Genomic DNA, 143,627 nt, shown 5'->3' on the forward strand with positions numbered 1-143,627 from the left:
CAATATAGAGAGAGGCATCAATGGGGTAGGGGCATTTAGAGATAGGAGAGAGAGAAAGAAGAGGGTGGAAGATGACTAGAGAAAGAGAGAGTTTAGAGAAAATAATCAACTTTATTCTCTTATTCAATTGAGTTCTTCAACTCTCTATTTATAAAGTGAAGGCTTGGAGTCTAATCCTAAACCAACTGTAACTTCAAAAAAAATCCTCCTACCAAGAATAAAAAACTTAATAAGAGAGAAATTCTTAAAAGACAATTTTTATTAGGACTCCTACATTAATTAAAACTCCTAAACAATTAAAAAAATAATTATAACTCTAGCTAATTAACAATTACTTATTTTGTTGAAAGATTTAGAAAGCCTCTGGAGGTAGGGGACATCCCATGATGATCTCCTAGTTCATGCCCCTATGTAGGCATCGTCTGCTGACTCTGGTTGTGACACATGTCAAGTTCCTTCTTCTTTAGATTAGCATATGTGACTTTTGACTTTTTAATATGTGAAGAAGTCACCTTAGCTGCCACATCACCCTTATGGGTCCTACCTAAGTCTGAACGACCCTCACTGCCTTTAGAGAAAGACATGTGGATATTGAAACTCGTATCTGCACCATTTTCTGAAATTCGAATCTTCACATTTTTTTCCTTCAACACCGACTAAACATTGGCTGCCCCCTTCCCCATCAAGCAGTACACCCAGCTTCGATCTTGCGATAAGATAAACCACTAGTGGGTTTTGAACTTGTGACATCCCATCAACTTGGTGACATTCAAGTTGCTCGTAGTAGATGAGTGGAGCCCTTGTGGGCCCTGTTATGTGTTTACCATCACTCGTTCTTCGTAAAAATTCAGTTATCATCATCGTGATCATCATTAGGGATGTAATAATACTAGTTTGGGTCTGGTACTTTACCGAATCAAACCTGTTTATGCGAGTTTGGATGCGGGTTTGGTTTTGAGTTTTGCATTAAAACCCGAACCTGAATCTGACAAAATCCGAAACCCGATTAAGTGTAAATGCCGGGTTTGGTTTTATCCAATTCCATTCGAAACCCAACCCGATTATGCCATAACCGATTAAGTCGGACTTGGTAATGCTTAAATTCGATCCGACTCCGACCCGTTTACATCCCTAATCATCTATCCATCTTGCTTGGCTTCCTATCAACGCTTTCCCCGCAACCAATATATCCAATCATAAGCGTTGCACCGGTGTCCTTGGTGTCCAATGTTTTAAAACCCATCTGTCCAACTTTGCTTGGTTGTCTTATTGGTGGTTAGGGGCAAACGGGCAGAGATCGTAAATGCCGTAACCTACTTTTTTTCATGCATGAATTATTCGTGTTGTCTGGAAGACGTGTGGGGGCACAATTTTGATGGCATGACTGGACACGTAATAAGGGCCCCACTGACGATGGGCCACCCAACAACTCACCTAGGTCTGTCAACATATTCGGTTTGCATCGGGTACCCGACCCCACCCCAACTCCAATTCCCAAGTATGGGTATGAAAAGTATCGACCTGAATAATATTGGGATCGATCCAAAACATGACCCCAGCAATAGGCGAGGGGAGAGGTTTTGGTTATGATTTTTGCCAAGTAACTGACCCGACCCAGTTTTTTCACCGGGTACCCACCTGACCCAAGTATTATATATATTTTTAATAAAAATAATTTTTAAAAATTATATAGGTTTGAGATTGGGATTCTAGTTTTGTGACCCAACCCAAATCTAAACTCAGTTATTAATTATATGAGAGGGTCCGGGTCAACCCTGACCGAACCCTTTGACAGTCCTAAAGTCACCACAGGTTAGGGTTATTAATAGGCTACGTTTGTACCGGGTATTTGACCCAATCCGAACTCAAATTTCTGGGTATGAAAAGTTCTGTCCCGAAAAATATTCGGGTCTACCTGAACCCAATCCGAACATTGTTTGTTGATCAGTACCCGACCCAACCTGTTTTTTTTTTGCCAGGTTACCGACCCAACCAGAGTATTTTTTATGTAATTTCAATAAAAGTAAAATTTTGAAATTATGTGAGTCCAGGCTTGAGATCCCATTTTCGTAACCTAGAAAAACCCTAACCTGCACCTGAACTCAATCGTTTCTTTTATGGGCGGGTTTGGGTATACTCTGATAGGTCAGATACCCGACCCATTGACAGTCTTACCACAGGTTAACTAGAAACCTCCTAGTCAAATGTTCTCCCTGTCACCGCCCAGGTGGTATCCCATATGGTAAGCGGGTCCTGTGCCAAGCTGAAGGCCCAGGTTCGAATCCCTCTGCCGCATAGGGGCTTAAGAGTTATCTGGTAGGGTCTAGGGGTGGCAATTTCTGACACGAGCCGCCAACCCGACCCGCCAACCCGCCTCTTAGGCGGGTTCGGGTTGGGCTTAAGCCAACCCGTTTAATAAACGGGTCGACCCGCGTAACCCGTTTATTAAACAGGTCGGGTTCGGGTTGGGGGTATGCCAACCCGCCAACCCGGCTGACCCGTTTAATAAACGGGTTAGGCAGGTGGGTCAACCTGCCAACCCGACCCGTCAACCCGACCCGCCAACCCGATCCGTCAACCCGCCAACCCGACCCGCCAACCTGACCCGCCAACCTGAAAACCCGTTTACCCGACCCAACCCATTTATTAAATGGGTTGGCGGGTCGTGTCGAGTTACCCGTTTATTAAACGGGTCGGGTTCGTGTTTGCCACAGCCGACCCGTTTAATAAACGGGTCGGGTTCGGGTTGAGGTATGCTGACCCGCCAACCCGACCCGATTGCCACCCCTAGTAGGGTCTGCCTTACCCCCAGCTTGCCTTTCAAAAAAAAAATGTTCTTCCTGTCGTAGGATGCACGGCATCCTTTGATTGCGACTCCCTCGCACCCCTTATCACGCCCACCTTTATCCTCAAGATTAAGGGCACGTTTGCTTGAATTTCATGTGATTTGATTTGACTCTAAATTATAGGGTGCATTGACAATGTTTGATTTGGAATCACGTGAAAAGTGAGTAAAACAGCCTCAAATGTGATTTCAGATCTCATTTTCTCGTTTTTTCACGTTTGCTTACATGTGGAAAATGGGGTAAATGAGACTTCTTTTCTCACAACCGCAAATGCACGCGGTGCACTACCAACCGGCTGCGAGGGGGGGGGGGGGGCTCGGCGTGACTGGTAGAGAAGATAGGGCAGGTCACCTTGTGTTGGGACGTTGCAAGTTCAAATCCCAATGGTATCATTGTATAACTGGTAGGGGCCGGCTTAACCCTAGCTTGCCTTTCAAAAAAAAAATGTACAACTCCTTTGACCCTTGTCAAATAGAACCACCAAATACTAGTGGTTATGAAACAAGACGTGGTGTCATTGGAAACAGATCAGGTCATGCTGAACATGAGCGTTTTTGCTCACGCCGACATCGTGGCCATCCGATTTACATTTTAAAAAGCTCAAAAGTCAAAACAAAACCACGTGGCATTCATCCAACATGCAAACAGACGGCCACGATGTCGGCATGAGCAAAAATGCTCATGTTCAGCATGACCTGATCTGCTTCCGGTGTCATTGGGAGTTTTTACTTTGCCTTAATCTTGGTAATAAGTATTTTTTCTTTTTTTCTTACTTCTAGAGAAGTCATCATCAAGCCAAGCTTGTTAAGCTTATTCACCATATATATTATCGTTTTAATTTGGTTTGTTAAACCAACAATCCAAGCTTAAACATTGACTTGGAGTTGAATAAGTACTCAAGACAACCTTAAACAACTCTAAGCGTTTCATGAATTGGCTTTATATTTGTGTGTGTGTGTGTGTGTGTGTGTGTTTGTTCAAAAGTCCACAAAACTTAACTTACACTAGTCTTGAAAGACATAAAGTTTTGATTTTTCATTACCCTTTTCTGAGTTGCAGTCTCTTTGGTTCGTTTAGGTTGATGGTACTTTGATTATGTCTGAAGTCTTACTCATTTAATTATATCCTAATCCTAATCTTAAATTCTAAATCCCAAATCTTAATCTTATCATAAATATTACAAAAGCAAGAGCAAGGGTCTCAAGTGCAAAAAATTAGATGATTTATAAAAATTTTATTGACTTTTTTCCATGTGAGTTTAGAATATAATTACAAATTTGTATGGTCATTTACATAAAGTTCCTAAATATTATAAAAATAGAAGGGTAATAGCTGTTAAAAATTAGATCCTTTTTGTATTTTTTTCTTAAATTATATAGTTACCATGTGTTTAAGAGTGTCATTTTGAATTTGTTTGGGCATGTGTATGATTTTTTAATAAACAAAGTTGCCACTTGATGCTCTCTCTCTCTCTTCCTGTAATATCGCTTATTTTCGTATTTAGTTATTTTTAAAAATTTGGCCAAGTTTGGGAGAAAAATTATTTGAGCCTCGATTTTAAACTGCTTTTACAGCCACAATCCCAACATTTTCACAATGATGAGAATATGCAACAAGTGGGTGCAAGCTGCAGGAGGTAAGCATGTAATGCTATACACAAGCGTTGTTGTAGGGATTACAGTGAATGATATGCTGGTGACAATTAATGCAAATGTACAGCAGTGAAATGAGGTGTGGGAGTTGGTTGTTGGATATACATATATAAAGAGTGTGCTATTGGAGATGGGAGTGTGCATATGATGTGCAGAAGTGAAGTGACATATGATATATAGGGAAATAAAATGTTGGTGAACAATATCATTTGCAGGAAGATGCAAATTTATGTGGGGCTAAGTGAAAGGTGTGGGTGAGTGTGAAGGGTAATGTAGGGTATAAAGGCATTGACACAAATATTTTAAAGCTGATATTATGCCTGATATGCCTGGAATACAGATGATGAAATGATTGGTGATGATGTAAGATATGCAGTGGAGTGCAAAAGTGCAGTGGTTGATGCATAGTGCAGCCAATGCATCGTTGCAATGTACTAGAGGTCGCAGATGCAGTGGAAATATTGAGGTTTTATAAGGAATGAGATGCTATAGAATGAGATGTCATAAACTATCAAGGAATTGATCACAAAGCAGATTTTATTAAAGCGACACCATGACGAAATGGGAGAATCTCATGCTTCAGCGCCCCCACATAAATTACCTGTCATGCCACTGATAACAATACAGATTTCAGAATCTTTAAACTTTGGAAGACCCATTTCCAGAAAAATGGGCTGAGGTCCTGTATACCATTTATGAAGCCTGCACCTATTGGGTATGTCAATATCCTTATGGCAAGTCTTGCATATCAGATTTCAACAACTAAGGCCTGCTGGAACTTCTGCTAAATACACTTAAGCACCCATGTTATCCACCAGACCAGGTCTGAGAGATGTCACTCACGATAAAAAGATGACTGAGCATTATCAACGGCTTGCACCCCCTTGGATTTTAAACCACCTTTGTTTGGAGGAGGCTATGAAATTTCCTGCTTCTTTTTCTTGAGAGCTGGCTATGAAATCTGGTGAGGTTACTGTAATGCTTCCAAGAAGTATTACGATATAAAAGCGGGAAATGATCCCAGCAATGGGACTGTACACCAGTTAAGTTTATCCTGATCACTTGACACCCTGTTAAAGATCCAGTCAATTGATCTTACACTGCGAATCAAAATCTTTAAGCCACGAATCAATGGACCCTCCTCTTAACAACAGAGAATTAATGATTTTTGCATAGCCAATAGCATGGGTTACTGCGAAACAAATTAATGGGTTCTAACAATATCACCAAGGGGATTTCAGTGGGATGCAACAAATGGATACAGACGTGGAAGTGAATACCCATAGCAGAACTTCCAGGGTGGAATCCCTCAGATCCCATGACCCATCAGATTGGTTCTTTTTTATTTTAATACAAATCTGGACAAAAGAAGTCACGACCACTTATGTGGTCTGTTCTCAGATCATCAAGCGTTGTATCTACTTGTAAGGTAAATCGATCTCTACTATTTTCATGCCCTTAAAGAAAAAGGGAATTAAAGTTAATCATATGAAGGGCATATCGAGCTTAATGTTAAAGGACAAAAAAAATGCATAAAATTATAACATAATGTTAGAAATTAGATATAAAGTGAGAAATGGCAAACGAAATAGACGCTAGGCGATGAACCACATGATTAGGAATGTAATTAAAAGAATGACCAATCATCATCCAAATAATAGATCAAATGCAAGCAGATGATCAGATGAGGATTACATGCCAACAAAAAATTAAAATATAGACAGGAAACCAAGGATCCACAGAAAAATTAAAACGGAAAGAGAAAAAATTAAAATAACATGGGATGTCAAAGAGATGCACGGTGATAATAAGAAATCCAAAACCAGAGAAAATTTGCAACTAAAGCGAAATAAGATGTCGGAATCGGGGGATTCTATTTGATATCGCACAGGGTGGATCGATCCTACTATATGTAGGTCGATTCCCACCATTTGTGCCTTATAATGCAAATAAAAGAAATGAAGAAGAAAGAAAGCAGAACAAAGAAATGTTGTAAAAAAAAAAAGGAAAAGAAGAAAAAAAATTTATTTACAAAAGATCGAAAAGGAAAGGAAGATGGTTACTTACCTGTAGTTGCAGATGCTTCAGAGTGGTCGACTTTCTTCAGTCAGATGAAAGAAAACTAAGAAAATAAGAAGAAGAAGAAGAAGAAGAAGAAAGGGGGAGGAGAAATGAAGAAGGAGAGGGAGAAGAAGGATCAAAGAGGCACAGTGGAGAGGTGAGAAATGGATGCCTTGGTCTCGACCCCTGCGGCTTCTTTTATAACGAGAAGCCGTTAGGGGTCTTATTAAGTGGGTCCAAATATTTTTGAGAGTTTTTCAAAATGATGGCTCCTTTGTAAAAATTTTCTAAAAGGGGTTCTAATTTACGAAAAAAATGTTTAAAAGAAGGTCTTAAGCTGTATCTTTTTGAATTTTCTTTTTTTTTTCTATTTTTTTGTTCTTTTTCTTTGTATTTTCTACATTTTTTTGTGTTTTTAGAGAAAATAAAGGATTTTAAACTATTTTTGCAAAATTTTAAAAATATTTACAAAAGAAAGGTTTTCTGAGAGTTCGGGGTTTTTCTTTGGAGATTTCTTCAAAAAACAGATTTGGATCTAGAGTTTTGAGAAAATATTCGAGTTTTTTATCTCAAATTGAGAAATATAGAATAGTGGATCCAAATGAATACCGAATGGACTGTCTGAGCCTTTCAAAGATTCTTTTTGGTATTTATGTAATTCCAATTAAAAAAATTAGATAACGAGGCTCAGATTTGAATTTTGATACTGGATCCGGATCTGGAATTGAGTCAGATATAGAAAATGGATTTGGATTCCAATGAATTCAAGAAATAACTGGAATTTAGATTTAGAATTGACTCAATTATTCAGAAAATGGGGGCCAGGGGCAAAAAGAGATTTTTTATAAAATTTTGAAAATTTTGGGGTGTTCACAGGGTTTTGCTCCTTGCCTCCTGTGTTTTCGAGCAGGGGGCGAAGCCCCCTACATCTCATTTGTTTTTTGGCATGGGGATTCGCTCCCCTGCCTTGATCTCGTTGTCGGTAGCGGCAGAGCCCCTGCCTGTCTCGTTTCTAGCAGGGGGTTGTGCCCCCCACCCTGATTCGCATTCCGACAGGGGGTGTTCCCCTCTATCCTGTTGTGGCAGGTTCGGTAGGGAGTCTCTTCTCCCTCCCCTGCCTTCTATGTCCTGGCATGCAGGGAATATGAGCTCCCTGCCTCTGTGGCTTTTTGCCAGGCAAGGGTGAGGCCCCTGCCTCATATACCCTTACAGGCAGGGTGCAGTGTTTCTGCCTCTGCCTCTGCATGTCTGGCAGTATGGGAGTAGGCCTCCCTGTCCCTACTTGTCTGGCAGGGGGCTAAGCCCCTAGCCCTCTCTGTTGTTCGGGCACGAAGGGAGCAAGGCTCCCTGCCTCTGCCACTGCTTACTGTCAGTGGTTAGCAAGGCCCTGTCAGGGGGGCTTTGCTGTCCTAGCAGGCAGGGAACTGAGGGATCCCTGCCTTGTTGCCTTTGTTGCTTTTCTGTAGGGAGTTGAGCTACCCTCGCATGAGGGTCCGATACTGTTGCAGATCTTACCAGACCCACTTCTCATTTGTATTTTGATATACTAACCTTTTTTAGCATTGCAGGTTGAACGATGAAACCAGCTCGCCCTTTCGTGGCTCAAGCTCGTGCTTACCTATGCTGCAGGCGTACGAGGACCCGCAACCCCACCCCTCATGGTAGGGGATTATTGCGTGAAAGGACAATGAACGAATAAACACTAAAAATAAGAAAAGATAATTAAAATGTGGGAATGAAGTATATACGTATGCGTATAATATATATGTGTATGCCTTTAACTCCAAGACGTGGTTTCACGAACCTGGTCTTTTTTTATTCTTGCATTTTACTTTCTTGTTTGCCGCTATGCTATAGGTGCCCAGGCTTTTTACTTGCAGTCCTTTTATGTTCCTGCTTTACTTCCAGAACGCGGTTTCACAATCATGTTCCTTCTTTACGTTCTCGCACTTTACTTTCTGCATTGTCTTCTTGTTGCCCCACGCTTTATGCGCCTTGGCTTTTACTTTTTATCTTAACTTTTCTGTTGCCCCGCGCTTTATGTGTCATGGCTTTAGTTCTTGCTTTTGCTTTTCGTACTTTACTTTTTTGTTGTCGTTGTGCTTGCTTTTGCACTTACTTTTTTTATGTGTTGTTCGTCCTTACTTTGTTGCCGCACTTCGTGTATATGCTTTGCTCGTGCATGTGTTGTTTTGCTCTTTGTCCTATGCTCTTGTATTTTACTTGCTTACGCTTAGCGTTTAATCGAGATACGACTTTGTGCCTCGCAAGCCACCTTTTGTACTTGCTTAGTTAGGGTACAATTTTGTACCTCGTGAGTTGCTTACGTATTTGTCTGCTTGTGTGTTTCGATGGTCGAGGTATGATTTCATACCTCGTGTGTGGCTTATGCATTTTATGCTTGAGGTGCAGTTTTACACATCAAGTCTTGCTCCTCCTTTTTCCATTATATTGTAATGTGCATAGGTTTGCCCCTTGTTAGCTTGCACTCCCTGTGTGCAACTTCAAGTGTATAGTGTATACCGTTTTGCTTATTTGTTTTAAAAGTCACGATGCACACTTATGCACTTCGGTACTTCAAAAATGATGATTTTTAGGTGCAAACCTATTTTCAAAAAATATATTTCGAAAGCCTTTTTGTAAGATAGTGGTTGAATCTCTCAAATCGATGTATTTGGGAGAAGTGTGTTAAAACTTTAGTTTGCTTATCCGATACGACTCGGATAACCTTGTTTAGAAGCATCTGCATGAGATGGGCAAAGGTTTTACTAAGGAACTTGCACTATTGCTAGACCGGTGCTACATCACCCTTGATGTGAGACCTAATTATTGGGTTTTCTGATTAAACTAAGATATTTGACGATCTTCCTTCCTTTGCATGATTATTGTTGATGGATTTCTTCTGAGAAATCTATGCCCTTCTTCTTATAGTCGTACCCTTAGTCATCTATGATATATCGGACTACGAGGAGCAGGAAGAGAGGCATGTAGTAACCTCGAGACGTGTTTTGACACTTTCTGTTAAGCATGTAATATCGATGTTCGCCTAATAGGCAAGAGGCTCGTGACGGTCTAAAGGACCTGAGCATGGCAAGTTTGAACTTAAATGGTTACACCATATCTTATCGGCAAAGTATTGTTGTGGGGATTCCTTTTTGAGGAACCCATGTCCCTCTCATCGTAGTTGTACTTTTGAACATGTACGTTGCGTACTACGATGAGTAGGATGCGAGGTCTATAGCTGCCTCAAGCGTGCAATGACACGTGTTTGAGATCACAAATTGTTGATGTTGTTACCCTCATTATGAGTTGACCCCTCTCATTGCGGTTGTACTTTTGAGCAGGTACGTTGCGTACTGCAGTGAGTAGAATGAGAGGTGTCTGGTTACCTCGAACGTGCATTGGCACGTATAATTCACATAATGGTGACTATGCGACTTCACAGGCAAGATGCTCGAGCGGGCATAATGGTCTCGATCATGTAGAATGGGGGCGATGGTTAAGAAATTCTTGTCGTGCCCATTCGAAATGGTTCATCAAGAGAGATGATAGATGGTACAAAACTCAGCTGAACAGGCTATTAATGGCAGTTACGGGCAAAATACTCAGCTTTTTCAGTCATCGAAGTTAGGAAAAATTCTACAAAGATAACCTTCAGGCCACTTTTGTAAAAGTTTGGATGCATCCATGGGCCACGAATGCCTCTATGGATTTACTCTCTTGGTCACTGGCCATCCCTTTAGGAGCGGACTCAGTCAGTCATTCAGAGTATCATAAAATACATGGCATAATACACCCCCGGATCGATCTTGATTGTTTCTACGTTTTGCTTGTACGTACCCACAGTAGCCCGCTAATAATGAGAATACAAAATATAACATGCTCACCTTTTTATGAGATGTGTGTGTTGTGACATAACTTACTTGTTTACTCTGTAGTTCAGTGTACACCACTCGTTGAATTATGCACGCCTATTGTGGCGTTGCTCCAGTTGGTTAAACTGCTTACGCAGTTTCTTGCTAGTAATAACTAGTTGCTTGTACTAGTTAAATGTTTATGATAATAAGTATTATGCTAGTTGCAATATATTATTAGACATTGTTAGGACCCTTTGTCCTGATTCCCTAAAAGCCCTATAATTTTTTATATTCTTTTGATATCCAAAATCACAAATATTTGACATTGTTAGGACCCTTTTACCCTTTGCAACTGCAAATTGAGCCCTTATTGTGATAAAATTATACCACCCGTCGGCTAGATCCAACTCTCACTTAAATCCAAAATCGCATGTTTTTTTTATACGGGCCTCATGAACTCGAATAAATTTATTTGTGAATTTTTAATGAAATTAAAACCATAAAAATCGCAAATATCCTACTCTTTTACATATCTTTCACGAAATTACATAAATTTATGTTTGAAACTCCAGTTATCTCTAAATTTGCAAACATCCTATTGTTTCACATATACTTCCTAAAATCACATAAATTTATCTATGAAACTTACCATTAAATTTGCAAATATCCTACTTTTTTTTTATATACTTCTAGAAATTGCATAAATTTATTTGTGAAACTCCACTTACCATTAAATTCACAAATATCTTACTTTTTGCATATACTGCATGATTTTGCATGAAATAATTTATAAATCACCTTATATCACAAATATCGTACTTAAATGTTTATGCAATTATGATAAATATGTTATATTTCTTAATTTTTATGAAATATTTTTCTTGAATCATATATAAACCTGTTGTGGTTTCCAACCTTTTTAATTTCATGTAATCTAGGGTTTTTTTTGTCTTTTGTTCCCAACTTGCTTCTCTTCTGGCAACTATTTTCATCAACTATTCATAGGAGGCACTTCATCACTGCTTTACCACGGACGATGTGTTTTTCGGGTAAAGATAATGTTCTCTTTTGTTTAATGGCTGAATTAAACAAAGTTCTCTTTTGGTTTTTTTGAAATGAAATTTTTTTTGGTAAGTACAATGTTCTCTATTGTTTCACATAACCGTTGAAATAACTAAAATCACAAATACCCAATTCATTTGCAAAACAAAAGGATTTTCATGAACCAGTAGGATTTTCGTAAATATATTTATGAAAAAACATATTATATATGCAATTTTAGTGGTTTTAGTTTAAGTAGAATGTCACAAATATATTTATGTGAAATATTGACATATATAAGAAAGCGTAGGATATTTGCGATTTTGGTAGTTTCAGTTTCATTGAAAATTCACAAATAAATTTATGCAAGTTTGTGACGTCCGCATAAAAAAACTCTTGACTTTGAATTTAAGTGAGAGTTGGACCTAGCTGACAGGTGGTACAATTTTATCACAATAAGGCCTTAATTCACATTTGCGAAGGATAAAAGGGTTCTAACGATGTTAGATATTTATGATTTTGGACATCAGAAAAATATAAAAAATCATAAGGTTTTTAGAGAATCAGGTCAAATTATCAGTACAGTATGCTCATTTTCTGATTTTTCTTTCCCCCATCAATGTTACTAATTCTTGAATTGAGTCCTTCACCATATCTGCAAAGCGCTTGATCTTTTGCTGAGATTCAATAGATGCCAACTTTGGAGGCTGGGTAGTTGTAAGCACTTAAGCCTCTGTTTGGCTTCACTTGACATCAATAGGTTTGCCATTTTGTCCAGTTCCTCTTCATCCCTGAATTGCCTCTCTTTGAACCTATTTTCAACTTGTTTCAGTCTTTGTTTCAATTCTAATCTATAAGGCCATCTTTCCCCTTCTCTGGTTTGCAAACATCGACTGGAGCAAGTTCTAACCCATTTTCAGTGGATTCATTCTCATCATCCATGTATGGTCCATAATTAGGGTTGTAGCATTGGCTTAGCCATTTGAGCCTTTCCTCCCCTTTTAGGTGGATTAGGCACATTTGGATTCTTCATTGGATGATCCTGCTACACCTCATCAACTAAGATTTGTTTTATCCTTCATCAGCTGGGGGCATATCGGCCATAGGATCAAATTTTCAGATGGAAGGCAAACCTAGTATTTCAAGTTTTATATCGAGTATATATTTTTACCCTAAACACTTGATTGTTCACACAAAATCCAAACAATTAAATGGTCTTAAATAAGTCAGGAAATCAAGGTATTAAGTACTCACAAAATCATAGGCCCTGGGGGCAGGGGTCCTCGCCTCAGTTTTATGCTGCCGGCATGACCAGATCTTCAGGACAGGTGTGGGTTCTTCGGGCTATAAATTTAAAAAAAGTACACTAAATCTACTTATTTTTTAAGGATAGTACGGTCATTTCCATTGAAAAAGGCCACCATAGACAGCTAGTATCACAATCAATTGAAATATAAAAAGTTATACAGCCTAAAAATCCTTTGAAGTCTACATTAATCTTAGCAAAAGCGATATAACCACTGAGAGCTAGCGCTGGGAAACAAGGTGAGTCGCTCGTGATCCGGTTCATGTTCAGCTCATGAAGAGCTCATTTGAACATGAAATAGTCAGAAAGCTCAAGCATGAACAACCAATCTCATTCAGCTTGTATAAACTTGTTAACTAACGACAAATATATTCTATATCAGAGTGAAGATGGCTGAGGTGTTTGGCTTGCATGCAATATGTTTAGAGTTCGAATCCTATTATAAGTTTGAAACAACAACAAACAACAACAACAACAACAACTACGCCTTCATCCCAAAACAATTGGGGTCGGCGATATGAACCAACAAAGAAAATCATTCTGGGTCTTTCACATGAATCCTTCTCCTCCATTCATAAGTTTGAAACAATTATTTTGTAAATGTGCCAGTTTGAAGTTGGTTTAGTGGTTTTAGGATCCAGATTCTATTATTTTTAACTCTAAAAAATTATATATTTTTTATGCATCAGTTAACTCGTCCTCCGCTCATTTAGCTCAAGCTTTTCACGAGCTTAAGGTCGGCTCAACTCACCCTTTGTTTCGATTCATCTCGTTTACCAGCCCTATAATGAAAGCTGCTCAGCAGTGTGATCACGGCTCACACCCCGATGAAAACTTTACAAAAATGTTCGTGACATGCAAACCTCTCGCACAACAAACAAGAAAAACAGAAAGAGAAGTATACACACTCTTAAATATATTAATAAATTGTACGCAACGTCACTGTGAATAGGATTGAAATCCATGAAACCTTAGGATTGATTGCCCAACTGAAGAGCAACTTTTATGTTCATTGCTGCTAATTCAGCAGCCAAATATCTGAAAACAAACGGCATGGCTACAGTTTCCATTCCTTTACTTGATTTACACGCTTGGCAAACTACCTTCTTTGAGTAGCTTATTGCTGGGGACAGCTCAGCAAGTGGTTTCTCAGATATCTTCTTTTGTTGGATGATGGAAGCTGTAAGAAGACTCCCACATAGGGAACACACATCTGCAACATGGTAATCTGAGCACGTGTGGAGCCTATCATGCAACAAGTATGATGCTCCATGAGCAAGTATGGAGTCACGTTCCATCTCACCAAAACGAATCCCTCCACCGATCTTCCTTCCTTTAAGAGGCTGCCGAGTCTGCTGATTAATCGGCCCCGTCGACCGAACCTGCATCCAGTAGGACCATTGGACCAAAGAAAATTCACAGATCAATATATAATTAGATTAATGTTGTTACACTATTCTAATGGCTAATGGCTATCAAGAATTGGGCTAATGGAGGCATTACTAAATACTAAGTGCAGCACAATGGATACGAGCAAACTTGTTGCCAGAGTCAGCAATCACCTTGGTGGATTTAATGAACAGACTATATATCCTGTTAGGGATGAAATGCATGCTTTTGAAGAAACAGAAGACTATCTTCATTTCCCTACATTACTGACGACAATAAAATGCTAAGGTGTTATCCAACATACTCGCTAAAATTTCAGGATGACACAACAAACTAGTGTAACATGACTGTATACAACAAAATCATTTGTGCAGTAGAAGAAACATACCAAACACACAAGTTCATCGCATTTACTTCAAGGCATGATGTTCTGGGGTTGAATATTATTACACCCATTACAATGCCCTAAGGGGGCGTTTGAATCCCCGTCCATGGGACATACAGAGTGCGGGCCCCACACGTGTCCGTGCACCCAAGCAAACGAGGGGCGTGCAGATGGGGATTTGGTGCATCCCGCGGATGCTTATTTGGCGTCTGCTGCTGCTCCGTGCCCCGCCCCCCAATGGAACAGTGGCGGACGGACACTCATGAAAAACAAAAAAAACAGAAAAAAAATATTTTTTTGGGGCAACTGACACAGCAGGACAGTGCATCCTGTCCTGTTTGCGGTTGTGTGTGGACGTCCCAGTGTGTCCTGTCCATGCATGTCCGTGATTCAAACGCACCCTAAAGTATGCATTTGAACAGGTGGATGCATGTTCACAAAAGCATGTGCTTATATCTAAAGTGTGCATCACTTCCCTTTCAAACAGCAACACATAACATATGAACCAAGTTATCACTTCAAATTAATTACGCAAATCTGAATACCCAGAATATCACACATGACCTTGTTAATATTAACATTCATCAATGTAAAGGAAATCTGTTAATTGCGATGATTACCTGGAATTTGTCGGAAACCATATGCCGAAGACGCTGGTAGTAAACCGGGCCAATGAATATTTCACATGTAAGCTCAGTACCAAGCACTCCACTATAGAGGACCTCAGTTCCATGATAATTAAAACCATAAGAGGCCAGTAGTGGTCCATATTCTTCAATAGGCGTACCTGAGACAGATGTCTCACCATCCGCTTGCTTCGTCAAGCCACCAAAGGGGGTTGCATCAACAAAAGTTCCTCCCAGGCTACCTGCCTGTCATGCACAATAGACAACACATATAGGGTTGTAAAACTCTGAGGCTTCATTTAACAGAACTACTGCATTGAGTAAAACCGATAACAGCATGAAATGCATGTGTTGAACACATCCAATACTCAACTGTACTGTTAAACTTAGAGCGAAACACATAAGAAACATTACGTGGACAAGCAGAGGTAATCAAACAAGTTCACATATGTCGTCGGTCCAACTAGACCACACATGATTCTATCTTTTCCTTTTTTCCCCAACCATGTACTCTCATCACTAATGCTAGCTTGTAGCAGCAACAGATGCTTATTCTTGAACAGAAGTGTATTCCATATTGTGAACAAACCATGTGGAAGAAGCTACAATCAATATGGTGACACACACCTGGATTCCAATGCATTGAATCAAAATATAGATTTGTAATGATAAGACTAAACTAGTACATCTCTCAAGAAAAATATAGTCGACCAATATTATTTGTGGTTATGTGACAAGAGAACCTTTGCTCCAACAAAAGATAAAACTTTAAAACACAAATGAAAATTGTAACAGAACACAGGACGTATTTATAAAAAATTGAGGACAAATAAGAATAAGATGAGCTGTGACAGGATAGGACCAATCATGGAAGGGAATATTGCCAGAAATAAAGCAAGGCTTAGAGGGTGTCCAATGAGCATGGAAATTACTTCGATCAAACTCTTTTCAAGCTTAAAAGTGTCAACTGCCCTTACCTAAAGTGCCAAATATTCAAAATACCAATTTGCAGGATCACACAATTTGGTTAATTGTGTAACATGTCAACTATGTCACAGGGATTCACCCAAAGGTGCGGGTGCGGCACCCGGTGCAGTCAAAATAACCTTGGGTGCGATCAACCACACTCAAGGTCATAACTGTCCAAAATGGACTCAGTCAACTTTGACCAAGTCCATTTTGGACCAAAAAAAAACTACAAAAGGGGGCTTGGGCGGGGGATTAGGGCAAATCTCCCTCCCCTCAACCCAATGCCTCCCCTTTCTCCTCTCCTGCTCCTCTTCCACGGCAACACTCTGTGAGCCCTCCTCTCCTCCTCCGGCGACTGCAAGGTCTCTCTCTCTCTCTCTCTCTCTCTCTCTCTCTCTCTCTCTCTCTCTCTCTCTCTCTCTCTCTCTTCTTCCTCCTCTTTCTTCTCTCTCTCTCCCTCTCTTCTTCCTTCTCCTTCTCCTCTTTCATCTTCTTCTGTTGTCGGTTTAGGTGCAGCTCCTAGCCCTAGCTATCGAACCCAACCCTGCTGGGTTTGGCAATGCCAAACTCAGGCATGCCTGCTGGGTTTGGCTCCCCTAGGTAGGGCTCTGGGTTCAGCAAAGTTGAACCCAAAAGGGTAGGGTTCAGCAGAGCAAAACCTAGAAGTGTTGAGTTCGGCGGAGCTGAACACCTAGGTCGGGCTTTGCCGAGCTGAACCCCTGGGTTCAACAAAGCCAAACCCAACAGGGTTGGGTTCAGTGGAACCAAACTAAGAAGGGTTGGGTTCGATGAAGCTGAACCCCTGGGTTTGACTCTGTTGAACCCAACCATGATCATGAATTTCAAAAACTCATATGAATTCTATTTTAATAAATTTTTTTGTTTTAAGGATGAAAATAGCATATAAAGGAAAAGGACTCGCAAACAAAGAGAAATGAATTGTGTCATCCTCATCCCCATATGTAAGTTCTGCTACTAGCGTTGCTGGTAGTGGTAGTATGGATTCTCATACATTGGCTACATCAGATGGGGGGTCACTATGGGTATATATGGATAAGCTTGAAAAAGTTGAGGTAGTGGAAATAAGAGATTTTGATGCAAGCTTTGTAAAAGAAATTATGTTGGGTCTTACACAAGAGTTAAGGCTCGTTTGTTGAAGATATCAGAACATGACATTTTAAGATGAAAAAGAGTTGATGAGGCAATGCGGAGAAAATACAAAAAAATATAAGATGGATATGAGAAGAGGAAGACAATGAGTAATTCTTGTGCAATCAATGTATCATTTTTAAGCTACCAAAAAGATGCTAAAAAAAAGAAAAGTTGATGTAAGAGGTAGAGGAAGAAGAACAATACAAGCATCATTCAATATATATGAAAGAGAGGAGATGATAGCAAATTATAACTTTAGTGGCTATATAGCTCCAAGCTCAAAAAAATTACGAATGACAATTCATACAGAAGAGAGGATAAATATTGAGAGATAGCTAGAGATTAAGAAATTTTCATAGAAACAAAATGGAGTTTTCATTGTTTCTTATGGGTAGACAGATATTCAAAGATGTCCAGTGATTAATTTTATTGCTTCTTCACTTAGTGGTTCAGTATTCTTCAAAACAGTTGATGCATTTGGGCAATATAAAAATGATGAGTATTTGAAGGGGTTGTTTATAGAAGTAATAACAGAAGTGGGTGATAAAAAAGTAGTGCAAATCATCACAAACAATGCTCCAGTTTATAAGCACCTGCAACCGAAAAGAAAAAGAAAATTTACCAGCATATGCTCTATGTTCATGGATTGAGAAATTAGAAAAAAATGTCAAAAGCATTAGGATTTTTGTTGTCAACCACCACCATGCTAATGTCATATTTAATAGGCATTCTGATATGAAATTGTTAAAGGTTGCTGAAATACGTTTTGCGTCCATCATTGTGATGGTAAAAAAAATTAAGAAAGTCAAGAATGCTTTGGTTAACATGGTGACTGATGATAATTAGATATTCTATCGTGTTGATGACGTTGTCAAGGCTCAAGAAATTAAGAAATTCATTATTGATGATGAGTTTTAGGATAGAGTCGAGTAATTCCTTGAGTTTACGCAACCTATTTGGGAAATGCTAAGAGAAGTTGACAAGGATGAGCCCATGCTTCACAAAGTTTATGAAATGTGAGATAATATGATTGAAAAAATTCAAGTTGCAGGTTCCAAGCATGAGAGAAAATCCTGCAGTGGATGATTTAGAACTTTTTAATCATATACATTCAATTTTAGTTAGAAGATGGGATAAGAGCAAAACTCTTTTGCATTTCAGGACACATTCTCTTAATACCAAATATTATACAAAGAAGTGGCTGGAAGGTGGTGTTGGTCGTGTCCCTCCAAATTTAGATCTAGAATTATCAAGGCATAGAAATATAAGTATGGCAAGACTTTATCAAGAATCATATATTATAAAGCAAGTCACACAAGAGTTTGAAAACTTTTCCTCTTCGAGGTTATATGGACAAGCATTAATAGCGAAAGAAGAAGAGGATATAGATCCTATCACATGGTGGTCAACAAATAGATCAGAAACACCTCTTCTCCAATATCTTGCACTGAGATTGTTATTCCAGCCTGCTAGTTCATCTTATTGTGAAAGAAATTGGAGCACATATGCTCAAATCTACAACATAAAGAAAAACAAACTCACCAGCAAGCATGCAGAGAATTTAGTATTTGTTCATTTCAATCTTCGATTACTTTCACAAACCAATGAGGAATACATATATTAATTGTTCTCTTAGTTATTTGACTATTTCTTAGTTTCTTTATTTAAATATGCAAGTATTTAACATTTTTAAATTTTAATTGTAATGCAATCAAGGATCATCCAAATTTTGAGATATAAACCCAGAGAAGTGTGACTTAGAGGAGGAACATGATTTCAACATTATAAACATAGACTTATCTGAGCCTACTCTTCCTTGTGATGAATTTGATGATAAAGTAGAAAATTATTAGGATGATAACCTCATCATCATATACATTGTGTAGGATATACTTTTAGTACGTAATTATACATTGTTTGCTTCTTTTATTAGTATAATTTACTCATTTTTTGTTTTACTTGTTTCATTGTTTTCTGATTTCTTAATTCACTTAGTGTAGTCATAATATATTTAGATTGATTTAATTGTGATTTTAGTTTTTATTGATGAAGAATAGCAATTGTAGAGTGTTAATTTGATTTATTGCATGCATGATAAATTGATGATATGATAATTGCTTTATATTTCATTAGTGTTAATGTTAACTGTTAAAAATTATATATATATATATACACCCCCGCACCCAAGATTTTTTAAAGTGTCGCATCGCCGCACCCGCACCTGCATCTATGTGACATAGCATGCCAAATATTCAAAATGACCTTTTCATGTGGATTTCAAAGAAATTTTGGCATAGATCAAGCCCTCTAATCTTGTGAACTCAGCAATGGAATTTGGATTGAAGCTAACACTTAATGATCATAATATGTTGTACATCAAAAGAAGCAAGATGAAACCATATCACATTTTTCATGTTTAAAATAAAAAAGAAAATATAGGGAAATAAGAAAATATATAAAATCTTAAAATTTTGACCAAACACAAAAGAAAAAATAATATGAAAAATTTTAGATGAATGGATTCATTTATTGAGAACAAATATTTATGGGGAATTTACAAAAAATTCCCATTTATCACATAATTACATATAACCACCCAACTTCACACTTCACAGTTATTGTGCTTAACCATATGAGTTTTTCATCTTTGCCACATGGGTGTCGATATATAGGAATTAGGATAAAATGTTATGCACCTTTTCATTAAGCATTAAGACCAAGGTTGCCAGACTAGGAAGCAGAAGCGGGAAATGATACGAGAAGCAGAAGTAAGAAGCGATGCATTTTAAAATATATAAGCAGGAAGCGAGGAATAAAAAAAATATAAGAATTGAATGGGAATCAAAATGAAACACAAATAAAAACTAAAATAAAAGTGATTAACATTAAATTTCATGATTTTTAGTGTAAGAATTAAATTGTTGACAATCTAAAAATGATGACTACCAATTTAGAGAAAGCACATGGAAGTCAGTGAGAAGAGAGAGAAAACACATAAAAAACATGAAAAGTTGAGTAAGAGAATGTGTGGAAAGCATAGGAGAAGCGTTGGGGAATTAAGGTTCTCATCAAGTTGTGGAAGCGAGTATAATGCTTCAGAAGCGAGTTTCTGAGAAGCGAGCTTCCCACCTATCTAAGAAGCTTCAGGCAACTCTGATTAAGACTATATATACAACAATTTGACAAGGAAAAATTGCCCTTATGAAGCAAGGGAAATAACAAGGCTGTAAATAATAAAAAAGACAAAAATGGCCCTGAACAAATCAACAAATGTTGTGTCTATACAACTTTCTCTAACACTCACCCCTTAAGTTGAGGAGAAAATATCAATTATCCCCAACTTGCCAATGACCTTTTGTAGCTAGGATCTACCTACTTCCTTGCTCAGTATATCTAATAGCTGAACCAGAGTAGGCATATGAATAGTCTGGAACACTTTCACTTCTACTTTTCCTCTACAAAATGACAATCCATGTCTATGTATTTGGTCCTCATGGTTTATAGGATTATAGGAGATCTGCTTGGCCGCCTTGTTAAATAATATAAAGAAACACGAGAATTCACACTTAGACCAAACTTTATTAGAAATGACATGATCCATAATCTCTCACACATTCCTTGTGCCATAACGTTGTACTCTTTGTCTGAATTGGATCAAGATACAACTACTTGTTTTTTACTTTTCTATGATAACAAATTTCCACCAAACAATCAAAATATTCAAAAGTTGACCCTGTCTTCGAAAGCTCCTTCCTAATATATATATATATATATATATATATATATATATATATATATATATATATATATATATATATATATATATATAAAGAGAGAGAGAGAGAGAGTAATGGGTTAGTGCTAAACCCATTTGGTGCTAAACCGTGTGCTAAATAGATTTTTCGGGCTTTTTTCATTTTATTTTTAAATTCCGAATGTACAGATGCAATCCATGTACTTCATTTTACAGGGATCAGCTCTTGAAACGTTTGATTCCAACACATGGGTGGGTTTTTATAAAGTTCAAAAAATCAACAGTCCAAAATCTTTGTAAATTTTTGAGGCTCTAAACATCATTTTTTTCATTGAAAACACATGATACAGGTGTGGATTCTTACTAAATCGACCATGCCCAACACATTTATAGGGCTGGAACTGCATAAAAGTCACTGGAGAAGCTGAAAAAGCCATTTAGCACACGGTTTAGCACCAAATGGATATAGCATGGATCTATTACTCTCTCTCTCTCTCTCTCTCTCTCTCTCTCTCTCTCTCTCTCTCTCTCTCTCTCTCTCTCTCTATATATATATATATATATATATATATATATATATATATATATATATATATATATATATATATATATATATATATATATATATATATATATATATATATATATATCCACGATTAGTATATAACAAAGTCACCTGTATCGTTAAAGGTAATTTCTCAGCGAGGGTATTTCTCGGAGAGATTTTCAAAAGTTGATAAATCTTGGGAAAATCTCGGGAAATTCTTGAGAAAATCTCGGGAGTTTAAAAACCTGAAAAAATATAAATAACAACGAAAAAGATAAGAAAATAATAAGTTTTGCATTATTTTTCTTACAAAAATATAAAGAAACATGTTTTAAAGGTTTTAAAATATAAAAGAAACAAAAAATAGGAAATGCAAACTTTAAAAAAAAACTCAAAAGATATTGCAACATTTTGTTCTGGCGATTACAAGTTTGGGATTTTGGGGCGTTACAGCTTTGATATCAGAGCGATAAAGAATACATTGATTCTTAATCATCCGTCATCCACATCGCGTTGTGAGTATGTATTTATTTTTCTGAATTATTATCCAAGTGGTAATATCATGAAACATATTATGACTTAGAAATATTAAAGAATTTTATATTCTTTTGAAGTAGATGTCTGACAACGAGCCTATCGAAACACACAAGGCAGCCATGCGAGGCATGAGACCGCCTGGAAGAATAGAAGAAAAAAGAGAAGATATGTTATTTGTCTATTGTTGAGAAGAATAAGAAGACATTATTTGTCTATTGCTTTTATTATGTTTATTGTTGGGAAGAAGAAGAAAACATTATTTATCTATTGTTTATATTATGTCTATTGTTGTTGTTAAATTTTTTGTAGACATGATTTTCTTATTGGCGTGCCCGAGCCATTGATGCCACAAATCAAGTGTTGCTTTCCTGACCGCATAGTTGCCATCAACTAAGAGTCAATAGCTTTAATTGGATAGAGGTTCGCGTTGGTTTTCGGTTCCATGAGTCGATCCTTAACAATAAATTCAGATGAAGTAAATTCGAAAACACAGTCATTATCTTCAGTAAATCGGCCCACAGATAATAGTTTTTGAGCAATAGCAGAAATATGAAGAACATTCTTTAATGCAAACTTAGAACCTTTAGATGATAAAACCAAGTCACCTGTTTGAGAAATAGGAGGGTATTATCATTGTCAATCATGATAGACTCATTGACTTGATATATGTATTTGTTGGTGAACTGCTGATCGTCCATGGTTAGATGATTAGTTGCACGAGTGTTAGGGTACCAATAATCATCAGTACTTTGTTGCAAGGATATGACTAGGGGTGGCAATCGTGTCGGGTTGGCGGGTCGACCCGACGGGTTGGCGGGTCAGCATACCTCAACCCGAACCCGAACCGTTTATTAAATGGGTCGGCTGTGGCAAACACGAACCCGACCCGTTTAATAAACGGGTAACTCGACACGACCGGCCAACCCATTTAATAAATGGGTTGGGTCGGGTAAACGGGTTCTCAGGTTGGCGGGTCAGGTTGGCGGGTTGTCGGGTCGACGGGTTGACGGGTCGGGTTGGCGGGTTGACCCACCCGCCTAACCCATTTATTAAACGGGTCAGCCGGGTTGGCATACCCCCAACCCGAACCTGACCTGTTTAATAAACGGGTTACGCGGGTCGATCCGTTTATTAAACGGGTTGGCTTAAGCCCAACCCGAACCCGCCTAAGAGGCGGGTTGGCGGGTCGTGTCAGGTTTTGCCACCCCTAGATATGACTGACAAGGCCTTGGAAATATCCCAACAATTTTTTGTTGTACATGCTTTCCGTAGTACTGACAGGTGATAGGTCCTCATTGGTTTTGAGGAGGACCTTGATTCAAGTTGATCAAATTTCCTGAGGAATTTCAGCCTTGTTCCCTTTATTCCAATGATCCCTATAGGATACATACCCTCGACCTCTACCTTGTGAGGCAGTGAAGGCAGTCTATGTTGACTCTTGATTCTCAGATTGCTTGGAATGCAACATAAATACATGTTTCTCCTGATTTATAAGGAGATCATAAAAATCTGCAAAGGAATGGTGTGATGACCCAGTGGTTATAGATGACACAAAACTCTCGTGTTCGATAGAAGACTGTTGAGAGCAATTTGAACAAGATCGTTGTCTTCAACAGGATGATTAACAACAATAAGAGAATCTGACAAACTTAATTCTGTCCAGATAGGTGAGCATATCCATGCACTCCTTGATAAACGTGAGATCCTTTTTTTCAGGATCATAAGCCTTAATGGCGACTCTGAGACATAGGCTTTTTCCAGCACCATCCACGCTTCTCAGGCTGTCTTGGTTCTCATAATTTGACCAAGAACTGCTTCGGACATTGTCGCTTTGATCCAGCTCAAAGCGAGCTGATCGGATCAAAGCCATGCATGGAAGTTAGGATTAACTTACTGATGGTGTGCAGATTTAGTGAGTGTGTGTATGTGTATGTGTACGTGTATAGTTGAGAGAATAGTAGGAGGTGGAGAAGAGAAGAAGAGAGTGTCGAGAGAGGAATTAGGTAAAACTCTGTTTGCCTTTTCATTAAGCATTCAAACTATATACATGTATAAATTATGTGTCTATACAAACTCTAACATATGAATCCATGGGAGTATTTGTTTCAGCTTCAAGAATACAAAGTCTCTGGGTGTAAATGAATAGTATTATTGATTTGCATGCATATGTTCATCCCTAACTGGTATCAGATAGTACCTTTGCAGCTATAGATTCCAAGAGCATTCCAATAGTCATCCTGGATGGAAAAGCATGTGGATTAATTATGAGATCTGGCCGCATTCCTGTTACTCCTGAAAATGGCATGTCAATGTCGGGCCACAATTGAGAACACACACCCTTCTGACCATGCCTACTGCTGAACTTGTCACCAATAACAGGATTTCTAGGTCGACGTAGTCGAATATTCACCTGCACCAAACACTTGTCAATAACAATATGCATCTGCATCAAGGAAAGTGAAAACAGGAGATGATAAAATCATGATACTCTGGAATAATTTGATTTATAACAACAGTGTAATGTACTTTCCCACATAAAGAATCAATCATGTGTGGCTAAATCTGTCGGATTCATCTTAGCAGTTGTGCTCTAAAATTTTATGGCCCTATGAGAACATGTCTAAGCACGACAATAAATGTCAGGGAACCACATATGCGCAGGTCATCTGCGAGCAAACTGTGAATGTTAACAAGGCATGCATGTGAACCATGAAAAATACAAATTTAGTCATAAAAGTTACTGAACATTTTCCAGCCAAAAGATCCTCCAGCACACAACCAACCAACTTCTATTACCATTCATAGTGTGGCAGAAACACTCTAATCAAGGACCTTACCACAAAATGTTGTGCGTAGAATGGAATAAGTCTAATGCTTGGACTCAACCACACAACAAAATGGTAGCTTTTATGAGGTAGATAATAAGAAAAATATCAAAGAATGGTGCTTGACTGAATGTTCAAAACATGGATCTGGATCCCAATGTTCTTAAATTAGATACTAAAGCCAGTCCACCTGAATTCATTTATCGAGGCTGTGAGAAAACTTATATTTTTTAACAGGCCAACAATCTGCAGACAAACCACCCAGTCCAGCAAACCACATTTAATTCGTAGCCAATAAAAAGGTGAACTTTTTTCGCCAAGCTGCAAAATGTTCCAATAGGAGAAAATTGTCATGAAGTGGACAACCAAATGAAAAAAAGGGATTAAAGCATAAACATAGCAAAAAATAACGAACAACATATTTGTACATTCACAAGAACCCCAAGAAATAAAATAAAATAAAAAACTTTATTAATAACAAAAATGTACAAAGCATCCTCACTACAAACTACTCGAGCACACAACCTATGTACATCCATCCTCACTCAACTATACAACAAAAGAATGAGCAATATATAAAAGAAGACATAACGGCTAGTTTGACTAGTCAAACCAGTACACCTTGGTATACTTACATATATACAAAATATACAAACATTACGTGTATCTTAACAAAAAATGCAAATGCAAAATTGCTACATAATACATTTCATTTACAGGCTACTGGAAGATGATCTTTTTCTTTCTTTTTTTGCAAAGCTGCACAATGATTTAATATGAGAAAATTCAAATGCAAACTTCCTGGCCACGAAGTAAAAGCTTGCTGCAAAAGGAATAAAATGTTCATTTGGTTCAAAAGAGTTTCCTTCTTTCAAACTCTCAACTTATCTTGACCGGTTTAAGCCATTTCCTTGAGCAAATTATTTCAAGATCACTTGCCACTACCAAGTTCAATGCACAAAAAAGGACAAAATTACCCTTTGCAAATAGTTCTTGGAACTTGATCCATCAGCAACAACATAATCAATGATAGCAGTTTCTGAGCCTTTAAGTCTGGTGGGTTGTGTTTTGTTTGTTACAGTATTATAAATGGAATAATATGGCTCATCTGGATTAATGACCTGCAAATGAGACAGCATCAGAAGTGCTCAAAAGTTGATTGAGAAACTAAAATTAGGACTTCAAATGGTAAGAACAAACCTGTCCGATATATGGGAGACCATCTGAATCAATCAATGTCTTGATGGATCTCTCATTATTACTTCGTGCGAACAATTTTAGTGCATGATCTTTTCTTCCACGTGTATCTGACAAGTCGATTGTTTCTACCTGCAACATGGAAGTAACGGACAGATAAGCTTGACTTGTGATACACGGCAAAAGCATGGCGAAACACCACCAGAAAAGGCATGTACTAAGACACAGACAGTTCATTTAGCATACATGTCCTATGCCAATAAAACACGACAATGATGATAGACAAGGCAAAGCACATGGGCATAGTCAAATCTATAACTTGAAATTGTAATTTAAATACAATATCTAGCTTTTCATAAAACTATCACATTCAGGTTACTGTGTTGTGTCCATCTCCATGGCTGCTGAGAAAGAGAAAATGCGCAAAGCAAAATAAAGGGATATAATAACATCAGTATACTTGTAATGAAGGTTCATAAACAACACACAGAATAAGAATAAACATCTCCAACTATAGCAGATTACTGAATATTGTGATTGTTCGTCTTGCATTCTATCATAGTTACTTTCTGATGCATTGCATATCTATGATTACTTCTGATTAATGTTTTCTCTATCATGTTCTTCATCAGATTTAATCATCTCTATCCACTCATCTTGCTCCTCCTTTTCTTCCCTTCCTTTCTCTTATTCTTTCTAAATTCCCGTCCTTTATTCTTCATCATGTCTGATTTAAAAACATGAATGCATCTGATTATTCTCTCCACAATTAATGCTAGAATAGATCTATTCTAAAAATTCTAAAATTCTCTCGCCAATTAACAAAGAAAGGGAAGAGAAAAACAAGAGGAAGGAGAAGAGGAGAGGACAGAGATGTTTAAGGTACCTAGTCTGATACTATGTAAAACATGGTATGTGTGTGTGAGAGAGAGAGAGAGGCCGAAAGCAGCTATAGGGAATCACGGCCCTTCAGGGATTCTCCTATTTATAATATTTAGGGTTCTAGCATAATACCAGAATATCCTAAGTTACAAGATAAAATTACAAGCCTATCATTTGTACAAACTCACAATAAACTACATGTGGATGCACAAAATAGCAAATTGCCGCACTCTTAACACAAATGACAAGAAACCAAAAGAACTTATTTTTATAAAGACGCTTAAAACATGCTTACATGCACCTAACATTTAGTTATGTTGATCATAAAATAGATGGAGGGTTCATATATGCACACTGAACTTGCCAAAGAAAAACACCTAAAACATTTTAAGTGAAAAAGTTCAATATACTAGAGTTCTTTTGAAACATAATAACTAGGCTGTGGACTACTTCAACCAAACCTGATATATATGTCCATTGCACAAACCTCGCTCCACAGAAGATTTATTTAAAATCATGGCGTCCTCCATGTCATACCTAGAAAAAACAAGAGTTAGTAAAAGAAATATAACTTACAATTAATTAATGTTTGCTAAAAATCTTACCCTGAATATGCAAGAACTGCAACAATTGCATTTGTTCCTGTGGGGAATTCATCCACACAGTACTTGTTATATGAAGATGTACGCACAAGTGGCGATTGAGGAGTCTGAACGATAACTCATGAAAAGTCATCAGAATCAGTCAGTAAACTACTTAAAATCTTTAGATGAACTAGTGCAGCACACAGTGAAATGCATGGGCCTACCAAATGTTTAACCAGGTCTAACAGTGTTCAGCCCACAGTACCATCCTTCCAATCGTACATAAATATGGGTGATAGAGACAACAGAAAAAGATGAGAATCATGACAGCCCCAGGATAAAACCAAACAGGGAAAAAGGAATGACAAAATAGTTTCTTAAGGACCATTTTATTATGTCAATCATCCAAAATTACATAAAACACAATGAATTTCCACCTTTATCCAACATACGCCAATTGATTCCAGTGAGATATATATCACTTGCCAGACTCTTCATCAAATAACTCAGCAGTCAGCACACTATATATACACGGTATCAAGGTGAGGCTTTTTAAGCTGCTGCGCAGAGTGCAGACCACACAATGATTTATGTGGCATAATGAAATGAAAATACATGCATTCGTTGAACATTGAAATACACCACATTTTACTTGTGTCATCTCCTTCAATACTATTATTTTACTTAATAGAAGCATCCATGCGTCTTTTACCAGGTCACATGTTCATATGCAGGCTATGTCACACGGACTCGGCTAAGGAGGTGCCGCACCCGAGTCGACACGCCCCGACACGGGTGCGGACTCGGGTGCGGCTTCGGACTCGGCCCGGACTCGGTCAACGCCGAGTCGGACTCGGTCAACGAGTCCAGGCCGAGTCCGTCCACATTTTGGACTCGGTCAACTTTGACCGAGTCCAAAAATGTCCTTAAAAACCAATTTTTTATATTTTTTATTTAAAAATATATATATAAAAAGAGTGACAGTGCTGCAGTCACAGACTGTGACTGTGCTGCAGTCACAGACTGTGTGTGCAGTGTGCACAGTGCACAGTCTGTGCAGTGTGCACAGTGCACAGTCTGTGACTGTGTGACTGTGCACAGTCACAGTGCTGTGGACTGTGCACAGTCACAGACTGTGACTGTGCACAGTCACACGGACTGTGCTGTGGCATTTTAAAAATAAAAAAAAATTATATATATATATTTTTTTTTTTTTTGCCGAGTCCCCGTGTCCAAAAATTTTAAAATTGTGCCGCACCCGCACCCGCATCCATGTGACATAGTATGCAGGTTATATGTAATGAAATGAGCCCAAGGGCACAATAAGGCTCACAAGAGAGTCACACAAAGCCACTAAGTGCACCCAGTAATCATAAAATGCACAAAACATGCATATATAAGCGGGATAATCAACCATTAGAGCTTTCTAATGGCTATTATAGCTGGTCCTCAGGTAGCTCTAACGGCTGGCTGCCTGAAGTCTAAAATGCCCCTAATGGGAAGCAAAAATACCACAAAAAGAAAAATTACACATTACACACACACACACACACACACACACACACACACACACACACACACACACACACACACACACACGTCTTAACAGTCATGCATCTGTTTTTCGGGAAGATAAAGATCTTCCTGTTTGGAATCAGTCTCCTAATATAGTATATTATTGTGTTTTGTTTCATTCTTTACGTGTTTGCTGATGGCTTCATATTAATTTATAAGGGTATTCTTGACTTTCAAGTTAAAAGAGGGCTCTTTGTATTTAATGTACCTAAAGAGGGGCAGTTTGGTCATCGTAAAGATATAAATACATCATAATAGAGGATGTCCAGCCCTAACCTTTTGTATGGCTAGTTTGAGAAACTCTCCCTCCTTTTATTTCTTGTGTTAAAATAGCATATATATATATATATATATATATATAAGTCTGTAATGTGTTTTGATAGTCAGGGGCATTTTGGTCTTTTCCCCTAGTAATAGGCACTCTTCATTAGGAACAGTTTTTTTAATATTTCTTTTTTTTATCTTTTTTGTCTTTCTTTGTTTGAGCATGGGCTCTATGGTCCTTTGACCATAGAATTGTTGGAGGCTTCCCAACCGTCATAAATATGACTGTTGAGAGCTCCCAACGACTCTATTGGGAGCTCCACAAAGGCCCTTCATTGTATTATAAATAGGAGTGTTTGTCCCCTTTCATTCTTAATATTTTTGCTTAAACATTTTATCAATAAAGATATATTTTATATATTTTTGCAGTAGCCATTGTTGGCTTTTGTATTGTCCCATAGTGGACTTGTGGATGCACACCTTGTGTTTATGATCTTGTAAGCCCTTAGAGGCGCTTGTTTTGTATTTTTGCATTTTTCATTACATGATATCAAAGTGAAAGGACCTTAAAGAAAGTTTGTGGTTATCAAGGGACCGTGTGCTCCTAAAGCTTGTGGTGGATGTGTGTTTACCTTCTTTATGCTGATCTTCAAAACAAGGTAGAAGATTGGGAGAATGACCATGCAAAAATCCTTTCATGGTTTATGAATAATGGTGACATTAAATTATTTGCCAACATTGTGAAATTTTGTAAAGCTAATGAGGCTTGTTTCTTTATGAAGGGTATGTGTACCCAAAAAGATCTTGCAAGACAATATTTTTTACAAGAAAATATTAGAACTACCAAGTAAGGTGATGTGAGTGTCCGAGAATTTTTTAATGCCTTATCCCCTCTATGGTATGAGTTGGCACTTTTGGATCCTAAGTGGGTTTCCATCGAAGATGTGGAACTTAGGCATCAACAAATAGAAAGAGAACAATTTTTTCAATGATTGTATGGTCTTTGCCATGTATACAAACATGTTAGATATTCTCTTTTACATAGATCTACACCATTTCTTCTAGAAGATGTGGTTGCCGAAATATGCCAAGAAGAAACTCTTCTTAGTATGAATAAAGGAGGAGATAAAGTGTTGACGGTGTCTAAGCCCGACAACCACGTGAAAACCTACAAGCCTCCAAATTTTGAGAGACAAAATAACTATAGTGAAAATAATAACTATGGTGGTGGTAGAAAAGTTATTTGTTACTATTGTAATGAGTCGGGTCACATCAAACCTACTTGTCCTAACCTCAATGTACTTTCAAGTACAAGGTATCTTCTGATGAAGAATCTACTTTCAAGAAGGAAGAAGGAGAAAGTGGAGGTGATCTTAAAGATACCATTGGTCAACTTATCTTCTTGTTAGAATAGTGTTAGAATAATATTCATGGGTCTTGGATCCATATCCAGACCTAATATACATATGGCATTCTTGTAAATATTATAATCGTAATAGAGCAATACATATCACCCAGTTAGGGTGAGACATCCTGCTATTTCTCATTGCTCTCTCTTATGCTTTTCTTCTTCTTGGTTGTGTTGTGCAGGGACAGTTCTCCAAGAAATCTCACATGGTATCAAAGCAGCCATAAGAGATAACCCTCATCGATCCGGTTTGCAAATCTCTCTTAATCTTCAAGTTTCATCAATAGGTCGGATTTCTTCCTCAGATCTCCAGATCCTTCTTCTTTTCTTTTATCAGATTTGTTGTCAATCAGATCTATCGATATTTCAAATTAAAATTTTTTGTTAGATCTGATATCAATCAAATCGATCTAAAAAATATATAGATTTGATATCTTCTTTCATATTCTTCCTTTGTCAAATTCCAAAAACAAAAAAAAGGGTATTTTCTTTTCTTTCTTCTGAATCAGATTTATTTTTCTCCTTTCTCAATTTTCCAGTTTCTTGATTCTAAAAATCTTTTCTTTTCTTTTCTTTTCTTTTCTTTTATTGCATCTTTTCTCGGATTTTCAGACCAGACCAGATCTGACGTGAATATGGTTTTCACTAAAATGTCAGATTAGAACAGATATGACGTGATTCTGGTTTTCATCATCACATTAGATATGGCTTTCATCATCTCGTCTTCCTCCACATCTCACGTCAGACCAGAACTGACGTGCTTCTAGTTTTCACCATCACGTTAGATCATATCTGATGTGTATCTTTCCAAAAAAAAAGGGGTTGATAGTCTTAAAATATACATATAGACTTTATCTTTATATGTATATGTCATCAGTTCTACAGACTTGTATGTTTTTGTAGGTAATTCTCTGGTGTCGTAGAAGTGCAAAAAGCAACAGAAAGTGTCATTGTCATCTACTGAAGTTAAATAATGTGCAATGGCTACGACCATATTAGAGATCGTTTGGTTGCGAAGATTACTTGAGGACATGAGCGTTCATCTTTAAACACCCTCCAGACTGTGTTGCGATAATAAGAGTGAAATATACATTGTTGGCAACCATACATTCCATTAAAGAACCAAGCATATTGAAATTGATTGTCACTATGTGCGTGAAGAATTTTTGAGGCACACCATCACTCTAACTTATGTTACCTCCGAGTATCAACTAGCAGACTTCTTCACTAAAGCGCTTCCATCACCTCGATTTCATTTTCTTCTTGACAAACTTTTGGTGATCACACCGTAAGTTTGGGGGGGGGGGGAGGGGGGTAAAATGTATTGTGTATACGACATTTACTTTTTGTATATATATATATATATATATATATATATATATATATATATATATATATATTGAGTGTATGTAAACTGAAATACCCATCAGGGGTATTTTAGTCTTTTCATATCGTAATAGGTGTCAGTCCGAGTTCCTCTTTAATCCAATTTTTATTTTCTTATTTTTTCCTTCTTTATTTAAATGTAACTGGTTGTTTTGGGGGTTGGTCCAACTAGCTTTGGACCAGCTCCAACAGCTAGAAATCTAGATGTTGGGACTGGCCCAACAGCTAGTTGGGCCAGCCCCTTTTGAATGACGCTCATGTATATTCTCTGTTTGTTGCCAAGCATTGTGCAATAAACTTCTTATTAAGAGTTTGTGTCATTAGCCCTCACTTTGTATTGGGCCCATTAGTTTCTCTTGTTCTTGTGAGTGTGCACCTTTGTAGACACATTGTGGCATTGTATTTGTGCACTTGTTTCATCACAAGATACTCATACACCAAGCCTACCAGGTTGTCTCTTTTTTTTAACTTGAAATAAATTAGTAACAACATAAAAAAACAGTCCTAAAGCACTCAAGTCAACAAACCTCAGCCAAAGTTAGTGAAACTAGGTCAAAGAATGAAACTGACCCTTCAGTTCATATAAGAATGATAAAAAATGATAGAAAACATTAATAACCACCAACACTTGTCTCCAAGATTTGGTCATCCCGGGTAATAGCTGAATGATAAGCGACAAAACCAATACATACATAATCGAAACCAACTAAAACTTTGAAACACAACCATAAAGTAAATGACACACTATTCAAACAAAAAACAAAGGAAAATAGAAGATACACAAACAAGTGAAGATTATTGAAATGGTTGCAAGAAAACAAAAACATGTACAGAGACAATATATGGCTTTAGAAACTGTTTGTCTGTCCAGCACCACGCTTGGTTAGCTGCTTATAATTTTAGTGAAAAAAGAAAAGGAATTCTCCAAAGATAGTAGCCATGCTCCACAGCTAAATTGTACATGCAGAAGTGAAAGAATTCAAAGAAAGTAGAAAAGCAAAGGTGCAGTGAAATCAGCAACTAAAACAATCACCAAGACAAGTGAAAATTTACAAAGAATGGTACAGGGATACACAGTAATAGCAAGCAAAGAGTCTTACTAGGAGATGGTATGTTTTGTTGTCTGCTCGAAATTGGAGGGCCTTTGAAGAAAAACCCATGGTTTGCTTTGCCATCTAAAACCAATTTAAACATGATGTCAGTTTCAGCATTAACTTGAATAGGATAGTCTGAAAGAAATATCTCATCATAATTATGAACATCAGTACCAACTACCATATAAGAATGAATCCATTCTGATGAGTACCTGACATTGGTACATATTACGTGGACTTTGGTTGTGATCAGACCAAGGTGTAAGATTAGCAACAACACTAAGCATTGCAGTTGGATGGACCTCTTCATGAGTAGCTGGGAAAGAAGTTAATCTCCGCCCCCCATCTCCGCCATCAGGACATTTGATCTCCATAAAAGCCTAGCAATTGGAAACAAAGCACAACAGAATATCTGACTCCCTTTTTCTAATTTAGAGTACAAATTAAACCACAAGATTCAATCAAATATGAGAAAGAAATATTTCAACCTCAAAATGCAACTCAAATATAGCACATCTTAGATACCTGTTCAAGAGGCCCAATAAGTTCAATCCCACCTTGGTCCAGATTCTTCACTGGACGAATAAATCTAGAAGGAGAAGTGAAAAGAAACAATCCAGGATAGGCCCCACCAAATGACAAAGGTACATAACCCACCTCCAGATCATCAGGAATCTGCAAATCATGATATCAGCTACAAAACAATCAACCGACACTGGTTGCAAGTACAAACTGTTCAAAGCATACCATCGAACTTGCTGAAATTTTCAGTCTCCTGAGATAAGCAACAGCTTCCATGACTTTGTCAGAATCAATAGTGCCAATAACATGACCATCCAAAAGAACATTAAGTAACTTGTGAGAACCAGCTTTCTCAAGTCTTGGAAGTAGTGGTGTCATCCCACAGCAAATCAGAGCACTCAAAATTGACATTCGGGTTTTTGAGAAATCTTTAATGTTCCCTTGAGCGTCAAAGTAAGATGTGATTCCTACACACAATAAAAGACATATAAAGCATCTTCTATAGTAAATAATTATTTCCAACTAAATACACTATATCAGGTAAGTCATGCAATTTTCTGGATAAACATGTAACAACATTTTTTTTGACAAATTGTATTCCAACTAGCTATAACAAATTTATCATTGATTGAGGTAGTATACTATAACTGATTTGCCACTCATGAGAAAAAGTTGCAAGGACAAGAACACTATGCAGTATTAGGAATATAAACTGCAGAACTGGTCACCAATTATGCCACAGTCACGATCACAAGTATCTAGAGAAGATAAGGAGAAAAGAAAAACGGTTCTTATTATCTACACTATAAAATTCCAATTGGAAGGTGCACAAAACATAATGAGCAAAGAGCAAACTATCCTAATCATTACAGATATAAGAGTAAGAAATAAACCAAATGATGCTACATCTAATACATGATCTATGCAAGTTTATTGGATATGATGATCACAAAGTATACAGATGTTCCAATCAATTTTCAACACGATTTTGCTTCCAATGTTAAGACGTCACCTTGATCTTGTTAAAAGAATATTGTAATATATTAAAGAGACAGTAAATGTACTTCTAGTGTAAACCTTCATTAAACCAAGCAAGTTCTGTCATGGTCTATCCAATGCAGATTGAAAGATGGAGAAATAGGTCAGTTTACACATGAACTGATGTAATAGAGAATACAAGCTGAATATCATCTCATGGCATCGGGCCCACTTTTGGGGACAGAGGGAGAGGGTTTACCTAAAAGGGATCATTTTTATTCAATTTCACATTCAACAGCCAAAATAACCATCCCTCTTGTGTTTTTGGATCAAATCACCTTTAAAAAGTTGGGGATTTTCCCTAAAGTGAAACTCTACAAAAATGGGGGATTTGCCCTAATGTGAAACTCTAAGGAGTGAATTTTTGTTAGATTGACTTTCTTCCATCCCTAAGCAGTCTTTTTTGCAAAGTATGCCTAAAAACCGAGTCCTAGAAGCATAAACAAAGCTATTTTGAGTTTGGATCTTAATTTTTAAAGGAAGAAGATGACCTTTAAGCATAAAACCTCAAGGTAAGAGGCTGATTTACCATTTTTTGAAGGTTTTTTTTTTGTGTATTTTCACTGTTTTGACAAATTACTTCTACAAGAGACCCGACATGGAACCATTGCACATCAGATCATGAGAACAATCAGTTGACTAACAGTGCAAGTATTACAAGAGGCAGATCTGTAGGTAAATTTCCCGAATAAATCATCATTTGGCAGGTAGCAGGAAAAATGTTACCACATGCATCTCTAAAAAATTTCCAATGTTGTAAAGTGTAGATGCTTGAGTTATTGTAGGACAAGTAGAAGGACGATCATGGAACTATCCAGATATCCGGATTGACTATTCAACCCAAAATTCTCACAAGAATTATCGCAGAGCAGAAGAAGGACCCTCAGTATGAGAAGCTTATGGCACATATTCAACAGGAAGATTCCGCTTTTCGATGTAGCGAAGATGGAAGCATTAGCATGAAGGATCAGCTTTGAGTGCCCAATGACCCGAAGTTGAAGGAAGAGTTACTCGATGAAGCCCATAAAACCAAGTACACCATCCACCCTGTAGGTACAAAGATGTTCAAAGACCTGCAATGGAGGTTTTGGTGGAACAGGATGAAGGGAGATGTAGCAGTGTTTGTCTCAAAGTGCTTGACTTGCCAACAAGTCAAGATTGAGCACCAAAGACCTGGCGGAATGATGCAACAGACTGAGATTCCGCAATGAAAATGAGAAGGTATTATCATGGATTTCGTGGTGGGATTACCGAAAACTCGCAAGCACCATGATGCAATCTGGGTTATTGCGGATAGACTCACCTGCCCACTTTCTGCCCATTCAGATTAGTCCATCTCTTGAGAGCCTGGCTGACTTGTACGTCAAGACTTGTAGCCAAGAGTTACAACTAGCAATTTGGAATTGATAGACATTTGCTCTCATGGCCCATATAGCTACTATCAGTGCACTACTAGTTGTGGCTATTATTAGACAGTGGGATCTTAGGCACTTGATGTAAAAAACGCCTTTCTTAATGAAAACTTGGAGGAAGTATATATTATATGTAGTTGCCACCCAGTACATCAGATTCTGAGTGGAAAATTTTTAGACTTCTCAGAGCATTGTATGGAATTAAACATGCACCTAGAGCCTAGTTTGACAAATCCAGTAATGCAGTCAAATTACTTGACCATTTCACCCACTAAACCAAACTCAAATCGACAGATGGTGAGCCAAAGCCACTTGTTGACCTACAGTATGGCACCAGTTAATTGTGAACCTCATTTACTTGACCATTTCACCACCAAATATTGTTTATGCAGTGTATTAGTGAGTCAGTTTATGAGTGTATGTCATACAGTTCATCTAGAAGCAATATTGAGGATCATTCATTATGTCGGAGACATTGCACTGTGTTGTTCATTTCGTCAAGCTCCTCACTAGAACTTAGAACGCATAGTGATCCTCATTTTTGAAATGAAATAGGATGCAATGATCTACTACAAGATTTTGAATCTTTCTATAAGATTCATTAATCTCTTGGAAGAGTAAGAAGCATTAGAGAATTGCATTGTCTACAGCAGAAGCCGAGTATTAAGTCATGGTGCAGGCTACAAGATAATGACTTCTAAGAAGTATGAGTATTACTATCATTATCCATACTTTTGCATTGTGATAATCAAAGTGTCGTCTATATCATAAAGAATCAAAAAGAATCATAGTTTCATGAGGCTACGAAACATATAGAGATTGATTTCACTTTGTGTGAGAGGAGTATCTCAATGACACCATCTCCTTGCCCTATATCATTAGCATATCGAATTGCCAATGTGTTTATTAAGACAACCAACAATTCAATTTCACACCTCCATCTCCAAACCCGCTAGGGTTCTTATTACATCATCTCGAGTTTGAGGGGAATTGTGAAAACAGTAGGTTGGCTGTACCTTGCAAACACAGTTAGCATTATTATGTTATGTAACATAATATACATAGTTAGTTAGAGTCACTTTTTGTAGTTAATCTTTATTTTTTGGGGGTTATTTTGACATTGTCGTTTTCTTTGTTGTGTGCCCCAATAAATAGGGTTGACTCTTTGTATTGTGTATTTTAATTCATGAGACTTTAAGAGGTTAACCATCCATCATGTGTAAGATCTTATATTTTGGTAACATTTTATGAGATTTTCGAAAATTTGTTTAAATCTGGGAGAAAAATCGTTTGAGGCTCGACTTTTAGATTGATGCCTTTGAGTCCGGATTTGACCCAGGTCTCATCGACAAGGTCGAGGCGAGCCAATCAAAACGTGGTAGAGAGTTTTATTTTTTACCTTTAAATTCAAGCGAAATTTGGGTTAATTTCAGACAAAATTCAGAATTTCATATGTGTGTTATATGTCGTTGGAAGAGTCTCGAAATTCTGAGCGCGACGGTACTTTATTTTCCTCGATTTGGGCTATGGTTGGCCCGAAAATCGCGTTTTTCTGAAAAATGAGCGGTTTGTCGAAACGGATCCGGAATTGAATCAGACTGGATCCCAGGCCTATGATCCAAATTTTTATTGATTTGGGTCCTAATTTGGTCCTACTTAAATCTGGTTTGGGTCCACATCTAGATCCACTTTCGCTATGGGTATGGGTTTGGATCTTGGATCCGGATCCGGATCCAAATCCATGTCCAATGTCTTTCCTAGCTTTAAATTCAATTTAAAGTGTTATTTTGAGGTTAATTATAGTTATAAAGCCTCTAGGGTAAGTTTGGTTCTTTTTGGAAGGTTATAAGTAATTTTTATTAATTAAAAATTAAAAATTAATTATTTATTTATTTAATTAAATACAATTCCGAAATTTAATTGTTGGGCTGAGTGGGACTCTCCAAAAGAGTCTCTATGCTTACCTAAAAGAGTTTAGGAAAGTTAGAATTCATAAAAGAAGGGAAAAGTCAACATTTGGAGAAATTTTTAAAAAAAATGGAAACTAGCCTTAGAGGGGGAGTTTCCAGAATTTTTGGAAACTCTCTCAAGAAAGAGGGCTGGAGAAGGGGTAACATGACCCCCTCTCCCTCACCTTATAAAAGAAAACAAAGAAAGAGGAAGAAAGGAAGGAGAGAGAGAGAGAGAGAAGAGAGAGAAGGAGAAAGGAAGAGGAAGTGGAGGAGGAAGCCATTGAAGCTCCAGCCATATTCCACCATTTTTTTCAGCTTCTCTTGCAAGGTACGGGTTTCTCTCTTGTTTCGGATGAGAAAAAAAAAGAACATGGATTTGATTTCCATGTGATATTTTTGAGAGAAGTCCATGAGAAAGGGTTAGATCTAAATATCTACTCTAGGATCATGGTCTAGATCAATGTTTTTCTTCTCTTTTGAAATCTGTATATATTTATGAATATATATATATATATATTTACATATGTATATGCCGGTTTTTGTGTCGTAGAGCTATGAAACTGGACCGATCTATCATGTATTTAACATGTACAGATCTGGTCCAGATCTTGTGTTCAATGTTTTGGAAATACTGAAATTTTTGACCGATTTACATTAAGTTTGGAGTGGTTCTCATCTGCATCTGCACCTTGCTCACCATCAGAACACTCATCATACATTTGTACAGTGTCCCAAAATTCGATTTCCTTTGTTTATGTTCATACCTGATTTTTCCCCATATCACTACATCATGGGTTTGCATCAGCATGAGAATCAAAGTTACTCACCTATCGGCTTTTTGCAGTGTCTTGATTGGTGGATCTGATATATGTTTTGAGGCTGAGGAATAGAATGAAATCTTGGTGGTCCTCTTCAATTTACACGAAAAAAAAAACAACACTTGAGGGGTTAGCAATGTCGGACAGGCCCCCTGCCAGTCCTGGCTGAATTCAGCTAGGCCTCGACAGGCTTGACAGGTCTGTCGAGCCTGCTGAACCCAGCAGAGTGGGCTCGGTTGGGATGGCTGTCAGACCAGCCGAACCCAGTTCGGCTGGCCTGACAGGCCGGCCTGGGTGCAGTCGGGCCCAGCCGAGTACTCGGCTGGGCATAGGTTTAAAACTCAGAAAAAAGAAAAAAAAATTATTATTTTTAGTCAAAAAATTTTGATGACTTGTGGACTGCCAGGCCTGTCCCAGTCTATCTGCTTAGTTCGCTCGTTACTACCAGTCGGCTGGGCAATTTCGGCCTTATCCCCAGCCGACCTACATGTCGGCTGGACACTGTTTCTGGGCCCAGTGTGGCCCATTTGGACTGGGTGCTGCTGGGTTCATGGTTCAGTTTTTGCTTTCTGTTGGTCCAGTTTAGCATGAGTATACTGATTTCTTTTTGGTACGGATATATATATATATACGTGTTAAGAGCTCAGTTGATGGTTCAGTAGCATTTTTAACTTGTCGATCAACATCATGTTTGGTTTATGTCATGTGTCCTGTTATATCGGTTTATACCAGGCGATTTTTTTTTATGCACAGGGCTATGCAAAGAATGAGATGATCACATGCTTATACTTAGAAGACCATGCTTAGTTCAAATGTTATGGCACAGTTGCTCTACATACACGTGCATACGTGGAATTTATACGTTGTTGCCTGTAAATGATTGCATGAGTATTCATATCTTGTAATTTAAATGATTCATGAATGAAAGCATGCATTTGACGTGAATACAGGCATTGGACATGATTATGAGCATTGAATGAAAGCACGCATTTTAACTTGGATATTTGTGAACTCATGCATATGCTTATGAATTTATTGTTTCATGCACATCTCAAAATTTTGCATGCATGAATGTGCATTGAAAAAGTGTATGAAAATAATGCATATAGAGGCATGTGATTGACGATTTTTGCTGATGAATGCATTAATGGTTAATTGGATCATCAGGTGGCTGGGTGAGCTTCGAGAACAGGTTGTTCTCTGTTTTAATTGTTTTGATGCAGTGCAAAAATCAAATGTGATATTATGATTTTCCTGCAGTGCTCCTTGTTGTCATGGGTTGTGGTCCTGTGAAGAACTTGGCATGCTATTTTGCAAGCTTATGTTATTAATTTTGCATGTTGATTTACAAACGTAAAAGAGATGAATTAATAACAAAATAAAAGAAAGTAAAGAACAGTGTAATTTATGTCTCCTTAATGTCCCTTCTTTAGTGTGCGGAATCTTGGAAGTCACGGTTTGAGAGAAACCATGAGGATACAAAAACTTTGTGTGTGTTGTTGTTGCCCCTGAACTCAATATTGAGGTTATTCTCCTGGCCACGGTTTTAGGGAGAGTCTGTCACTTTACTTGTGGGGGTGTGTTTGACACAGCTGTTGTTGTTTTGGTATACCAAGAAAGTGGCGTCAGTGGATGTTGTTTTCCATGGTGTTCCCGACATTGGATGTTGTTTCCAATGTTCTGATGGATGGTGTTGTTTCCTGATATCGGTCGAGGGCTAAGTCTGAAACCCAGTAATAAAATACAAATTGTATGTCATGTTATCCTGGGAACTCTACTTGACCTCAGAGATTTTTACCAATTTGGTGTATCCGCGAGCAACGGTAATTAAAAAGAAGAACTTAAATTGTGTGCATTTAATAGGGCATGCATATGAAAAAAGGAAAACTTAAATGAAAGATAATAAAGGGTTCATGCATTGCACATAAATCATGCATATTTCTGCTATGCATTAGATCATGCATATTTACTTGTCCTCTTAATTGTTATTTGTTGATGAATGCATGATGTTGTTCCTTTAATGCATGTTAAATGTTTTTATTGCTTAAATTGTGATCAATGTTGCTTAGTTAATGTTCCCTCATGCTTAATGTTTATTTCCTTTTTGCGTGAATGGTTAATTATCTTATGAATTGGTTATAACTGTATCCCTCTAAAATATTACATGAATCTTATTTATCTCTTTTATTCTTATTTGATTCACTAGAGGGACATGTACGCAGAATTCTTTGAATTCCGACACCCTACTTTTGTGGTTTTTCGCAGTCGCAGGTGATCAGTGAAGTCGACTCGCTTCTAGGGGGATACGAGGGTCACATTTGCTTCAGACCGCTTCACTTACGGACAGAGTGGCTCTATTTTTGTTTTTTTTAGTTCTTTTTACTTCCTTCAGTTGTTACTCCACTTTTGACTTGAGTATGAGACTCTTATTAATTCATTAATAAAGAGTTTGGTTGTTTGGTTATGGATGATAAATGTAAGTTTGTTTATGGTGTGTGGTTATCCAGTTGAAATTGGAACTGTATGGACCCCAGGTCTCTGGGAAGATTTCTCCAACTCTTTCAAAAAAAAAGTTTCTGCATTTTTAAGGGGTATGAGTTAGGGTCGTTACATCATGTGTGTATGTGCATGTATTTCTCCTCTTGCTTCCTCTCCTAACACCAGCTTGAAGGTCCCACTAGAACATAAAATAGAGATTTCTGGTACAGGTTCTTCTGGATACACCTCTCTTCACTCTCTTCTTTATCACTCACTTCACTATCTTCCACTATGTAAAATTATAGGGTTTTACGTTTGTGGCCGGGTCGCTACCTCATCACAGTTACAGTGCTCCATCATTTGCTCATTTGTCACCTTTTTTTATATTTATATTTTTTTATACAATGGGTTGAATTATTTTTTGTGGTCCTTGGAGGCCTCTTTGGCTGCAACAAGAAGCCATTTAGTTCCAATAACTAGATACAGATATAGGCCAAACAATAAACATCATAAACTGTCTAAGCATCTTATCGAAAATATGGAGCATAAATTACAGCTAAAACATATTTAATCCATATCCAAGAACTGAGTCTAATGCATCTGGATCAAAATATGGAGCATAGATCCAAAGAACCAAGAGGAGATCCAAATGCTTGAAGACATAGTAAAAAATAATTGAGTGTGGGATCAAGAAAAGGAAGGGGAATTGAACAACCAAAGTAGGAATAAAGCAACAAAGTTTAGTTTCTCTAGTTCATGAAGGGGGATAACAGCCCAGTGGTTATTAGCCACTGATATTCATTGCTTTTATGATTTAACAATGAATTTAGGGAAAACAATCATTTTTCCTTCTGGCCCAAGCAAATTATGAACATCATACTACAATTAATTAAGAAATATAATTGTGCATATTAATATCAGCACCTATATTAAATACATTAATACTGAACCACATGCAATCCTACATACATTTCCAAACTTTTTTCTTCTATAATAATAAAATTGCTTGCTTACCAAGAAAGTTGTTGCTCAAACTAATTGGTTTCTTTTATTTAAAAAGAAATGAGAGGAATTAATCATCTTATTTAATTAACTTAAAAATATTCAAACACACAAATGTTCCTTTGAAGCCCCCAAATTGATTATGCAAAAAAAATATATCAGCACTTCAAGCTACCAAAAACTCGAAATCTACCATAAGTAGGAAATGTTTTGTTTTAGTCTCTCTGATAGACCCCAAGACCATGAGAGAAACTAAACTACAGAAAATTTGAAAATACAATGTTTGCATGAAACAACCATAAACTAGTACAAGATCTACAAAGGTCGCCAACAAAAGAATAGGGCCTAAAACTTACGGCATGTAGATGTCATATGGTTCAACAAACCACACAATGGCCCATCAGGTGTGTGAACAGGGCAAAGGAATCCCCATGACCTAAAAACAAAAGCAAGCAATTAGAACCGGAAAGTATCTAGCAAGTTGAACTAAAACAATGAGAAGAAGTTTACTCAGGTAGCAGCTTGCGCACACTTGTTGTACGCATATGCACAAAAAAAGAACCCCTATGGATAGATCGAAAATGAGATATAAAACGAAGGAAATTAAGCCTTTCTGCAACAACCGTCATGCCAGACACCTGTTGAACAAGGAGCTTCCCCAGTTAGGTAGTATCATGAAATGAATTTAAAGTGTGGCCATCAGACTAAGAAATTGCAGAATGACAAAAAAATACAAATGAATGTAGAAACACCTTTTCCATTAACAATAATAAAGAGATCTCCTAGTAGTCTGCTACACTTAGCAAAAGGTTGTTCAGTAAGGAGAGTGTCAGTGTGGATGAATCAATAAAAAATTCTAGCTGGCTCATCAAGTTCAGGTCAGTCAGCCAAGCAGTTCAGATGTCACAGTGAAGAAAGGTGATGAGCCATAACAAATATGCACTAGTAAGAGAGACAAAGAAGTGAGAAAAGGTCCAGAAGAGAGCGGATAACAAAAGGATATCACATAGCACCTATATGCTTAACCCAGTCAAAATTTTGTGATGGTGGGCATGTGGCCATGCAATATAAGACCATGCTGGAACCACAATAGTACTTGTCGCCCAACAAGAAATCAATGACCAGTCCTAGCCAAAACTGTTCCCAGCCATTTGATCTTAATGCACAACTGCCAAAAATTTTCCAGTAAAGAGTTGGTAAGTCCAAAACAATAACCTTGAAAATTCAGGAAATCCTTTCCAGCCATACATTCCACCAGGTTGTGAACAGATTCAACAGAAACCATTTTCATAGTGTCACTCATCTTTTACCTCTGCCTTTCAGGCCAAACACTAAAATATCAAAAACAGAATGAAGATATTTTCAAACAAACTAGAGACCCATCCTAATGGGTCGGATGGCTCTTCACAAATGAGAGATGGCAGGTTCATATACCAAACCCTCTCTTGAATTCAAAGTGTTTTAGAAAAGAAATATTTTACTTCTCAAAAAAAGTAAAAACAGTACTTCGCAAATCAAGATACATTTTCAATCTGGATTTTTGCAAGTTCCTATTTCTATTTTAACCAACCTTTTAAAACATGATATTTTCAACATATTATAGTTTAACCAATTTGCCTAAAAGGCCTAGGGTTCGTTAAAGATTTTATATATATAAGCAGAAGCAGGGGTATTCGATGCCAAAATTTTGATCCTTTATCATCTTTTTTTAAATGACTCTCATGCCATGTTCTTTTGATATGTAATTATGAAATTTGTCAAGACATTTGCATTTTTTCCACAAAAAACCAAGTGTTACTTACATGGCACTTCTGTAATTTTCCAAGTAATAGAAATGACTCTCTCTCTCTCTCTCGTTAAGATGTACGTATATAATATATATAAAGTATACATACATTATATATTTTTTTATCATTGAAGTATATTGTTAAAATATATGTAATTCATATATATATATATATATATATATTTATATATATATAATACCCGATAGGGGTATTTCTGTCATTTCACAAGTACCCGATAGGGGTACTTGTTTTTCTTTGTTTATTTTTCTCTTTATTTTTTGTAAAATGTATTTTTTATTTTTTTGTTTTTTGCTCACTCAAAAGGGGCCCCACCATGTAGTCGATGGGGCCTCCAACGGTCACATTAGTGACCGTTGGGGGCTCCCAACGACTACATGGGGAGCCCCCTAGGTGGCTCTCCTTTTAAGGCCTCTTGGCCCTCTCCCTCTCCTCCTCTTGTGTATAAATAGGGGTGCTCCCCTCTTGTATTTTTCACTCTTGAGAGTTCTCTCTCTTTCAATAAGAGGCATTTATATTTTTATGTTGTGTTGTCTCTTGTGGGTTTGGGTATTAGCCCCTCTTTGTTTGTTCATTAATAGATGTTGTAAGTGCTTAGTGCACTCTTTGCTTTTCCGCATATTTCATTACATGGTATCAAAGCCTTGTGTATGCTCTTCATTTTAATATAGCTAGTGGTGTAGCTATATTTGTTTTTTGTTTCTCTCTCCTTGATATTCTCTTGTAAGTGGTTGTTATGGAAGGAGAACAAAAGATTGATCTCTCCTTCAAGCTCAATGGTTCCAACTACATGATGTGGGCCGCCGCCATGGAAAACAACCTCAAAGGGAAAAAGCTTTGGGGATACGTTATGGGCACCATTCCGGAACCACAACTCCAACTAACTAAGATGGAAGGCGATCAAGAAAAGGCTCTTGAAGGAGATGCCCGCATAAAGGCCATTGAAGATCACCAATCTAAAATAGAAGATTGGGAGAGTAAGCATGCCAAGATTCTTGCTTGGTTCATGAATAATGTGGAGCTCAAGATTTGCGCCAACATTGCCAAATTTAGGATGGCAAATGAAGCATGGTTCTTTATGAAAGGTATGTCTACACAAAAAGACCTTGCTCGTCAATTCTTCCTTCAAGAAAAAATCCGGACTATCAAGCAAGGAGAAATGAGTGTTAGGGATTACTTTAGCACTCTTGGCCCTCTATGGGATGAGCTATCCTTACTAGAACCAAAATGGGTTTCTAGTATAGATGTGGAATTAAGGAGAGAACAAATGGAAAAAGAACACTTTTTCCAATTTTTACATGGGCTTAGGCCCGAATATGAACAAGTTAGATCCTCCCTCCTACATAGATCAAAGCCTCTTCCCTTGGAAGATGCCATAGCCGAAATATGCCAAGAAGAAACCCGTCTTGGCATGATTAAAGGAGGAAATGATGTCTTGGCCGTATCCAAACCCGGCAACCATATGAAAACCTACAAACCTCCACATTTTGGAAGACAAAATAACTATAATGGCAACTATAGAAAAGCCATTTGCCATCATTGTCAAGAACCGGGTCATATAAGACCTAATTGCCCTAAGTTGAATGAAGCACCAAAAAATAAAGTTGCTTCCGTTGAAGAAGCTACTCAAAAGAAAGAGGAAGCAATCAAAGGAACGGACTCGTTTTCTCTTGCTCAACCATCGGAGGCACTACAAACTCTACTCAAGATTCCATCAACTTCGGGTGCCGCCGTAGCTTCCTCCTCTCCTCCAGGTATGTCGTCTTGGATCCTTGACTCTGGAGCTTCTTTTCATATGACCCCCCTTGAAAATGAGCTTTCCGATTTATGTAATAATTTTAAAAACTCCTATGTTTCAACTCCCGATGGTACATCTTTACAAGTTAAAAGTCTTGGAACCTTAAACTTTTTAAAAGACTTCTTTGTGCCAAACGTGAGAGTTGTACCTCAACTTAATTTAAATCTCCTCTCTGTTGCTCAAATATGCGATCATGGATGTAAAATCTCCTTCTCAACTAAGGATTGCTCTATACAGGATCTCCTGTCCGGAAAGCTGATTGGGCAAGGCCATAGAAGGGGAGATCTCTATTACATGAGCAACTTGAAACTCCCCATTAACTCTTTTTGTAACCATGTCCAAGATAAAAATATTGATATTTGGCATCAAAGACTTGGACATCCAAGTTTCTCAAAAATGTACTCCTTTCCATTTGGAAAGAAATTTTGTAATGAGAAACATTTTGTTTGCAAGAATTGTATTTTTGGCAAAATGAAATCTACTCCTTTTCCAAACAGGACTTTTGTATCCAAAAGACCTTTTGAGTTAGTCCATTCGGACGTTTGGGGTCCTTCCCCCGTCATGTCTAAAGGAGGGTACTCCTATTATGTCACTTTCATCGATGACTATACTAGGTATGTATGGATCTACTTTCTCAATTTAAAATCCGAAGTCTTTGAGTTTTTTAAAAAATTTCATATGATAGTTAAAAATCAATTTTCAAGTAATATCTCTACTCTTAGATCCGATTCGGGTGGAGAATATTTATCAAATGAATTTCAAAACTATTTAGAAGTAAATGGGATTTGTCATCAAAGATCGTGTCCTAGGACTCCTCAACAAAACGGCTTGGCCGAAAGAAAGCATAGACATATCATGGAAACTACTAGGACACTCCTTATTTCCAAAGAAATTCCAAAGAATTTTTGGGCCGAAGCGGCCTTAACCTCAACTTATTTAATAAATAGAATGATATCTTCATCCTTACAAAATACATCTCCATACGAAAAACTATTTGAAAGAACACCTGACTTCAATAGATTAAGAGTTTTTGGATGTAAATGTTTTGTCCTTACTCATAAACGAGACAAATTATCTCCTAAAGCTATTGAATGTGTTTTCTTGGGTTATGGAGAAAATAAAAAGGGTTTTAGATGTTTTGACTTGAAAAATAACAAACTCTATGTATCCAAAGATGTAACCTTTTTGGAAAATGAAAATGGTTTTGAGAAAACTAAAGACATTGACGAAAGTGAATATACTTTTTTATTTGATCTTCTATCTCAAGAAGATGAGACTCCTCAAGAAGAGGAAATCTCTAATGAGTCTTTGAATGACCTAGAGGAAATCCATCTTGATAATGCTGTAGATGAGAATAATAGACCAATCCAAACATATGTTAGGCGTGGTCAACAAACTCAGATAAGTGCCTTAGAAAAATACTCTCAAGGATCCGACATTGAAGAAACATCTTTAAGGAGATCCAGTCGGATCTCCAATCCTCCAAATAGGTTTGTTTCCTATGAGTCCCTAACTCCTAGATATAAAGCATGTCTAATTGCATTACATTCATTTCATGAACCTTCACACTATAATGAGGCCAAAAATATTCCCCAATGGGTTGAAGCCATGAACTTAGAGCTTAGTGCCCTTGAAAAAGCAAAAACTTGGGAAATAACTTCGTTACCCACTGGAAAGAAATCAATAGGATGTAGATGGGTCTTCAAAATTAAAACCAAGAGTGATGGTTCATTAGAACGTTATAAAGCACGATTAGTAGCTAAAGAATATGCTCAGGAATATGGTATAGATTATGAAGAAACCTTCGCACCGGTTGCTAGAATGACTAGTGTTAGGACTCTTATTGCTATTGCGTCTGTAAAGAAATGGCCTATCTATCAACTTGATGTTAAGAATGCATTTCTAAATGGCGAATTAAATGAAGAAGTTTACATGGATCCCCCACCAGGAGTATGTATTGGTAAAAATAAAATTCTTAAACTTAACAAGGCATTATATGGTTTAAAACAAGCTCCAAAGGCTTGGCATGATAGATTTAGTAATGTAATGACAAGTTTAAATTTTCATTCATGTTATACTGACACTGCTTTGTTTGTGAAAAGTGCAGGGTCTTCTGTAGTTATTTTACTACTTTATGTTGATGATATGATCATCACAGGAAGTGATGAGCAAGGCATTAATGATATTAAAAAGGTTTTGAAAGAAAATTTTGATATGTCTGACCTTGGTTTCTTAAGATATTTTTTAGGAATTGAAGTGGCGTACTCTCCTCGAGGGTACATTCTCTCTCAGATGAAACTTGCTGCTGACATCTGTTCCAAATCGGGTATCTCCGATGACAAGAAGACAGAAACCCCAGAAGTCATCAATGCAAAATTAAGGTTGGAAGATGGAACACCTCTCGAGGATCCTACTCCCTACCGGCAACTTGTTGGGTCTCTAACCTATCTATCCATCACACGGCCAGACATTGCTCATGCCGTCCACTCTGTCAGTCAGTTTCAACATGCACCTACAACCGTGCACATGAGTGCAGTCTTAAGGATTGTCAGATATATCAAAAATACCATAACTAAGGGAGTTTTTCTTTCTTCCGCCTCGTCACTTGATTTAATTGCTTATACCGATGCAGATTGGGGAGGAAATCCCAATGACCGTGTCTCAACTACCGGTTTTTGTGTTTTCTTAGGTGACTCTATGATTTCGTGGAGATGCAAGAAGCAACACAAAGTATCATTGTCCTCGACGGAAGCAGAATATCGTGCTATGGCCACTACAACCATGGAACTTGTGTGGCTAAGAAGTCTCCTCAGTGATATGGGCATTGTCATCTCTACTCCTTCAAAGATGTGTTGTGACAACAAAAGCGCAATCTATATTGCAAGCAATCACACCTTCCATGAGCGTACTAAACATATTGAGATGGACTGCCATTACGTTCGGGATGAATACCTAAGAGGAACTATAGCACTACCTTACGTCACATCAGAGTACCAGTTGGCGGACTTCTTCACTAAGGCTCTTGCGGCTCCTCGGTTTTTGTTTCTCCTTAACAAGCTTTCGGTTATATCCCCGTAAAGCTTGAGGGAGGGTGTTAAAATATATGTAATTCATATATATATATATATTTATATATATATATAATACCCGATAGGGGTATTTCTGTCATTTCACAAGTACCCGATAGGGGTACTTGTTTTTCTTTGTTTATTTTTCTCTTTATTTTTTGTAAAATGTATTTTTTATTTTTTTGTTTTTTGCTCACTCAAAAGGGGCCCCACCATGTAGTCGATGGGGCCTCCAACGGTCACATTAGTGACCGTTGGGGGCTCCCAACGACTACATGGGGAGCCCCCTAGGTGGCTCTCCTTTTAAGGCCTCTTGGCCCTCTCCCTCTCCTCCTCTTGTGTATAAATAGGGGTGCTCCCCTCTTGTATTTTTCACTCTTGAGAGCTCTCTCTCTTTCAATAAGAGGCATTTATATTTTTATGTTGTGTTGTCTCTTGTGGGTTTGGGTATTAGCCCCTCTTTGTTTGTTCATTAGTAGATGTTGTAAGTGCTTAGTGCACTCTTTGCTTTTCCGCATATTTCATTACAGTATATATCATGTATATATACATTAAATATATTTATTTATCACTGGAATAGGTAAATGCCTTATGGAGGTATTTTTGTCTTTTCTTCTTGTAATAGGTTTTGTCCTCTAGTGACAAATTTTCCTTTTTTTCTTTTTTTCTTTATTTTTATTTTTTTGTTGTCTTTATCCCAAAGATCAAGGATATTAAAGGGTCTTTGCCCTTAGAGTCATTGGAGGCATCCCAACGGCTATATTTATAGCAGTTGGGAGCTCCCAACGACTCTATGAGAGCCCCATTTTAGCTCTTTCATTTTGTATATAAGGGACGTCTTGTCCCCATTTTATGTAATGCTTCTCTTAGACATTCATGCTCAATAATATCAATATTTTTTATATTTTGTATTCTTCTCTTTTGTTCTTTAATGAATTGAATACTCTTAGTGCTTGTGTTGTGCCTTTGTGCTCTTGTATTGTCCCTTAGAAGACCTATGTATGTGCATGTGCACTTTGTGTTTATGATCTTGTAAGCCCTTAGATGCCCTCATTTTGTATTTTCGCATATTTCATTACATGGTATCAAAGCCAAGAAATCCTTTTTGGTATTTTGCCTCTTTTGGGTCTTGGGATTCATTGGTTCGAGTTTGTGCTTCATGAAAGATTCATGATTGTTGTGTGGCTTGGATTCAAGGAAAATCTTGACCCTGTATGTATCTTATATATTTAAGTGTTTCTTGTGTTATCAATCTCATACAGTATGCATGAAAAAGCACTTTTTTCATTATCTTTGAAAAATTATTTGTTATTTTATAAAAATCTAAAAAATTTAAATGTTTCTTTTTTAAAATTATCATTGAAAATTATGTGTATACTTTTATGAGATCTAGTTTGAATCTTATTTTTTTCAAAACATGCTTTATTTAATATGTATGTATATGATCTAGTATTCATGAGCATGTATTGTTGGCATTTATATGCTTTATTTGAACAATTCATGGTTATAAATATCAAATCATGTTCCTATTTATTATTGAACTTTGTTTTGTTTTGTTTTGAAAATTTGTCATATATTTTAAAATAATTTGAAATGGTGTTGTGTTTTGCACAAGTATGATCTTATGAAATTGTGCTTAAACTTGAGTTTAATTTTCTCTCTTTACTCTTGGTGTATTCTTATATAAAACTTAAAGTAGCTTTTGAAGTATTAAAAATTATGATCTAGCTTATGAATAAATAATTTTTATATTGATATTTGATCCTTGTGAACTTGTGATTGCCTTACATGATGAATGAGATTGACTATTTGTGCATAAGGTATGGAGCATGATTTTTTATAGTCATTCACTTTAATAAATGTCTCTAGTTGGTCCTTATGATTGTGTTATTTTCTTAGTCTTGTTAAGATTAACGTAATATAAGTATATATACGTATATGTATATATATATATATTGTTTAGTATATATATTATGTATATATTGTAATAATATATATTATAAATATATATGGGAGTCAAGTCAAAGCTAGTTTGACTTGCTCCCTAGCCATTGGGGGCTCTCGCTCAGTCCTTAACAAGAGAGGACTTCCCCTCTCTCTTTCACTTGTTCTCTTCTCTCCTCTACTTTTCTCCTCTCATTTTCTCCATAAAAGGGTGTGGGTGGGTGCCTTGTAAAGTGAGAGAGTGATGAGCAGTATTTGGTATTTTATGTGTGTGTTGAGAGTTATTTAGTGAGAAACTTATGTAAGTTTTTCTTTTATATCTCTAGTGTCCATTATGACTAGAGTTATTCAATGTTCTTTTTATATTCTTAACATATGAATAGAATTATTTATTCACTTTTTCATGTAACCATTTAGCTCTCATATTTTTATCCAAATGTTTTATGTTCTTGGAGACCATTATGGACTCTGTTGGGATTCGTGTCATTTCATGATATGGTATCAAAGCCTTGGCATTATGGTCTTAGAAAAGATTTGTATTTATGAATGATATGGACTCAAGGAGTTGGCATTTTGGTATGTATCTTTGTCTTTCTACCTTGAATGTGGGTCAATTAGCATATGAAGTCGGGTCGGTGTGACACGAGACATGAAGCTAGCGATGAGGGCTGCGGTGTGTGGCACGAGCTACTGGATCGATGGGCTATGTAAGACCATGGAAGCATTAGCATGTGGTTCGATTCAACATGTGAGTCTGGGTCGACATTGATGCATAGAGTAAGACCATGAGTGTGGCACTAGCACCGAATCGATTTGCTATGTGAGGTTGATGGCGGCAGTAGCATCTCAATCAGGCAACTGGGAAACGGATTAATCTAAAGAAAGAAAAGAAAATATATATAATAAAAGATTAACCCATATGTTGCAAACTCTGCATTTGAGAGGGTAGAGGGGTATACCTCCGAGGGGTGAACAATTGTTTTGGACAGTAAGGCCTCTCATGGGTTCCCCGCCCTCAATTGTAAGGGATCTGGACATATCGTTAGGTGAGACCAGTTAGCTCTACAGAGTTAGGAGTGATCATTCCTCATAACACTGGGGATTCTCTCTTGAGCTTGACTGGTTTGTAGGGGTGGCAATTTCTGACACGACCCGCCAACCCGCCTCTTAGGCGGGTTCGGGTTGGGCTTAAGCCAACCCGTTTAATAAACGGGTCGACCCGCGTAACCCGTTTATTAAACAGGTTGGGTTCGGGTTGGGGGTAAGCCAACCCGCCAACCCGGCTGCCCTGTTTAATAAACGGGTTAGGTGGGTGGGTCAACCCGCCAACCCGTCAACCCGACAACCCGACCCGACAACCCGACCCGCCAACCTGCCTACCTGCCAACCCGATCCGTCAACCCGCCAACCTGACCCGCGAACCTGAAAACCCGTTTACCCGACCCAACCCATTTATTAAATGGGTTGGCGGGTCGTGTCGGGTTACCCATTTATTAAACGGGTCGGGTTCATGTTTGCCACAACCGACCCGTTTAATAAACGGGTCGGGTTCGGGTTGAGGTATGCTGACACGCCAACCCGCCAACCCGACCCGATTGCCACCCCTACTGGTGTGGTTATGGTAGACTTGCCCCAATGCATGGCTGATTCAATTGATCTCATGGGCAAATACAACAACAACAACAACTACGCCCATGTGGCTTGGCTGTTTCCGAGTGGCTTCTTGCAATGGTACCCGCAAGTTAAGTAAAAAGTGGAACAATGCCTTAGAAATTTAGAGACACCTTTAATGTACTAAAATAAAAGATGGGCATGCATGACATACATATCTCTTTGCAGTGTTGCATGATCAAAAGTAAATAACTGTGCACATGTACAGTGTTGCAATGTTTAAGCACGATGCAAAAGTATTTTCTTTTAGATTGCATGTATTTACCAATTATGATAATTGTATGCATAAACTATCATTATTTTGTAATAAAATTATTGGGGATTGATGTATGATTTAACGTGTTTTAGTATTGTGTTTGGATGCACTGATATGGTTTTCCTGCTCAGACTAGTTGTAGTCTGAACCCATATAATTTAACATTTACAGATTTAGAATGAGTTGTCCGCAGCGATACGAAATGCTGAGTGTGGGCCATAATATGACTACTGAAAATCCTAGATTTGTTGCAGTCCTTTGGAAGAATAACTTTGTTTTATTTAAATTAAGTTAGATGAATATTGTTAAGGACATGTGTAGGTCCAACATTTTTAATTAAGTTATTTTATCAAATTTCATTTGAATGTTAATTTTTTCAATTACCCCTAAGTGAGTGTGTTTATTCAAATTGTAACTCGCCTAAATTTTCAAAAACCTGAATCAAATATGCTTTTCGTTGCATTCAAAGAAAAGGGATTTAAAAAAAAATTATGGGTTTTTGGGTTTCGGATTTGGAGTGTTACAATACATACTAACTAGTATATATATAAACATATATATATATATAACAGTATATATATTGCATATACATTTTAACAATCTTCACATGCAAAGTGCTTTCAAAGTATTAAGGTCAATGTTGTGAAAAGTGTTGAGGCATAGCGAGGCGCTCCACCAAAATCTGAGGCGAGGCGTAAGCCTCAAAAAAAATTTAACTTAAAAAAACTATAAAAAATATCTAAAATTATAAATAAATAAAAAATGCTTTATTGATGAAGCAACAACCAACAAGAAATAAAAAATCTCAAATAAATCATAACCAAATCAATCCCACTCATTATTTCCACTGGAAAAAAATGTGATGTCGCCCCCCGGAAGATTTTTTTTTTCTTGGGCTTATGTTTGAGACCCAGTTTCTTATGGATCCGACCCGACTTGTTTAGGTTTAGGGCTGTCGCCCTTGCCTTGTATAAATTCTTTCTTTTCTTTCTCTCTTATAACAGTCGAAGAAGAGCAATAAAGTTTTTCCTCTAAGCGGACGTGGTTTTTTACTCCTCATATTTGAGGGAAGGTTTTTCCACGTAAATCTGTGTCCTTGTTGTGTTTGGTCTGATCGTTCTTGTTTATTGTTTCCTTCAGTTGTTTCTTGCTTGCTATGATTACATATAAACACATCATGAATGGGTTTTGTTAGCCAACCTACACATTTTGTTATGGTTCAACTATGGTAAAGCGATAAAGAGTGCCCTTATTGAATAACCCATGCTATAAGCAACATTAATCAAGTCACTTTATCTAGATCAAGCCCTAGGGATATGATCTAAATGATTTTCTTAGTCAAAAACATGTTAGTGATCCAGCTGTATTGCACATGCAGATATTTTTTAAACTTCAAGTATCTATTACCCCCATAACCCTAAAATTTCATGCCCGAAAAATCATGTTTTTATGCTGGAACCACTACATCCAAAGAGTTATTCCCAATAAACAAACTGTGCTGAATACCTGTGGGTTCAGATTTCTCATACACAGATTGTACCACATGTTTCTGCTAGAGTGTACAGTACAGTCGAGTGTAGTCAATATTTCCCCATTGCACACGGACGTACGCACACAGGGAGTTTATAACTTAATACAGAACTGCCAACAAACAGCATGCTACACCAAAGTACATTTTACAAATGAAACACAAGTAATGTTGAAACACAGGTAAATCAGATTGCGGAGAAGCAAAGACTTGATTCAAAAACTATATGTGATTTAATCACTCATTTCTTTGTTTCTGGTTTCTGTAACTCACAATTTCCACACTTGTTACAAATCACAGTCCAAATCAGAATGCAGCCGCACAAGAACGCACCAAATGCACGATTCCCAAAGAGAAATACATGAAGAATTTCCTCCAGCCATAGACGCGTCCATAGCAGTGCATCAACCAAACAAAAGTCACCTGCATTTCCTTCGTACAGGAAATGCGATAAATCGAAAAGAAAATAAAATCATGAACAGCCTAATTAGGGTTTGTTTAAACTTTAAACCCTAATTTTTGGTCAAATGAGGGCTTTGACCCTCATTTGACCAAAAGCCCCAGGCGTACACGCCTCAGTTTGAGGTGTGCCTTGCCTCGAGGCGTGAGCCTCAAGGTGTATGAGGCGCATGCCTCGAGAGTTTTGCTCTTTATATACACGCCTCAAGGCATAAAGCCCCTTGCCTTGAGGCGAGGCGCGATTTTTGCGCCTTGAAGCGCGTTTTTAATAACACTGATTAAGGTACTTGAAGAAGAATCCAGGAAAGGAGATTCTCTATACCAATAAGAATCATTGCAAGGTGGAGGTGTAAAGAGATCCAGATTGAGCAGGAGCCCAGAATATTGTACCTTTATTGGGGAGAATCTTGTATCATGGAGAAGCAAAAAGCAAGGTGAAGTATCAAGATCTAGTGTTGAATCTGAATATCGGGCAATGGCTCTAGGAGCATGTGACGGAATGTGGAAAAGATCTATCTTGTGTTAAATAGGGATTGAAGTGGCTACTTCCATGTCTGTATTGTGATAACAACTCAACCATTCACATTGCCACTAACCCGGTTCACCATGAAAGGAACATTGGAGCAGATTGTCACCTTATCAGAGAGAAAACTGAGAAACTTGCTCATGTAAGAACTCATAATCAATTAGCAAACATTCTTACTAAAGCTATTCTGAAGACCAAGCATGAGGAGATCGTCAACAAGTTGGGGATGATAGATGTATTCACCCCCAACTTGAGGGGCAGTGTATAGACGATATAAACTGTATACACCAAGGGTCCATTTTTTTGTCCATATAACTGTTGACTTACAAGTAATTTTGTCCCTGGCCTTTTAAGGACAGGATTGTCTTTTTTATGTAAGATCACTTTAATAATAAAAGGAAAAAGGGAGGACTGGAAAGGTAAGACTTTCTCCTATTCTCTTATTCACTCTCATCCTCTGCTCTCTTCTCTATTTTCTTGTTATTTCTTCACCTGCAGGTAAAACACATCATAATTTGAAGTTTACTGCAGCCAAGACAAGCTTGGGTTTAAGCTTACTTTTTCAGCAAACCAGGCCTGAACAAACTTAAAGTTTGGCTCAGGTCTGTTCATGTACACCTCTAGCCATGACCCATTATTCCTGTGCTAAACCAATTAAAGTGAATCTAATTACATGATACCCTTATCAAATAGTATAAAGAAAGACAAATGGTTTGGATGATATCTGAAAGGACAACCAGGGTGATACTGGAAAGGATGTTATAACATAGGTAACAGCAAGAGAGGTCAGCCTCCTCGTCGCCTATGTCACACGGACTCTGCTAGGAAGGCGCCGCACCCGAGTCGACACGCCCCGACACGGGTGCGGCTTCGGACTCGGCCCGGACTCGGTCAACGCCGAGTCGGACTCGGTCAACGAGTCGAGGCTGAGTCCATCCTTTTTTTGACTCGGTCAACGTTGACCGAGTCCAAAAATTGTCCATTTTTAGAGTAAAAAACAAAAAAAAATCAAATTTTATATATTTTTTTAAAATATATATATATATAGCATGAGTCTCAAACATAAGCCCCAGAAAAAAAAATCCGGGGGGCGCTGCCCCCCTACAGCCACCCCCCCCCCCCTTGTACAAAATTTTGAAGACAAATACGCTAGTAGACATCGTGATTAAATTACTGGATTGAATTTACTCCTAAAATAAAACAATTTTAGCCACTGCAAGATAGTCTAGAAGACAAAATATTTCAAAGAAGCATCTCACAAAAGATAAATAGACAAACAAAACTCATGGGTATTGCTAGCTTCACCAGAAGAAAGAACAGAAGAAAAAAACATCATAGCATGGTTGAATTATCCCTAAAATAAAAAATCTAAAATAGCAACAGCAATGAATCACCTGCTGCATATCAAGACCTGAACTTGTAACCATATTTCCAGTACTTAGCATAGATTCAACAGCCTTCGCAACGTTTACAGCAGAAAATTTATCCATAGCCTTCTTCACAAGAACCACTGCATGTTTTCATCAAGATTACAGCAAATAAAAAAAAGGTTAAATAAGACATAACTGGATCAGTTAGAGCACAGCCACTATCGGCTCAAGAGTTATACCAGTATCTTTATTTAGAACATATTTCAAGGGGCGATAGGAAATTAACAACAAAATCAGTTATAAAACCTTTCACTTTTCAAAGCTAATGGATCTTTATACAGAAATACCAAAGCAAAAATCTGAAACTTAGCTTCCAGTCAAGAAAAACTTTGCATGAGTGAACAACAAACAACTGCCACTAGGGATGACAAATGAACCAAACAAGAGAACAAAAACATGTTCTCATTCAAACATTAGGATTGAAGCGGCCCAATCTTAGCCTTGAGCCAACCATAAATTCAGGCTTCGCTCCCCACCAAATGCATGCTAGTCAGCTTTTAATAAACTTAACCTCCAGTCAAGAAAAACTTCACATAAGTGGACAACAAGTACTACCAGGTCTGACAAATGAACTAAACAAGCCAAAAGAGACATGTTCTCATTCAAATCATTAGGCTTGGAGCCACCCGATCTTGAACTTGAGCCCACCATAAGCTCAGGCTTCCCCAGCACCAAATGCATGGTAGCCAGATTTTAATTAAATGTCATTAAATTATTACTTTACATGTTTGTATATAAATGAATGGTGTCATAGAAAGGGTTCGCATATAGAACCTCCTCTACGCCACCCATACACCATCCAACTACATTACGCAAGAATAGTTGACAGACAAATAGAGATCATATTCTTGATGAACTGACATTAACTGATTCAAGAATTCAATGTTCAGTACTCACATTACTAAGATTAGCAAAAACTCATAAAGAGATTTTGCCTCAGTTAGCCCACTTAATGAGCCAAAGCTACCTATCAGCTGAACGTAGCCAAGTAGAAAATATACAGTTTGCTTACCAGCTCAAATTGGAACAAGGTTTCCCACTTTAACCTACTATAAACTTTTTCCTTGCACAGAGATGATATTGATGAACTTCCCCATCAATATCAGCTCCTAAAATCCCACAATGGAGAGTACCAACCTTATTTTAAGGTAGAGAAGATTGATTTGTTTCTTAAGATGTTTTAAGCATGTAATGAATATATGCTTAATTATCGCTTGGGGCAGATTATCACAATCACAATGGAGAAATAATTAATAACTTTAAGACCAGACTACCACAATTGAAGGTTATAAATAGCAATTAGACCATTTGACCATTATGGTTATAAGACAGATATATTAATCATGAAATATTACTACAAATATAATAATGCCCTAAAAAAGGTTACAAACAGATCAATTTAAGTGTCCATATTTCTCGCCTTGCTCTTTCCTTTGCAATCACTTTTAGTTAAGGTCAATCCAAATGCTTTTATAAGCAATATAATGATGACCACAAACAAAAAACAAATATCTATACATGATATATATATATATATATATATATTGCCTTTATTCACTAGCAGAGATAGAGTACCAAGGATCCTAATTTTGGATCTGAATATAGTGTGGGAATCTGCTTAAATTGATACAACATCTCAGGCATAACTACATTGTTTATCATTTCCTAGATACCAACTCCCAACAAATGTTATTATAGATTTCATTTACAGGTGCACAATGTCCTGGGTAGCTCAAACTCAGGTTGAGCTCATTTATTAGGAAAAAAGATGAGCTCAAGCTCAAGCCTAAAATAAGCCCTGAAATCGTTAAAGCTCATTTAAGCTCGTTTAATTCATATATGTAGTACTTTGGTGATACATGACATAAAATTTGTTGGAATTGTGGCTTCTTTATTTGTTTTGAAGTTTGAGGTCATGCTTCAAGCTTGCCCTCTTCACTAATATTTTCCAGGAAAAAATGTTCTTTCAATATACACAAGCTCAAGCTTAGCTGAGTCGGAAGCTAGAGTTGAGCTCAAGCCTGGCCCATTGATCAGCAAGCCAAGCTCAAGCAGACCAGGATCAGGCTCAGATAGGCTCATTAGTACCCTTTATTTCAATTGAAAATTCTCAACCTCAACTTTGATCTGGACAATACTAAACAAGATCGAACAAGACTCACTGCAGATTTGCAAGGAATAAACAAATCTTGCAGCACTAGATTTGATCTTTCAAAAACATCATACATGAGGCCACTTACATTCACTGTAGTCATTATGAGGAAGTTACTAAAGTTGATTCGGAAATAGCTTGATAAATCTAAGTCTAGAAATGTTTTGCTTTTCTGGGCTGATGCAGTAAAACTTGCACAAAAGACCAACAATCTAGGTTTTGTCCAACCTAAGCACCATATGTCAAAACCTAGTGACAGTATCATACAACAAACTATGCTTTGGAGTCTGAATTACTTTGCTATAATCCATTCAATAGCTTCAGATTCGAATTCAATGCAATTTCAAGTCCTGGAAATATTCAAGAAACTTAGCATAACTGATGATTCATGATTGATTGGTGTATCTTTTCATGCACAGTTACTGATTTCAGGCCTTTGACTCCCTTCAATTGATCACAATTTTCTTAGCAATCATTTATAGAAGAAAATGTTAAAATGTATTGATTCATGTATTTATATATATTCATATGTGTATAGATTCATATATGAGTTTATATGTATATATTATATATTTTTGTAATTGTTTTAAATTGTAATAGATTTTGCCCGCATAGGGGCATTTTGGTCATTTTCATTTATGTAATAGGTACTGCCTATTAGGGGCAGTTTTTGTCTTTGTACAGTTTTTTATATTTTTTTGTCTTTTCCCAATTGTATGAGGGTATATAAGACAAAGTCCAATATAGTCGTTGGGATCTCCCCAACAGCTATATTTATTGTCATTGGGAGCATCCAAGGACTATAGGGTGACCCATGTAGCCTATATAAAGGGGAAAATCTCCCTATTGGTTCCTAAGGCTTTTCTTAAGCATTCCACATTTATTATTAGTTTATTACATGTTTTTGGGGTTCTTTTGAATGTGTTCATTAGTGTCTCTTGTGATCTTATGTATTTGTCATTGATTGGATTGTGTGTTGTCACTCTGAGGACTTGTGTTTGTGCACATTTAGGCCTTTTGTAGCCATTGTATACACTTTGTGCTTGTGTAGCGTCTTAGTGCCTTTGTATTATCCCTTAGCAGATTTATATTTGTGCTTGTGCACATTGTACTTTTGCTTTCCGCTTTTTTTTTTTAAAGGCAAGCTGGGGTTCAGCAGACCCCCACCAGTTATTATTTAACCTACCACTGGGGTTTAAACCTGTAACGTCCCACCACAATGAGACGTGCACTGACAGCTCCTACCAACTACGTGGAGTCCCCTTGGTCTTTCTGCTTATCTCATTACAGAGAAAAAGATGAGTTTATCATTTTTGTGGACACATCTTTCTCCATCATTTGGAGGAAATAATTCAAAGATGCAACCTTCAGGAGTTTTTATCAGATAATGAAGCAGAGGATTATATCTGCCATGTCCAATCGATACAACTAGATTACACTTGTATCCCAACCATTTGAGAATCATACTTGACTAATAACCATACCAAACAAGAAAGACAAAACCTTAGAGCATGGATTTGTACTTTTCTTCAGAAATATTATTTTTACCTAAGGTACTGAGTCACTGCAATAGAAGTTATTATCAGTGCAGGCAGTCATTTATCTTACAATACAATGCGCCATGTCATATATATATATATATATATATATATATATATATATATATGGATTTATATTTGATACAATCAATTGTACCTACAATCGAGTTGGAATCTCATGCAGTGAGTTGTTTTGACACAATCTAACTGCTTAGATGTGGTCAGCATGCTCAACATAGTAAGAACCAGGAACCGACTTTTGGATCATGTTTGAAAAAACATGTTTTTATGAGTTGGGAAAAATCGATACATTCATAGCTGCTGATTTTTAGATCGCCGGAGAAACCTATATACAGGTCGGATTCCGGTGATCCAAAAGCCAGTTCCCACTAAATAAAACATGTAGATCACATCTATGGTGTAAGATGTGAGGAAGAAAACACCAAAAAAAAGGGTTCTGCTACTTTGCTAAGTCAACTGTATTTAAAATCAACTGTAGCAAATATATTCCATATATATAGAGACGCACACACATATACATATATATCATAGTCACCTGTATTGTTAAAGATAATTTAATGGTCAGGGTATTTCTCGGATAGATTTTCAAAAGTTGATAAATCTTGGGAATATCTTGGGAGCAGTGTTATCAAAAACGTGCCTTGAGGCGCAAAAGGTGTGTTTCGCCTTGAGGCGCGGCCCTCTGTACCTTAAGGTGCAAGCCTGAGGTGCAAAAAAAAAAACCTTTTTTTTTTACAACAAGATGTCTGTGACATGATCAACAAGATTTTTGTAGGTTAATCTCATACATTTTTCAGTTATTTCAGTTATGTAATCAGTTTCTTAGTACATTACTATATTTTAACTTTTGTTGGTTAATCTTGTATATTTTTCAGTTATTTAAGTTATGTAATTAGTTTCTTAATATATTTTAACTTTTGTTGGTTAATCTCATATATTTTCTAGTTATGTAATCAGTTTTTTAGTTACTTTTATATGTTAATCTCATATTTTTTAAAATAATCTCATATATTTTAATTTTTGTAGGTTAATCTCATATATTTTCCAGTTATTTCAGTTATGTAATCAGTTTCTTAGTACATTTTAACTTTTGTTGGTTAATCTCATATATTTTACAGTTATGTAATCAGTTTATAGTTACTTTTATATGTTAATCTCATATTTTTTAGAATAATCTCATATATTTTAACTTTTGTAGGTTAATCTCATATATTTTCCAGTTATTTAAGTTATGTAATCAGTTTCTTAGTATATTTTAACTTTTGTTGGTTAATCTCATATATTTTCCAGTTATGTAATCAGTTTTGTAGTTACTTTTATATGTTAATCTCATATATTTTAACTTTTGTTGGTTAATCTCATATATTTTCCATTTATTTCCAGTTATGTAATCATTTTTTTAGTTACTTTTATATGTTAATCTCATATTTTTTAGAATAATTGCATATATTTTAACTTTTTTTTGTTAATCTCATATATTTTTGTAATGCCCCAAATTTCAAACTTGCGAACCTTTTCAGAAAAACAAGCAAGAGACTAGAAATATCTCTTTTCTTCAGAGTTGTTTTATGAAATCAACGGAAGATTTTTCTTTTGATAAATCATAAGGCAAGCGGACAACTTTGGGCACGTTAGCTAAAAGAACCAAAACTCACAAGATTCGGATATCCCAAGGAAAATCCGATACAAACCCATAGCGTCCAAGACGCGAGCTAAGAGCAGGAAGAAGAAGTCTTGAAGCCATCTTGCAATCCCGTCATCGCCCGTAGAGTACCTAATCATCACCTGTACCCATAGAATGGGTTAGTTTCACGAAAAACTAGTAGGTACACAAGAGAGACTAACAGGAAACTGAATTAAGTACATTTAATTCAGTAGGCTACGCAGTTTAAAGCAAATATGCAGTTAAACAGGTAAGCAATGCAAGCAGGTGAATAGTGCAAACGCGTAAGTAGTACAAGCGAATAAGTAGTGCAAGCGAGTAAGGCGTGCAAACGAGTCAGCAGTGCAAAGCAAGTAAGCAGTTCAAAGCAAGTAAGCAGTGCAACTGACCAACGCAGCATACGATCCATTTGATCGTAAGTTGTGAACTACTACGCAACAAGCTTGTCCTCGTTCCTAGAACGAGATCTCTGCATCTAATCACCACCAGGACATAGCTTGTCACTCACTACTTCTAACCAACGCTTTGTCCTGAACGACCTTAATCTATCATCATCTCTCAAAGTCTTACGCGGCTAACCGTCACCGGTTATGACGCACTAAGGAGTCATACCTTTTCAGAAAAGCTCACCCTTCCGTAGAAGGTCCAAAACATGATCACTAACTCAAATCGCTAACGATCTGATTCTCACACCTGAGTCAAACATGTAATCATGCTAAAACAGAAAGCTGAAACTATGAATTCATAGTTTGTTATCACAAACAATCTTAGAAGATCGTCACAGCTCACCATAACTTTATGTGGTAAGCAAAAACACAAGATCCACATCGGATCGCTCGGTCCGAGAGATATACGACCTGACAAGAAATTACCGCCCTAGAGGGTATACTCGGTCTTGGACCATACACTTCCTCACAAGAGTTCACCGTCTTTACGACTACCCGTTCGTGGACAGTGTACATCCTCACAAAGATTTTACCGCTCTAGCCGGGTCACCTGATCTTGATCATACATACCCCCACAGCGAACCCTTTGGGAAGCAGGTCCCCAACAAATGCCATATCCAATGAAATTCATTGTGATACACGCATCAACACAAATGACCGCTCTCAGGGTCGATAGCCACTAATACAAACAACAAGATCAACGCCGGATCACCTGGTCTTAGACCATACACTTCCTCACAGGAGTTCACCGTCTTCGCGGCTACCCGTTCGTGGACAGTGTACATCCTCACAAAGAATCTACCACTCTAGTCGGGTACCTGGTCTTGATCATACACGCCCTCGCAGATAATCCTTTGGAGATCAGGTACTCGACAAACACCCTACTCGGTGATACACATATCTATACAATCGACTGCTCTCGATGTCAGTAGCCACAATATGGGCACAAGCATGTATATCAGCAATATGCATCGTATCACTCCACGCAGAAGCATATAATCTTATGCATCGTATGATTGCCACAAGGAATATTGCAATCCTCAAATAGGCCCTCAAAGCATGTGTAAACGACACATGAGAACGCGCAGATATGGCAATTCAGTTGATTCTATGGGCGAAGGGTAACTAACTCTACCCGTCAGCCAAACAAAACAACTGAATAAGACAAGCACTCATAACAATGCTCGTAAAACATATAATTACCATAAAATGGTTCAGTCCATCGACAAGTAATTAAATTAATTGTAAGGCATAAACCATTACATCACAAGCCATTCATAAGCAATCATACGGCAACAGTTATATCACAATATGTAAGCAGCTTATAAGACAAGTGGTCACATCAATCCTAGTTGCCACCAGTTCGTAGATTACGAGTTGTATGCAATCACATCAATCATAAGAGTGTAATGAAATATGCGGAAGAATCCAAGAATGCTAAAGCATTCACTATGTCCAACACGGACAAATGCAACAAGCATAAGAGAGGAAATCCACTAAGGGATATACGAAGGGCCTTATGAAAAGGCTACACACATAAAAATAATATCTCTTTAATTGAAGAGGAGCTCTCAAAAGCAATACCAAATACAAGGGGGGTTCCCCCTATTTATAAGAAAAAGGAGACCAAAGGGGGCTCCCAATAGAGTCGTTGGGAGCCCCAACGGTCACAATTGTGACCGTTGGGGTCCCCAACGACTCCATTGTGGGGCCCCTTTTGGTATCCCAAAATGCATTTTAAAAAATAAAAAAATTAAAAATTAAAAAACAGAAAAATAAAAGAAATAAAACAAGTACCCCTATTGGGTACTTGTGAAAAGACCATAATACCCCTATCGGGTATTATGGGTGAATACATTTATATATATATATATATAAATGTATTATTACATATGTCTTAACAAAGAGATGCAAGCCAACAAGTGCTACGCTACAATAAGCACCAAACAGTTCGACCAAGGGATAAAGCAAGTCACATGCTAATATGTAGCAACTGGTATAATGCTATTATTATAAGCATTTAACTAGTATGATAAGCAGTTTAACCAACTAGAGTAACGCCTTGACAAGCATGCACAGTTAAACGAGTAGCATACTGAACTATCGAGCAAGCAAGCGAATTAGTAGTGCGAGCGAAGCAGTAGTGCAAGTGAATCTCACGACCCACGACCAGTGTGAACAGACCTTATGTTTCGATAATTACTGGCCTGCGGGTATGCGCAGGCAAAACGTAGAGACAACTGAGACTAGTTCGAGCGTCTGTTATTCTATGTATTTTCAATAACCCGAATAGTTAGCTGAGTCCGCTCCAAAGGGGACGACATTAGCCGAGAGAGGATTCCCCAGAGGCTGAAAAGCAGTGCCACGGATGCATCCAACTTCTGCAGAAGTGTTGAGCTAACTTGTGTAGCCCCTATCCCCTAACTCTAATGACTGGGGAGGCCGGATTTTTGCCCGTGGGGTGGTTGTTAACAACCTGTCCATTGGAGTTTTTATACCGATATGTCATCTATCTTGACAGACAACCAGAAGCGAACGGGTGCGTTAGGGGTTGCTTAACTAACGACCCATTCTATATTGTGGTCTTTAAACCACTCGAGCATCTTGCCTGTGAAGGCGAATGTGAGGTCATTTATGTGATTACAGCATTTTGCATTTTGCGTTTTTCGAGGTCGCACGACCGTCTCATCCGATCATCGCAGTACTAGACGTGTCGTGCACGACTAGAAGTACTCTAGGATGAAGAGGGTATAGCTCCTCAATAGAAGCCTTAACAGGAGTGTTTCACAAAGATGTAAAGTTTATCAACTTTACTCTAACTTTTGAAACAGCAGTACCTTGTGCCAACATTATACATATGACTATCTCGAATCACATCCGCTATCGGGGTATCTACATGCGTCGCATGACTCGATACCGGCCTCGATAGACGGGATACGGGTTTCTCAACAGGACACCCGCTAAGAAGTTCGCTCGAACCCCCAATTCGGGATCACCCAAGATATGCCAAAAAGGACGAGCAAAACCGACCAGTCACATCCTTCCAAATGCTTCGATTTGGAGCAGTCTTTGATGCCTTTGCGCTGCTCCCTAAAATCTCAAGTCGACTCTGCAGGACTGCGCACACGAAGAGCCAGGATCCTTGCGAGGTATCCCTCTACTTAAACGGAGGTGTATCTCCAGCTCCCAACCGAACTCTTGTCGCAAGAGTGAGTGATATATGTCTCTTGCATCCTCCACGAGGATGCCTTTAAGGCATACGCAAAGAGCAAGAACCTACACGTCATCTGCAAAAGCAAGACAATACCAACACATATGCAAAAGCAAGAGCCTAGGCGCAACGGCAAAGTAAAGGCGGTAAGCAGAAGTGCAACGCAAACCCTCGCACAACGCGCAACGGCAAGTAAAAACTGTAAGCAGGAGTGCAACGCAGAACCTTTGCACGATGCGCAACGACAAAGTAAAGGAACTGTAAACAGGAGTGCAACACAAAACCTGTGCGCGATGCGCAACGGCAAAGTAAAGGACAAGGATCGCGAAACCGCGTCCTTGAGTTAAATGCGTACTCGTATAAATATATATGATATATATGTGCATATATATTTATTTAATTGTTCTTTTTAGTTAATTGAACTCAATTCAATTGTCCAAGTCTTCTGTGCAATCTTCCCCTACCTTTGAGAGTTGCAATCTTGTTGTCATCCGCGGATGTACGCGATTGACGGCTCGGGTCGCGGAGCGCGAGCAGGGTCCATCGTACGAGCTGCAAAAGTAATGATCTTAGCAAGCTAATACCAAAATAAAAAGTCAGGGGTACTATCGCCGTCCTTACGTAAGGAAAGCAGAGGCAGGGGCATCGTGCACATGCGCACCTGCTATAAGCGCAAGAAGCAGGGGCAGGGGCTGCGAGCCCCTGCTGACTTGCTGTCAGCGGACTCCGAGGAGGCAGGGGGTTGCACCCCTGCACTCATAAAGCGAGGGCAGGCAGGGTTGCTCCCCTGTCTGACAAAGCAGAAGAGAGGCAGGGTCAAAGCCCCTGCCTGTCAACAACGAACGGAAGCCCGCCTGATGCCAGGGAAGGGCGAGGCGGGGGGACTTGCCCTGGCCTACAGAAAAACAACGAAGGCACGGGCGATGCCCCTGCCTAACGAGAAAAGAGGCACAGGGAGGGCTCGGCCCCCTCCCCGGCCGCAACAAGGAGCAGAGAGGAGGGGCTCGACCCCTCCCCTGCCGAACAGAGGGAACAGAGAGGAGGGGGAAGCGAGCCCCTCCTCTGCCGTAACAGGAGGCAGGGAGGAGGGCTCGGCCCCTCCCCTGCCTTGACAGAGGAAACAGGGAGGAGGGGAGGCGAGCCCCTCCTCTGCCGTAACAGGAGAACAGAGAGGAGGGGGGCGAGCCCCTCCTCTGCCGGAGGAACCACGAACAGGCAGGGGCTCCACCTCTGCCGAAAAATCCACAAAAAGGCAGGGGGCAAAAGCCCCTGCCGAAAAGATGGGCCGACACAGGGAGCTTCGCTCCCTGCCGGCGAAACAAGAGGGACAGGGGGAGCAGAGCCCCCTGTCGACACGGCAGGGGGTTGAGCCCCCGGCTGAAACAGCAAGTGACAGGGGGCATTGCCCCCTGCCCAAAACAGTAAGTGACAGGGGGCGGAGCCCCTTGCCGACGAATGGCGACGACAGGGGGACTCTGCCCCCTTGTCAGTCGACCCAAAAAGAGAGAGGCTGGGGGGAGTCCCCCTGCCGACGACAGGGGGCTCAGCCTCTTTTCGGCCGATCTCTCCCGGAGAAGAAGAGGAGGCGAGAGAAACTAGGGGAGACGAAGAAGAAAAACGAAAGAGGAGCGTACCGGGTGGTCGTTGGCGGCGGCAGCGTCGACATCGAAGGCTGTCGGCTCCCTGCAGCACACGGGATGAAGGCGGCGGCCGGCGGCAAGTCACCGGTGTCGGTGGCCGCAGGGAGGAACGAGGGGGAAAGAGAGAGTCGGTCGGGGAAGAGAGACCGAGAGACGAGAGGGGGAAGAGGCACTGAGGGGGAGAGAGACCGAGAGAGGAAGAAGGGGGCGGGGGTTCTCTCTGAACCCCTGCCTCGTTGTCTTCAAAAGACACGGGAGGCGGTGCCTCCCTTTCGGGTCTGAGTCGGGTCCGGGTCCGGGTCCGGATCCAACCCGAATCCAAGCTTAAAAAAATCAATTTATTACAATTTTCCAGTTATGTAATCAGTTTTTAGTTACTTTTATATGTTAATCTCATATTTTTTAGTACTTATTTGAGATTTTCAATTTCTTATTGGTTGTTATTTCATCAATAAAGCATTTTTTATTTATTTATATTTTTAGATATTTTTTATAATTTTTTTAAAGTTTTCAAAAAAATATTTGAGGCTTACGCTTTACGCCTTGAGGCTTACGCCTCGCTACGCCTCAACGCTTTTCACAAAACTGCTTGGGAGTTTAGAAATTTGAAAAAATATAAATAGCAACAAAAAACCTAAGAAAATAATAAGTTTTGTATTATTTTTCTTTCAAAAACATAAATAAACATGTTTTAAAGGTTTTAAAATATAAAAAAACAAAAAATAGGAAATGCAAACTTAGAATTAAAACAAATCTCAAAAATATTGTGATATTTTTTTATTTGCCGATATTTTGAAAATATCGTAATATATTCATGATAGTGCCTTGAAATTGCCGATAATATCACAATATTTTCAAAATATTCGTATATCAAATGATGAAAACATACTGAATGTGTTTGTCGGGCGCTTTGTTTTATTTTTAAAATTTGAACTAGTGCTTGATTTTATAGGGATCAACTCTTGGAGCGTTCGATTCCAACATGAGTAGGTTTTCATATGGTTTGAAAAATCTTCGAAAATTTTCATAAATTTTTTAGACACCAAATATCATCTTTTCATCAAAGAAGCAAGAACCAGGTGTTGATTCCTAGTAAATCGACCATGCCGAAATGTCCATGGGGTCAAAATAGCAAAAAAAAAGCACTGAAAAATCTGAAAACCCCATTTAGTATGTTTTCATCACTCCATATATAAAACTAAACTTATACAACACATCTATAAAATTACTCTTTAAAAGTTGTTATCAAGATGATTGTGCAACTGAGACATTAATATGCTACAAACCAAGGTTGTCAAACTAGGAGGCGGAAGCAGAAAGCGATGCGGGAAGCGGAAGCGAGAAGCGAAGCATTTTTAAATTTATAGGAAGCGGGAAGCAAAGTATCAATTTAAAAGCAAAATATTAAAAAAAATGAAGCAATATGGTAATTGAATAGAAATCAAACAAGAAACAAATAAAAACTAAACTAAAATTGATCATTCCTATATTTCATGATTTTTCAGTAAAAGAGTTAAATTTTTGTTAAAATCTAACAATGATGGCTACTAATTTAAAGAAAGTATATGGAAAGTGAGGGAAAGCATGAGAGAAAATACACGAAAAACATGAAAATAAACGTGAGAAAAGCATATAAGAAGCATAGACCAAGTGTGTGTGAAGCATAGAAGAAGCGTGGGGGAATCAAGATTCCCATGAAGTTTCGGAAGCGAGGAGTATCGCGCTTCCGAAGCGAGTTTTCAGGAAGGAAGCTTCCCACCTACCTAAGAAGCTTCTGGTAACTCTGCTATAAACAGCAAACATGCTAGGTTATGTCACATAGATATGACCATTTTTATGAAGTTTTCAATATGACTATAGGAGAGGATATGGAATGGGAGTCAAAATGAAGTATCCATGCGACATATTGCTAGGCTTCTTGTGTCAAGAGTTGGAATAGATACCTCTAAATTCTGACTACTGCAGCAAAATATATCACAACAAAAATCAATTTTGTAGCATGCCCCAACCCAAATGAAGCCACTTGCCCTTTTCTGAACCACAAACTCCAATCCCAATTTGATATGGAACTTCAATCATATTCCTCAAAGCAAAAGGACGAACACTTTTTTCACTGATATTTTTTTAATGAAATGTGTTAATCATAATTAGCTGTTCCTGAACAATAACTTGAACAACAATGATCTTCACCATGTAGCAAAAAACAAGCTAGGGAATCCAGTATCCCAGTAGGCAAGTCCCTCATATTTATCATTCATCTCAGTGGTGTAATCTATGTCACCTAGGTACGGGTGCAGGTGCGGGTACGGATGGTACAACCCGACAATTCCAAAAAATGTGGGTACAAGGATATATATATATATATATATATATATATATATATATATATCACATAAATACAAAATAAACTATATTATCTAAATATATATGCTATATCTAAAATATATATTATCTACTGAAAATATAATTATAAATTATAAATTGAATACAAGCTTGTATGTACGGAGGGTAAAATGGTGTGTCCAAGTGTCGACGCATGTCGACACAGGTAAAGAGGACAAAATGGAGTGTCCATGTGACATAGGGTGTAGTGTTTACCAAATGATAAAAAATGTAAAATGAGGTACTTGTACCAAACAGTTAAGTTTTTGGCAAATGTCTCAAATACTTTTCTTTGCTAATAGTAGTGTTTGTACACAAAACCAGGTATTTGGATCAAAAGGCTACCATGAAATATTTAATTATTTGCTTAGAAAGGAAAAAGAAAGCAACTCAACTCAGGTAACTTCCCCCTTTTTTAAAGAAATCCTTATGAACATATGAGAAACAAGCACCTCTTACTGCCAAAAGACAAAGTTATATAGAATGAGGAGGGAGTGATAAAGACCATACAGCTTTGAATATCAAAATGCCTTTCCTTATTTCCAAGCTCATCTAGGATCTGACGTCTTGATCTATGCAGCCACTCCTCAAACTTTTCCTAAATATTGCAGTAAAAAGGAACATGAAAAAATGGGAAAGATTATAATACACCATTAATATTCGAAATCAATTATTACAATAGACATCAGCCCCTCTTGTTTAACAAATACACAAATACAGGAACATATAAATGCAAACTAAAGCTTTACAGAAGAAGAGAACAAAAAAGAAAAATCGAGAAAGAAATTTTGAGAGAAAAACATAAATCACAAGTAAAAAGGCAAACATTTGCTGCCAAACAACCAACTGTAGTTCATCAGCATTATTAAGGTTTTGTTTTGTCAGAAGCCAATAATTATGGAGATGTTTGGCATCATAGATGAGGACCTGTAGTAGAGAGTCTTTCTTATCCTTATGTAATAAGGAATTTGTTCCCAATTTCTTTAATTATATGATAAGTGCTTATGTTATAGTTGCCAAATTGGGAAATGAGTTCGTTCACCTTTTGTTAAGAGCAATAAAAGACTTCCTTTGAATTGATTCATATGATATGTGTGGCCCAGCTCCTGTGTCCTCTCGCTCTCATTATTATGTGAGACCTTTAAGTACTTTAAAATTTATATTCAAAGGCACCATCAGAAAAGAATAATTTTTCTTCAAAGTAATAGAACAGAATACTCATTGCATTCATTTTGAAATTACCAGAAGAACAATGGGATAGAGCAACAAATTTCTATCCTCGTATCCCACAGGAAAAAAACGGTGAACAGGAAATATAATCTTACACAAGGTGAAGCCCCAAAAAATTTTCAACACAAGCATTTTATACAGCTATATACCTCATGAACTAGTTGCCCACATCACAGAAAGAGTCTAATATCGCGTATTTTTTTATGATTTTTTAAATTCAATATATATTTAATTAAAATGATAAAAATCGTGAAAATCTATTAAAAAATACGTGACATCAGCTGGGTCTGGGTGTGGCCAAGGGCCCACTAACAAGACCTAGATGAGACAACTATTATTTGAGAATTTTTTCATTTTTAACCTTTCAATTCAAGCGAAATTCAAGTTAAATTCAGGCAAAATCAGGTATGTATACCGTTAGATGCACCTCGTAATTCTGAGCACGTTGGCGTTCTATTTTTCTGAAATCGGGTTACGGTTGACCCGAAAATCGTATTTTTCAAAAATGACCCGCCTCTATTTTTGCCTTTTTCTGGATTGAAACGGATTGGATCCGCTAAGTTTGATTCAAGTTAATATGGATTTGGACCTAGTTCAGGACCCATATTAACAAAGATTTGGTCCACGTAGGATCCATATGGATTTTGGATATGGATTTGAATCTTGGATCCAAATCTAAATCCAAAATGCATCCATGGCTAATTTAAAACTTTAAAATCAATTTAAAATTTAATTTGGGTAAGTAGAATTCTACCTGGAGTAGAACTCTACTTCAGGGAGACTTTCAGAGGGGGGCGACACCCTCTAGAATATTCTCAGAATATTATATTAATAATTAAATAATAAATAAATAATTTAGAGGATAATGTAGAGTTATACATGATATAGAACTCTACTTATGCTATGCCATCTAGAGTGGACGTCAGCCCCTTCTAGATGAGATCTAATTAAAATAAAAAGGAAAATATTAAAATAAATAAGATCAAATTTTAGAAAACATATAAAAAGAAGGTTAGTCTCCCCTCTCTCTAGAAATTCATATTCTAGAGAGAGAGGGAGAGAGTTAGAGAAAGAGAAAGAGAGAGAGAGTCCCAAACTCTTGTGGGGGAGAGAGAGAAGGAAAAAGAGAAAAGGAAAAAAGAAAAAGAAGAGAGGAAAGAAAAAAGAGAAGAGAGAAAGAGAAGAAAATTCATTTCTCACCATACATTCATCGATTTTTCCGATCTTTCTATACTACAATTAAGGTACAGGTTTCTCTCTAAGTTCGTATGGGAAGAAAATACATATAAACTAATTTCATGTGTAAGTTTAGATGAAAAGGGAAAATTTGATTCAAATATATATATATATATATAAGGTGACAATTTCATGTATATATACGTATATAAGATTATTTCTTGAAATTTTGATTTCTCTTCAGTATCAAATCCTGAAATATTTATGTTTTGATTCCCATAGATGTTGATTTTCTTGATTTGATGTGAGCATGCCATCGATTTTTCCCTATTTATGCATGTGTTCAACTTTTATTGATTTTGGATATGCATATAATGAGAGATAAATGTTGTCGATTTCTTTTTAATGCCATACATGATGAATATAATATATATATATACATATATTAGTCCTGACGACCTTAGTATTTGACGATTCTTGTTCATGTTCCAAAAAAATATTGTTTTGGATCAGGTTTGATCTTATTAAAGTTGTCGATTTCAGCATATAAGCAAATTTGATCAGCTCTGCCAATATATTGTGTTTGTGTAGTCTGATCAGATCTGCCGATATGTATTTGTGAGCAGTCTGATCATATATGCCCATATGTTATTTTGATGTTGTGATCAAATTTGCCTATATGTTATTTTTTTAATGCAGTTATCAGATCTTCCAATATGTAATTTTTTGTGTTGTTATCAGATCAGCCAATATGTTACTTTTGATGTTGTTATCAAACTTGCCTATATGTTTCGTGTGTGTAATCTGATCATATCTACCACTGTGTATTGTGTATGCAATTTGATCAGACTGCCGAAGTATGTTGTTGTACAATCTGATTAGACTGCCAATGTGTGCAAGCATGTGCAAACTGATCAGATTTGCTAATGTATTTTGTTATGCAATTTGTTCAAAGTGCCAATGTGTGTGCATGTGCAATCTTATCAGACTGTCGACATGCTATGCATGTGCAATCTTATCAGACTGCCAATATATGGTGAGTGAGCAATCTGATCAGATTTGTCGATGGACTATGTGTATGCAATCTGATCAGACCTGTAGGGTTTCGCTTGTGTGTGTATCTGATCAGATCTGCCAAGTCATAGATGTATGTAAAGCTGACCACAATTTGCTAAGTCTCATGCTATGTAAATCAGAACAGTTTTGTCGTGTTCAAGCACATAGTCATGTTGGTTGCAGGATTATGTATTCGATTAAATGTTTTGATTTGGTTATATATGCTTATGCATTCGAATACCATGTTACAAATGTGCATATCATATGTATGAATCTTAAGTTTATTTTGATCTTTGCATAAATATGATCATATGCATGTTTGGGTGTATGCAAGAAATTGATCATGATAATGTTTGTTGCATGTGTATGTGTTTCGCTTTATGTGCATTTATGTTGTGTGTTTGAATGTGCATAGTGAACATCTTTTGAGACAAGGTGTATGTTGCATGTTTATTGAAAATTTGCAAAATATGCATATATCACTTTTAAGATGTTTTGGTGGTCAGATGTGAACCAATGTGTGCCGTGTAGGCCTGGAGCATATGTTGCTCTACTTATTGTTGATTTCAATTATGCATTGCAAAATTTATTTCTAAAAATTATTGGTTTTCCAAAATTAATTGCACTATTATATTTGTGCGGGCTAAGGTCCGAAATCGGTTTTGTGTGTGAATTTGCAAAACGGTTCTTGTATAAAGAACTTGAAATTGTTTAAAAAGTAAAAGAGACCAAACAGTGTAATTAATCTCTTCCTTGATATCCCTCTCATAGTGTGTGAATCTTGAATGGTGGTCTTAGGAGACCGTGAAGATACTAAAACTTCGTGTGTGATTATGCTCTTTAACTCAATGTAGTGATTCATCTCCCGACCACGGTTTTAGAGATATTTCATTCACTTTGCCTAGGGTAGTGGTGTTGACTCAAGTGTAGTTTTTATATACCAAAAAAGTGACGTCAATGGTTGAAGATTTTCATTGATGTCGCGGCATTAGGTGAGGATTCTTAATATTCTGATGGAAGCTGAGGATTCCTAATATCGGTCGAGGTACAAGTGTGGAACCCAATAATAAAATACAAATTGTATGTTAAACTATAACTGGAAACCTAACTTGAACTTCAGGAATTTGTGCTTGTTTTGAGTATCTGTGGGTTTAAAGAAAAATGAAAAATTAAATTTGTGTGCATTTAATAGGGACATGCATGCAAAAGCAACTCTAATAAAATTTGTTTCCGCAACTGTTTAAAAAAAATCACTATTTTTATGAAGGGTCGTTACAAAGAGCACCATATAACTAAACGAATTTAAAGAAACAAGATTATTTGAATCTAAGAAGTTGTGGTTGGAGCTCTTCCCAAAAGGTACATTATAGAGCATTGGGTTGTTCCCTCGAGCAAAGACCCTTGGGTTTCACCACCTCCTTTCCCAAGGGTTAAAACGAAAGGTAAACCAGCTTTGGATGTGGAAGTTAAAATGGTGATTCTTCTGGCCAATGGTGAGAGGAGTTTGGAAGTAGGTGGGGAAGCCACACACACACACACACCCTCTCTTTTTTTGGACTTTTTGGTTTTTCTATCTTGGTTTTGTTCATGTAGGCTTCCTGCCTACCATTCTTTTTGGTACCTTATAGAGGTGGGTTGTTTTAATTTGGTTGTACATGTTCTTTGTTAATGGAAGGGGACAGTTAAAATGAGGGTCCTACTACATTATAATGAGTGGATATTTGCCTCCTTCCAATGGCTTCTGAGCTTCCACTGTGTTTTCCTCGTAGGAGAATCATTGCCCTTCCCTCAATGCTCCATCTTGCTGCTCTCTCTCTCTCTCTCTCTCTCTATATATATATATATATATATATATATATATATATATATATATACCAAAAGAAGATAAAAAGAAGAACTCAACCATTTTCCTATGCCCTTTGCCCAATCTGCTTCCAGGACCGAAGATCCTACACACAGCAACCCTTAGATGAGAAGGAGATTTCACATCCATTAACGAAAATTTGAGAAATAGAAAAGAGATTTAAATTTAGTTGTGGAAAAAATATAACTTTTGGTATACAAAAATTTTGAAAAGAATCTAAAATTTCAATACTTTTAATTTGCAAAGATGTTTCATCGACAGTGGAAACATAAATAGTTTTTTAGTTAGTGCATAAATAAAATAGACCATTCTTATGAGGTGTCATATGAAATGAAGCTTCTGAATCAAAGATCCAAGAAGACATACCTGAAGGAGAAGATGAGGTTACACAGCACGTGATGTAGATGGAGATTTGAGTAATTGTTGAAATACCTCTGATAGTTGAGCAAGTGAGAAAGAATCCCTTCCCTTGTTTCATCCTTCTTCAGTGTGGATTCTTCAACGGAAGTCATCTTGTTCATTGGAGAGTCATTCAACTTGGGGCAATTAGGTCTTATGTGCACCGGTTCATGGCAATGATAACAAATAGCCTTTTACAGTTACCATTATAGCTATTTTGCCTCATAAAGTGTTGAGGCTTGTAAGATTTCACATGATTGTCGGGTTTAAACACGACCAACACTTCATCTCTTCCCTTAATCATATCAACAAAAGTTTCTTCTTCGCACATTTTGACAACGATATCTGTTAGAAAGTGGCTTTGAATACATTAGGTTCAATAATGAACTCATTACATATGCACATGAAGTGTGAATAAACCCATTAAAGGAAACAACACAAGCACATAATGTGCTAACACATAAACCCACAAAAGGGGCAAAAATATGACTTAAAGTCATAAGTTGAATATTATTGAAGAAATGGAAGAAGAGGGTTAAAACCCATTACAATGGAGCAAGAGCTCCTCCAAGTCTTAAGAAATACAAAGGGGAAATCCCCTATTTATAAGCACAAAAAGGAGCCACCTTGGGGGCTCTCAAAGAAGACGTTGGAGAGCCCCCAACGGTCACATTTGTGACCGTTGGGGGCTCCCAACGTCTCTATTGGGAGACCCCCAATGGTTTATGAAAACAAAAAATAAAAAATAAAAACAGAAAATTTAAAGGAAAAATTACAATGCATATTCCAATTGGAATATGTGTAAAATGTCAAATTACAAGAATACCCTTGAGAGTATTTTAGGAAGATAAAATATATATATTTATATATATATAAATATAGATACGTATACATATATATGTATACGTATCTTTATATATATATATATATGTACATTTAAGGATTATATTTCAAAATATATGTGTACGAGTACACATATTTTAACACCCCTCCTCAATCTTTGCGGGGAAACGAAAAGATTGAAAAAAGGGGAAGACTCCAAGAGGCTTCGGCAAGGATGCAATTGAAACTTGAAAATGCCTTCCTCCAATTGTCTTCTAAAGAGAACACATTTCCCGAACCATCCAGGGTACTTCTCTTTGTCCTATCTCCAAGATCCTGTGGAATAACAACAAAGAACAAGTAAAAAATATCTTTGCACTTTACTGAAATGGAATATTCCTAACAAGGTGCAAAATTTATGCATAATAAGATAATTACTCTAGAAAAGAAAATTTAGAAAACCAAAAATTAAAAAAGAAACAAATATTATGTTAAAGAGTGAGCGGAAACGAATTGCAAGAAATGCATAATGCATTCATAAGGTCCAACATTGGACACACACAACCCCATAATGGGGAATAACAAAAAGGTCCACTAAGGGACACCACAATAAGCCTACGAAGAGGCATAAGCTACATATGTTTTATTGAATGAGAGCCTCAAGGGCCATAATGAGCATATGCATTTACTATCATAAAATGAATTAATACTTAAAGAAATCATTAATGAACATGCTCCAAACATACTTTAGTCAAAAAGTGAACCCAAGAGTTCAAAAGATTTTTAAAAGAACACGGATACAAATGTCCAAAGGCATGACGAATATGATCTTCAATAAGAGGGACTTTACAAAGATTAACATGCATAATAGAGTTTTTCACATCTTTTAGGGAGAAGATCTATGTCAAATAAATGTCATAAATAAGAAGCATGATTTGACTAAGTATATTAAAACATTCACCCTAGATTCAAAAATGAATATCATTTGAGACAAAAAAGACTTATTTTGTATATCAAATAAAAAAGTGGCCGAAAAAAAGCTGTAAGCATTTAATATATGCTAAAATATCAATTTGATTTAAAAACATATCATAGATATGATTCACTTGTATCTAAAAACACAAGAAATTTTGCAATTTTCAAAAGTAGTTCATCCACTACAAGCAACTACCTCATTAGTCCTCCAAAACCCGTAAATCAAGTGTATAAGCTACTAGATCAAGAATATTATAATGCCATTAAAGGCCAAATGACACACACTAAGGTGTGTAAAAATACATCTTGTCTACGTATAATAATACTTGAAATGAGTGCATCAACGACAAGAACAAGAGAATACACGCCAACATGGACAAAAGCATCTTTTGTCTACGTAAAAATACACTCAAGACCAAGTATGTTCAGCTACTAGAACAAGAGTATTAAGCCAACCATGGGCTAAAAACGCAATACATCTTTTGTCTACATAAAATGGCACTTGAATTGAGTGAAAGAAGCCAACCATGGGCATACAACTCAGCGACTAGAACAAGGACACAAATGTCAACATGGACTAAAGATCACACATCGTGGTGTGAATCAACGTGCGTTGTCTACATATGATATCACTCAAAACAAGTGTGTTTAGCTACTACAACAAGAGAAATAAAGCCAACAAAGGGCTACCAGCACACCAAGGTGTAATAAAATTCTTGTCTACATATAATGACACTTAGATAAGAGTTATAAAAGGAAAAGACTTTTGAGGTAATAAAACTTGTAATGACAAACATATATATAAATCAAACCTTGAATCAATAGAGCAATATTCTTCAAAAAGAATACCCATAAAAATAACATTTTGGAATAAACAATGTAAAAGTATCTTCAACAAGATACAACAACCGATAGAACAATATTCTTGAAAAAAGTGTGTGAACATACGCACACCAAGAACATATGGAACACTTGTGCACAAAAGTACGAAATCACAAATGTGCAAATGCACTCATAATTTTCATAAACAATAAAAGGTTGGGCAATAATTGAAAGTTCAAGAGGCACCTGTGAAAGAGGAAAGAAAGGAGAACAAAGGATGCGGCTGTCACGATTTCAATCAAATGAAATCGTGACCTAAACATTCTATTAATAAGTGTAAATCAGTATGGGTCCGGGTTTGATGTAATGTCCAGACCCGAAAGACCCAAAATGAATAAAACATACAGACTCGGGTCCTGTACATACAATGGATCTGGTACATACAATGGATCCGGGTTACTATCCAGAATACACTTTTTCACCCCCCCCCCCCCCCCTCAAGTTGATCATGGTTTTGGACCATGAACAACTTGCCTTTAAGCATCCAAAAACGATCTTTTGTCAAACCCTTTGTAAATATGTGTGCAACTTGTCTTTCAGTATTGACGAACTCAGGCTCGATCTCTTTTTCTTCAACCTTTTGTCTCACAAAATGTTGGTCGATCTCAATATGTTTAGCACGACTGTGATGTACAGGATTGAATGACATGTTGAGAGCGCTTTGATTGTCACACAGCAAGGTAGAGTGAGATATCTTTTCTCCCACTTCAGTTAGTAGATGTCTGATCCATGTGGCTTCGGCAGTAGCGGCAGCCATGGATCGACACTCAGCCTCAGTGCTTGATCTAGCGACAGCCTTTTGTTTTCTACAACTCCAAGAGACTAAATTTCTACCAATGAAGACACAATATCCTGATGTAGATTTTCGTTCATTAGGATCTCCTGCCCAGTCTGGATCACAATATACAGTAAGCTCATGCTCATCCTTGCTGCCAGATGACTGTGGTGAATATATCAATCTGTCCCCAATGGTTCCTTTCAGATATCGAAGGATCCTCTTAACCGCTTCCATATGTCCAGTACGTGGTGCATGCATAAACTGAGACACTTGATTGACTGAATAAACAATATCAGGACGAGTGAATGTGAGATACTGTAACATCCCTATTAGACTGCGATATCTGGTAGGGTCCTCATACAGGTCTCCATCATGAATGCTAAGTTTTTGGTGAAGCACACTTGGAGTTCCTAGAGGCTTGCAGTCTTTCATACCTGCCTTACTGAGAACATCTACTGTATACTTGTGCTGAGTGAGAGTCAAACCATGAGCCTGACTGTCAACTTCTACACCAAGAAAGTAACGCAAGACACCAAGATCTTTCATGTTGAACCTCTGGCCTAGCAAGTTTTTTACTTCTTTGATGTGAGCTTCAGAGTTTCCTGTGATGACAATATCGTCAACATAGATTAACAGAAGGTTGGTCACATTCTGACTTCTAAAAATGAATAATGAGTGGTCCAGTAGAGAACGTGAAAATCCATGTTTTTGAATCTCAAGCGAGAAGCTGTCAAACCAAGAACGAGATGTTTGTTTTAGACCATAAATAGCTCTCTTTAGCCTGCATACATGGGTTTTGCAGTTTTGTTCTTGATATCCAGGAGGTTGTTCCATATAGACTTCCTCCTTCAAATCCCCATGCAGAAACGCATTTTTTACATCAAGCTGACTCATCTTCCATCCATGTTCAACGGCTAGGGAAAGAATGATTCGAATCGTTCCCATTCTCACCACCGGGCTGAAGGTCTCATCATAATCTTGCCCTGCTTCTTGGGTGAACCCTTTTGCCACCAGTCTTGCCTTGTATCGTTCAATGGTTCCATCTGGTTTATACTTTATTTTGTAGACCCATTTGCATCCGACAACATTTTTGTCAGGTGGTCTGAGAACAATTTCCTAGGTTCCACATTCATGTAATGATTGCATTTCATCATTCATGGCTTCGACCCATTTGGTTCATCTTCCTTATTGAGGGTTGTTAAAAACAGCTGAAAATCCAAGGAAAAGTTGTTGTAACTTACCCATCTATCAATAGGATGTCGTATGCGATTTGATCTCCTAACGTCAAGGGTACGAGAGGGAGTAGGGTCGATTGCTGATACGGGATTTAGATAACTTGATGTTCTCGTTCTCTGTCTAGAATAGGAAATGCCCTTGTATCTGCCTGGTACGGATGATGATACTTCTTCCTCATTCTGTGATCTCGATGTCCCGGTGGTTTCAAACACTTCTTCTTCTTGCTGCACACAATCTGGAGGACAGACTTCATTGGAGCTAGTAAAAAGTTCTGAATTCAGCCAAGGATAATAAACTTCAGTTGCATTAGGGAACATGTCCGTTGTGTCGACTCAGTGATCAAAATTTTGCTCGTCAAAGACGACATTCCTTGAGATTCTAATGCGCCTGTTGGTTGAATCATAACACCTATATCCTTTGTAGTCGTCTGCATATCCCACAAATCTACACTTTTGAGCCTTGTCCTGAAATTTATTTCTCAAGGACCGATCAATGTGCACATAACAAACACATCTAAAGGCACGCAAATCATGATAATTAGGATGAGCTCCAAAAAGAAAGTAATAAGGGGACTTATTTTCCAGAACAACCATAGGCAGTCTATTTATCACATGTACGGCAGAATGAAAGGCTTCTGTTCACATATTGATGGGAAGATTACTGTCATGAAGCATACTCATGGCACTTTCAACGATATGTCTATGTTTTCGCTCAACAATCCCATTTTGTTGAGGAGTGTGTGGACAGGACACCCTTCTTCCTATCCCATTATTTTGAAGAAAGGAAATAAAGTCACTAGAGCTGAACTCCCCACCTCCATCACATTGGAAAAATTGGATAGACTCAGAGAATTGAATTTTTACTAAGGAAAGAAAATTTCGAAACAAAGAGAAAACTTCCGACTTATTTTTTATGAAATATATCCAGGTGTATCGAGAATAACTGTCAACAAAGATTAGGTAGTATCTGCTTCCAGATCCAGAGGCAACTGGGGCGGGTCCCCATACATCAGAACAAATTATCTCAAAAGGTTTTGAAGCTCTCTTATTAATGGAACGAAAAGGTAATACATGACTTTTGCATAAAAGACAACTGGAACACTTCTGATTGTTATCATCCCCATTGAGACTTTCTTTGGGGATGAGATTATTCGAGACAAGTTTCTCAATAAAATGACTCCCACAATGTCCTAATCGACTATGCCATAAGAAAGGCTTATTACATTCAGAAATACTAAAAACATTTGCAGAAGAGAAAGAACACGACTCTAATGAAGACTTCGAATCCAGATGAGCAGGGGAGACGGAATGACATGGAGCTTATTCAAAGACATACATATTGTCTCGTCTCTTTCCTTCAGCGAATGTTTCCCTCGTGCGAAGGTCCTTGACCTGCACAGAGAAGGGAGTGAATTCAACTGAAGCATGATTATCATCAATAAGTTTGGAAACAGAGACTATTTTTCTTGATGTTGGGAGCATGAAGAACATCAGAAAGTTCAAGGCTGGAATGTGACATGGGAATGACAGTTTTTCCAACATGAGATACAGGATGGTGGGATTCATCGCCAGTGACAATTTTACTTTTGCCAAAATAAGGAATAGGGTTGGAGAGTTAACCTGCATCACCAGTCACGTGAGTTGCTGCCCCTGAGTCAACAAACCAAGCACCTTGATCATTCTGCTTCAATTTCAATTCTGACAAGGCGGATATCAACAGATCTTTAATCTCTCCATTGTCGCTGATATTGGTGAAATTTCTTTTTTGTTCTGTTTGTAAAGCCTTTCCTTTATTTTCTGGATTGTGCCAACAATTCGCCTTGATATGCCCCCTTTTGTTACAAAGGAAGCAAGTGGGGATGGATCTTTGTCCCTCTGCATGAGTCATCATGTTCGGAGTGGGGAGCAAACCACGTCCTCCGTGTCCACTTCGCCCTTGCCCCCCTCGTCCTTTTCCTCGACCGTAAGTCACCCCTGTGGCAAGAATTTCTTGGGAATTTGTATGAACATGAGTTTCTTCAGAAAAACCTTTCAGAGTCATTTCATACTGAATTAATTTAGCTCGTAACTCATCAAAGGTAGGAAGGGCAGGTAGACACAATAGTGAAGTAACAATCATGTGGTAGTCAGATCCCAATCCACTCAGAGTTTGTTGCACCATATCACTGTCACTTACGACACATCCTATAACTGCAAGTTGGTCTGTGATAGTCTTCATCTTGTTCAGATATTCCATGATGGTCATGGAATCCTTTTTTAGCAACTGAAATTCTCTCTTGAGAAAAATCATTCTCGCCTGTGAAACCTGTGAATACGCCTGAACCAATCTTTCCCAGAGTTGCAGGGCTGTACAATTGTCGGGAATGGCAACAAGAACCTCTTGGGACAGGGTACAAGTGATATATGCAACTACTGACTGATCTTTCTTTTCCCAGTTGAGATACTCCACATTTTTAACATACACAATTGAACTTACCCCTTTGTCATCTTTCTCTTCTCTCGTAACAAACTCTAGTGGTACTGGAGTGGTTCCATCCAGGTGGCCTAAGAGTCCTTGGCTCCTTATAAAAGGGATGATTTGTCTCTTCCAGATCAAGAAGTTTGAGGTGTTTAGCTTTTCGGAGACAAGCTGAATTAGAAAACTCGAAGAGATGCTCGATTGAGAGGAATGAGAATCCATGAAGAGAAAGGAGGGAGGAGAAAATTAGCAATAATAATCACGAAGTGAAATGCTCAATTTGTTGCCGAGAAGGGTACTGGTCACCCCCCCCCCTTTTTTTTCGGCTGTCACTTTTCAAGAGATTGACGATCTGAGTCTGTCAGATCCAAAAAAATCTTTTCTTCCTTTTTTTTATTTAAGGCTTATGTTTGAAGTAATAAAAAAATGAACAAATAGCCGACTGTTTTCTGAATACTAAATGAGACAGCGTGAATAGAAAGGATAGAGACGTTGGTTAGGAATGAAAAAAGCCTCAGATCTGTTGTAAAGGTGAGATCAGATCTGGATATATCAGACGAAAAAGGAGGAGAACTGAATATTTGAGATATAGACCAAAACAGATTGACTTTAGGGACTCACGTGAAACGTGAGTCCACCAGAAAAACAGGGAGAGAAACGAGGGATGAGGGAGAAAAATCAAAATTTCAGGTTACCGTGATGGAATTAGGGATTTCACGTGAAACATGAATCCACAGAGAGGAGATAGAGGAGGGAGACATGGTTCGCGTTACCGTTATGAGATTAGGGATTTCACGTGAAGTATGAATCCACAGAGAGGAGAAAAATACGAGAAATGAAGAACACGAGAGAGATAAAACCTCAAACCTCTAGTTCTGGTTGAACCCTTCTTTGAAGCCCCTTCGACCTTCGATCCTGGATCTCGGCTTTGATACCATGAAAGTTCGAGAGGCACATGTGAAAGAGGAAAGAAAGGAGAACAAAGGATGCGGCTGTCACGATTTCAATCAAATGAAATCGTGACCTAAACATTCTATTAATAAGTGTAAATCAGTATGGGTCCGGGTCTGGTGTAATGTCCAGACCCGAAAGACCCAAAATGAATAAAACATACAGACTCGGGTCCTGTACATACAATGGATCTGGTACATACAATGGATCCGGGTTACTATCCAGAATATACTTTTTCAATAATCCCTAAAACCTTGATTTTAATATACCTTAAAACATTTAAGGTTGCAAACATCATACATCCATCACATTTATATATAAATAAGAGCATCCATAAGATCAATGGTCAAAATCAAACGAGTGACACACTTATAATTAGAGATCATATACCAAATCATTCTAGAGTCCCAAGGTGCCCATAACTCACCTCAACCACCATCTATAATATGGTAAGTGGACAATCTAGAATGACATAACACAAGGTGCCCATAACTCACCTCAACAACCATCTCTAATATAACAATAAGGCCATAAAAAAAAGGATTGATGCATCATATAACATGTGATGGATAGAAGATAAATGTCATATAAAGGCAATGAACTCTTTAGGGAAAACATTTCCCAAATGATTTTACAAAGAGGGCCGATTCAAAGGTCCAACATAATTAATCACAACAATATGTCATATGACAATAATGTTGTATATATACGAAATTATGTTTAATCATGATCATTATAAAAAGACTTAATCAACACAACATGAAATATTTAAGCTATGTCATGTGGGAAAAAGGATTTGGAATAATCCAAGAAACAAATTAAGCCTTTATAATTAGCAATTTATATGTATACCAAGATGCAAAATGGCAATAATCTTAAACGTGCAAATTTAGGACAACATGTACTAAGATATTACGGAAGCATTTATAATGATAAAAGAAACAATCTTACAAGTCCATTAAAGGATAAAAACAAACACAAGCCCTAAAGAAGGCAATAAAAACATCTCTTTATTGAGAAGAGAGTACTATGTGAAAATGTCTATGGATAGACAATACGCATACAAGCATAAATATTTTATAAAAGAAGTGTACAAAGACACTTTCACAATCACTTGAACAAAATACGCAAAAAGCGTAATAAAGGCAAACATGCAATAAAGCATGTATTTCATAAAAAGAAACAAATGCTTGAGACTCAAGTTTTAATTATGCAATTATATGCAATTTAAGACAAGGAAGAAGACCATATTATGGCCAATGTAGGCATCCTTAGAGGAAAAATCAAAATAATGAAAATCTTTTATACCAAAGGATGCAATAGATACACTATGCACTCTATAGAGTGTGAGAAGATTTTTTAAAATAAACAACAAATATTTAGATGCGAGAAATTCTCATTATATCAATATATATATATATATTCACAAAAAAGCACTAAAAACCATACACAAGAGTTTTTAAGCAAAGATCATTAATTTAGCAAGAAATTATATATAAAAAGTTAACTTGTAGGTTAATCACGAAATTCTTATGGAAGAATCATAAATCTCACATAATTGAAAACAATTTTAAAAAAACATAAATTACTATTATATGTAATTTCAATTTTGAAAAACATAAATTACTTTTATATGTAATGAGAAATCGATAACCTATATAAACAAGAATTATATATTTGAACAATAAACACGTTTAATAAAATTAAAAAGAGATATTTTTAAAATATACTAAAAGGAAATGATTCAACTATCAAAAAAAAAGGAACACTAAATGTGCAAGAAAAAATAGATTTATAATGCATAATATGTTAAGAAAAGAGATACATAACGAAAGCTTCTAAAAAAGAGAGAAACAATGAATACTTCACCATTTCTTGAGCACCACACTTTCCGTTGCACCAAGAGACAACCCCATCGTGACCTTGCTCTGATACCATGTTAGAAAGTGGCTTTGAATACATTAGGTTCAATAATGAACCCATACATATGCACATGAAGTGCAAATAAACCCATTAAAGGGAACAACACAAGCAAATAATGTGCTAACACATAAACCCACAAAAGGGGCAAAAATATGACTTAAAGTTATAAGTTGAATATTATTGAAGAAATGGAAGAAGAGGGTTAAAACCCATTACAATGGAGCAAGAGCTCCTCCAAGTCTTAAAAAATACAAAGGGGAAATCCCCTATTTATAAGCACAAAAAGGAGCCACCTTGGGGGCTCCCAAAGAAGACGTTGGAGAGCCCCCAACGGTCACATTTGTGACCGTTGGGGGCTTCCAACGTCTCTATTGGGAGACCCCCAATGGTTTATGAAAACAAAAAATAAAAAATAAAAACAGAAAATTTAAAGGAAAAATTACAATGCATATTCCAATTAGAATATGCGTAAAATGTCAAATTACAAGAATACCCTTGAGGTGTTTTAGGAAGATAAAATATATATTTATATATATATATATATAAATAGAGATACGTATACATATATATATATATATGTATACGTATCTTTATATATATATATATAAATATATATATGTACATTTAAGGATTATATTTTAAAATATATGTGTACGAGTACACATATTTTAACAATGTCTTCCAAAGGAAGAGGTTTAGATTGATGGAGGAAAGAAGATCTTGTTCAAATTTGGGCCTAAGCTCATGCAAAAATTGGAAAAAGTGTCATTTTTCATTTGTTCCCTTCTTAGCTCAACATCCTCACTAGCAACCCATTTGGGTTCAAGAATGGATAACTTGTCCTATAAAAGACCAAGAGTATTAAAGTAGAACATTCATGTCCCCTTGTTTGATGGTACATATTTTTTCTTAAGTAAAAAATTGCCTTGCAAGGTCTTTTTGGGTATATATACCCTTCATAAAGAACCATGCCTCATTAGCTTTCCGGAACCTAGCAATGTTGGTACATATTTTAAACTCAAGAGTGTTCATGAACCATGCAATAATTTTTGCATGTTTACTTTCTCAATCCTCTACCTTTGATTGATGATCTTCAATGGTTTTTATTTGAGCATCTTTTTTCAACGTTTTTTTTTAAATTTGCTTCCAACCTAGTGAGTTTGAGTTGAGTTGAGACTCTAGAATATAGCCCATCATGTATCCCCAAAGCTTCTTGCCTTTGAGGTTATTTTTCATAGCAAACACCCACATCATGTAGTTGGAACCATTTAATTTGAAGGAGAGATCTATTTTTTGTTCATTCTCCATTTTGACTTAATAGAAGAAGGAAGAGAAAAAATGAAAGACCACGGAAAGAGCTTCACCACCTTGAGTTCTGCAAGCACCATCAACCCACAAACACTTTCCCATATGGCTCTGATATCATGTAATGAAGTATGCAAAATTACAAGAACAATGTGCAAAGCACATACAAGTCCAAGAGTGGACAAGACAAGGCATGATATAGTACGAAAGTGAACAAGCATAAGTCCACTATGGGACAATATAAAGAGCCAACAAAGGGCTACACAAACAAGTAAAAGAATAGGCACTTTATTGATAATATGCTTTGAAAAAGCATATTAAAGAATAAGGAGAAGCACATCCCCTATTTATATACAAAACCAAAGAGGGAGGCCATTCAGAGCTCCGCACATAGAGGCGTTTGGGCCCCAATAGTTAGATAAAATACAAAATAAAAGAAAAAGAAAGAATAATATAAATTAATTAATAAATGTTTCTAATAAATAGTTATTATTACAAGTGAAAATAGCAAAATGCCCTTATAGGGCATTAACTATTACAATACTTGAGAATATATAAAATATCTGAATATGTATATATATGAGTATATATATACATACATATATTTTAACAGAACCATCCAACTATACAGAGGCCAAAGGCAAAAGAATGGGTAGAAGCTATGAAACTAGAATTAGATGCATTACATAAGACCCATAAGTCCAACATGTGCCCGAAAAAAAGAAGACAATAAGATGTAGATGGGTATTTAAGGTCAAAACAAAGAGTTATGGATATTTAGAAAGATACAAAGCTAAGTTCGTTGCAAGAGGGTATTTTTAGGAATATGGTATAGACTATAGACTATGAATAAACCTTTGCTCCGGTAGCTCGCATGACTACCGTTAGGACTCTAGTTGCACTAGCATCCATTAGAAATTGGCATATAATTCAGTTAGAAGTTAACAATGTATTCTTAAATGAAAATTTCAATGAAGAAGTTTACATGGATCCTCCCCCTGGTCTGACTATTGAAAAAAGTATGATTTTTCGTCTTCCGAAGGCTTTATATGGGTTTAAACAAGCTCCTAAAGCATGGTATGATCGGTTTAGTAGTTAGATCTTGGTTTTAAATCATGTTATACTGACATTACTTTTTTTTTTAAGATATATAAATACTTCACTTGTCATCTTGCTCTTATATGTTGATAATATGATCATCACTGGGAATGATCAGAAGAAAGTTAGGAAATTAAAATTGTACTTAAGAAATCTTTTGATATGACTAACCTTAGTTTTTTGAGATATTTTTTAGGTATTGAAGTAGCCTATTCGCTAAGAGGATACATTTTGTCTCAAATAAAATTTGCAGTTGATATTGTGCACGTTCGAGAATTATAGATACAAAATATAATGACACTCCTGAAATAATTAATGCCAAAATGAAAGTTGAAGACGAAGTTGTATTAGATAATCCAACTCCTTATAGGCAACTTATGGGATCACCAATGTACTTGTCTACTACTATACCAGACATTGCGCATGCAGTACAGACTACAAGTCAATTTCAGCATGCGCCGACATCAACTCACATAACTATTGTATTGGAAATAGTTTGATATATAAAAAAGACTATATCTAAAGGGCTATTATTATCCTCTTCCTCATCTTTAAATTTTATTGCATATATTGATTATGACTATGGAGGAGATCCTAATAACCGACACTCAACTACGGGTTTTTGTCTATTTTTAGTTGATTCCCTTATATCCTTGAGATGTAAAATGCAGCAAAAAGTTTATTTAACTTCCACAGAAGTTGGATATATGGTGATGGCTACAGCAATAACCGAAGTTGTATGGATGAGATCCTTACTCTCAAATATGGGCGTTGATGTGTCAAAACCTTCAAAATTATGTTATGATCCTTCAAAATTATGTTATGATAATAAAAGTGCCATATATATAACTATTTTATGAACGAATGAAGCACATTGAGATGAATTGTCACTATGTTTGAGAAGAATTCTTGAAGGGGATGATTATTTTACCATATGTTCAGTCCGAATTTCAGATTGCGGACTTCTTCACCAAAGCCCACCCTCTACCACGATTTCTTTTCTTCTTAACAAACTTTTGGTGATCTCATCGTAAGTTTGAGGAGTATTAAAATACAATGTATATATAGTATGTCAATGCATTTTGGTCTTTTTAATACATGTAATAAATACAGCCTAGTAGAGGTTGTATAGTTCTTTATTTTCTTTTTTATTTATCTTTTTGCAAAACAGTCAACATGCCTGTTTGTCTTTTTACAAAACAGTCAACATGACTTTTGGAGGCAGTCCAACGTTGGACTGCCTCCTCTCTTGCCTTGTATGGCTCTATAAATAGAGTCCCTTCCTCTAGTATTTTCTTATGCTTTTCACAAGCATATTTGTGGTGTTATAAAAGATATTTATTTTTCATTGTGTTCTTGTGAGATTGTGCTCTTGTGCGACTCCTTTGTGAGATTGTATTTGACCCAATAGTGGTCTTTGTGTGTTTGCGATCTCTTATAGCCCCTTGGTGGTGTTTCATTGTGATTATTATTCACTTTATTTTAATAAGTCCCGAAAATACCTCAAGACCTCTAAAAGGTTAAAAGTAAGAATAACGCAACTCAGTGCTGCCATGCAGGATCTAGGGTGGCCAAAAGCCAGCAGATTACATTGTTAAAGATCCAAGCCAACAAAATCAAGATGAAAAACAACCCCCAAGTGCAAGAGAAGAACTTACCGCTCATGAGGTAGCCTCAACATCAGAAGGCATAACTACAACAGCTAATGCAATAACTTTATGTCTTCATCAGTTTCACAAACTAAATAAACATCGATCAACACAACAATCTACCTAAATGCATCCAAAATGCTTAATCAGCCATTACAAAGTGGCAAAAGCATTCGAGACCAGGAAATCTACTAGAAATGACTGAAAGAAGGAAAGTCACTACAAAATGAGCCCACTAGGAATGTAGAAAGCTCCTTAAAAACTCCAAATATTTTTTATTAAAGGTCTTTCACTAACTGGCCACTGCAGGCCCTATTAGATCCAGAGCATTTCAAGACGAGCCAAAAACCACTGCATCATGCACTAAGATACCTCTATGAATAGTGATTAAGAACCCAAGCAAAACCCAATAGTCCCAAAACTATAAAACATGGACAAATAAACATCAGAGGTATCCAAAACTAACCCTGAAGCTCTCATACAGCAGATAGATAATGAGTGTCTACCTCTAAAAGCGTTAGAACCCTGATCTTCAGTATATCACTTCAAGTGCAAAAAACCCAGGGGAGGAACTCTCTCTATGCCTAAATGATGCTACTTACGATGTCAGATGCTAATCCTACTCAGAAGCCCAAAGTGGGATACAGAAGTTTACCAGAAGATGACCAAACCAATAATTTCAATATAAGCAGAAGCTTTAGGATAGAGCTAGCAGTGCAATATACACACTGACAATAATTCAACCATGGGCAACATTTCTTAAATCGGCAACAGCAAGTTCAAGATAAGCATCATAATATCACAGACTCTGACAATTTTTCGATATAACAATTTCTCGCACAAAAAGTCCATATACATACACAAACACAAGCATGAATCACATAAATCACAACAGAATGGTTGGACCCTATGTCACACTGATACTCCATTTTGATTCATGTTCTGCACCCCTTCATATATTAGTTACATTGAAAACTTCATAAAAATGATTGTATCCCCGTATCTCCAACCGGCATCCATGTGACATAGGTTGGACCCCGGAAAAAAATCACCTCTCACAATGTTGTGGGACTTCAAAAAAAATCAAGGGAAAAGAACCTATATATATGCTTGTTTACTTGGATAAAACTAGATACATGAGTGAAATTACCATAACAAAGAAAAAGCAATCACAATTTTTGGCTTAGTTTTGAACATAAGAAGGTGAAATATCACACCAACAGTTTGCATCAAATGGCAATGTGATAACATATTAGTATATACTATGACCGTTCTTAGACATTTCAACCATTAAATAGTGTACCTTGAGATAAATAGTGATTAGTTGCCCAGGTAACAAAACCTCGTGGTTTTGCAAGGTATCCAGATTATCAGGAGCTGCTGTTCGATCAACAACAGAAAATAGCTTGTGCAACATAAATCTAAAGAAAGACAACAAATGAAAAAAATATCAGGAAATATGCCACGAAAAAATAAAGAGAAAGTGGTCAAAGATGAAATCACTATGAAAGTATAGTCACAAAAGCATAATGCAAAAGAAACAGACATGAGCAAATTAAACTTGTCATGATTGCTCTCAAGGTGCACGAAAACAAACTCCTTTATAACAGATTCTCCAACCTACATGGAAGGGGAAAACATGTAACAGATCCAACTGAGTATTTCCACTGCTGGGAAAGAGACAGAGAGAGAGAGAGAGAGAGAGAGATGGACCCAAAAGAAGTTCTATTAAATATAGATGAGTCAGTAGGAAGTACAACTTACAACTGAATAACTTTCCGTTTCTAGTCCATTCATTATTGGTTGGAAACGCTCACCTATATCAAAAAGAAAAAAGAAAAATTATATCTCAAGAGAACATCAAGAAGTCTTGAGCCGCAAAAAGACATTTTTTCAAGTATACCAATGAACTGCAAGCACTGGAGACGTGTGAATAAAGCAAAATCCTTGACTTCATTTAAGATTATCTTTGCCCTTTCTCCAATCAGCTGAGTACAACCCATTCCTCTAGAAACATGGTAGGTGCCACTACCAAAAGAAGTCAAACTCATGTAAATTTCAGAGTCACTGGTGTCAATAAGGGCCTGCAGGAGGACAACCTCAATAAGAACTGTTTTGCAGAATAAGGTTGTGTTGTGTCTGTGTGCTTTCTTTCTCTGATATGTTCATTAGATGACACAAAGAAGGCGTTTAACTAATCGTAACAACCACGTAGATAAGATAGCACACATTTGTAATGATAAGAAAATTATTGATGTTCTCACCATCAGGTGTAGAATTTCAAGTAGTTGCATGGACCAACGCAAGTTATATTTGATATAAACCCACATTTCATAAAATTAGGAAAAAAAAACTTTTTAGACATTAGGGGTATCCTGGACTTTTTCATTTTTGCAAAAAAAAAAACAATTACATTTTCAGTTCCACAAATTAGACTTTTGATTCCACCAGATAACAGCCCATTTCAATACACATAGATCAACACTCTTTCAGAAAAAGACACATCAAAACAATGATGCCAAGCCTCAGTCTCACGTTTTCAATTATAGCCAAAGAAGTGAATGCCAATAAATCATTCCCAAGAAAGGATACCACCAAATTTCATCGCAGTATGTGAGAATGCAGTCACAAAGGCCAAGAAAAGAAAGATGAATAAATTGAAGATGACAAATAGAAAACAAAATATTACAGAAAAACAAAGATTCCACAAAGGCAGGGATAATGGGAAAAAAAGGAAAAATTTGCATGTTCAATCTCCATAAACCATATGGTAAATTCAAAATGTAGTGCCGCCAGACCAAATCATAACCAAAAAACAGAAAAGTAATACCTTCAGCATTATGCCTACTGGGATAACATATTCTTTCTTCTGCACCCTACATAACATGAAGGAAAATGTTAAGGATAACTGGAACACATACTCACTAGACTCTTTTAAGGACATGATAAGATAAGTTGCATACACAAATCCAATGCTGGCACTTCCATGCTGCAAGTAATACAGTCTCATCGTGACAGAGGATTCATCTGGTCTTACGCATCTAAAAACACACAAAATGTATTCAGTTTTTTGTCTACAAACAATGATAATGAAAGCAGAACTCGAAGGAGATGCAATCCAGAACTCTGAACATACACAGAAGAAAAAGGGGAGAGAGACACAGACAGACAGACAGACAGAGAGAGAGAGAGGTAGAATATGCTTTAGATTGCAAGAACCGTTGCATAGATTTCATAAACTTGACATTCCAATAATGTACTGACTTTCTAATACTGAGAAATGGTGACGTACGGACTATTGCATCAACACAATGTTACAAGGTCAGAAAAAAGTAGACGGATTTGCACATAAGACACCTGAAAGAAAGAAACAATTATTCCAAGGAAAAATTGCACAGCTTCCAGCAGGACGTACAACATGAAGAGGTACTAGAAGACATATACATAAGGTGTAATTTTATCATTTTTCTTTCCTTGACATAATTGTTGCAAATTCTTTCTGCTCTTGAGAGTACGTCAGATTATGTGCAGTCTCAAGGTCATTGTCATTTGAATAAAATTACAGAAATAATTAGCATTTTCCCCTGAATTCGATTTCTCATGCAAGACACTGTTTCTCTTGACAACAAAAATATACACAGACCATTTACATAGCAGAAATACACCAAGCATGAGAGCAAAGAAAATAGTTCCATTAGTCACGAATGAAAATTTGTTTTGGAATCTAAACAACAGATCATAAATAGCCTGACAAGCACATCTATAATTTTGAGGACCTGGCATGTTTGTAAAATAAAAGGAAGACCAATATCAGAAATCATGCCACCAAAACTGCCAAACTTGAAACTGGAACTGATCAAAAGTTAATCAAAGTCAAGAATTTGTTTGAATTTATGAATGTCTGGAGAATTTTATTTCTGCACAGGGTATAGGATATAGATCATTTCTTTTCCTTCATGAAAGTGAGCAGTGTACCTGATGAGAACAGCTTTGTCAGTGTAAGCTGATCCACGATTACGGTATGCATTTCGGATCACACTAACTGGCTGGAAAAAAAACAGAGGTTAGAGAAAGACAAGGACTATCAAGAAAGCATACAACATTTGTAATTTAAAAAGAAAAAGTTCTAAAAAATAAAATGTCCTGTTTTCGCAGATCAAACACTTGGCATTCAGACAATGGCAAGTTAACATTTGGGAAGTTCTTTGATTCTTCAAATAACAAGTATAAAGATACCAAGCAATTGAAGTCCAAAAGAATAATAGGGGCACATTCCAGGAGAAGCACATGACTCACATAATTCCGCTTCGGCATTATCAATATCCGCACCAGTCGCTCCAATCCATTGCATATGAAGTAGCTACAAGTGCAAGACAAGTTAATAATAACACCCATAAAACAGCTTTTTCAACAAGTAGACATGAGTCTTTCCTTTTTGAATGATTTATTAGGAAATGTAAATACACAATTATAAGCATAGGTAATCATAATTGGATAGACAAATTGAACATAATGAACCTGCAGACAAGGACATTATGATGAAAACATGCACAGGCACAATAATTGATTAAAAGCACTTGCTATAACAATGCAATAAAGAGATCACAATGCACCAAAAGAATCTACTGCTTCAAATAAGAACAAAAAATAGAAATTTTTGTATAAACCACTATATATGAAGAATTGACTGATGGCATGAAAAGTTGTAATAAAAGCATAATCAAAATAGAAAAGATTAAAGATATAGATCGCGTGCAAATTTACTTTAGACATATATGAGGGAGTGATGACGTGAGAGAATATGTAAAACAAATAAAATCATAAGCAACTAGTGAAAATCCTAACTGCCAGCTTGAGGTATAGTGAAAAACAATTCCAAATTCCAGATGCCATGTCAGAACCCAGAAGATTTGGATGTAAGATATGTTTACAGATGAGCAATCATTCTTAACCACATATTATGAAGAAAAATATTATTTTTAAAGATCAAGTGTCAACAATTCAAAACCCTAATTGTATAATGTGTTAACTAACAATAGCTTTCTCTAACTTGGTTAAAGGCACAAAACTGTAGATAAATATACCATTCCCAATACATATATGTGTGTATGTGTATTTAATGTTTAACTGATTGAAATAATCAAAACACCCTAAGAGCAATGGCATTTTTTTTTAATAGTTACTTTTTGGGTAAAGTATGTTTTCTTCTAGAGGAAATCAAAAAGTCATACATACTTTTTGAAAAGTGACAAGTGTACTTTAGTAATTTGAATTCAAAAAGTGAAAGCAATTTTTTTGGGGCCAAAAGCTAACCATGTATTTTTTTAAATGACATTGCTTTTAACTTAAGCTTGTTTAGCTCATTTCAATCACTTGAACATTATAAAACAATCACATACGTTGTTTATACTTCATGTGAACGAAGTGTACAGTGGGACTATTAAAAAAAATTGATAAGAATAAAATGTTTAGGTTCACAATAGGGCTTTGGGGTATAGAAGGGTTAGATCAAATAAATAAAGAATAGTATAGTAACATTAAATCATTAGGAAGTAACAAGTCCCTTTTAACATCTCTTCATTCGTAAAGACAAAGGACTGCTCTTTGAATAGAAAAAAGAATTGAACGTCCCAAATGAATTGACTTATTCAAATAATCCGTGTTCTTTGGAATATCCATCTCATCTCTGGTACTGCAGGTTTACACTGTACAAAACTCCAAATCATTCTCTTAAAACTCATCCTCTTTATGATAAATGATCCACTCGCCTCAAAACAACCTGACCCGGTAAGGAACTCCAAATGTATTGAGCCTTTCAATAGAATCAAATAGATTGCCATGAGATCATAGCCTAGAAGCCAAAACTATGTAATTGAACAAGTTCAACCTACGGGAATCTTCATGATATTTCAAAAAAGGCAGAGGTATTTAAGGTTCATAGTCAAGAAGCCAAAACTATGTAATTGAAGAATCTCAACACAAGCGAACTGTTCATGATATTTCAAAAAAAAAAAAACACATACTTAAGGAACTTCAGTTAATCAATGCATGAAACTAATGAAATCAAAAGATGATCAGTACACGTATAGTAGCTAGTTCTAGCTTTATGTAATTGTTTCTCCGCTGCTCTCTTGCTATATTCATCTCTATTCACTAGTATTCATATATGAATCAAAATAATTTAACGAAGAATTACATTATATGAGAGGGATAGAAAAAAGATTATATGTAATAAGTTAATAACTATGAAGCCTTATAGTATCCACGATCATGGTTGCCATAAATGAGTACGGGTAAGTGAGGGCTTAAAAAGTTTCATGCATGTTTTTATTTGAAACATATATTGGTACAGCTCCAAAAAAATATCGATAAGAGTTTCTAATAAATACTGATATGGTTTCTAAAAGAATTGGTATGAGTTTCTAAAAAATTGATACAAAGTAAATAGTTTCATAAAGATAACTTCAAATAAAAATAGTTAAACATACATGTGTAATCAATCAATATGTATAATAATTTTTTATAAATTATAATATCAAAAATAGTGTCCTAAAATGAAATTGTTGTTTGTATACATAACTGTTAATAGAATCGAGCTTGATACTCGATCATAATGTAACAGAAACGTTTCTGTGTAAGATGGTACGTGTTCCACAAATAATAGGGATGAGTTTCTTAATCAATTGATACTTTTCTTTATGGTTTTTGAGAAGAGTTTCATACCGGTATCTGGTATTGGTATGCCGAATATGTGATATGCTAGGATGTACTGACTACTGAGTACCAATGCAACTATGTCCACAATTGCCCATGGTAATAGTTGTATATAATATATATAATATAACCCAACAGATATCGAAAGATCATACCACTCTGATTCTGATTTTCCCAATCAGACGAAAGAATGAACAGAAGATATTGAATGTACCTTATTTATTTACTTTATTGCGACTTTTTTATTCACTTTTTACATTATTATATTAATCTATTGTTGTGTTTGATACTCATGAACAAAGAAATGAAATTAATTTTAGATTTTGTTTCTCATCCCATTTATCTGGTTTATATGTGAAATTACCTCCTTTCACATGGAACATTCATACTTTTTAACATTAATAAATGTGAAAAATAAAAGTATAAAATTTTCAGTTTTTACCAAAAAAACTAATTAAATTTTTAATTAACACGTCTCTACTTTTATGAAGGACAATTATTTTCAAATTTTCAATCTAAGGAACATGTGAAGGAAATGCATGAGGAACTTAAACAGCTAGCAAATGCGATGGAAAATGTGCTTCCAACAAATTACCAGAAGAGTTCAAGTTTTTCTTACACTCAGGTGGCATTTCCTTAACCCTGGCATGCATAAAAGGCACCAACTTCAAGCATAGAAACTATACAAAATTAACAAACAATACTCACCCACCAATTTCAGTTGGCTCCTCCTTGAACGAAATTAACTTTTTTGAATCAGCACCCCTTAGGTGACAAAGCTTTGACTGAAATAAACTAAAGCAATCAACTATTGTTTTCCAGCATACTACAACTTAGGAATTGAGTTTAGAAATATATCAGTGAAACTAGCACAAAAATATTAGTAGATATTGCTACCTGCAACCATTCAAGTAAATAGTCCATACCGGTTGGTGCAAAATGTGGGCAAATGCACAGTACTTGTCAAATTGATTAATAAACAAATTATTTAATCCACATGATAGGGATTCAAACACAATTGAAATTGTAGTACATTTCTATAGGAATAGTGAAATACAAGCATTAAGCATTTAATTTTAATACCAACCACGAGAATCAATTCCAGGACAAAATTATTTCTCTACGAGCATATAATGCCAGCAAAGTATTGAGGAATGCAATTTCTAAAAAGTATACAAGAAAATTGACCAGATCCTCACTCTTACCAGTTGTAATTCTCAGATAAAAGCACCTATCGCAGTCGGTTCCTTGATGTCCAACTTAATACCAATCTATGTCACATAGGTACGTTGTCATTGCAGATATGTAGAATACAACAGAGAAAATTCTAAAATTATGGGCATAGGTGTACAGCTACACAAGACATACATATGATACAGAGAGCAGGAGGGAACTCGCACCTCTAGTATGAGTTTGGGAATGGAAACCAGAAGTACGACCAGTGTATTCATTTTGTAGTCTGAGATATTAAGTACATCTGTGATGGAAAATAGAGTGTTTGGCAGTACCAGTGAACCAAATGGCCACAGGGAAGGACTATAGGATGAAGACTGGCAGCATCTCCCTAGACTTGGTCAAAAAATGACAAGACTCCACCATATAATTCGAATGACATGAGAAAAGTATATGTCTGTGCATGCAGATGTGTGTGTATATCAAACACCACACAAGGATGGATGAAAACAACCTTTTATACACCTTCAAAATGGATGCAATCATGCAATTGATTTTACAAAACAGGTAATGGGTTGGGCTCGGATCAGATCAGATCCAACAATGGTCTGATCCATACACATGAAGTACCAGTATCAATACCCATGTTGATACAGGTCAACACAGGGATGGCACCCTTTTAGAAGTACCCATGTTACATAGATTCCAATACAAGGATTGAAAGAGGAGGCCGGATTATCTAAGTTTATTCTCTTGACCCTTACCAAGTTACCATCCATAATTTCCATCATGATGAGAAAAGCAGGAGAGGACATATCATCTAGAAGGAATCAGAAAGCAAATAAAAAAATCACTCAAAAAATAATGAGGTCAATCTGTGGTCAGTCTGATTAATGAGGATGCCTGACTCAACAATTGAATTGGTAAGTCCATGACGCACTATTTTGCATCAAATCTTTTGTTATTGTCCTACTGTGGACTAAATTGGAAGTTCTTGCATGAAACAAGTAGATGAAAACACAATTAAACTGTAAGCTATGTCACATGGATACTCCATTTTGATTCCCATTCAGTATCCCTTTATATACAAGTCATTGGAAACTTCAAAAAAATAGCCATGTCCATGTAACCAAGATTGTAAGTAAATGGTACAAAACAAGTAAAAACTGCAAGCTGTATACTCAAAAGCCCTCGCTCTTAAACTCATTGAGAGAGACATAGGGCGAGAGACTAAAAAGTAGCTTAATTGTACTCATAAATGAACATTAGACAACATTAATGAACTGATCAAGCACAAACATTTGTTTACCCTTAGAATGTATTATGCAAACACGAGCACAACTCAAGCTCAAGCACCAATAGTCGACCTCAGGTTGCTCAAGTAGCAAGCTAAGCTTAGTGTGCACCCCCATCAATTATTTACATATACATTTTGAAAGCCATATAACATTAACAATATTACATATAAAGGAGTTAGATGCAGATGGTCTAACAAACATGCATTTATTTAGGTATGCTAACCAGTAACGGAGCTATCTCCACTTCAACTTACAGTGGATGTGGATCTAAATCAATCCCAGCCCAAATGATTTGCTGGCCATTTGCAAATGCCCACTTTATATAATAGCGAATAGTGTGAAGTCACAGTAGTCTCTATCGTCAGTAACAGCTAGGTATCCCAAATACAACAAAATACATAACAGAAGTTCCTTGCTACTACCATGGCTCCTTAAATGCATTTTCAACCAAACTTTATTCTGCAAAAAGTGGGTAATAATTCTCATTCAATTTTTAAGTGATAGAAGCTCTTTCTTAAACCAAGAAAATGTTAAATGCTAGCATTTGTGTGCCTAATTGCATTACTGGAAAAGATATCTATGGGCAAACTTGCATAACCAAATTCTAAGTGATGCAAATTCTTTGCACAATGGTTGCCTATATAGAGTTGTCCATGAGCAAAACTTGAACATTTGTTCTTTGGAATAGACATATTAATATATTAATCTTACGAGATTTGATCAAGCTCAATCCACACTCAAGTTCAACATGAGTCACTAGCACATGATATCTGTCATAATCCAACGTTAGGCGTCATTGGCGCAAAAAAAACAGAAAGGCCTCACAGCAAAGCAAAGGGAACGCAACCTTTAGCATTATAGGAAGGCGTCCAAAGAAGGATTGCTCACGAATCACAGCTCTACCGTTGTATTGAAAGCACACATCCACATGAAGCTTGCTTCGGTAAGATATTCCACATTGTCTACACTGTTATCCACAAGGGTCATAGAAATTATATTTAAGACCCCAAAAAATAAAGAAGGGGAGAAGAAGAATAAGGAGCAGAGAATCAAGTCACTGCATAAGAGAAACGCAAAATCTGTTTCATCGTTACCTCGTACGGAAGCAAATTTTCATGCTTTATTTTACTACTGCTTTCCTTATCTGGGGGCAACAAAACCGGATTCTCTAACCATAGTAAGACTCCGAAGTTAAGCACAAAACCAAGGATGAAAAATTGGCAGCACAAAATAAAACGGTAAAAAATATGTACCCAAAAAAAAAGTAAAAGGATATTTCTAAGCCTTGTGTCAGATGAAGAATCGTTAATCTCAATGGGCTTTATGTTTGAGACCAAAACATCAAGTCCTCTATCGATGAAATAATCAAAGGAGTCGATATGAGGCCGTGTTAATTCCATTAGTGCTGTGAAATCAGGGACCTTCGCGTCGACTGAAGCTTTAGCTTCCCCCATGACCTGCTCAACTGAAAAAACATAAAAAGCTGTTGAAAACTATGACTGTTTGGACCTGTTCCAAGAAAGAGAAATCAGCAAATAACTAAAACTGATGCGTTCCTCCCGTCCTTGTTTGTTTCAGACAAGGTTCAGACGCTCTAAAAGAGAGAGAGAGAGACAGGCAGACAGACAGAGAGAGAGAGAGAGAGAGAGAGTCAGCAGACACACCCAAGTAAGAAAGAAGTGAGGAGGGGGGTGGAGCCAAGAATCTAAATTGTACCTCTGCACATAGGCATACAGAGTAAAAACACTAAATTATACAGGCACGCAAATGCACATAGAGCAAAAAAGAATATCAGAACCCTAATTCTTACAAACATCATAAATTGTGCATTTATGCTAATTGATAAAAAAAAACTAATATTCTAACCAAAATCAAATCATACAATATTCATGGATTCATGCCTAAAGGTAATTTAAAAACATAAAACCATAAAGAAACATTTATTTAATTCTAAAAAAACAAAACAAAACCTTAATTCCTACAAACATCGTAAGTTATGCATTTATGATAATTGATAAAAAACCTTTAATATTCTAATCAAAATTAAATCACACAATATTCTTGGATTCATGCCTAATGGTAATTAGAAAAAAGGCACACACACATAAAACACCTAAAACCATAACTAAACATTTATGTCATTCTACAAAAAACGAATCAAAAACCTAATTACTACAAAAATCATAAATTATGCATTTATGAAAAGGGGCCATTTGGATGAAAGGGATCAAAACCTGGTGTTTGGCAAGACAGGTTTTGCCTAAAACCAGGATATTGGCAAACCTGGCTTGCCAAAAACCAGCTCATATTGGGCTGTTTGGGTGACCAAACTTGGTTTTGGTCTCAAAAAATTAAATAAAAAACAGCCATGTCATTTTCCCGCAAGAAAATGGCCGGGTTGGTGTTGCTTTCATCGAGCAACATCCACCTAGCCATATTTCAACCGGTTGCTGGCCGGAAAATTATCGGTCTAATGAAAAACAAAAAAAAACTTTAAAACAAAAAAAGGATGGCCAGCCATTTTCCGGGCAGCCACAAGCTGGAAAATGATCAGGCTGGTGATGCCCTCACCAGGCAACACGGGCCCGGCCAGTGGCTGGCCAAAAAATGGCCGACCACCATTTTGACTTACAAAAATAAAAAACAAAAAAAAGGGGATGGCATCCACAGCCATTTCCCAACCACCCACCGGCCAGGAAATGGCTTAGAATGCCTTCAACATAAAAAAAAAAATCCAACCATTTCCGGTCAGCCACCGGCCAGAAAATGGCTAGTATGACATCACCCGGTGTGGGCAATGCCATCCCGGCTATTTTCCGACCGGTGGCCTGCCGAAAATGGTCGAAAGTCATTGAGGTGGAGAAGGGATGAGGAAGGAGTGAGGTGAGAAGGGAGTGGGGTGAGGGGTGGAAATGCCCTCCACAATAAACCAAGTTTACGACCTGGGGGGATGGATTTTTCACTTAGCCAGGTTTTGGTAAAAGCCTATGTATCAAGCCAGGTTTTGGTGTCACCCAAACACACAGAACCAAGTTTACACCCAAAACCCAATCATCCAAATGGTACCTAATTGATAGAAAAAACTTAATATTCTAACCAAAATTAAACCACGCAATGTTTATGGATTCATGCCCAGTCTTAATTTTAAAAAAAAACACAAAAACAACCCCAAAACCATAACTAAACATTGATGCCATTCCAGAAAAACAAATCAAAACCTAAATACTTACAAACATCATAAATTTTATGTTACTTAATAAAAATATTCCCAATATTCTAACAAAAAACAAAACACACAATATTCAAGGATTCATGCCTAATGGCTAATGGTAATTAAAACAACAGACAAAAAAACGTAAAACCATAAACTAAACATTTATGTCATTCAGGAAAAAACTAAATCAAAACCCTAATTCCTAACAAACATCGTTCATAGAAATGCAAGTATAAAAAATACTAATTAAATATGTATATTATTTAAAAGACAAATAAAAAAACTTAAATCCTAACAAAAGTCAAAATTAGGAGTTTAATATCCATAATCAAGAATTCATTAATTTAATCATGCTTAATGATAATTGAAAAGAAAATAACACAAAAAAAAAACATAAAATCCTAATTACATATTCATGACATTTAGAAAAATCCAAATCAATGCCCTATATCCTAAACATTTATAGAACTATGCTATTTAAAAAACAAATAAAACCCCTAATATTCTAACCAAAATCAAGCATTCATTATTCATGTCCAATGCTAACTGGAAAAACAAACTAAAAACTCTACTTAAAAATTGATGTTGTCTCAAAAAAAAACTAAATAAAAAAAACTAAACCCTAACGATACATTATGCTAATTGAAAAAATAAACCCTAAAATCAGAACTCTATCAAAGCATTTTGAAAAACGACAGGGATGTCTCCGGACGCCGGACGGCGGTGCAGACATTGCCGGAGAGAGATGGGGGGGACATCAAGGCAGGCGTACTGCCGCTGGTGACGTTGGACTGAGGATGGGCCGCCGGAGTTGCAGAGAGAGCATCCGACGTAGGGGAGAGAGAGAGAGAGAGAGAGAACCTCAAGGCAGGCGCACTGCTGCTGGTGACGTCAGACTGAGGATGGGACGCCGGAGCTTCAGAGAGAACACCCGACGGAGAGAGAGAGAGAGAGAGACACTGGTGACGTCGGACTGAGGATGGGCCGCCGGAGTTGCAGAGAGAGAACACAACGTAGGCGGAGAGAGAGAGAGGGGGGAAGGGCGTAAACAGGTTCGGGTCTAGGTGCGCGCACCCTGACCCGACTTTATACAAGGTCGGGTGGGCAGTGCGAAACCTATCGGACCCGAACCCCGATATAGGGAGATTTCCGTAAATTGACCGGCATTTCCCGAAAAACCCTATAATTTTCAAAAATACTCTCATGTCCAAAACCATAAAATTTTGTCGCTAAAAGGATAATTTTAACCTTCATGGACCTCATGAGGTTCGCACGATATATGCATAAATATACTTGTAAACCTCCTGTTGGACTAATAGCTAGAAGCTTCACAAATATCATAATAAAATTGGCATATATAACATGAATCTTGAGAGATATAATGTGAACCTCATGTTAACATATCATGAATTCATAAAATAATGTGCTAAATTCGCATGATATAATGCAACCTTTCTATGATCCTCAATAAGTCTGCAAATTATGTGCTAACTTTGCAAATTGTCATTGTGAGCATGCTTGTTTATGGATTTTTGTATGAGCATTAAATGTGAACTTTCATTATATAAAAATTGATTGTGGCATCTCAGAGCCATTTTTGCATAAACTAGAGTTTTTTTGAGATCCCTAACCTTATTTTCCTCGACATCTATTTATAGTGAATCATCAGTGACACTTCATTAGTGAAAATAAAAAAATTAGAGTTTTTTTCGGTAAGCCAATCTTTAATGGTTGAACCTATTATTTGTTTGAAATCGTAGGTTGAATGAGTTATTTTTTAAAACATAGACATGAGTTAGTTATGTTATGGAAGAATTGCAAAGTTTTCAAGTTACCTTTGCAAGTTTAATAGTTTATTTCATTTTTTCTCTGATTAAATCGTTTGTGTGTGGGTGTTATTGTATGTTATGTATCTTGTATTATAAACATGATTAAGGAACACTCTTTGTTTCTTTTAGTTGTTTCTAAAATAGGTTTTCGAGAATTTTTTATAAACTATTTTGTTTGCTTTTTACAATGTTTTAGCCTATGTCCTATCTTTGTTTCCCATCTGTTTATCTATATTCCTCATGTTAATGTAAAATTTTTTGAATTTGTTTAATATGTCAACTAAAAATACTAACTCAAAGGGGGCCACACCCACAACATCTAATATTGTTAGAACACCTTAGCAAAATAAGAAAAAATATGTACTTGGTGATAGTTCACATTATAAAGTACAAAATAAGCTTGATAAATGGGTAGAGGGACTTTGCTAAAAGTTTGTGTGTTCAGTTTTTTTTATAGAAAATGCATTGAGACTCACACTTCTTTGCTCAAACTCGCAACAGCTAACACCTTTAACAGAGGTCAAACAACAACAAACATTTTAAGTGTGGATGAGATATAAGGATGAACATAAAAAATTTATTGACTAGTATATGCTTACATTAATGTCACAAATCCTAAAAACATCAAAGTAGGGAGAGGGAGACTCAGTGGTGAAGAAGTTTCACTCATTGGCTAGCTGTGAGATTGTTGTTAACCTAAATATTCGGATAGAGGAAGCGGAAGACACGATCACCCATAGTGGCAGCGGTGAGATGGAGATGGTACCTCAGCAAGAGGAGAATGTGAACCGTATGATTGTGGTTAAATTAAAGGGTCCTCATGAAGTGGAGGTGAGTGAGCACCCTAAAAAAATGAAGGTGGGTGGATCAGATACTCAAGAAAAGGTTGATGCTGCGATAAAGAGTGCACACAGTCGAATGTAGTGGGGAACAAGGCTTGGTGCTCCAAGGAGTGGGAGCACACTTGTAAACAAGGTATGAGGCTTGTGGACAGGTATTTTATCCACTTGTTATTATATATATATATATATATATATATATGGTTGTAAGATGTTTGCAATCATTGACAAATTTATATTCAAACAATGATTAAATTGTCAAATGTATATTGCACTTAAAGCTTTAAAATGTTGTATTTTTATGTATATAGTTAAATGAATAATTTGACTGATTCCATCAAAAGCAATTGTGATAGTCGAATATGCAGTCTTTAGATTTAGAGGATCCAACAAGTTGCATGCACGGATTCTACTGGTTTCAAACACATGAGTGATTCATAATACTAAAGGAAGATGAGAAGAACTCGTTGGATTGAATGCATTTCCGAAAATCGTTAGATATCAAACCATGGTGCATCAATCACAATCTCTTAGAGGTCATTGTGCAGTCATGAAATCCGACAACCAATGCATTATAGTTCAGAGATGTTGAGATGACAATCATGTTGAAGGATGTAGCACAAATCATTGAATTTAAGTGTCACAAGTAGTCAATGCGTGCCATTGGTGGGGATCTCTATGACAAATATCGCAAGATTTATAAAAATCTCATTGATATATCATGAGAAATTGTCTAAAAGTTTACAACTACAATTTCTTGCAAGATTTTCAAATTGTGACAAATATCACGCTATTTATATTTTTAAAAGATATTTATTATGAAAACCTTCAAGATTTTCATTTTTAAATGTATTTTCTTATAAAAAACAGTTTTTGTAATTTGTAATTTGTTTTTGTAAGATTTTGTTGAAAAAATACAAGATTTATGAAAAATTTCAAAATCTCTCAAGTTTTTTCCTAGATGAGATATTGTCATTTTTAGCTTTTGACTCTATGGTAGGGATATTTCCAGTGCATTTGTGGTGTTTATTTAGAAATGGATGAGAATGTGTTTGAAGATTAATTGTTTAAGTTATCATGGTTGAAAAAACACTATGACTCCAACTGTCCCGGGCCGAGTTTAGAATGGGGCATGAGCAGTGTGGAGCTCTACTGAGTGGAAAATGCATCAAGTGTAAGAACGCGCGGTATGCGTCAGCTTGATCGGTGATGTGCGGTGGTAGCATGGCATGTGATAGGCAACGATATCGTCGTTAGTGCATCGTTGTATGGCGGCACATACGTGGAGCGTTGTTTGGCTAAGCAGTGCCAGCGGACCAGAGGGTGTTGTCTTTGGAGAGTTGCTTAAGAACCTCTCAACTTGCGGATGTCCCACGCGAAGCGATTGGACGCATGGGGGTGCGTGTGGGTTAGGAGTAATTCCCCCAAGAGTCACACTAGGTGATTCCAACCGAGTAAAGATACTCGAAGCTAGGCAAGAGAGAGCCTATGCGCCAGCGAATGAGTTTGGGTGGTGCTCTTCGCTATGGCATGAAATCATCAACTGGTCTTTGGACTGGGTGTTGAAAGACTTGGATCTTTCACTGGCGAGGTTTCAACTGGCTTGCGCATGGAGCTGCGATGTGCTCCATGGCATTCCAAGCTAAAGCAGGTTGTTGCCCTTCTCGGAAGTGCTTAGTTGGTATGGGACGACTATGCACAAAGTGGCATTGATAACATGGAACGCATTTGAAGATGCGCTTGAAGAGATTCTGCTAGGCAGTTGTGCGCGGGGTAGCGCACAGGGCCAATATTCTGATTCAGCACATTTAAAGTGTTGGTGAGTGGCTTGTGGCCATTAGTCTGGCCATATTGGCCAATCTAGCGTGTTACAGGTTGCAAGTTATTCCTTGCCCGTGGCAAAAGTGGCTATGACATAGCGATTAGAAGGCTTGTGACGGTAAGGAGGACCGTTGCGCTGCATGGGCTTATTGAGCGAAAATTAGCCTGTGACAATTGGTATCAGAGCAGATCAATATCTTGAGCAAGATACACTCAAAAAGAAAAGGTTCACAAAGACCTTGTTATTCATGTGCGACACTGAAAGAAACAAAGATGGTTTATTCTTGCGATGCAAAATTACGTAAGTGAAGATTGGTGAATCGAATCGTTGAAGCAAAGTAGTGGTTGGATGGTATGGGACATCTTTACCATGATATTCTGAAGCGTAAGGTTGTTGTTCAGTTGCTGGCTAAGGGAACGCAGATCAATAAAAAAAGATTCTCACCAGTTGTGTGTTAGGCTCACTGGTGGAGCGTAGCGTTTGCCTTGTGCATACGGAGAAGGCACGTTGGATTCGGCTGGAAGAATTTCCACCTTTGGGTCGGGGAGACTTGATAAAAATTGTGCTCTCTCCCAAGTTTGTGGGTTAGCGAAGTGCCCACGTTGTGCAAAGATGCTCGGCGGTTTGGTCTCTTAAATTGAAAGTTCTCTGAGAAGTGTGTGTGCGGAAAGAGTTGTTGTTCTTGGATCGTTGATCCCTGCAGAAATTCTCTGCTGACTCTAGAAGAGAGTTGCAGCATGCGGACTTCGGGAGGGGAGCAACAACATTGGGCCGAAGGTGCCTATGTGAGGAGGACGCAGCAGCATTGGGCCGAAGGTGCCTATGTGAGGAGGACGCAGCAGCATTGGGCCGAAGGTGCCTATGTGAGGAGGACGAGTGCCATGAAGACACTCTGAAGGATCGCATTGGGTTAATGCTCCAGCAAAGCATTCCCCACTTGAGGACTCAGATAGATCATCAAAAAACCATAAATATTGTCTTAAAAGGGATAGAGATCTCTGCGGGAAACATTGGTGGTCATCTTTCTCTGGGAGGATCACAAAGGGCTCAAAGTGCCCTTGCTGAGGTTGGAAGGCAACCCAGCCATGAGCTTAATGACGACAAGCTTGTCGTGCAGGTAAGGAGGCCCTGTTTGATTTGGAACTACACTGGGGTTCTACGAGCATGGAATGCTCGTTGCGAGAAAGCGGAGGATTGTTGTCTAAGTGATCAAAGATGCGCTAAGGTATGAGACTTGGCATATTGAAGATTGTGAAGATGGTGGATGGACACGAGAACAAGTTGAGCTGGATGAAAAAGAAGTTAGCCAAAATTTAACACAAAAGGGAACTGGCATATGAAGCTAACTGCGTTCTTACCTACACCAACATTATCGATGACGTATAATGGCTTTGGTGGAGGAGCATGTTCCGGGCCAAGTTTGGAATGGGGCATGAGCAGTGTGGAGCTCTACTGAGTGGAAAATGCATCGAGTGTAAGAACGCGCGGTATGCGTAAGCTTGATCGGTGACGTGCGGTGGTAGCATGGCATGCGATAGGCAATGATATCGTCGTTAGTGCATCGTTGTATGGCGGCACAAACGTGGAGCGTTGTTTGGCTAAGCAGTGTCAGCTGACCAGAGGGTGTTGCCTTTGGAGAGTTGCTTAAGAACCTCTCAACTTGCGGATGTCCCACACGAGGCGATTAGACGCACGGGGGTGCGTGTGGGTTAGGAGTAATTCCCCCAAGAGTCACACTAGGTGATTCCAACCGAGTAAAGATACTCGAAGCTAGGCAAGAGAGAGCCTATGCGCCAGCGAATGAGTTTGGGTGGTGCTCTTCGCTATGGCATGAAATCATCAACTGGTCTTTGGACTGGGGGTCGAAAGACTTGGATCTTTCAGTGGCGAGGTTTCAACTGGCTTGCGCATGGAGCTGCGATGTGCTCCATGGCATTCCAAGCTAAAGCAGGTTGTTGCCCTTCTCGGAAGTGCTTAGTTGGTATGGGACGACTATGCACAAAGTGGCATTGATAACATGAAACGCATTTGAAGATGCGCTTGAAAAGATTCTGCTAGGCAGCTGTGCGCGGGGTAGCGCACAGGGCCAATATTCTGATTCAGCACATTTAAAGTGTTGGTGAGTGGCTTGTGGCCATTAGTCTGGCCATATTGGTCAGTCTAGCGTGTTACAGGTTGCAAGTTATTCCTTGCCCGTGGCAAAAGTGGCTATGACATAGCGATTAGAAGGCTTGTGACGGTAAGGAGGACCGTTGCGCCGCATGGGCTTATTGAGCGAAAATTAGCCCGTGACAATTGGTATCAGAGCAGAAGTCACACTAGGTGATTCCAACCGAGTAAAGATACTCAGGGCTAGGCAAGAGAGAGCCTATGCGCCAGCGAATGAGTTTGGGTGGTGCTCTTCGCTATGGCATGAAATCATCAACTGGTCTTCGGACTGGGGGTCGAAAGACTTGGATCCTTCAGTGGCAAGGTTTCAACTGGCTTGCGCATGGAGCTGCGATGCACTCCATGGCATTTCAAGCTAAGGCAGGTTGGTGTCATTCTCGGAAGTGCTTAGTTGGTATGGGACGACTATGCACAAAGTGGCTTTGATAACATATAACGCATTTGAAGATGCACTTGAAGAGCTTCCGTTAGGCAGCTGTGCGCGGGGTAGCGCAGAGAGACAATATTATGATTTAGCACATTGAAAGTGTTGGTGAGTGGCTTGTGGTTGTTAGTCTGGCCATTTTGGCTAGTCTAGCATGTTACAAGTTGCGAGCTATTCCTTGTCCATGGAAAAAGTGGCTATGAGATAGCGATTAGAAGGCATGTGACGATAAGGAGGACCGTTGCGCCACATGGGCTTATTGAGTGAAAAATAGCCTGTGACACCAACAAGGCAAAGAGAATGAAGCGAAAGCTAACGCATGTTGGAAGGAAGGGCAGCGCTAGGTTGGACATGGAGGTGAGAGCATTCTTGCTCTACTCTTTCGGCATATATATAATCATCAATATTGGTGGAAAGATCATCCATAACTCATACATTCATCTATTACAAGACCTGAATCGTGTTGATAAATATGCATGAAGAGCAACCTCACTTGCATCCACAACCACAAGAGATCATATACTCATCTTTCACACCAAACCAAACTTTATTTATTAAAGTGCATAGAGTCTGAGACACAAGCAAATAAAATATAAATAAATCCGAAAGAAAAGCCACGTTGTTGTAAGAAAAGTCTGTCAAGCAATCGTGAGGTCCCCTCGTAGCTTCTCTCAAAAGCAAGTTGTCTCACTAGCCTTTGAGATTGTAAAAAATACAAAAGCAAAGGTGTTAGAATCCAAAGAATTTTGTGTACAAATTCATCTAATAAAATAAGCAAGTAAAAAAATATAAATAAGGCTCATGTAATATATTAGACGGGTGCAATTATGACAAAATCACAATTCAAGTAATCATTTAAGCAACAGATAACAAGTGCTAAACAAGAGGAAACAATTATTATTAATAGAAAACATGAATTATGCAATAAAGATATTTAACATGTATTAAGGAATAAACATCATGCATTCACTAATGTGTACCAATTTAGAGAACAAACAAATATGCATGATGTAATGCATAATTAGAATATGCATGATTTTTATGCACATGCATGAATAAATTATTATATTTTATCAAAGTTTTCTTTTCATATGTATATCTCTATTAAATGCACACAATTTAAGTTTCTATTTTTGTTACTGTTGCCCTCGGATACTCTAAACGGGTAAAATTTTTTAAGGTCAAGTAGGGTTTTGAGCGTAACTTAGCACACAAGTTATATTTTATTATTGGGTTTCAAACTTAACCCTTAACCGAAACAACCTTCGAAACATTAGACATCAACATCTAATGTCAGGACACCAGAGACCTTCATAACCACAAGTGTTACTTTCTTGGTATACCAAAAAAACAATTGTGTTTACACACCACCCCTACGTAAAGTCATGGATTCTCCCTAAAACTATGGCCAAGACAAAAACCTCAATATTGGGTTCAGGGATAACAACAATGCACACGAAATTGTAGTATCTTCACGATTTCTTTATCTTGTTATTAGTGCTCATTCATTAATTTGAAATTCAGCATGCAAAATTAATAACACAAGTTTGCATGTCTAAATGTGAGGCTCATCACGGAACCACAGTCTGTGAAAAACATAGAACAATGCAATATAATGAAATAATATCAATATGACTTTTGCGATGCATAAATAATTAAACAAGGAGCATGTGATCGTTGCAAAAAAAATTCTTCTTCCTTTTTAGGGAAAAGAGAAAAACTCTCGCAAGATCTCACTTGACCTTTTGATAGATCTTGAAATAAATTGCCTCTATTTTTTTTTAAATATATCGAAAAATGGGGAGACGGGGCTCGCTCATTGGTACGAGGTTCACTGTTCCTCGCGCCTTTACTAGAGGTAATTGAACCAAGGATCAAATTTATGCCTATGACTTGCCTAAATTTGTCTAAAAAATTATTTTAAGTCATAAATGCATATTGAATCAGGCTTGTGCTATGATTTTAAATTTGAGAATATGTATGCTTTTAAAAAAAAACCAGAAATATGAATCTTCCAAGTGATTTTGAAATGGATTTGAAAATATCCTTTAAGAGATGACTTTGAAGTTCAGAAATCGATTTAGATTTGGCAAATTGAAAAGATTTTGAAAGTTTGAATTTTGAAATTGAGTTCTAAGTTAGGAAATTTGAACCCCCAATTGATTGAAATTGAATTTGGAATTGGATTTTTGAATTGAGAATTGAACTTAGAAATCGAATTTTGAAATATAATTCATAATTGAAATTGAAAGTCAGAAGTTAGAATTGAAATTAAAAATTAAACTTTGAACTTAAATTTTAAGATTTGAAAATTGAAATTGAAAACATAATTGAATTTGAAATTGAAAAAAAAAAGAAATTAGAATTTAGGATTCATATGAAATTCGAAATTCGATTTTAGAATTGAAATCGAGGATTGAACTTTGAGATTTAAAATTGAAATTCAAATTTAAGATGGAACTTTAAAGTTGAAAAAAATGGGAAATTGAAAATTTGAAAATAGAATTAAGATTAGAACTTGAAAAATGGAAAAAAAAGAATTGGTATTTGAATTTAAAATGAAAATTTGAAATTTGGATTTTGTAAAGAATTAAAATTTTGATATTTAAAATTAAAATAAAATTCAAAATTGAAATTTAGAATTCAAAAAATGGGAAGTTAGAAATGAAATCGAAAATTAGAAATTGAACCTAAATATTTGAAATAGGATTAAAAGTGAATGAAATTGAGAAGGGATTTGGAAAATAAGTTTGAATTTGTGAATGGAAATTGAAAAATGATTTTGAACTTAGCAATAGAAATTGTTTTTTAAAATTATTTCGAAAATCACTTATAAATTTAAAAATAACTTGAAATAATTTTAAAAATGACGTGATTATATCTTAAATCATGAATGCATTAAAAGAATTGGTTTAAAATTAGATTTAAAAAGCAAATTTAATTCTTTAATAGAATTAAAACAAGATTAAATTTTAATATATTCATGACTATGGCCATAAAATATTCCAATTTAATCTTTATTTAAATTCCAATCATGAATAAAATTAATTTGTGCCTTTATAGAATTAAAACAAGATTAAATTTTCATATATTTATGACTATGGCCACAAACATATTCTAATTTAATCTTTATTTTGGATTTTAATAAAGGAAGAAAATATATTTTTCTTGAAATATGATGATTTTTGAAAAAGACTTATGAGTGTAAGTCGATTTTGTATTTTAATAAAGAATAGTAATTATAAGTATCATTCATATTCTGACTATGACCCTGAATACGAACTCTACTTAGTTTTATTTATCCTTTATTAAATGGTGCATGTGTCATTCATGTTTTTTCATAGTGAAATTCTTAAAAAGAAAAAAAAATGAATGAAATACATCAACTATGGAATTTAATCTAAATGCTCATTCATTCTAAATTAAGCATAAAATAAATTCTCATTAACGAATTATTACAGTACTTGAATGAATTTACATCAATTGAAAATAAAGAAAAGAAAAATCCTACAAAATGAGCAAACATGTTCGAAATAAATGTAGGCATTTACGAATTTTCTTCAATTATTGAAAAAATAAGAAAAAAATCATAATTTAGCCTTTTTATGCCCTAAAAAATAAAAAAATTTCAATAAACATGTTTTAAATCGATGAAACTTGATTTGAAGGTTTCTAATAACCTCAAAAGTATCATAAAATCGAAAAATGCATAAAAAAGTTTAGAGAAAAACACATTTTTTTTTTATCCAAGTAAAATAAGATACTGTGAAATTGAGATATGTAAATTGACCTTGTGAGAGTAATTTGAATGAATGGAAGTCTAAAACAACTCAGATTGAGCTAAAAATTGATTCCATGGATTTCTAACTCTTCAGGAAAGTATCTCTTATTTATAGATTCTGAAAAACAATTTTTAAAACTTGAGATATGATTAAAACATCGAGAAATAAATTTCAAGATCAGGAAATTAAGCTTTGACATATATGTTTCTATACTTTTTGAGTTTCAGAGGCTAAACTGATTCAATTTCTCCCAAATTTTGGGAGAAGTTGCTTAGTTTAACCGTGAAACATTTTCAATTTACAGATTGAAAAAATGAATTTCCATTAGGGTGATGTCATCTGATTAAGTTGATCAAAAAACTATAAAAGCCTGTAAAAGAGAACTCAATAGGATTCTGATTTTTTATCCGAATTATAGATAAAAACTTAATAAAAAATTATGAAAATTGGCATGCATAAACTAGACATTTTAAATAGAAATCTCCTTTTTACATATCTAAAAAATGATCTCTCATTAGAGAGATATGAATGCAACAAATTGGTTTTAAGTCAGAATAATGTGTGTAATTGAAAACAGATAGTGTATCAACTTAAAATACAAAAGATATAGAAATACTCTATATAAATGCATGAAACTGCACATAAAAAAACTAAACATGCACATGAAGAGGATCTTTTTTACATATCTCAAAAGTGATCTCCCATTAGGGAAATATGACTCTAACAAAATTGGTTAAAAACCAAACCCCAAAAGTGACATAGTATAGCAGGGTTACGTTTTTTGGGCAAAAACATATATGAAAATACCATAAAAATGATGAAAATTCACATGACGAAACTAGACCCAGTGCTGAAGATTTCCTTTTTTACATATTTGAAAGATCATCTTTGGTTAGAGAGAAATTAGTCCAATACGTTGGTCTAATTTCAGGAAAATCCGGACAAGACCAAATGATGGGGTCCGAATCCTGATTTTGAGAGATCAAACCAACTCAGATTGATGTGATTTTTTGTGTGGATACTGAAAAGACAATGACAGAGATATGATAAAAAAATCATGCAAAATGATGAAAGCAAAAATAGATCATAATTAATAATATTATCTCAACATGATTGAATGAAATAAAATCTCATAAGTGGTTTGATCCAATGATCAACTATGAGATCTATCATTCTAGATCATAAATGATAATGAAAATGATATAAAAACATAAATGAACGCATCTAAGATAAAATTAAAAGTAGTAGGGCATAAATTGAAATTGATTTGGCCAATAGAATATAGAATTTGATCTATTGAAGATCAAATCCTAATTTTAAAAGGCTAAAATGAAAATACACATTATAAATAGCAATTTGAATGAATCAAAACATAGAAAATGAAAATTTACATGGAATTAAACTAGATCTACATTGCTATTACACGAAATTGAAAGAAAATGCAAGAAAGAAGGGAAGAAAAAGGGGGTGGGGGGGAAATTTTTGAAAAATAAAAAAAAATTAAAAGAAAAGAAAATTATCAAAAGAAAGGGAAAGAAAGGGCCTACCTTGAGCTTCTTCTTCTTTGCTCCAGCCACCACTCCAAGCTTGAGGCACAAATGCAAAGGCGGACAATTTCCTTCTTTGAAAAACTCGTCAACCTCAAAGGGAAAAGGAAGGAGAAAAAAAGGGAAAGAGAGAAGTTTTTTTTTGTTCTCTCAATTTCTCAACTTTTCAACTTATGATAAGCAAGACCCCCAAGGGGTCTATTTATAGTTTAAGAATGGGGATGACTTTTACAAAATGATAGATATGGGACTAAAAAATCTCAAGAAGGAGATGCCAAGCCCATGTGGGCATTTCCTTTTTTTTAAATGGATGAAATAGTCATTTAAAAAAAAAATTGACAAATGGCAACCCTTTTGCACATGGGTGCCCATGTGGCAGAAGGAGGCTCACATGGGGTTGGCGCCAACCCCATGTGGGTCTTTTTCTATTTTGTCAAATGGGCAAAAGTGCCCCTTTGTGAATAAATTGACACATGACACCCTCTTGCTAGAGGGTACCCATGTGAGTCATTTCTTGTTTTTAAAGATGGGCAAAATGGCCAATTTTTACAAAATTTGACACATGGCAGCACCTTGTGGGTGATGCTCATGTGGGTTTTTAAAAGCAAATGGGTTTTTAATGGTTGTGTAAAAACAAATTTTTTTTTTTATTTTGAAAATACTAATTGGCGCCCTCTTTGAAAACAACATTTTTGATTTTTGACTTTGAAAAATAAGAAAAAAGGAATGAAATATGAAAGTGAAAGAGGGGAATTTTTGAAAACAATTGAACTTCAAAATTCATTTTTTGATTTATAAAATCCAAATTGAGCAAAACCAGATCCAGATTGGAATTTTGAGAATTTTTTGCGAAACACTCATTTTGGTTGTTGAAATTTCAAATATTATTTTGAAATTGGGGATAAAAATTGGATTTTGAATTTGAAATTGAAATTGAAATCCCTAAATTGATTTTGTATAAAAAATTGATCTCGATCCATTTTAACATTTCAAAATCCAAACTCAATTTTAAACTGAATCCAGAGTATTTTTCAAAGGAATTTTGAAATTCAAAGGTTTGTTTTCTAGTTTGGGGATAAAAATTGGTTTTTGATTTTGAATTTGAAATCCCCCAAATTGATTTTGAATAAAAATTGGATTTTGATAGTGGATCTGGATCCATTTTGATCTTTTGAAATCCAAATTGAATTTTGAACTGGATCCAGGGTATTTTTTAAAAGTTTTTTGCAAAATGATGGATTTTGAATTCAAAATTCTAAAGGTTGATTTTGAAATTAGGATAAAAATTGAGTTTGAAAAAGGATCTAGATCCAAAGTTTTGGAAAGATTGGATCTGAATCTCGATTTGAAGGAAATTTGGTTCAAAATGGGAATCGAACCCTGAATATAGATTTCTGAATATAAAAAAAAAGACCAAAATTATAATAAAATTGTGATTTTGGATCTGAATCCACTTCAGAGAATGAAATCAGATGTAGATTTTAATCAGAATCCGAGAAGTGAAATTGAATCTTAGATGTTAGATTAATTTGAGTTCAGAATTTGACTGAACTGAACTTCTGAATGGATCAGATGGTGGATCCAAACTGAAATGGATCTGAAATGGCTTAATTGGATCCTGGATATCCGATGAGATACTTCAAGTTAAATGAATAAATTGGACTCTATATATGGATTTCTGAACGAATCAGATAAAAAGTCCAAGTCTAGGAAGAAATTGGACACCAGATCCAGCATTGGATCCAATATCTGAATTGAAATAGTGCGGATCTCGAATATTGATAAATTATTGGATGAAAATGAATCAATTCAAGTCCAAATTTAGGGTCTATATCAGTTCAAAAATTGTTGGAAACAGTGTTCCTGGTAAATTTTTTTTTTAAATCTTTGCCCTATAAGGGCAAAAACACGATAGTGGACTGGTCTGAATTAATTTAAACTGGATTGGATTAAAACAAACTGAATCTGAAGCCAGATATACTTTGATGAACTAAATTTGGAGCTAAAACACTAGCTCAACCAACTGGGGCTAGCTCAATTTGGACTGAATTGAGCTAAAATGAACTAAAACGAAGATCTGAGTGTGTAAAAAGTGATTTTGAACTGGAACTTGACCATTTAAACTCTTGATGCACTCATGTTAGACTCCTGGAAATAGGATCTACTGAATTTGCTTGACTGAGGATAGTCTGGCTAAAATTTGAGCTAAAAATGAGCTTATTTCGCCTGAAATTGACTGAATTTAGCTCAAATGAACTAACACACCTCATCATGAGCTCAGAGAAGCTAGAAATGATTGACATTCTAACTTTTCTGAACTTAAGCTAGGCTTGGATAAGTCTGACAGATGAAAGGCTAAGGGTGACTTAGTGGTAAAATAGTAATTTTATTGACAAAATAAGGATAGACTGATGTCTAGACTGATGTCTAGACTGGGATAATCCTAAGGGGTGAGACTTGATACTGCCCTCCATAGTTTTAGCATCTACAAAAAGAAATGTCTGAAATATACTTGAAAACTTTGGGGTGTTTACAGAGCAACACATGCTTAAGCCATTTTTTATCATCCATGCATTCATATGCAAAAAATCACAAATAACATGCCACTGCATTTATTGCACATGCTTTTTCAATGCACATGTATACATGCCAATTAGAGATATGCAAGAAACAAAGCATTCATATGCTTTGTGTTCACAAAATCATGCCATTTACTTGCTTTCATTCAATAATAATCTCAAGTATACATGTGAAGACTCTTGCCATTTTGCACATGCCCAAAACACACAACTTCATGTATGCATGTGCCCATAAAGTAACTTTGCACTAATATCTTTATGAAGCATGTTATATCAAGACTAAGCGTATGAAAAGTCTCATTCTTAGCATGCCTCAAGCAATTCTGAAAAATTTTGTTTGTCCAGTTGAATTTCTACATGCTCAGATTAATGCATTCTATGTACAAAAATATGAACATTCATCATAGTAGAAACTTACTTTAGCATTCATAAATAACCACATGATCTAAGCCTTTCTACATTGATTTTCATGGATTAAACCATAAAAAATCAATATAGAATCCATAGTTTCCGATAAAAACATTGCCTAAAGCTTATTTAGGCTATCTTTCTCATCCGAAACAAAAAAAAGACTCATACTTTAACTGTAGATCGAAAATAAACTAAGTATGAATGGATAAAAATTACCGGATGGTTAGAGATGAATGGATATCCAAGCTTGTTCTTCTTCTTTTTCCTCCTTCTTCCGCTTTTCCTCTCTTCCTTTCTTTTTCCTTCTCTTTTATCTCTTTCTTTTCTTTTCTTTTTTTGAGCTATAAATAGGTGAAAAGGGGGGTGACACCCCCCCTTATCCATCTATTCTTTCTAGAGAGGGCTGGAGGTTAATCTCCTATTTCGACTCTCTCTTCCCAAGATATTTAAAACTCTAAAGTTGACTTTTCAAAGTTTTATATTAAGTAGACTTTATAAAACCTTCTTAGTTCTTTCATAAGTGTTTAAGGACTCTTTTAAGAGTCCTATACCAAAGCCCAAATTAAAATTTCAGAATTAAATACAATTAAATAATTACTAAATATTATTTAATAAGTACTTAGAAGCTTCCAAAAGTTATTTTATTGAGTTAGGATACTTCTTAAGTGATTCTATATGGGTTTAAGGACTCTACTTAGAGTCCTAAACCAAGACTTAAATCAAATTTTGAAATTGAAATTAATTAATTTATATCAGTTGATTAATAAGTATCTAAAAATTTTCAAAGATTATTTTAATAACATAGAAGACTTCTTAATATTAAATAACTCCAACTTAAATCCAACTAATGAATTTAAAGGTGGAAATTCGTTAGGCATGGATTTGGATTTGGATTTGGATCCAGATACAAGATCTGCATCCAACTCCAAAAATACAAGTGAGTTTTGAGTTGGATCAATACCAGATTAATATGGGTCTTAGATAGAGTTCAAATCCATATTAATTTAGATTAAATCCATTAGATCGGGTCCGATCTAAATCCGGATCTGAACCAACCAACTACCCCTTTTTTGAAAAAATGTGATTTTTGGGTCAACCATAACCCGAATCAAGGAATAAGTTATGCTCAAAATTTCAAGACGCATCCAATGATATATAACTTGAATTCTACCTCTGAAATTCATTAAAAAAAACTCGAATGTTGCTCTAATTTTGCTTGAATTTAAAGGTCAAAAATAAAACTCTTTCTGACATTTTAAGTGTCTCATTTAGGCCTTAACAATGGGACCTGGGCCAAGCCCAAACTCAAAAGCATCGGCCCAAAATCGAGAATCTACCAAATTTTCTTTCATACTTAGCCAAATTTTTGAAAAGTCTCAAAATGACTAAGTGTGAAAAATATGCGATATTACCGTTCTAGTATCGAATCTACAGTTCTTGGGCAATCGAGACATATTAAATATTAATGTTTTGTTAAAACTTTGAATTAATTAACAATTGAATGTTTTAGATTTAATATATAGTTTTGTTTAAACTTCGATTTCAATCATGTATGTGTGTTGTGATTTGATTATAACTTGACCAAGTTTAATCAGGTTTATATATAGCTTGTATAGTACTTCCGCTGGTTAAAAAAATTCCTTGAAAATTCTTGATACAAAGTTGGGGCATTACATCATTGTTACATTCCAAAATTAAACAAAAGAATACATATAAACACATACATGCGTAACGTTCAATTCATTGTTTATGCTCAATTTGTGCATGTATCGTAAGACAAGTAAATTATAATCATACTTGTAATAATCATATACCAAGCCAAGCACAAGTATATACATGATTTGAGTTAAGAAAAATATGCAAATTACTTGTTTTCTTGTTGAGAAATATTGTTCATGGAGCAAGCTATCTAATCAATTTAACAGTCATAGCCAAACCGTGCCATAAAAAATAAATCTGCAATGCCAACATTAAACCTATCGGGTATAAGAGAGCAATAAACACATTATTGAATAAGTAATGTTATCATAATATGTTTCTGATGTTTTTATCTGCATTAGTTATGGACCCAATTAAATTATCCAACCTGAACTTCCACATATTCATATTCATATTCATATTTCAAAGAACCCAATGTTGATTTCTCTAGATAGAAATTAAGATATGCAACATAAATCGAGTTTAAAGTTGTCATGCACGTGCAAAATTATGTTTTGTAAGTATACAAAGTTATAGAGCGTATACCTTATCATATTCAAAGAAAGGATACAATAATTCGCTGGTCTTCAAGTAATGAACTCCATCTTGCATCACTATAATTTTGACTATTTGTTGTGAATAATTAATGTTTATTAGTTAGTTTATATTAGTCAGTAGAAAAATATTGAAAACCTCTATTTTGAGACTAAAAAAAAAATAGTGGGTAAGGTAAATGGTCTTTGAGAGTTTTATTATGTTTGCCATGTTCTTCTTATGATCCGCTTCAAGTCTTTCTATGAATCTTGCAAGATGCTACATAAAAGCAATATATGGTACATTCTTGTTAGATTCAAATGAGTGTACATATAAGCGTAACAAAGAAACAAACAAACAAATGCGCAAACCTAACACTTATGTTACTTGTCAACAAAGTTTCTTAATAAATTTCATGCTCTTTCGGTTATAGTGGTTTTTGCCCTTTATTTTTTTTGCCAATAATATGTTCTTATTACCAATTGAAAAATGAATATAAACACATAAATAAAATTGTACCAATGATTATATACACACATGACTCGGGACATTGATTATATCTCAAACATCACAACTTGATCCTTTTTAGAGGTTGGAACGAGGGTTTGGATCTCTTTTTGTTGAAATATTTTCTTTTATGTTTATAAGCATTAATCATGAACTACCTAAGATACTGTAAAAAAAATTTGAACATAATACATACTACACAATAAATTTGGTGAAAAACATACAAAAAATATCCACAACAACAACCAAACACAAATACACATGGCAATATTAAATGCTCATAGCTACAAACAAAATAAAAAGTTCAAAATGAAATAACACAAATATGCAAGGGGTTACAAAACTCACCTTTCAACCTAACTTGGGAACTTAATGCGAAGGATACCACATCCTTATTGGAATGGAAAAAAAAAATCACGAGAATCACCACAAGGTAAGAGAGAAATGTTAAGGGTTATATAACAAAAAAAAGTTAGGGTTCTTAACATAAACAAGTGAGAAAAAAAATGAACAAAATGATTATATATGATTAAACGAGCATACAAAATTCTTAAAACTTTGCAATATATTATATACACAGATTGTCACTTATTTGTGAATCTTATTAGTTGCTTAAATAAGATTTGCATAGTCATATACGAACTTCGTACTTATATATGCTAATTTAGTAGAATATTTGTGAACTTCAACAAGTTTGAGTTATAGTAGGTTCATAAATATATCTATGTGAACATCGTGAGGTTCATAAAAATTTGTGAGAATCTACCTTTAAGTGAGAGGGTGTGATATCGGGGAAGGATACCGATATATCATGTGAAGCTCATGTGGTCCATTGTACGAAGGTTAAAATTGTTCTTTTAATGACAACCATTTATACTTTTAGATATAAGGCGGGTTTTTACAATTGGTAGTATTTTTCAAGCAACAAGTAATTTTTTTGTACAATATGATCATTTTTCATGGAATTTTTGGGTTAGGGCAAGCACATGTCAACCCAAACCCCAATATGGATTTGCCCTATAAGCGAGGGATTATCAAACAATTGAGAACGGAGGAACTATGGAAGGAGCAAAGTGGGCTGCTGGAGGAGATAACACCCAAGCACTACGAAGTTAGGGAGTTTGAAATTCAGTAAGCAAAACCTAGCCTCTAGAAATTAGGTTATTTCTAATACTTGTGGGTTTTTCATAATTATTAAATAAATAAATGACAAATTTTATGCTTTAATTCTGTGGAATTACAATTAAATTGAGTGTCAATTCGAATTTGAATTACACATAATTTTGAGTCTTTGTTGAATTTGAATTTGAATTTAATTAAGTGTGAATATGCATTTAGTATTCAATTTAATTTAGATTTAATTAAATATGAATTTGGATTTATAAGTTAATTTGGATTTAGATTGGATATGGGTTTACCTAAATTAATTTGAATCTAAATTGATTATCGATCTAATATAGGAATCAATTGGAAAATTAAATGGATTGACAATATAAATTCAATTCTATTTAATCAAGCAAGTAAAAGTCCAGGAGGGTGGGTTGTCCCCCTATGTAGGCCCATACTACTTGGCAATTCCTAAACTATGATATTTCTGAAAATTTCCTAGAAACTTATACTTTAAACAAAAGTCAAAAGAATTAACAAGTTTCCTAATTTAAAACCTATGCTAATTAGAAATAGACTTAATAATATATTTTTTTATTTAATAAGGTAAAGAGAATCCCAAGGGTGGGATGTCCCCCCTAGTGGGCCCCTCTTTGTTGGCTTGGGCTTTTACTTTAAAGCAAGTCAAAGGGAATACAAAACTTGCCTAAATCCTAAACATGACCTAAAGCTTAGATATTTTAAAATTTTCCTAAACAATTTAAAAGTCAATCAAGTATAATAATTTTAAAAGGAAACTAAATTTTAAAAATTTGGATAAATAGAAAAGGGATTTGAGACTTACCATATGGGATTTAAAAATCTCTAAATACCTATAAGAGGAGACCCCATTCACGCCCCCCCCCACCCACACACACACACACCCCACACACACACTTATTTCTTCTCTCTCTCTCTCTCCCCACCCCCTCGCTCTTGTCTCTTCTCCTTCCGCACATGTTGAGAGACATCCATTAGAGGAGGTAGTGTTGCTCATAGGAGGTGGACCAGCTCGCCAATCTAGCCAACTCAACCAACACGCCAACTTGATTCTGATTCGGGCTTCATTTTCAGATTTTCAAGGTACGAATATTATAGCCTATTTGTGTGCCTAGGACGAGTATGCATATGCATTATGGAAGAACCCAAATCTGAGTATGTACATGTTTATATCAGTCCATAACAATGTTAATACTTATTAGATATGAATTTTGGAGTTGTTAGATCTCAAAAAAAAAAATTTTTCTTCTAAAAACTATTTTTGGAGAAAAGAAGCCCTTAGAGAAAAATGATTTTGAGGCTTTTGTAGATTCATGAGTTTATGAGTTCTACGTGTGAAGTGTATAAGATATCAGAACTGATTAGACATGAGTCATGGTGGGGTTAGGCTTCAAAATGACTTTCGGGGCAATCAATCTTGGAGAAACCATCCCATTTGATTTTTTTCGAAAACTATTTAGAGGTCAGTTTTAATATAATTTTGGAGAAACCAACCCATCTGATTAACATTTTAAATTGCTTGATTAAAATGCTACACTTAGTTTTGCGTGTTGGACCTAAATCAGTCCCAAAGATTGATGTAGAACTCCCAAACCGTAAAATGTATGGCCATAGAAAATTTTGGGGTTCTTCTATTCACATAGAATATGTTTACATAAAAAAATCTAAACACAAAGGTGGTTCGGTTTGAGAGGGAAGCTTGTTGTAAAATGAGACAAAAAATATGCTCAGTTTGTAGATAGGTTTCGACATGTTTATTTTCATAAATTATATCTCCAAGAGCATACATGTTTTGGAGACACGATTTTTACACTTATTAGATCACATATGGAATAACATGAGATAAAAATCTTGGAATTTTTCTCATTACTAGTAAGCTCCAGAAAACCATGTAAGTATAATAAAAATCTAGACTATACAAAAACAAATTTTGTCTTGTTTATGAACTAGTGTCTGATCCTATATTTTTAATTAATTATTGGTAATAAATTTTGAAACAAGGTTTTTGGTGTCTGGAAGCTAAAACATGTAGAAAACTTTAATAAAAAATTGATTTCTTTTTTGTAGAATTTGCATTGACCTAAACTTTAGTGATTAGTCCTGTGCCAAAAACTAAACTAGTCATATGCAGTCTCAAAATAGCAGATTTTAGTTTTTGGTTTGTATTTGTTGATTTACAATGAATTTAAAGATGATATTTTCGTGGTTTGAAAGCTAACACATGTGAGTATCTTTCATAGAAATTTAGGACCCATGTTGACATGGGTAGCTGCTATAACAACAAAAAACATTCTGCACAAATGGTCTCGTATTAGGGAGATAGCCGATGTCTATGTATGAAGTGTATGCATTGTATAATGTTATACTATATGACATGATTTTTCAGCATGATGATATGTCCACTGTTAATATGTGATCTACATGCATACAACATGATAAAGTGTATGCTTGCTAATGATCATGCATGTTATTGATTTATGTTAATGCGTGATACTGAAATGTGTCAATGCATGAGATTTAAATATACAAATGCATGCTATTGAAAGTATGCAAATGTATGATATGTCAATGCATGATAATGAAATATGCATATGATTTATACTAAATTATGCTTATGCATAATATTGTGAAAACCTTGGCATTCATATCAATAATGTATGAAATCATGCTTGATTGTGCCGAAATTGGAGATATGTAACCTTGTAAATGATTAATTATGTTTATGCATATAAAGCAATATAATTAATGAAATAAAGATTGACACATAAATTAATTTTATGAATACTTACAATTAGAGAAAATTTATTTAAAGCAGAGAAGGTTGCTTATCTCCTACTACAAAAATAGAAAATTGATAGCACTGCAACTGCAAGGTGGTATGTATGTAACTCATGAGTTGAATCTGATGCATCAGGTTGGTGGTAATGGAAGTTCTCTCTCGACGTTGGTTGTCCCTCACCCAACACTCATGAATGGTGCACAGTCAGGATAATGCTACAAATTGTTTGAATATACCCACTGAGTCATTGCCATAATCTAGGACTTTGATCTGTGTTAGTACGCATAGATTCTGGATATCGTAACAATTACTGATTGTGCATTTAGCTGACATTGCATGCATCACTTAAGCAAGAAACCCCCCCAAAAAGATGTTAAAGGCACTCATGCATTGAGGAGATGTCTAATTCATATTGGTAAGCACATGCAATATTTAACTATTCATGCATGATTATGACATATGCACTTGAATTGAATTGTGACATGTACTTTTATCTGATATCATGTTCTGAATGAGACAACTGCTTATTTAGTTTGTATGTGTGAATAAATGCATATTCTATATATAATTGATTATATTCATATACATTGTGCTATGGTATTATCCTACTGAGTCTCAATGAGTCTGACTCCATTTATGAACCTTTAGGTAGTAATTGAGAAGCCTAGTGATGATGGGATGCTGTGACGATATCAAGAGCCAATCATTTTTCTTTCTCGAGATTGCATTTTAGAAATTCATTATTTATCTTTTATTTTGGACTTGAACAACTTTGATTAAATTGTTATGTATTAAATACTGAAAATATTTTAATGATGAATGTTATTATTGGATTTAGTCTTAGGAGAATTGAATGACCTGTAACTCGCTCACGGTTTTAACCAAAAACAAAACAAGGTTTTTCACTATTAAAAAAAAAACTATGCATTTTTGGGTTAAATTTTTGGGGGCATTACATTATTAGGTGTGGGCACTGAGCTAGCCTGTCCCACTAATGAACTGAGCCAGCTTGACTTTTTAATGGATTGGTTCAGCCCAGACAAATCCTGACATGTCAATTGATAGATCAGTTTGGGCTAACCTGATAGGAAAACTGTGGGTTGTGATTATATATTATATATAATATATATATTATATTATATTATATTATATATAAAATACATATTTTATGTTATATATACATAATATATATATTATATAAATATATATATACACAGGCTTAGTCAGGCCAAAAGCTTGGCTTGGGCCTAATTTATAGGCCCAAGCCTGACCCATGGCAGACAGGGTTGGGTCGCGCAACCCATTGCTCACCTCTATCGATAATGCATGTGCTCTTAAAGGGGTTTGCAAACAGATTGAATTTAGGTCGAATCATGCCATAACTGAATCTTAAATATGAAATGAGTCAATAGGTCCAAATTCGAATAAGATACAACGAGGTATGTTTAAATCCACACTTAAAGTTTTGAACTATATGTGGTAAGACTAGATCTAGCAAGAACAATATATATATATATATATATATATATATATATATATATATATATATATATATATATATATATTCAAAAACATGAATGAATAAAATAAAATTTTAAAATAGATTTAAAATCATCTAGTTTTTTAAGATACATTGGGACCTTGTTTACAAGTATTACACCTTCCCTACCACCGAGGTGGTATCACATATGATAAGCGTGGTCCTATGCCAAGTTGAAGGCCCAGGATCAAATCCCTCTGCCACATGGGGTGGTTGTTGTTTTGGTAGGGGTCCGCCTAACCCCAACTAGGGATGGCAGTGGACTGGGACGAAGGTGGAGGACAAGGTCTTCACCCTCGCCCCATCTCAAAATTCTACCTTGCATCCCCACTTTCATCCCTGCACGGGTTTTGATTTTAATCTCCATCCTCATTTGATGTCCTTTATCCCCAGTCCAAACGGGATGAGGCAAGACGAGGCCCCTTTTATCCTCAGTCCACTACCATCTTTAAAGGTATTTTAGTTATTTTACTAATGAGGGGGTGGGTGGGGGGGGGGGGGGGGTTCTCTCTGCTTCACTGCCATCCTTGAAGGTATTTTAGTTATTTTACTGACGGGGATCAGGGATGGGACAGAGAGGGGGAAAGCGTAAGTCCATAGCCGCCACCATTCCCACACAAGTTTTGATTTTAACCTCCATCCTTGTTTCATGTCCTCCATCCCCGGGGCAAGGCAGGGCACTGTCATCCCTAACATCAACTTGCCTTTCAAAAAAAAAGTATTACACCTTCTCTACCAACAGAGGCTCCACTTGTTTGGTAAGAGAAGCTACTACACGTGTCCTTGTATTGGGACGTTGCAAGTTTAAATCCCATGGTATCATTGTATAACTGGTAGGGGTCTGCCTAACCCTAGCTTGACCACATCAAGAACCTATCATCTACTAGCATTGACTTTTAGCATAAGGATGTTGCATGTCTCGATCACTCTTAAATAAATAAAAAAACTGAACTTGATGACATATGACGCCGTCAATGCTCAGAAAACACGAAAGGGTACACATGTTATAAATTAGACAAACATAAATAAATACATTGAAAGGAAAAGAAGTTGAAAATTATGTGTCTTCATATCTTACCTATCAAAAAAGTTATTTAGTCAAAAAAATAATAATTAACATGTCATATTGCCTATACTTTTCTATCAGTGTTTTTATGAATCTCCATAATTTTGCCATCTTATTTTTATCCCAATATTAGAAATAAATAAAAAATACATCTTAAAATTGTCCCTCTCTTTCTTAAACCACTTATTCAGATACTGATATTATAGCACAATAGAACTATGAATAAGACTATCTCACAAGATGAGTAATATTGTGATTTTGTACTAACATGTGATTTGGGGCGAGAAAATAGACTTGTCGTACTCCAAGTGAAATCAATGATAAACATGCTCAATTTCGTCACAATATAAAACATAATGAGATTCTATCAAAACAAGATAAAGGTTACGATATTACCCCAACAATCTACTTCGAGAAGGAACGTGATATCATTGTACTTAAAACAACACTAGCAATGAACAAACCCTATTTTGTCATATCAAAACTAAAACAAAAGTCGCATTTGTTTGATGCTAATGAGAAAAGGAACAACTCTGTATTTTTTGTTATATCTTAATGAATTTACAAAGCAATATATATAGCCAATGAGGCTGACAAAATATATTTTACACAATAAGGATGCATTCTGTTTTCTACAACTAACTTCTTACTAATCTTGATCTTCTAAGACAGAGTATCTCAACTTCTTGCTAAGAATAAGGGATCATTATCAAACATTTAAGGAAATAACTATCAACATTCTCCCCCTCAAACTGGAGCATTCAGATCTAAAATGCCCAGTTTGGAGACTAGCAATTGAAACTGATCCTATCCTAGTGCTTTAGTGAACAAATCATCCAATTGAGTATTTGTATTCACATATTTTGTTCGAACTATTCCCTTCATTATTTGTTCTCGAACAAGATAACAATCTATGTCTATATGCTTTGTTCGTTCATGGTATACCAAATTAGAGGCAATGTGTAATGTTGCCTAATTATCACAAAAAAAGAGTTGCAGGTGATAAATATGAGATCTTAAGGTCATCAAGGAGATATCACAGCCAAATGAGCTCACATACTGCATTTGCCATCGCCCTATATTCAGCTTCAGTTGAAGAATGATGTCGTATTCTGCTTTTTTGTTTTCCATGAAACTAGATTCTCTCCAAGGAGAACACAATACCAGTTACTGACCGTCGAGTATCAGAACACGTTGCTCAGTCTGAATCACAGTAAACTGAAAAATGACATGAAGAAGAAACTTTGAAAAACAAGCCTTGCGTGGGGCTTCTTTTAAGATATCGAATTACTCTTAAAGTTGCTTCCATGTGAGGCCTTCTTGGCCAGTTCATAAACCGGCTTAAAACATGCACTGAAAACATAATGTCAGGTCGTGAGATGGTTAGATAGATTAATTTGCCTACAGGACGATGATATTGCAATGGATCTTTTAGAAGTTCTCTATCTGACGAGTTGAGTTGATGATTTTGTTCCATTGAAAATTCAGCCAGTTTTTCCTTTATGAAATGCATATACCAAGTTTGGATTTAGAGACTTCAATGCCCATAAAATATTTAATATGATCTAAATCCTTTATGTGAAATTATTTGTGTAGATATGCTTTAACCCGATTAATTTCATCCTCATTGTTACCAGCCAACACTAGATCATCAACATAAACCAAAAGTGCAACAAATCTATCATGTTTCTGGTATGTAAACAAAGAGTAGTCGACCTTGGATTGAAGAAAACCAGATTGAAGCAAGGCGGCATAAAACTTCTTGAACCAATTTCATGGGGCTTGTGTTAGACCATAGAAAGATTTATTTAATTTACACACTAAATTCTCCCCCTGTCTCAAATAGCCCTAAGGAAGACTCATATAGACATTCTCATGTAAATCTCCATGTAAGAATCCATTATGCACATCCATTTGATACAAGCACCAATTTTTGATAGCAACAATAGAGAGAAGACATCTAACAATAGTAAGCTTTAACACAAGAGCAAAGTTTCATGATAGTCAAGACCCTCCTTTTATGCATAACCTTTGGTAACAAGTCATTCCTTATACCATTCTATTGTACCATCCGCTCTGTATTCAATTTTGAATACCCACTTATTGCCAATAGGTTTAACACCTGGAGGTAATGTCATGAAAGTAGCATGGAGTTTAGCTGACACAGCCTCTTGCCAACATGGATTTTGAATAGCCTAACTATAGGTAACAGGTTCATGATTATGAGAAATGTCAACTAAGGAGGCTTTATGGGATATTAAGAAGTTATAAAAGGAAATAAAATTAGCCAAAGGGAACCAAGTACCTTGCTTGGAAGTGATTCAATTGGATGAGGAATCCAACGACCGACCAATAAAAATCCTTCAAGCATAACAATGGGTGTCGTTTACGAGTGGATCGACGAAGGGGTTCATGAATAGATAAATTATTTTGGATGTTAGCTTCTGTAGGTTTAATGATAGACTCATGTATAGTAGGTTCAAATCTAGTAAATTGATTTACTGGTGAAATTTGAGAAAGGTCTGGTATGAGTAAAGGCAAAACTAGATCAATGGATATTTCTTCATGATTATGAAAAGGAAAAAATTCTTCATGAAAGATTACATCTCTACTAGTGAACACCTCATGTTTTTCCAAATCAAAGAGCTTATAACCTTTTTGTGTATAAGCATAGCCAATCATTATGCATTTTCTTGCTCTAAAATCAAACTTAGTTTTATGGTGAGTGTAATTCATAGCAAAACATAAGCTTCCAAAAACTCATAAATGAGTATCAGAAGGTTTTTTAATGAAAAGCCTCTCATAAGGAGTTTTTTCACCAAGTTTTTGTAGAGTTTGATTAATTATGTAAGCAGCAGTGAGAACGCATTCTCCTTAAAATTTTAAAGGGAGATTGGCTTGAAACATGAAAGCTCTTGAAAATTCAATAAGATGGCTATGTTTTCCCTGGACAACACCATCTTGTTGTAGGGTTTCTACACAACTATGTTGATGAATGACTCCTCGTTCGGTAAAAAAAAATTGCATTTCAAGAGAGAAAATTTTTGATCCATTATCTATCTGAATTTTTAAGATTTTTGCCTTAAATTGAATTTCTACCATCTTAAAAAAATTTGAAGAAGCGTCTTGGTTTCGAAGTTATGTTGCATTAAGAAAACCCTAGTGCCTCTATAGAAGTCATCTACAATGGTTAAAAAACTAATATGCTATAGTAAAAGATGCTTGAGAATAGGGACACCACAAATCACAATGAATATGTTCAAAGACTTTATTTGATGAAATTTCACTTAAAGGAAGCATAAGTCTAGTTTGTTTGGCATGAAGACAAACTTCACAAGTACAATGTTCTTTCATAGAAAAATTAATTCCATAATCTTGAAGCAATTTCATACGCTTGTGAGATGGATGACCGAGATTGTTGGTGCCATAGGTTGGAGGTGGAAGTTTTGATGGAGGTCAAGTTTGCTGGTATGCTTGTTAAAACTTTTAAGTGGTAAAGCCCATCCTTTTCCTCACCCATTCCAATTGTCATCTTGGAAGCAAGGTCCTGAATTAGACAATAATCAGAGAAGAACGTGATTGAACTATTCAATGCTCTCATGATTTTACTGACAGAAAGAAGATTTAAAGGATGAATTAGGTGTGATGTTAACAAATCCAACATGAGAGACTTGAGCCAATTTTCTTGTAGAGTGACAGACTGGTAAAACTTCATACGTAAACCAAGACTGAGACAACATATTAGGTGAAGTTACCATGTGGCGCCAACTAAGTGGGTTCCACATCAGAGTTTTGAAAAAGTTAAGATAAATATTGAAAATGGTTTCAAAACAGAGTAAAAATCACCGAATGAAAACCAAAAGTTAAAAATCATCCATCCAACCTTTATCCTATGATTTACATCTCCATCAATTTCTCCATACTTTTGAATGATTGATCCAAATATTTGAAACAGTCATCCACCGATATTTCTTGCTCACTAAGCTTCACTATACTCCCATCACTACTTCGTTGCTTACTAAACCGACATTCCATATATTATGTCTTACTCTTACTCAGCTTAAAACCTCTTGCTTCCAATGTTTGTCTTCATAATTCTAACTTAGCACTAACCCCAGCTCTAGACTCATCAATCAAAAAAATATCATCAGCAGACAACATACAAGACGACACATTTTCTTGAATTGATCTTGTAAGCTCATCCATCACTATAGCAAATAGGAAAGGGCTTAATGCAGATCCTTGATGTAACCCAACCGTTATAGAAAAATTGGTTGTCAGCCCTCCACAAGTGCGGACATTGGTTACTACTCCTTCATACATATCCTTAATTATACTAATGTACTTGAGAGAAACACCTTTCTTCATCATTGTCCACCAGAGAACGTCCCTAGGTACTCTATCATATGCCTTCTCCAAATCAATAAAAACCATATGTAAATCTTTGTTCCTCTCTCTAGTTCTCTTAATAAGTCGTCTAAGAAGATGTATAGCTTCCGTAGTTGATCTTCCAGGCATAAAACCAAATTGATTCTTCGATATCATGACAACCTTTTTCAACTTAGACTCAATCACCCTCTCCCAAAGTTTCATAGTATGACTCATGAGTTTTATACCACGATAGTTTGTGCAATCTTGTATATCACCCTTATTCTTATATAGAGGCACCGAAGTACTCTTCCTCCACTCATTAGGCATCTTATTTGTCCGCCAAATCTTGTTAAAAAGAATTGTCAACCATTCTAAATCTTTCTCTCCCAAGTATTTTTCGAGCCTCGATAGATATACCATCTGGGCCAACTCCCTTCTTGATTTCATTTTCTTCAAAGCCTCTACAATTTCTTTCTTTTGAATCTTGCGCATGAAGTCACGATTCGTCTCATGAAAAGGAATAGAAAAGTCTCCAAGATCCTGAGCATGACTTTCATTAAATAGCTTATCAAAATAATATTTCTATCTCTCCTTAATGTCCTCATCTTTGACTAAAACCGTTTGTGTTTCATCTTTGATACATCTAACCATACCCAAATCCCTCGATTTTCTATCTCTCATCTTTGCAAGCCTATAAATATTCTTCTCGCTCTCTTTGGTATCCAACTTGTCATAAACCTCCTTATATACCTTTTCCCTCGCATTTCGAACTATTTTTGTAGCTTCCTTCTTTGGTATCATATACTTCTCCAAATTCTGATTATCACGATTTTTACTTAGATTTCTATAACACTCTCTTTTAACCTTAATAGCTAATTTGACATCCTCGTTCCACCACGATGTATCCTTACCTAGCGGTGCACCGCCTTTACACTCACACAATACCTCCTTAGCCACCTTTCTCATGCCACCCACTATCTTATTCCATATAGATTCTGAATCCTCATCGAGACACCAATCAACTTCCTTAACTACCCGATCTACAAACATTCATTGTTTAGCTCATTTCAGTGCCCACCACTTAATTCTAGGATCTATCATATGTCTATCCCTTTTGCGACATTGTCTAATTCTAAGATCTAAAATTAAGACTCTATGTTGTGTAGCTACACTTTCTCCCGGTATAACCTTACAATCGATGCAACAACCCCTATCTCTCTTTCTAAGTAGGAAAAAATTTATTTGTCTCGTATGAACCCCACTTTTAAATGTCACTAGGTGAGACTCTCTCTTCCTAAACCAAGTGTTTGCTAAGATCATATCATAGGACAAACCAAAATCTAAAATCCTTTCTCCACTTTCGTTTCTTTATCTTATACCATAGCCTCCATGGATACTCTCAAATCCATCCCTACTAATGCCTACATGCCCATTAAGGTCATCGTCGATGAAAAGCCTTTCTCCATAAGATATCCCTTGTACTACTCCATCTAAATCTTCCCAAAATTGACGCTTAATGGAATCATCTAAACCTACTTGAGGTGCATAAACACTAATAATATTAATGATATTCGTACCTAATATTAATTTAATAAGTAAAATCCTATCACCCATTCTATGGACCTCAACTACATTATCTATAAACTCACTACTTATAACAATCTCTACTCCATTCCTATTCCTATTTATTCCTGTATACCAAATCTTATATCCCCAAGGTTCTATCACTTTTGCTTTCTCACCTACCCACTTGGTCTGTTGTAGACATAAAATATCAATCTTTCTCCTACACATAACATCTACTAACTCTACCAACTTGCAAGTTAAAGATCCTATGTTCCAAGTGGCTAACCTAATTTTATGGTCTTAGACTAACTTCTTTATCCCCACCCGTCCAACAAAGTAAAAGAACCCTTGCCTATTTGACGCCACACCCAGGCGCCAGTGTGACGCGTCGCTTCTGGGCGACGACCTAGAAAATCCTTGCCCGTTTATCACTACCTCCAGGCCTATAGAGTTCAACGCATCGCTCAGTAAGGGACGCCCCAACGAAATTCTCATATTGGTTCATATTCATAGGGTATGAATAAGTTTTTATGTTGGCTGTCACAGGCCTACCGCAACCCTCCTCCTTTATCCGGGCTTGGGACCGACAGTGTATAACTAAACAGTTATACGCAGGCGACAGTGTATAACTAAACAGTTATACTCTGCGAAATAAACTAATTTTTATAAAACAAGTGAAGAGAATGAAAATGAAAGTAGAAACAAAAATCAGAGTAGAGTCCTAACCGGATTAGGACTCTGGGACAGAATTCTGATCAGACTGAAACTCTAGATTTTTTTTTGCTTTTCTGACAATAATTGAGAGAGTTTTAAGAAAATAGGTAGAAATAGGCTGAAATTTGAAATCAGGATTAGAGTCTTAATCCAACTGAAACTCTAAGATAGAGTCCTAGTTCAACTGAAACTCTAAAATTTTAGGTTTGTTTTTTAAAAACAAGTAAAATAAAGGTAACAGATGAAATCATGGTGGAGTTATGAACGCATTGGGACTCTAAGACATAGTTCTAATTCGACTGAAACTCTAGAATTTTGGCATTTTTGAAAGATAAATAAAGAAATTTTAAAAAGTTTTCTCATAATTTGATAAAATGAGCTGAAAAACAAAGTTGGGGTCCGAGTCCGGATCAGACTGAGACCCTGGTACAAAGTCCTAATTTCACTAAAACTCTCAAAATTTTAGACAAACATGGAGGTTTTAGAAGTTTTTCACATAAACAAATGAAAACAAGGTGAAAATTGAAATCCGAATTAGAGTCCTGATCCAACTAGGGCTTTGGGTCAGAGTCCTAAATCGACAAAAACTATTAAAATTTAAGGTTTTCTAGAAAACAAATGATGAGATTTTAAAAATGACTTCTGAAAACAAGTGAAATTGAAATAAGAAAATGAAATCAAGATAGAATCCTAATTCGATTAGGACTCTGATGAAGAGTTCTAATTTGACTGAAAATCTAAAATTTTGGCCAAAATGAAAGGTTTTGAAAAGTTTTCTCAAAAAGAGATAAAAATAGAAGTGAAAAGTAGCGTCCTGATCTAACTGAAACTCTTGAAAAAAGTCCTAATTCAGCTGAAACTCTGAGATTTTGACCAAAATGACAGGAATGGACAAGGGATAACAATACTTCTAATTTAAAACCAAAATAGACTTTTGAAAAATATTTAAAAAGTAAAAAGACAGAGTTCTGATCCGACTAGGACTCTAAAAATTTAAGAAATTCGAGGAATGAAGGAATCCAGAAGTGACACCACCTAGATGGGCCTCATCTAAGAACTGAGATAAGTTAAAATTTTGATTTTAAAATGAATCCAGATCATTTTGTAAAGAAAATATTTTGAAATAAAAAAATATAAGATCCTGGGGTTTCATAAATAGCCAAATATCGGTTTTAAAACCCAGGTTTTTGAAATTGCTTTCAAAAGAAAGGTTTTAAAATCAAATCTAGATTAAATGTTTAGAAAAAACAGAGTCTTGGATCTCGAAAATGAGATAAAATGCAATGAAATGATAAGAAATATGAGATATGACATATTATGTCACGTGAAACACAAACTCTGGATAAAGGATTTCAGATATTGGTCCCCGATCGACAGTTGTACCTGTTTAAAAAGTGATAAAATTGATAAAAATGAACAAAATGATTCAAGAAATGGTTTTTGTTCCTACAGAGCTAAGAGTGACACTGAAAACTGGGGTTTTAATTGGTTTAAACTAGAGTGAACTGAATTCTAGGGTTTCTGAACTCAAATGAATTAACAAGACACTAGCTCAACTAAACTCCTAGACTGAACGATTGAGAAATGATATCATTTCTTAGAGAAATGGTGAGAAATGATCACTGGAGTGAAGTGAGTTATGAACAAGAACTAAGTTTAAGCTGAAACAAAGATTAGTAATACTGAGATGAACTAAAACTGAAGCTCAAACACTAGCTCAACTGACTGGACTTAGCTCAGTTTCGGCTGAAATGGGCTAAAATTAACTCCTAGACTGTGGGAAATGGATTTGAACTCGAACCGCACTACTTGAACTCTTGGTGAGCTCAGGTTAGACCCATGAAAATAGGGTCGACTGGGATTAAGTGACTCGAAGACAAATGGCTACAATTCGAGCTAGAATTGAGCTCATTTCTAAAGAAATGAACCGATTTTAGTTGAAATGGTCAGGAATAAACAAGATTCGCTCATCGTGAGCTCATAGGAGCTAGAAATGACTCACATTCTAACTGTTTTGAACTTTAGAATTAGCTTGGTCAACTCTGACTGACAATGATCTAAGGTGACCTAGGGGTAAAATAGGAATTTTACTCACAGAATGGGGGTGAAATGACACCTAAAATGGGACAAACCTAGGCTTAGACTCCTACACTAACCCTGCAGGTTTGGCATCTATGGCAAGAGGGTGTCTGGAAGTGAACGAGAAAATTTTGGGGTGTTTACATCGGAGAAGAAAGATGCAACAAAGTATAAAAGGGCATTAAATGGATTGGAAGTAGAGTTAACTCTTGCACTTGAAGAAAATTGTACGTTGAAGAATATGATACAGAGTCAAACTGGCCTTCTCGAGAACGCAAATAAGGTCATTGAGGAACTATGATCGCACCATTGACAGCATCCACAACAGTGACTTCATGTGGTTGTTTTGAAAATTTGTGTGGAAGATCAACATTGTAACTCGCTCGTATTGTATATAATGTTATTTGAATGAATTTGTATATACGAGTGGGTTTTTATTTGAATGAGGATACCAACATAAAATAACAAATATGAATAGGAGGAAGTATGTATATAATATGTATGAAAATTTGGCATTTTTGCAATGATAAAGAAGGCCGCATAAAATAATTGTGTAATAAAACAATTCTATGCGATGATGAGATAAATATTTGTCATCTTTCATAAATATTTTATGTAGTGTGTCTCATATTTGTAAATATTCGTCGTCTTTCACAAATATTTTATGCGGCATGTCTCATATTTTTAAATATTTTATGCAAAATGAAAAAGTCCACATAAAATATTTGTGAAACTTGACATTTCGTATAAAATAGTTGTGAACGTAAACAAATATTTGTTTCATTATCGCAAATGTTTGTCAATTACAATAATTATTTTATGTGAACTTCCTCATTCTAGTAAATTTTTACATATGATTGGCAAGTATTTGTGAGGATGAACAAGTCTGCAAAAAATAATTGCAAAAGTTGACAAATTCTGTGAACTTCCTCATTCCAACAAATATTAGCATATATTTATTAGCATCCACTCATTGAAAATGCACATGCTCATACATGTCGATACATAAATTCATGTTCACACATATTTTCATTTAAACATGTGTATGTGCACATACAAACCATAAAAACCGAATCTAAAGAATACAAGCATTAACAAAAGAACAACAACAGTGTCCACAACTCATGTGTGTGTGCATTTACATCCCTAATGCTTGAAGTTTACAATAAAAATTTACATTGAACCCACAATTGTCTACAACACAGTTATCAAGACATTGACATTTAACACCTCACTGACATATGTCTCCTGAACTTCCACCTTTTCATTGGCCTTTGTACCCTTTGAAATGCTCTTCTTTGTGTGCTTATAGAAGTTGATAATACGCTTGCTTATATACATGACATCTTATAGACAAAAAGGTTATTAGAAAACAACTAACTATATCAAACATCCTAGAGAACTGAATAATTATCATATAAACACATACTTACATGAAGTTCAGTCCCTAGTTTTTGCTCAAGTACTGCATATGCACTAGAACAAATATACCACAATCATATACCCAGTCAAGAACATGTAGATATACGAATTGAGTTAACATACAAATGCAAAGTAATTACTCGTTGTCGTGTAGATAAATACCCTTTGTGGTATGTGTCATCCAATCTTTGTAACAGTCGAACCCAAATTGCACTAAAAGAAAGAAACTATAACATATATGCAAGAAAATGAGATAACAAACATATGCAACAAAGTGAGTATATTATTAAATCAGTTATATTATCGTACCATTTGTTTGAAGTTCTTATCTGATAAATATGTGGTATGCACATAATTGTACAACCTGAAGACCTTTTTCTTAATGTTCATTTCTTAAAGAACCCAATGATCGTTGCTCCAATTGAAAGAAATTAAGAGTTGAAACATAAATTTAGTTTAAAGTAATTGTGCATGTAAAAATTTAAGTTTTGATGATACAACAAAATTGTGTAAGTGATACCATGTCAGCTTCAAGAAAATGATACGAGAAGTCCTTATTCTCTAAACAGGCAGTTGCCCCACTTCCTGCCCTTTAGTTGTGATCATTTGTTGTGAATGCACAAGGTTTGTTAGTTAGTTTTTATTAGTCGGTATAAAGACAATATAAACATTGCCTTTCGGACTCAGAGAAATACAGGGAAAGGTAAAGAGTCTTCAACAATTTTTTTTCTTTGTCCTGGTTATGGGCCGCGTGGATTCCATTTATGAATTTTTCTATATGCTATATAGTATAAATTCAGTGTGGTACATCTATGTTAGATTCAAATGAGTTTGCATGCAAACATAACAAACAAATGTGCAAACTAACACTTACATCACTTGCTATCAAAGTTTTTTTGCCAAATTCATATTCTTTCGCCATATTATAGTACATTGTATACGCTTGTGTTTTGCACTCTTTTTTTTTTGAAGAAAATTAGTGCATTGTTTTCTCCTAACTGATTGAGCTATACTCCACCAAAATGCATAGAGTGGTGAACCAAATTTCTTCGAAAAGTTCTCTGTCAAATGCTTTATGCAAAATCCAACATGACATGTAAGCCATGGGGGGGGGGCATCATACTTTAAACCTTTATGTCTATCTGAAATAATTTTCAATACACCTCTCACTCTCTATAAACATGTCGAAGTGTATAAATTCATGCTTTAGATGCTCTAAAAAACATGCCCATGACTCATTGGACTCCTTATCAACAACTGCAAATGCTACCAAAAATATCTCACCATAAAAAGCAATACTATGAGCCAACAATAATATACTCGCATATCTTCCTTTTAGGAACATGTCATCTACCATATTAACTGAAGGGCATCTTTTCAAAAACCCATTGGTCTTTGGACGAAGGGATAAGAGCATGTACTGAAATCTATCTTTCAGATTGGTTAAAATGTACCCTAGCAATCTTCGATTCGCCTTCATCGAATGATCCAAATAGGCAAAAAGAATCCTTAAGGACTCTTAGAATGTACCATATAGTGTCTCCTTAGTTTGTTCTCATTCACGCCATGCTTGTTTGTAAGTAACTTCCACATCTTCCTCACAACTGATGTCAGTCATGATTTCTCTTGGAGTTATCTTCGGGTTATCGTGCACGTGATTTTGAATAATACCTGAAATCCACTTGGAAGGCACTTTCTCCACTATAAGGTTGTCCAGTGATCGACAATATACATGCTCACTTTGATACTTCTTCACTTGAAAGAACCCTACTCTGCGTACCTTTATGCAATGGATCTTTCAGGGGCAATCAACCATCATCTGTAGGTTTTTTCTCGTGCATGTGGCAATGAGTTTGTTATTGCAACTCTTTAAAAATTTTTCCTTAGAGTTATTCCTAATCACATGATCTTTCAAAAACTCACGACAATGCTGGAGATCATTAAACCTTCTGTTGAAAGCAATTGCTTGATCATTTGAGTCTATTGTTAGCTACTGAAATTGTTCACAATCATTAAGCTCTTCATTATGCCATTGGTCATACAAATGAGATGTCAAATTCATGATCGATATAATTTGATTCTTTATTATCAACATGATCGTTGCTGCTGCTAATTAATTATTTGGTTGCATAAACTAAATCAAAATTCATCATATTTATCACTTTATTTGCTGACATGCATGCAACACTCTTGCATTTCCAACATTCAAGATTAACTATAAAAATATCACATTCATGATCACACCTATATCTTAACCATAAATTACATCAAAATTATAACTTATACTTAGCATTGTCGTATGCCTGAGAAGGTTATATGTCATTCAAATTATTGTGATGAAGAGCACTGGCACTGGTTTACCCACGTGGTTTGACATCCTTTGCAGTGAGCTTTAGATCATGCACAACATCAATATTGTTCATTGTTTGGAATAGTTTGATGATTAACAAAGGACTTAGTTCGATAGATGGTGCCTGAGATAGATGCATATTCTCCACATATTCTTTAACTTTGCGAGAAACTAAGTAAACATCATTATGAAATAACATCAAGTTCACATCATCATCATCCAACACAGTCATCCATATATGTTGGATATCTAGGTTCAGAGAAAACTGTATCAGTGGATCTTTGACTCCTCCACATATCGAGTTTTATGAGATATCCAAGTTACAAATTCTATATAGATGCTATTTTTTGAGGCGATTAAAGATTAACAAATAGGGTAATCAGTGCTACGGTAATACAATCTAACCATTTCAGAGTCCATCATTAACTGCCAACACTAACAACACAACATATCATTTATCTAATGAAAATCGCATATGAGAAAAGACCATTCATATACACTTCATATATTCAAGTAACATAACTATGTTTAACAACTTTAAAAACCAAATACCAACGATAAACTCTTAACCCCTATTCAATGGTTGTGCGCAGTAAACCTTAACCCCATTACACAAACACGAAAAATTTGAATATTAACTAAAGGAGAAAAAAATAAACGTAAATTATATATAACAAAAAGAAATATATATCTATAAAAAAAGCCTAAACATAATAAATCCGGTGGCTGAGAAAGTCGATGACAACACAGAAAAACATCCATTGCAACGACCAAAGAGAAATATGCACGTGGCTATTAAATGATCATATCTATAAAAAAAAAGTGAAAAATAAACAATATGCAAAATTTATGAAAAACAATTTGTGAAGTATATACGAATAAGTAGGTTATTTGCGATTTTAGTGGTTTGAGTCTAACCAGATGTGCACAAATAAATTTATGCAAGTTCGTATTATATATGTGACTAAGTAGGATATTTGTGGTTTTAGTTTCATTGAATCTTCACAAATAATTTTATGTGAGTTTGTGAGATGTGTATAAGAAAACATATGATTTTGGATTTAAGTGGGATTTTCACCAGCTCATGAGCGGTACAATTTTAATGCAATAACCCATCAATTTGCAATTGCAAAGGGTAAAAAGGTCCTAACGAGTTTGGGTATTTATGATTTTAGACATTAGGAGAATAGCGGAAATTATAGAGTTTTTAGAGAAACGTGTTAAATTAGTTGTATAATATGGTCATTTTCTATAATAATTTTGTGAACCTCACAATTTTGCATAACCAAGTTTTGTGTTGGGGTAATGGGGCGAGGTTTGACTTCACACAAGCATTCAATTAGTTGAACTCTTGGTAGGCTGTATAAGCTATTTGAATATTTGTCAGGATGAGAATTGTTATATATTTTTACACCATTTAAACATGGTTAAATAGTTCACTTTCAATGGATTCTCATACAATGAAGAACAATAGAACATGATTAAAGCAGAGGCATTTCAGTTGTACGATGAGTTGCATAACAAAAAACTTAATGATTGAGAAGCTTTCTAGTGGTTGACAACAAGCTCAAACGATATAGACAATGTTGTCGACCAAAAGTTTAGTGACCTTCAACACTGTCATGAGTTTTTAAAAGATCATGTAATCATGAATAACTATAAAGCAAAATTTTTAAAGAACTGTAGTAAGAGAGTTGCACAAAAAAAACTGCATTCTACGGGTGATTGCCCCTAGAAGATTTATTGTACAAAGGTATGCAAAGCAGCATTTATTTAAGTGAAGAAGTATGAAACAAAGCATAAATGTGGTGGATCATTAGGCAACCTTCGAGTGAAAAAAATGTTTTTCAAGTAGATTTTAAGTGTTATTCGCAAATACTTATATAATAACCCAAGGATAACTCTAAGAGAAATCATGAATGGCATCAGTTGCAAGAAAAGTGTGAATATTACTTATAAACAAATATTATGTGGATGAGAACACACAAAGGAAGAGTTATATGGTTCATTCAAAGAGTCCTTCAACATGCTTCCTTCTTATTTAGATCATTTAATAAAGAGAAGTTAAGGAACACTAAGGTATTTAAGTACCTTTTTTATCCTTTTGTCTATGTATTGATGGTTTTTTAGAAGGATGGCTTACAGTTCTTATGACATATGAGATATTTTTAAAAGAAAAATAAATTGATATATTATTTTCAGTCCATAGTATTAATCAATTAATACGATATTGCTGGTAGCATTTGCAGTTGTAGATAAGGAGTTAAAAAATTCATAGGCATAGGTTTTGAAGCATATGAAAGAAGAGTTCACACACTTCGATGACTATGAAGAGAGAGTAGAGTCGACAATTCTCTAGTATAGGCACCAAGGATTAAAGTGTGATGTCCCTCATACATGACCTAAATGTCATGTTTGATATTGCATGAAGGACTTGTCATAGAACTTTGCTAAGTAATTTGGTTAACCACTCAATGCACTTTGGTAGAGCGCAACTCGAGCATCCGTGAAATGGTAATATAATTATTTTATTCAAAAATTTTAAGAGCAATATAGTTATATTACCACCGACCTGAAATTGAAGCATTTGGTTAATAGCCATTTTTAGCAAAAATACATGGATGCTTAGCATCTTACAAAACCAATATCTTCAATGCATGAATTTTCCCCATATGTGACATGCCCCAAGTGACTCTTATTGAAAGGCTTTGTATCATGTTGATGAACCTTTTTGAGACATAAAAGATTATTGGACAACAAAAGTGAGGCATTGTGGTGCCTTAGGTAAAAAAATGGGTAGAGGCACCAAAGAGAAAGGCACAACAATTACGTTTATAAGTAGTGCATTGCCACTTAGGTAAATATGAAACGTGCGATCGATATCACTATTATAGTGTTTATTTTGTGAAGCAATTATGCTATTGTAAATAGTGGCATATTTATAATAACTATAATTTTAAATGTTAAATAAATTCATTATATGAAATTGAACTTTATGGGTCTTGAACTGGATCTGGACATGATTTGAATTTCAGAAGCTTGATCCAAATAATATAGATCCTTAAACAAAACTGGATATTATCCAAATGGATATTTTTAACATATTCAAATACTATACAATTGAATATTTTTAGCAGATCTAGATATTTATCAAGATTTATATTTGAGGAGCATACTTGTAAATATTTAAAGTAATCATAGGCAAAATGGTAAAATTTTAGCTGCTAATATAAAATATTGAAAAATATAAAATTTACTTTTGAATTGTATATAAAGAAATATTAAATATCAGGCATTAACCAATGCTTGACAACCTCCAAAGTCGCCTCCTCTTATGGGAGTGACACCCGGAGACGAGGGGGGTTGATACCCCCTCGGGCAATAAATACCCCCCTATAGTGTGGTTTCTCTCACTACAACTCTCCCTTTAGAGCTTCTCTCTTCTCTCTCCTCTTTCTCGTTCATGTTTTAATATACTAACCCTATTCCCTTTCCAATTTTTCCTTCTATTTAGCCTCAGATCCCTGTAGGCCTAGCTAGAATACTTGCTAATATTTACGATTTGATAGTGAAGGTCCCATTTTTTTAAAGGCAGGTTTAAGACCTTATCATGAAAGCGTTGTCAAAATCACAACACTTTAAGCCGAACTTGAGAAAACATTGTGGAAGCACTGCCCAAATTTTTACTCTCAAAACAAATAAGGTATGTGTCTGTAGAACTTGTCTGGGCCTTCATATGGATTTGTAAAATCTTCTAACTCTTTTATGAACCCTTAGGATTTCTTTTATAGATCAAAATAGGGTAATTATGTTAAAATTTCTGCTCAATTATACTTCTATATAGAGGAGGTTCTTTTAAATTTTTTAAAATAACTTTTGAATTTTTATACTAAAATTGGGAAGGTTCTGCCAAAATTTTCAAACAATTTATGGATTTTTTAAATTAAATACTACAAATATTGTTTAAATTTCACTAAATTTATAGGCATTATTATTCAAATAAATAGCCGGTGTTGTCTAAATTTTTATAATTTTTTAATACCATGATTTAAGACATGGTAAGTAATATCTAGGATATAAGACATAGTAAATAGTTTTGTTTTATTTAAATACGAAAGAACGATTACTATTTTTGGAGAATTTTAATTGTATGTCA

General features: G+C 36.1%; 1 protein-coding gene across 2 annotated transcripts; it reads right to left on the reverse strand.

Annotated features, from left to right (window-relative positions):
* Positions 1-13,550: 13,550 nt before the first annotated feature.
* NRPA2 (nuclear RNA polymerase A2) lies at positions 13,551-103,278 on the reverse strand. Of its 2 annotated transcripts, XM_089999763.1 has the most exons (28): positions 103,159-103,278; positions 100,360-100,548; positions 100,178-100,260; positions 99,931-100,050; positions 97,321-97,397; positions 94,195-94,258; positions 93,874-93,944; positions 92,862-92,939; positions 92,729-92,774; positions 91,802-91,982; positions 91,663-91,715; positions 91,445-91,518; positions 91,202-91,319; positions 70,608-70,695; positions 57,009-57,124; positions 43,070-43,197; positions 42,916-42,995; positions 34,085-34,326; positions 33,863-34,012; positions 33,550-33,717; positions 33,344-33,418; positions 27,632-27,735; positions 27,488-27,563; positions 26,148-26,276; positions 25,925-26,068; positions 24,320-24,532; positions 15,158-15,409; positions 13,551-14,145 (listed from the first exon to the last, which is right to left on the reverse strand). In XM_089999763.1, exons 2-28 carry the CDS (start codon positions 100,535-100,537, stop codon positions 13,735-13,737), a joined length of 3,519 nt encoding a protein of 1,172 aa, XP_089855889.1. In that variant the 5' UTR covers positions 100,538-100,548; positions 103,159-103,278; the 3' UTR covers positions 13,551-13,734. The 2 variants fall into 2 exon arrangements, with proteins under 2 accessions (XP_089855889.1, XP_089855896.1); XM_089999770.1 differs by lacking the exon at positions 103,159-103,278 and having other exon boundaries at positions 100,360-102,140.
* Positions 103,279-143,627: the final 40,349 nt, after the last annotated feature.

This window comes from Nuphar pumila, chromosome 1 (assembly GCF_984573655.1).
Source record: "Nuphar pumila chromosome 1, dmNupPumi1.hap1.1, whole genome shotgun sequence".
In the NCBI taxonomy this organism is placed as follows: domain Eukaryota; kingdom Viridiplantae; phylum Streptophyta; class Magnoliopsida; order Nymphaeales; family Nymphaeaceae; genus Nuphar; species Nuphar pumila.

Excerpts from the sequence above, each read along its gene's own strand:
- NRPA2 (XM_089999763.1), bottom strand. The coding sequence starts at position 100,537 with ATGGGGGAAGCTAAAGCTTCAGTCGACGCGAAGGTCCCTGATTTCACA. Across the intron at positions 27,736-33,343 it reads ACAAAACATACCATCTCCTA|ACTCCTCAATCGCCACTTGT; the intron begins GTAAGACTCTTT and ends GTTATCGTTCAG. Across the intron at positions 15,410-24,319 it reads TGGAATCTATAGCTGCAAAG|GCAGGTAGCCTGGGAGGAAC; the intron begins GTACTATCTGAT and ends TGTGCATGACAG.